The 144179-nt window shown below is 42.7% G+C and overlaps 3 protein-coding genes and 1 pseudogene across 4 annotated transcripts; all 4 read left to right on the forward strand.

Annotated features, from left to right (window-relative positions):
- The first annotated feature begins 31016 nt into the window (after window positions 1-31016).
- Window positions 31017-98514, forward strand: Egfl6 (EGF like domain multiple 6). Its single transcript, XM_052715601.1, is given in 14 exon segments — window positions 31017-31413; window positions 53287-53399; window positions 59266-59358; window positions 65206-65325; window positions 70656-70775; window positions 74576-74710; window positions 77142-77264; window positions 84073-84200; window positions 84202-84265; window positions 84268-84393; window positions 87069-87149; window positions 91875-91979; window positions 95558-95823; window positions 97528-98514. Coding segments are annotated over 14 exon segments (1653 nt in total). The 5' UTR covers window positions 31017-31345; the 3' UTR covers window positions 97639-98514.
- On the forward strand, window positions 47359-48274 carry LOC128096290 (iron-sulfur cluster assembly 1 homolog, mitochondrial-like; annotated as a pseudogene).
- A 13767-nt stretch (window positions 98515-112281) lies between the features above and the next one.
- Window positions 112282-120718, forward strand: Tceanc (transcription elongation factor A N-terminal and central domain containing). Of its 2 annotated transcripts, XM_052715842.1 has the most exons (5): window positions 112282-112455; window positions 113634-113731; window positions 114146-114183; window positions 115280-115381; window positions 117318-120718. In XM_052715842.1, the coding sequence occupies exon 5, from the start codon at window positions 117326-117328 to the stop codon at window positions 118400-118402; it is 1077 nt and encodes a 358-aa protein (XP_052571802.1). In that variant the 5' UTR covers window positions 112282-112455; window positions 113634-113731; window positions 114146-114183; window positions 115280-115381; window positions 117318-117325; the 3' UTR covers window positions 118403-120718. The 2 variants fall into 2 exon arrangements, with proteins under 2 accessions (XP_052571802.1, XP_052571891.1); XM_052715931.1 differs by having other exon boundaries at window positions 112282-113731.
- Window positions 120719-139794: 19076 nt separating this feature from the next.
- On the forward strand, window positions 139795-141292 carry LOC128114589 (stabilizer of axonemal microtubules 1-like). Its single transcript, XM_052744708.1, has one exon. It carries the CDS (start codon window positions 139795-139797, stop codon window positions 141190-141192), a length of 1398 nt encoding a protein of 465 aa, XP_052600668.1. The 3' UTR covers window positions 141193-141292.
- The last annotated feature ends 2887 nt before the right edge of the window (window positions 141293-144179 follow it).

Here is a 144179-nt window from a genome sequence, read left to right on the forward strand (position 1 = left end):
TCATGAAGAATAAATGCTTTGATGTGGAGGTAGTAAGGTGCAGGCATAAAAAAACATGTGAGCAGTTTTCTCCAAGGTCACCTTGACATCAGTGGGGACTAACTATGCAATGTCTTCCCTAGGGCCATGTCATGCATATTTTCTACTCTCTCACTAGATGATTCTGAAGCAGAAGTCCTTTTAAAAAGACTGTTAGCCCTAGAGCAATGGATGGACCGTGTACTGTTTGAGCAAGCTTCCCTAAATAGTCTTCTCAAAAGAGGTTTTCAGAAAGAATGAATTCCAATTATACTCCCCAGTGAGCACAGCTGGAGCACCACTCTGTATTTCCAGTTAGACAGCCCCATGATATGACAGTTCCCTTCAACATGACAGATATGGCTGCTGATCAAAGTGGGGGCAACAAAGAAAAGGACATTCACAATGTGCAGCCTCCCTCCTCCACCTCCCCATGTGTCTTGGGACAATGCTAAAATATGGGCTTGATCGGAATCCAAATCCCATCTGTTTCTTTAAGCCCTAACCAGCTGCAAAGCCCTGTGGATGGAGACCTTGTGTCTATACAACTAAGCTCCGCTTGAAATGCCATTGGTGGAACTATGGCACGTTGCTGTTGTAGATTTGCTGCCTACAAATCCTGCCATAAAAGAGAGTCTTTGTGCTTACTGGATTGGTTTGAACAAAATTCATATGTAATAATATTACGATAATAGTAGTGATGTGAATAGAATCCAATAATGCAAATAGAGGAACTGCCCAGCCAGGAGCAGTTCATTGAGTCATCTGCTGGTAAGATCTGTTTTCAGGTCTCAGTGGCTGAGTCTTCTTGTGGTAGGAAGGTAGGGTGGAGTGGGAGGTGGGGGTGTGGGGGTATCAGGAATAACATATGAAAGAAACCCACAGAACACTGGAAACCGTCCCAACTGCAAGCTACCTCTATCAAAACAAAGCATTGCCAAAAGAATGCACAGCACTGAAATGAGTCAGAAAAGGTCTCAGAGTCCCTGGCTCAACTCCTTCGGAGCCTGAACCTGGCTGAAGCTCAGGTCTATTTCCAAGCTCCATTCTCTCCTTCAGTACACGGTCTCTTTTCCTGTTACAATCCACTTGTCTCTGTGTCTCGTTGTTTAGAGGCACAAGAGCCCGGGATTGTCAGTTGAGTCTAACTCAGTTCTACAACTTATATCAGGCCAAAGTCCCAGGACCTCGGAGGAGAAAGTATTTGAACAATGGGTACAAAAAAGTTGACCGTCATTTTTGAGGCAAGCACTGGAGATTTAGAGATTGTGTTTGGCACTGTCTTGTCAAAGTCATGAGCAAAGGGGCGCTTTTTGTAATAAGCCAGTTCTGTCACCCAGAAGGTGGGCCACTTCTGGGCTCCCATTGTGGTGCAGAAGCATGGGCAGGAGTACAGGCCCACACTGGTACTTAGTGGAAGGGAGGAAGGGGACTTTGTACTGCATATCTGTTTCTACTTCTTGTGATTTCTCTATCTAAACACAACGTTAAATGCTAAACAACCCCGAATCTATTTGAAATGACGAGGCAGAGAACCCCAAATTCCCGAAACCTTTTCTCTTGTTGCAATTTTAAATCCCTCCATCATGGCTTTGGATGTAGAAAGAAAGTCAAAGCTATGTCTGTTGAAACTTCGGTGGAGGTGCTGAGAGGCAAGAAGTGATGTCTGGTGATGTTTGATAAGTGGCTTCGGAGTGTCGCTGTTACAGAGAGCAGGGGAGCTGTGTGGGGACAAGCCTGACAGTGTACATGCAAGAAACCTTTTCATCTCTTCCCAGGGTTCATCTCACAGGTGGATATCGTCATCCATTCTGTTGAATGCACTTGAGTTTCCTAATCTCCGCTTCTCATACAAATGAGAACAAACCGTGAAATAGTAGACAAACTCTAGGTCAAACGAATGCAAATACAGCAATCCCATTGAGAAGAACTAGGCCGGATTTTGTGGGAGCAGGGCAGGTCTGGCCCAGTTCTCAGGCCTTGAATAGGCTCCTGAAGAGACTGAGCCGAGTTGGGGGATTTTCACCCATCACTGGGTCTGCTATTTTTCTCATGCACATTTTCAGCCTTGGTCAGGATTCCACTTTCACCATTCCATCACGAGCTTGCCACAGCAGCACCGTTTGTTTGGATTAGTTGTTTGGTTGTTGTTGCTGTTGTTGTTGTTGTTTGGGTTTTTTTGTTTTTTTTTTTTTTGTTTGGGCCTTGATCTTTTGTCATATTTAAGCCATGTTTACACACCCAGATTTCATAGGTAAAAATGAAAGAGGGTGCCGGCTTGGAGTTGGAGGTTGTTGTATCTCAGAACAAGAAATTGGATCAGGGACATGTGTAGTAATAGAACCAGAGACAGTTTATTAAGAAAAAGAGGATACCGGGTGGTGATGGCGCACACCTTTAGTCCCAGCATTCGGGAGGCAGAGCCAGCTGGACCTCTATGAGTTTGAGGCCAGCCTGGTCTACAGAATGGGATCCAGGACAGGCACCAAAACTACACAGAGAAACCCTGTCTTGAAAAAAGAAAGAAAGAAAGAAAGAAAGAAAGAAAGAAAGAAAGAAAGAAAGAAAGGAAGGAAGGAAGGAAGGAAGGAAGGAAGGAAGGAAGGAAGGAAGGAAGGAAGAGAGGAAGAGCTGGGCAGTGGTGGTCCATATCTATAAGCCCAGCACTCAAGACACAGGTGGATCTCTGAGTTTGAGGCCAGCCTGGTCTACAAAGAGAATTCCAGGACAGCCAGAGGTACATGGATCCTGTCTCAAAAAAGAAAAAAGAAGGAAGGGAGGGAGGGAGGGAAAAGGAGAGGGGGAAGGGAAGGGAATGGGGAGAGAGAGAGAGAGAGAGAGAGAGAGAGAGAGAGAGAGAGAGAGAGAGAGAGAAAGGAAGGAAGGAAGGAAGGAAGGGAGGGAGGGAGGGAGGGAGGAAGGAAGGAAGGAAGGAAGGAAGGAGTAAGAGAGGCGTTACAGAGCCTGGGGAGATGACTCAGTGGGCAAAGTGCTTGCACAAGCATGAGGCATGTTTGAGCTCAAAGAAGCTGGCTCAAGAATGAGATAGCTACTCACCTCCCCTTTCAGACACAAGCATGTTTGTCTCAAAGTGTTGTCTAAGGTCTAGGGCTGGCTGGGCCCCTAATTCTGTGATAGGGAGAGAATGAACACAGAAACAGAAGATGAAATCTCTGGCCTGGGTGAAATAGCATCTAGCATCCCAAGCTACCCAATTGCAAACAAGTTAATACAGTGAGGCCAATAGATCACCTGGCTAAGAAAGCATGCCTCCCCCCCCCCCCCCGCCCCGCCCCCACGGAAAGGAAGAAAGGCTCACCTTAAGCCATGATAAAGAGGTGGAATAATTATCGCTTTCATGAGATAATGAACTTTTCCTTTACAGAATTCCCAGCCCCTATCACAGTCTGTATGATCCATCATGATGTTCTGCGGGGTCTGTAACTATTTCTTTGTCTTCTTATCTGTATTTTAGCAGTGCTGGCCAGAGCCTAAGTCTGCTTTCCTCTGATATACTCGGCTTTCTCCCTCTCTCTAAAGCGCAGTGGCTTGTCCACCCTGTGGCTGATCTCCATGCAGGCCTAAGACAAATGGCGTGCCTTTTCCCCTTCCCCTCTCTATTCTCCCTCTCCAAGCAGCTTCTAAGATTTACAGCTTGCCTGCCCTGGGGTTTTCTTTTAAACTCTAATAAAACAGTCCTCTTCGGTTTTGCATGACTTTCAAACTTTTCCTCCTTCTTAGTTTTTTAATCAGTGGAGAAAATGAACCACTGCTCAGAATTGATGCAGAAATCAGTCCATCTCAAGACTGGGGAGATGGCTTAGTTGGTCAAATTGTTGTCCTCAAATGAAAATGGGTGACTCCTAAACAGAAAGGCGTAAAGGTGTGGCTGCATTCCTGCTGAGCTGCTCCTGGCCTGGCTCCAGAGAGAAGCACCTAGTCCTAATTCATCTCCTCTTCCACAGGATTCCCTGCTGCTGATTGAGTCTGGTGGGTGATTTAAGAGACCCATTGCTGAAAGAAATGACTTTCTTCTAATGGTGGACTGAACACCAAGACACTCAGGCCCCTCTGCCTCCCCTTCTTGGTTTTCACAGCATTCTAGGATGCTTCAAGCAACCTTCCTTCCTTCTCTCCTTCACACAAGGCCACACATCCACTGAGGTCTGATGGCACGCCAGCCTTGCCTAGTTCTGTTTGTATTTTCCCCTCAATGTAACTCTTGCACTTTTTGTGCCGTTATGGCAGACCAAACCCAAACCATAGCCCTCTCTAGATCTTGCTTCTGTTTGCTGGCCTGGGTGTGAATTTTGTCCCATGTTGTTTTGCATTTCATGACCGCCTTATGGGGACAGTAAATTTCTTTCATCCAGATGCTCTGTCTGTCTTGATTATGAACAAGCCTTAGTCTTTTCCCTCAGTTATTTCTGCTTATGGAACACCCAGCCTGTGTGTTATGCCAGCTAGTACTATGTCAACTTGACACAAGCTAGAGCCATCAGAGAGGAGGGAACTTCAATTGAAAAAAAAAAGTCTCCATAAGAGTGGGCTGTAGTTATGCCTGTAAGGCATTTTCTTAATTAGTGATTGATGGGAGAGGTCCCAGCCCATTGTGGGAGGTGCTACCCTCGAGGCTGGTGGTCCTGGGTTCTGTAAGAAAGCAGGCTGAGCAAGCTACAAGGAGTAATCCAGTAAGCAGAATTCCTCCATGGTCTCTGCATCAGCTCATGCCTCCAGGTTCCTGCCCTGTTTAAGTTTGTGTCCTAACATCCTTTGATGTTGAACAGTGATGTGGAAGTGTAAGCCAAATAAATCTTTTCCTCCCCCAATTGTGGTTTTATGATTTAGATTCTGCCAGGTGTGGTGGCACATACCTGTAATCCTAGAACTCCAGAGGCTAAGGCAGGAGGATTGCTATGAATTTGAGGCCACTCTGGGCTATATAGCAAGTACCAGTCAGTCAGGGCTGCATACTGTGAAAATGGGGGGGGATGTGAATATGATCAAAAATACATTGAAGGAAATGCCCGAAGAACTAATACAAATATCTCTTAAAGACTGAGGTTCTAAACTCCCTAATTATTATAGCAAGTTTAAGAAATTCTATCTTTCACTCTTTGGTATAGTCTGGAAAACGCTGATGGCTATCTAGTTTCTGTTAACTGAAGCATGTCTTTTGACTCTCAGAACTGCATAACTAGGGGGACTTGCCGTTCTGAGATGGACTGGAGTTGTCAGAGAGAGCTGTATTTGCAGGATTTGGGGAAATGAAAGCAACAAGCATATTGGAAATGATTCCTAAAAGGATTTCCTCTTAGCACAGGAGTCCCTGACTCATTGACTATCCAAGTGTCTCCCACTGAGGTAGGCCTACTGTCTGTCTCACCACTGACCTTCTTGTAATGGTTTATTTATTTAATGTGCATATGTGCATCTGTGTGTACAGGTTTGCATGCATGTGTGTGCGTGTGCATGTGAAGGTCATAGACCCGTGTCATCCTCAGAAACGCTTCCCACTTCCTTTGAAACAGGGTCTCTCGTTGGCCTGGAACTCATGAACTAGGTTAAATTGAGTGGCCAGCAAGCCCTGGAGCCCCTCCTGTCCCCACTTCTCCAGCACTGGGATTGCAAACATGAAACACTATTCCCAGAATTTTTACAGGGGTTCCGGGGATCAAATGCAGGTCCCCATACTTTCAATGCACGCATTTTATGAACTAAGCTGTCTTCTCAGCACCTCACCCCATACGCTTTTCTTCTTTATACTCACAAATACAGGTGGTATCTCACTTCAGCTTATTGTAGATTGGTTTTGTGGGATGGACTTTTGTTACATCAAATATTGAGTCAGATTAGTGAAAAGTGATTTGAATCTAAGATCCATGTTTACTTTTGAAAATTAATCATCTGTAGAAAATGGAAGTGGTAACAAAATCTCTAAGAGTGCCTAGGGGATATTAGCAAAGGGAGACTGGCCCTGAAACTTTTTAATTTGATATCGATGACATATTTCAAGTTGTTAAGCAATAAAAAATTGAATCAACTCAAGACAAGCAATCAATGAAAATATGATTATGGGGACTATAGAAATGATTCACCAGTTAAGAGCACTTATTGCTCTTGCAGAGATCCCAGGTTCAGTTCCCAACACCCACGTCACACCTCACAACCATCTAATGCCCACTTTTGACCTCCATGGTTACCAGACACATATGTGGTACACATACACACATGCGGGCAAAGTACTCATACTCATAAGATAAATAAATATAATTTTTTAAAGGAAATGTGATTATCCTTGGGATTATTTAGACATCTGGCTTTAGCCAGTTGATTTAATTAGTTGACCTGCTGCAATTAAAGCTGCTGAAAGATGAAACGCAGTGATAGAGCTCTTGCCTGGTGTGCATGAGGCCCAGTACTGACAAAAACATCTGGATGGTAAAAGTCTTGATCCTCTCCATCTCGACCCACTGTCCACTATTTCTTCCCATTGCCTTTCTATCTTTCCAATAATGCAGACTCTAATAAAATCTAGTTCATACTTTCTGCCTCCACTTAGCTCCTAGGAAAAGTTCTTAAATGAACAGCTTTTATCTTCAATGATTGACAGCTCTCAGTTAAAGATGGCCTCTTTAAAGAGTCCACATGTATGTATAGGCACAGAAATACCTCAGAAGAAAAAAAATAACGATCTGTAACACTATAATGTTTTTCCATTTAAAAAGTCAAATATTCCCAAATGCCTTTCAGAGTTGATGACTTTTTAAGGAGAGAAAGGAGAGAGGTAGACTATTTCTAGGGCAACAGATGGAAAGTATTATAGACCACGAGGTAAAATAGTGCTGAACTGCATCCAGGAGATCACCCTGGTTATAATTATGAACACTCATGAAATGAAGAACTAAATTACTAATGTATAAATGCAGCAACATGAAGCCTTCGGCTCTCGGCCAGAGGCATGCAGTTCCCCCACATCATTCTAAAGCCAGTGATTTATACTTATAATACTTCCAAGATGAAGCTAGCATTCCCATCACACTTATTCCAGAAAATGATAAATGGTCTATTTCCTGATGTTGGAGAAGACTTCCTGGCACTCCATGTAAAACAAAGCACAAAAGAGGGAAAATGTCACTCAGTAAAACATACGGTTTTTTTCTTTATGTACTAAAGAGCAAAAGTGGCATGAACTGAGTGTCTCCTGACTGATTAAGGTAGATCTCATTTCTAGGCTCCAAGGGGAAGTTCGAGGTCAACCTGATCACAGATCGAGTTCCTGGACAGCCAGGGCTACACGGTGAAACCCTGTCTCGGGAAGAAAAAAAAAAAAAAGACAAACAAAAAAATGGAATAAAGCAGTGAGTTTTAGATCAGAATACACAGTATCCTCCTCTGACCTCTGAATGCACATGGGCTCATGCACCCAGACACTTATGTTTGCATACACCACACACACACACACACACACACACACACACACACACACACACACACACACACGAACTCAAGCACACAGAAAACATTCTGATCTCAGAACAAAGAGGGAAGGAATAGAGTATCCTGAGCACAGGGAGGAAGGGCAGGTGACAGGAAGTGATATCAGGATGGGATCACACTATAGAACATGGAAAGGAGTTTGTGGGTTTGTTTGTTTGTTTGATTCTCAATGAAATATGAAGCTTTAGACAGAATTGCACGGAATTATTTTTCCTGACAAGGAAGAGAACTTGCTTTGTCCAACTTCATTCTCACCAACTCTCCAATTAGGCCCGGAGACCACTTGGCTCCTCGCCAGTACTGCCCATGCACTTCACAGTCTTTGCTAATGGCCTGGAGGAGTAGAGGCACATTCCTAAGACATAGCCTGGGAACTCCTTAAGAGCCTGATGCCACATCTCTTCTCAGAGGCCTTTGTGTTTGTATCAGGAACCAGAGCTGCCTCTTCCTCAGTGAAGCAAATGCCATTTTTCTTCAAAGAGATTTACCATTAGGTCACAAAAATAGCCAAAGTTTATCATTTTGTTTTATATTTCCAACGGCATTCTGGCAATTTCAGACAATATGTTAGGCTGAAGCAGTAAACCTTAATCATTCTCCTTTTAAATCATAATCCGGGCCTGGCGGTAGTAGTGCACGCCTTTAATCCCAGCACTCGGCAGGAGGCAGAGGCAGGCAGATCTCTGAGTTCGAGGCCAGCCTGGGCTACAGAGTGAGTTCCAGGACAGGCTCCAAAGCTACACAGAGAAACTCTGTCTCGAAAAACCAAAAAAAAAAATAATAATAATAATCCTTAGACTTGTCACATAAACTATTATGTTAGAAACTTCTGTTGCTTGCTTGCTTGTCACAGTTGAACCCAGTACCTTGTGCATGCAAGAAGCTCCCGCTGCGCCCCGCCACTAAGAATGCCCCTCTCACATAATGGTGGCCTCATGTGTGTCTGTCCCTGTTCCTGAGCTGAAATCCAGTTCCATGCCTCCACACGCACACAGGGTGATGCTCCCCATTTCTCTACTGTCAAGTTGAACCTGTTTATTTGAACTCATCCCATTTAGCCAGCATACATGATACTGTTTCCAACCACTTGCTCTCGACCAGTGGGAGGCAACCAAATGAAACTATAGAATTAACTTGAACAGCTTTTGCTTTATCTTGACATTAGTATCAATTTTATTGTCAAATCTCATGGTGTTTTGTTTCCTTCTCTCTCTCTCTCTCTCTCTCTCTCTCTCTCTCTCTCTCTCTCTCTCTCTCTCTCTCTTTCTTCTTCTTCTTCTTCTTCTTCTTCTTCTTCTTCTTCTTCTTCTTCTTCTCTTCTTCTTCTTCTTCTTCTTCTTCTTCTTCTTCTTCTTCTTCTTCTTCTTCTTCTTCGACTCTGTCTCCTCAGCATCTCCTGCCAGGACTTGAAGGTGTCCATTTTCCCGATGACCCCAGGCTCTTCATACCTATGTAGCACAATCCCTCAACTTCAGTTCCAGGAAGGCAGAAGAAGCCCCTGAGGTCTTCCCAGGACCCTTATTTTCTCTTGGACTCCATTCCTTAACTTCACAGCACTAAACTCAAAATAATACCTTTACAGCATATAAAATATGGGCTGCTGTCAAAGGCAACACTTTATTTAAAGCAGCAAACCCATCTCAGTCTCTGCCAAACTCCCTAAAAGACCTCTTAAACTCCCTGAAGTCTAGAAATACGACCTGGCCACTATATTTGTGTGCAGACATATACTCTTTCAGGAAACTTAAACCCCGGTGCCTTCAGTGAACTCCTTCCAGCTGCTTAAACAATTGATTTGAACATCAGCATTTGTAATAGCGGAGGCTGTCGGGCTGTGTTGGTACGTGCCTGTACTTCCCAGCACTCCAGAGCTTAAAGCAGAATGCTCAGGAGTTCAAGGCCAAAATAGGGTGCACTGAGATCAAGACCAGCCTAAGCTATTTAGCAAGATTCTGTCAGTAAGAAGGAGGAGGAAATGAGGAGGAGAAGAGGAAGAAGAGGAAGAAGAAGAACTAATAAAAGCAGATTGATAGTTGTAAAGCCTGCAGAGGCATTTTGGCATTTTATTTCTAGTTAAAATCACTTCCCTGCTCTATATGTAAAATGCATTTTTAAAAAAATTCTCTATCTTTGCTACATAAGAAAAAGAAAAACAAATGTTAAAATGACTCAGTGTTACAACATAGCATTACATATGACCCTGAAGTCCTAGCACCCAGAATGTTTAATTTTCAAGTAAATATCGTTTCACCTGTCTTCTAGCACTTTCCACATATAAATATTAAATGGTTTTAAATGTTCCCCAAATCTTCTTTCCAAAAACACTTTGGGCATTCAATTAACATTCAATTTCTAGCTGGGTGATGGTGGCACACACTTTTAATCCCAGCACTCAGGAGACAGAGGCAGGCAGATCTCTATGAGTTCGAAGTCAGCCTGGTCTATAGAGCGAGATCCAGGACAGGCTCCAAAGCTACATGGAGAAACCCTGTGTCAGAAAAACCTAAACAAAAAAGATCCAGTTCCTAGAGTATTTTTAATTCCCAGTCAAATTCAAAGAAAACATAGACATTTGAGATAGCTTCATTATATATTTTTAGAACTATCTTCCTTCAGTTTTCAATTTAATTTTTTTTATTTAAAATTCTTCCAAACAGTAGCCACTTTGGTCTTTCAATCTAAGCTTCAAGGGAAGATTCTATCTGTATCAGTTCTTCCTCCAAGAAAGGGAAAAAGCATCATGATTGAGGATGAAGGTAACTCTTCGGTTGCACATCAAGGCTGGCCTGCTAGGATGTGGGAATGTATACTCCACAGTGCAGATATTATAAATGGGTGAGAAAACTGGTTTTCTTTGCTGCATGGATCAGCAAAATACAGTCCTTGGAACAACTCCTGCATGAATTCTACCTTTGCTCTATCTGGAAGCTAAGAATGTATTTTCTAAGAGTTAAAAATTATATATATGAACATTATGGATTTGTGATGGCTAGTCTTGCTTGTCAACTTGACTACATCTGAAGCTAACAAAAAGAACCCAAGCAGCCAGGCACACCTGTAAGGGATTTTTTTTTTTCTTAATCAAATCATTTGAAATGGGAAGAGCCATATTTAATCCGGATCCTTTGATATGGGAAGGCCCAACTTTAATCTGGGCCACACCTTCTGCTGGCAGGCGATATAAAGGCCATGGGAGAAGGAAGCTTGCTCTCTGCCTGTTTGCCCTTGCTCTCGATAGTCAACTCCATTCTTTCACTGGCATTAGAGCCTACTTTCAGGATTCCAGCATATAGCGAAGATCAACTGAGACATCCAGCCTCATGGATTGAACAACTACTGGATTTTTGGATGTTCTGTGGGTAGACAGCCGGTAAGTCATTCTAATAAACCCCTTATATATATTTACATATTTATTCTGTAACAGTGGTTCTCAACCTTCCTAAAGCTAGGACCCTTTAATACAGCTCCTCATGTTGTGGTGACCCACAACCATAAAATTATTTTCGTTGCTACTTCATAACTGTACTTTTGCTATTGTTATGAATCGTAATGTAAATATTTGTGTTTCCTGATGGTCTTAGGTGACCCTTGTGAAAGGGTTGTTCAACTCCCAAAAAGGTTGCAACCCACAGGTTGAGAACCACTGTTCTGTAAGTTCGGTTCCTGTAGAGAACCCTGATTAATACAAAGCTTTTCTGCATGTATGTATATGAACCATATGTGTGCCTGGTACACCACCAGGATCATCTGGAACTGGAGTTACAGGTGGTTGTGAGCCACCATCTGGGTTCCAGTAATTGAACTGGGGACATCTGGACAAACAGCCAGTGTTCTTACTTGCTGAGCTATCTCTACAGCTCTATAATTAATCTTGATTGTCAACTGGGTGAGATTTAGCCTCACCTAGGAGACAAACCTCTGTGCCTGTCCCTGGGGGTTTCCAGAGAGGTTTTCCTGAGATTAGAAGACCCACTTTGAATATGAGTGCTATCGTTCCATGGGTTGGAGTCCTGGACTAATCAAGAAAGTAAAAGCAAGTTGAGCAGCTGCATTAATCCCTCTGCTTCCTGTCTATAGATGGGATGTGATCAGCTGCTTCAGATTCCTGCCATAACGGCGTCCCCACCATGACACTGCCTTCAAACTGGTAGCCAAAGTAAGCCCTTCCTTCCTTGAGTTGCTTTTTTGGATATTATTATCATCACAGTAACGACAAAGAGAGTTTGTATAGTTCTTAAGTCATGAATGGCTTTATGTTTGACTTTTCTCTGCAGCCATCGACAGATTCATATTTCAGACTTTCATGTGGTTTTGGATTCGGGGTCTTGGTTTTGATTTGGGGACTGGTTTGTTATTTGGGGGCTTTTGTTGTATTTGTTTGTTTTAAAGATAGGGCGTGTTAGCTCAGGCTGCCCTGGAACTTGTTGGGAAGCTGAGTTTTTGAATTGCTCATCCTTCTATCTCCTCCTTGGATTACAGGCATGCAATACCACCATAGATTTTTTTTTTCATGTTCTACATTTTTGTTGTGTATGTATGTGTATGAGACAGTGTGTGTGGTGTACACACAAGAGTGAGGTGGTGTACACATCTGTGCCCATGAATATAGGCCAGAGGAGGAGGTCAAGTGTCCTGCTCTATCACTCTGTGCCCTATTCAGTCTCTCACTGAATCTGGAGCTAACCTAACAACCAATAAGCACCAGCAATCCTCCTGTCTCTGTTCCCACCCCCAGTGCTGCAGTTACATGCATGTGCTCACGCAAGCCCAGGATTTTTACCTAGGTTCTGGGAATTCAAATTCAAGTCCTCATGCTTGCACAACAAACACTGTTACTCACTAGGCCGTGATGTGGGATGGTCTGTATGTCAAATGTGTTGCTAATTGGTCAATAAATAAATCACTGATTGGCCATTGGCTAGGCAGGAAGTATAGGCGGGACAAGGAGGAGAATAGAGCTGGGAAGTGGAAGGCTGAGGGGAGACACTGCCAGCCGCCATCAGGAGAAGGAAGATGTAAAGTACCGGTAAGCCACAAGCCACGTGGCAAGGTATAGATTAATAGAAATGGATTAATTTAAGCTGTAAGAACAGTTAGCAACAAATGGCGCCCAACGTGGGGCAAGAGTTTCCACCTAAAACCTGAGAAAAAAGATTCTAAAACGGAGCGAAAAACAGTTCCTAATTGTCTCTCTCAAATGAGCGGCAGCTGCCGGTTTGAGCTACTGGCGGGTTGCTGGCGTGCACGCTCGACCTGCCGCCATATGGCGGGAATGAGGCCTCTGCAAGTGGCACATTAAGCTACATTGTGGATTTAGCCTTTGCTAGTACAAAACAAAAAAAGAGGTTTCTGGGCTACATGCTGCTTGGATAAAAGCATAGACCCACGATAGCTCCCAGAGCTGGCGGTAAGCATACTGCCGCCATGTTGGGAAGCTGAGGTGGGCGGAGCCAGCAGCCACAGATGCTGCAGCTTAAAGCAACAGATTCACAATAAGACAGATTCAGATGTAATAGTTTAAAATGTGTGTAAAATATACGTAGGCTTGAAAGAAAAAAAAGGTGATATATACAGTATAGAAACAAATACATGGTTTTAAAAAATAGTCTTTAAAGAGACAGTAAAATTAATATAAAAAATAAGCCACGTAGAGATGACTATTACACAGAGAGTCTGGATTGTGTTGTCTTTGGGATTCTTAACTACAGAGAGATATTTGATTGTAAAGGAAGCTGAGTTAAACCAGTATGTATATTTTAAAGATACTTTGACTTCAAAATTTGGATGTAAGGATATGTTGCTTTGGAAAAGAGTCTCTTTTGTTTCCACAGAAAGCAAGAGGCTATGGATTTGTTCCAGATTAAGACACATCAGGTTTGACCAGCCAAGACCACCTGAAAGGTCTCCGATGACACCATGGCCCAGATGATCCAACATCCAGAACCGTTTCAAGGCAACTGGCTCAGATGATACAGCCTCACGGACTACTCCATGATCCTAAAATTTTCTTTGTTTCCCCAGAAGATACAGCGCCCCCCTCCAGCAGGAAGTAGTAAGAGAAGCTACGCCCAAATTCCCAAATATACCAAGCTGACTTTGGAGATGTGTAAAGGTTAAAACCTTCCTTTTTAAGAAAAGAAAAGGGGAAGTGATGTGGGATGGTCTGTATGTCAAATGTGTTGCTAATTGGTCAATAAATAAATCACTGATTGGCCATTGGCTAGGCAGGAAGTATAGGCGGGACAAGGAGGAGAATAGAGCTGGGAAGTGGAAGGCTGAGGGGAGACACTGCCAGCCGCCATCAGGAGAAGGAAGATGTAAAGTACCGGTAAGCCACAAGCCACGTGGCAAGGTATAGATTAATAGAAATGGATTAATTTAAGCTGTAAGAACAGTTAGCAACAAGGCCGTCTTCCCAGCCCTATGTGTTTAACCTCTTTCAGTGGAGGCAAGAAAACTTCATAAGTGCTGCAATATAAAATCAACCTTCTATATACCTGTAAGGTCCCCGTCTTAGTCAGTATCCTATTGCTGTGAAGAGACACCATGACCACGCGTGGCAACTCTTATAAAAAGAAAGCATTTAATTGGGGCTGGCTTACAGTTCAGAGGTTTAGTCCATTATCATCATGGCAGGAAGCATGGTGGTATGCAGGCAGACACGGTACTCAAGAAGTAGCTGAGAGTTCTACATTTGGATCTGCAGCAGGAAGAGAGTGACACTGGGCCTGGCTTGGGCTTTTGAAACCTCAAAGCCCACCCCCAGTGACACACTTCCTACAATAAGACCACACATCTTAATCCTTCTTAAGTATTGCCACTCCCTGATGACTAAGCATTCAAATATGTGAGCCTATGGGAGCCATTCTTACTCAAACCACCACAGTCCCCATCCATGAATTCAATGAACTATGGACGAAAAATACTCAAAAAGATGTGTGTGTCCTGAATTTCTAATTGTTGTATTAGTATTAGTGCCTAAAATAGTAATATAATAATTACTTATATAGCAGTTACATTATATTTGGTATTATATGTAAGCTAGAGATGGCTTAAAGAGGCAGTGTATAGGTTTAATGCTAATAAACACCATTTTATGTAAGGAATTTGAGCATCTGAGGATTTTGGTATTCATGGGGAAACTTAGAACTCATCTTCTGTAGATGTCAAGGGACCACTGTACTTCCTACTGCCTCCTAACAGGGAACATGAGGTTCTACTTGCTCTGCATTCAACAGTATCCAGATTGAGATGCAGGCTCCAGTGTTGCCAGCCTTTCTTTTCCACCATAAAATGCCCATGAATTGCTCTGCAGTAGTGTCAGCATCTACTGCCACCCACTGTCTAGATGCATTATCTCTCCAGGAGTCACTGTGTAGTTGCATCCTGCATTTCTTAGCTGCTGCCTGACTATGAGCCTGCACCATCCACAACCACCATTTGGCACTGCTGCAATACATTCTGTACAGGAAATGGTTGTATAGATTAAAAGAAACCTAAGACACACAGCAGCCAAGAGAAATATGTGGATCTTGTTGAGAGTCAACCACAAAAACATTTTTGAGACAACTGAGGAAGATTAAATGCAGATTGATATGTGATATTAAGAATGCTTATTAATTCTCTTGGCTCTGAAACTTGAATTATTACTTTAAAGGTTTTATGTACTAGAAGATGCATACTGGAGTATTCGGGGATAAAAGTATATGAGTTTTAGATTTACTTTAAAATTCTGCAGCAAATAATAACAATGATAATGCAGAAAATAACGGTAGAATGACTGTAATAGTTGATCTGAGTAACAGGAATGTATTTCTAACTCCCTGTTAATCCTGGAGAGGCCACTGCAATTTGACCAAGCCCCAGTCTCCAGATCAGAACCCTGGCTCTGACGTTTATTAGCAATGACACTTTGGGCCGGTTATTTCACTCCTCTATGCCTTGGTTCCTTCATCTGCAACATGGAGTTAAGCAACAATATCTTACCTCTTAGAGCGGCTATGAGAAGAGAGGCTTAACAGAGTTCAGTAAAACCCTTGGACCAGTAAGCAACTCCCATTCCTGACAGTGTGTGTGGTTGCTGCTGTTTGGTTGCTAGGTGATTATTGTTATCTACATTGTTGCTGGGAGGCAACCCACCTGACTCTAGCACTTCCAGCATTATTTGCTCAGCCAGTATGAATGGAGACAGGAAAATGTCTCTGAACCATTGTATAAGACATGAACATATCTGGAGCCCATGCAACAATTTTCACGACCATTTGGAGTATCACAGATCGTAAGAATTGAACTCCAAGTCAAATTCTGAAGCCTATGCCCTTTTTACAATGATATAAATATCCTGAAAATTTTGACATGATTGTATTCAATGTCATTAGCTTTTGTGGTAACTCAAACCTGGGGCAACCAACCATTTCATTTTGCCTCCTCTTGGAGGAGATTTTCATCGTATAAAATCAAACCTCAGCCTTCCCTACCTACCTCCAAAGATAAGTAACTATGGTCTCAGTTACCTACAGATTGTCTTGATTTTGGTCACATGGACATCAAATGGCAGTTAAAAACAATTTCTGGCCATATCATGCTAGTCATAGCCAGCTTCTTTGATGAGAAATGGATCTACCCCTGTCATTGCCATTTTATTTTTAATAGCCTTCCCCTGCCTCCATGGGTGGTCCTGTTAATTTCATTTTAATGCAAGAATTCATTATTTCCATCTGAATAAAAATAGGTGAAGGAGATATTTTTGGTTTGGGTCAAATTTTAAGACTCTACCAGAAATAAGTGGAAATAAATTGTGGTGTTTCAAGTGGCTTGGCTGTAATCCCAGCACTCAGGAGACTAAGGAGGGAAGATCACTGTGAATTGGAGATATTTCAGCCAGCTCAGAGGAGAAACTGAACAGACACGTATGTTGATGAGAAACACCAATATGAATGAACTAATTGGAACTCTGACTAACCTCAGGAGACAGGAGCTATTTGAATGTCCACAGAACAGAAAACACATCACTACTGGTCAACTATAACTTGCAAAGTCATTTAAAGATAACAAAAGGCTAGGAGCAAAAAAAAAAATCAAGATGGGTAGGATTTAAACAATGCTTTGCTTTTTATTCAAGTACAAATATTTCCCTGTGCAAACCCATGCTGTTCAACATTTGTTGGACTGACTTTTCCCACTGACATCGCTATGTTTCAGATCTTACATAGTTGTGGAATGAAGTCTCAAAGGGATTATAGAAAACAGGAGGCTAAACAGAACATGCCATTTTCATAAGCTTTTTTATGTAAGAAAGCATTAACAGAATTCTTTCAATAAACACTGGTTTTATATGTGTTACTATGCAGAATATTAGGCTCTTCAAACTGCATACTCTATTAGTATCTTAAGCAACAGCTAACTGAAGGATTAACTTCTGTTTAAGACTACCTTTCATCATAAAACCAATATTAGCTTTTATGGGGAGCCATAGTGTCGTCTTGTAGAAAGAACGCTGGACTGTGAGTCCAAAGTTCTAGTTGCCATTTTGAATTTTCCACTCACATGAAAGTAGTTCCATTCCCACTGACATCTAACATGGCAGGGCCTAACCTTGTACCAGGTGCCAGGCAGATATTGACTCATTTCAAATGACCCTAGGGTCTTCTTCCCATATCTTAGCTGAAGAATGTGAGAAACAGAAACTTAACTTGTCATACAACTAATAAGAGACTAGGCTTTAATCTCAGTTACACCTTTACTAAAACCCAAATTTTTATCTGCTATCAAAGCAGATTTCTCTCAGTTCTCCTCTTCCCATAAGGAAGAATTGAGCTGAGAGACAGAGTTTAATCAGAAGTGTATTTAATACAGGAAATATACACTCCACAGAAAGAATGGACTGAGCTGTCCTCAAATGGGATTAGCAAAATGTTGGGTTCTGTGTTGTGAATTTTTAAGAAATTGTTAATGCATATTTATGCAGTTGATGGCATATTCATGGGGGTAAAATGACCTTTTCCCCTTCCTCATCATGATGGACCAGATCTCTCTTTCAGGGTATTCCTTCCCACAATCCAAACCACAATACAAATGGTACTATTTATATTTATATTTATATTTATATTTATATATTTATATTTATAGTAAAGTCAGGATCTTTTGAGGATGCAGACCCTTTGTTGATGTGCCTGTGTGGCAGTTGGGAAAGTGCCCAGGAGTCTGCTTTTCTGGTGTATGGAAAGAACCTAACTGAAGCTTCAAAGATGTTTACAAAGGGCATCCTGTCTCACAGGAGACTAAGCCATAGATAACAGCTGCAATTTCCTTGGTTCTCTCAGGCCTAAGCTCTTGCTTAACCAGGACAACACAGCTAGCAGTTTACAGCTGCAGTTTTCCTTGGTTCCCCCCTGTCTGCCTCCTTACCGACCTTATCTCCTATTCACAGGGTCTCATCTAGCTAGGAACGCTTTTGTCAAAAACAAAGTCAAAGCAGAGATGAAAAATACCTACCTTATCTCCTATTCACAGGGTCTCATCTAGCTAGGAACATTTTTTTTGTCAAAAACAAAGTCAAAAGAGAGATGAAAAATACCAGATAAAGTGGTATCTACTTCCTCTATGGCTTGTTTTCCAAAGCTTGTAAGGCATCATTTCTCAACTCTGTAACCTCTGTGATTAAGAATGGGAAACGATGTCACTTGACCTTGACTGACCTTGAGTTGGATAAAAAGGGAATCATTGTCTAATTTCATGAATAGCAGAATTTGACTCAGCTCCTTTAAAGGTGGTATTGAGAATCAATTTCTGCTCACACTCAAGTTTGAATAGAATCTTTCTAGAGGTTTTACACACTAAAAATGTTTTCATTGACCTTTGGTGACTTGTGAAGAAAGGTATCATCAAATGATTCACCTTTAGCAAGAATTCAGAGCAATTTTAGATAAATCACTTGGCTTCTGAATCTTAGAAGGTCACCCATATTTGCTCTCATAAATGTGTGCTCAGGTTTCTCATCTCAGAAAAATAGATTGTGGGAAATTTAGGGGGATTATCTGGACTGCACCTCAATTGTGTTGATTAAATCTTCTTGACACTCACTAGCAGGTTTGGGTCAGGTGTCTGATTCAATTCAAGAAGAATAATGGATGGGGAATATGGTGATATTTTATTTGTGCTGAAATGTGATTTTATTTGTATGTTAATAAATAAAGTTGCCTGGGGGTCAGAGCTAATTGCAAGCCATAGCAGAAACTGGGCGGTGGTGGTGCACGCCTTTAATCCAATCACATGGCAGACAGAGTCTGTGTGTTCAAGGACATAGCCAGCTTGGAGACACACACCTTTAATCTCAATACCAACCATAGAGATCTGGATGTCTGTATAGATAGGCAGTGATAAGGAGGTCACATGGTTGGGTTTACAACCAATGAGAAGGCAGAACAAAAAGTCAGTAAAAAAACAGACACAGGAAGTAGCTCTCTTTCTAAAGACGGCAGCAGGAACGGGTGGTAAGAAAACGGTTTTAGTCTCAGCTCTTAGCTACTGCTCTGACCTCTTAGGCTTTTAACTCCTCATTTGGCTCTGTGTTTCTTATTTAATAAGACCATTACATCTACAGGGGAATAGGAGACTTTTTGGTTCCTTAGTTTCACTAGAAATAACACTAATTATTCACCACAACTTGTAAAAAAAATCTTTCCTGCCAGATGTGGTAGCCCACACTTTTAATCCCAGAGGCAGAGGCAAGTGGATTTTTGGGAGGTGCAAGCCATCCTGGTCTACGTATCGATTTCCATACCATCTGGGGCTACATAATGAGACCCTGACTCAAAAGAAGAAATATTTTTCCTCCCTGCAAGAATAAGATATCTCATGCTGAAGGTTCATACCTGTATTATTTTTCCATGTTTCCTGATGTTGAAAGATCCCTCCTCATCTCGACTTGGTAACATTAGACTTTGCACAGCCGTTTTACATGAGCTCCCAAGTCACATTTGCAAGACACACATGTGGTAATTAATACCTCTCCCTATGTAGCCGAAAAAGACCAAATGAATATTTCATTATTAAACAATTCTTTGTAAAAGTTTGCTTTGAAAGATGCTGTAGAAAGCAGATGTGGTTTAAATAAATGATTTATAAAGCCGGACATGGAACAGCAACTTCACTAAAATCTCCGTATTTTTTGTAAAGATAAAGTCAAATTATAACACTATCTCTGACTTACGTTCTAATGGTTTAAGCTAAATATAAAATCTATGGTTATCTGGAGAGATTGCTCAGTGGCGAAGGCCGTGTAATACTCTACCTGAGGACCTGAGTCCGATTCCCAATACCCCTATCAAGTGGCTCACAACTACCTGTAACTCCAGCTCCAGGGGGTTCTGACACCTCTGGCTTCTATGGGCACCTATGCATTCCCACACACAGACACACATAGATAAACAAACGCATACATACACATACAGTTAAAATAATAATAATAAAGCTTTGAAAGTGTACAAGCTCTATTAAATATATATTAGCTTATTTGTTTACTGTCTGTTTTCTGTTGTCCCTTTCTCTCCCCTCAAGTGGCCACCATAAGAATGGCATTAAGTAAAAATATAGTAAATCAAAGAGCAAACAAAATCAAACTTTAAATTTCAAGCAAAGTCATCTATTCTTATTAGACTTGTGTTGCTGTTAGTTATAGTACTGAAGCTGATAAGTTCTCTACCACCAAACTATCCTAGACTTCTTTTGGCTTTTTCATTTTGATAAAATGAAATTATGTTGCTCTGGCTGGCCTCATTGAACTCACTCTGTAGCCCAGACATGACTTGAACTTTCAAATCTCTTGCCTTTGTCTCCTGAGGAGCTAGGCCTGAACCACGAAGCCCAGACCTATGGTGTTTTATAGATTTCCAAGCACAAGCAGCCATCCAAAAATGTCTCCATGATATTAATGGAACCTAATTATAAATGCAAGATAAGCCAAAGACTTCAACATGAGCAAAATGCTATTAAATATTCTTTTTCTGTTTGGAAAAGGTGACATAATTGTTATCACATTGTGTTTATAACAGAAGCCCCAGTTATATAAATTCTTACCCAACACATTTGACAAAGGGAGGAAATACTGGAATTTACATATATCATAAATCTGTCTTGTGGTGAATTTATGGTACACTTTGTTGAAGTAAGAACAGAATGTAAAAGATACGTTTTTTTTCCATTCTCACACCATACAACCAACACTCCATGTCTACAAGTTCAATAAAGTAAAAAGTGCACCCAGGCAATGAGAGGGGAAAAGGCATGGCTTCCGTTCCCTTGGTTACTCAGTGTAGGATAGATAAATGGACATGCCTTAATGAAATAGCTAATGATCCATCTGAAAAAGAGAAAGTACCCTATTGTGTTCAACTTGACTATGAGGAACTCCTGAGCTCACCCAATCCAATTGGTAAGATTTATGCTAAATGGACTTAGAGGGATTCCCCTTCCAGATCCTGCTATTATAAGATGTAATTCAGTGTTTGGGTGGAAATGACTTTACTAGTATACATAAGTGTCATGTTGGGGACGTGGTTCCCCAGAGGCAAGGCAGTCTCTGGAAGATGATCTCAGGAAATAGAGGAACAGGAGGAAGACTGGATGAGTTCTCACATTCTTTCAGGTGGAGCCTGGAAGTCAGTTCCACTGAGGAAGTCAGGCAACCAGGGCTGAATATGCTTCTGAGCTTTCCCTACAGGAGGGGATAGAGCTGTGATGTTTAATCACCAAATCTCTGTTCATCATGGGATTAGGGCTGCCTTCAGAGACTAAATAGATATCCCTTGGACACAGTTTCAAGTGTTCAAGGTAAGCTCTTGGATAATCACAGGAAAATGCTATAGAAGCATTATGAGGCAATAACATTGTCAGTTATAAGAGGCTTAAAAGTCGCTAGTGTGAAACTCAGCCTTTCAATACCACAGTGCATTCTGTTTTGCTGATTAACATAAACTGGGATGTTGAGGCATAGATGTTGTTATTACAGCCACAGTAATATGTACATGAAAGTATAGATGGAGTGGTGGTGATAAAGAAATATAGATATAATTACAAAGCTACAGATAATTATGCATATAGTAGTATAGATACATTGAAAGAGACAGAATTATATACCTATAGGTAGTTATGGATCTTGTGGCAGAGATAAAGAGGTGACATGAAGATATGATTACACATGTATAGATATAACAGTATAGAAATATTGGCATTGATATAGAAATATATGATAGTTATATAGATAGAAATATAGTCACAAATATAGATTTCTCTGTATGTATGGATGTAGCTATAGCTAGATTCATCCATAGACATGTGGATGTGTCGGTATAGATGTATATATGTCCCTAGCCACCCAGTCTCCAAGTATTTACACCTTACTAACACATTGGCCTTGCTCTTGATTCTTCAACAGTTCCTTGCCATGACTTGAGCTTAAACATGCCTTGAACTTCTCCCATTACGACTCTACACCACAACTGGATGACTGTAGTCCTTAAGTGTATCAATTCCACATTCCTGGAGATAAACAATATGGCCAGTGTATCCACTTTGGTCTAATCACTGCAGAGCAGCCTGGAGTGTATACCTACAAACCATTATTTTTGCTGAGGCAGGGTTGTGGGGGTAGAGGGTCTCACTGTGTAACTCTGGCTGATTGGAACTTGCTGTATAGACCAGGCTGGCTTCAAACTTGTAGCAATCATCTCATCTCTGTCTCCTGCATACTGAGATTATGAGTATGTGCCACTATGCCTGGCTACAAACCACTGTTGAAGACACTACTTCAATGGGATTAGAGGGGCTAATTAACATGGAGGTTCATTCATTCATTCATTCATTCATTCACTGAATAAACATCCCTTCGTTGTTGAAATTAAGCTGATTTTGTAATTTCAAATGCAGTTGGGGGATCATAATTTATTTTCCCCCCACTTTTTGGCCAAAGAAAAAGTCACAGAACTTTGGAAGGAGCTATTTATTGATCCAGAATCCTAAGCAAATACACACACATACACACACACACACAAACACACACACACACACACACACACACACACACACACACACACACACACACACACAGGTGTGGGGGTGCGGGGAGGCCGAAAGAGGTGAACTGGCTTGTCCAAATTGAGGAAGTTGGCAGAGGCTTTGACTAAATCCCGGTTCCCCTAATTGTCTGTTGTACTCAAGCAGCACGAGTTCTGTGTGTCAGGACTTGTTTGCAACAAGTTACCTGAGAAAAGGCAATTTTCAGGATTTCCTACTTTCCTCCTTGCTAAATGAAGTCATGCTAGGAAACAGTTCATGAAAAGTCAAGGATAAAACAGGGGCAAACACTTAAATGTATGAAACACAAAGGATTGAGCCTCTTCCTTCCTCGTTTCCAAGGCACCCTGAAGTACTTCTGTTAACACTTATGCCATGAGTTCTAATAATGTGTTTGCATTTCTGTCACCCAGGGCAAGGGATTATATCTTATTCATCTTTCAATCCCACCCAAACAGTGTCCAGCACAGGATTAGCAAGGGGACAATTAATGTGGGCTAAAGGAATGAGCATGCCTATATGTTATGTATGAGAAGTTTTTGAAACTAGGAATGCATTTTTAAAAAGAATTTTATTTTGGTAAATTTTGATATTTTAAGTAATTCTAAAGGGTCGCAAATGTCATTCCAATCTGCACAGTTTACAGAACATTTCTCAAGCAAATGTTTCCAAATCAAGTTGGAGTGACTTGGGCTTAAGAGTCTTTTCTAAAGACTTGTCAGAACTAGGTTGCCTGACTCCAGCTGTCACAAAGCATCATATAGGATTTCTACAGGAAAACACAGACAGACAAGCCTTGCAGCAGGAGGCCAAGTTCCTACATTCAGCTGTGAGCAGGAAAATAGCAATGGATATGTATGCACAGTGAGAAATGAAGTATACAGGATGGACTAGGCCTGTAATTCCCCACCCCACTTCATCCAAGACAAAAGTCAAGCCGTTGCTGGAAAGTTACATATTCGATCCAAAACCAAGAGAGCTAACAGCCAGCCAGGCAGTAAGATTTCATTCACAAACAAGAAAATCTTTCGAGTTAATAGTGACAAAAGAAAAGGTTGACATTTCAACACTGTGAAGTGCACACTCAAGAACCAGGCAATCGAGTTACAAAGAAAAAAAATTGAAGGGCTGGGAGTGTGGCTCAGTCAGTGAAGTGCTTTTCATGCAAGCCTGAGAACAGATTCCCCACACTCACATAAAAAGCTATGTACAGCAGCATACAAAAGTCCCGTCACTGGAGAGACAGAGGCACGGGATCCCTGGAGCTCGCTGGACAGCTATTCAAGCTGAGTCTGTAAGCTCCAGATTCAGTGAGAGAACTCCTTATATAAAAATAGAAGCCAGGCATGGTGGCAGGAGAATTGCTGTGAGTTCAAGGCCAGCTTGGGCTTCAAAAGAAATTCAAGGTAGGACTTGACTACACATCGAGACTCTGTCTCCCCAAAGAATGAAATTAGGTTGCAAAATTAATCTCCATGAGGTTGGAGTTCAAAACTCAAACCTTTCTCTGTCTTTTAGATGTGTTTTATTTTATGTGTATGAGTATTTTGTCTGCATGTACATATATACACCACATATATGCCTGGTGCCCACAAATGCCAGAAGAGGGTGCTTTATCCCCTGGAACTGGAGTTACTGACAGCTGTAATCGATCATGTAGGTGCTGGAGTCCAAACCCAGGTCCTCTGAAGAGCAGTCAGTGTTCTTAACAGCTGAGTTCCAAAACTCATATCTTTATAATGTTACATTGCTAGGTCATCTTAACTAAGATATTAAGATGCCTTAAAATTCACGTTTCTCATCTGTAAAATGGGGTGATAGCATCTGCCTTGTATAGGTGTTGTCAACATTAAATCACTACTCTCTATAAACTATCATGTAGCAATCACTGCATCACATCTTCCTCATGTACCAAGTAGAACATTCTAAGAGCTAGCAAAAATTGACAGGAAAAATTGATTCAAGTGTCATTTTCTTTTTGTTTTCAGTCTTGCTTTAGATTTTGTTCTGCTCTGAGAGGTAATAATCATTGTTAAAGAAGACCAAACATTCTATAAACCACAGGCCAAGTGGTCCAGCTCACTTCACCTGGGAAATACAGAAGCGGGAAGTATACAGTGGACATTTCCACTAAGTGGTCCTCACTACCTAGCCCACAGTCTAGCACTTAACAGGAATCCAAAAAGAAGCTTGAGCAAGCAAAGTAGGAACAATCAGAGAGAAGGGAAAGAGAGAAGGGAAGAAAGGAAGGGAAGGAACATGACGTGATTGGTAGATATTTTCTACCACAAACACAGGATGAAGAAAACCAATCCAACGTATGCTGCAAGACACAAACCTTCCAAGACAGAGGTCAGCAGGCTCCCATTGTCATATGCTTCTTCATTGATTCTACTCACTCACTAAGAAGAGATGGCAAGAAACTGACTCAGAAAATAGCAAATTTGTAGAACATGGCACTGGACTCCAATTAACATAGAAGATTAAGGATTAAAGGGTGTTTTCAATGTGAAAGGTGATCAAGAAAGCATCATTAATAGTGCAGATATGGTGGCATATCTCTGTGATTCCATCACTTGAAAGGCAGAGGTAGATCTCTGCAAGTTCAAGCCCAGCTTGCTCTACATAAGTGAGTTCTACACACACACACACACACACACACACACACACACCAGTGTTGGGAGGATAGCTCAGTGAGTAAAGCACTTTCTGCACAAGCAAGGGGACCTGGGTTCAAGTCCCCAGAATTCGTATAAATCCAGGTATAATAATGTACATGTATAATCTCAGAGTGCCTACAGTAAGACAAATGATAGAGACAAAAACTCTCTGCATGCTCCTGGGCCAGTTAGCATGGCAAACATAGCAGTAAACAAAAAAGACACTCCAGGTTGTCCTCTAAGTTCTACACTCATGCTATATTACACACATACCTACACGCAAAAACATGTACACACATCACAAACATGCACACACATACACATGAGGGGGAAAAAAGAAAGAAAACATCATGGAGTATGAGGGAAAAGACTGTGTGCTGGAAACACAAGAGCATTAACTTTATTTCAGCTATAAAAAATGTGGGCACTGTTAGTGGAGGTGTGTGTGAGTCAGCCCCGAAATCGGGAGCAAGGGACAGCTGTCCCCATTACCTATCTGCTTTGTGGTGGCATGGGTAGAGGAGAGTTGCCCCCAACCCCGCGCACCACCCATCAATGCCTGAGCATGTGGGAGAGATGACCCTGTGGTCATAAGAGTGAGAGAGCCATCTCTGACCCCCACCAGCTGCAACACTCAGGAGAACAGGCCCTGCACCTCACTAGGGCAGCACAATAGAGCCAACACTGTTAGCATAGGTGTGGGTGAGCCAGTCCTGAAACTGTGACTATGGGAGACCTGTCCCCATTACCCATCTGTCTTGTGGCAGCATGGGCAGGGGAGAAATGCACTCCTCCCCCACACTACCCATCAACACTGGAGGCAGGTGGGAGAGGTGACGCTGTGGTCATAAGAGTGGGAGAGCTATCCCTGACCCCCACCAGCTGCAACACTCTGGAGAGCAGGTCCTGCATCTCACCAGGGCAACACAATAGAGCCAATACTATTAGTGCAGGTGTGGGTGAGCCAGCCAGAAATCATGAGCATGGGAGAGTTGTCCCCATTTCCCATCTGGCAGACCAGACCCAGGGTTGTGACTTGGCCTGCCCCAACATCCACCCCATCTATGATCTACTGGAGCATGTGAAGGGACCTGACCTACAGACTCAAAGTTGCAGGATCTCCACAACACAGGGCAGCAGAGAGATATCCATGAAGAGTCCTAGTGGGGGCCTAGCATCGATAACGTAGTGGAGACCAGAGGTCTCGAACCAGACCAATGACTCTTTGCAATGAACACCTGCAAGTAGACATGTATGGACAAAGGGGTATATGGCATGACTTATTGGGTCACACTGCAGCTTCCATGATGAGATTTTTTTCATTTTATTTCCTTCCTTTTTATCTCTTGAATTTTGTTTTGTTTGGGGGGGATGCGGGGGTAGAGGGCAGATTCGAGGATGGGGAATGAATGGGATCAAGATATATGATTTGAAAGACACATAGAATAAATTTTAAAATGTGAACACTGGTTCATACTAATGGCACTCAACATTGGCTGTTCACTAGAATCACCTAGGTATTTTCTGGGTGTGTCTATGCCCAACCGTAGCCCTGACGTTAGACTCTCTGGAGGTGTGGCCCAGGCATCTGTGGTAACAAAGCTTCCCATGTGATGCCATTATACAGCTGAACTTTTTATCAATCTAGATGATATGTAGACTGTCACTGCCTTAAATGTGATCCTCCAGCAAACAACATGAGTGTCTTTTAGAAGCTTTTGTTTTGTTTTGTTTGTTTGTTTTTTGTTTTTGTTTTTCGAGACAGGGTTTCTCTGTGTAGTTTTGGTGCCTATCCTGGATCTTGCTCTGTAGACCAGGCTGGCCTCGAACTCACAGAGATTCTCCTGGCTCTGCCTCCCCAGTGCTGGGATTAAAGGCGTGTGCCACTGCCACCTGTCGTTTTTAAAAGCTTTTTATAAAGCATTTTGGGCTTTATCCCCACCCCACCCCCACCTAACAACAGTATCTGCCTTTCAAGGAGATCCCAAAATCATTTGAATTGACATTGAAGTTTGAAAATACTGGCCTAGGTTCTCTCTCTCTCTCTGTCTCTGTCTCTGTCTCTGTCTCTCTCTCTCTCTCTCTGTGTGTGTGTGTGTGTGTGGGTGTGTGTGTGTGTGTGTTCAGGAAACACAAAAATATTTCATCATACTTGTTCCTCAGAGGGAGCTAAGTGAGAACTAATTAAAAGATACATTCCTACACAAGGCACAGGTGATTTTATGGTATTCTGATCAAAGATGATTTTCCCTTTGTAGAATGGAGTAGAGCCTCCTAAAGATCAGTTGCCAACTTTCTCTTCAAAGTCAGCAGTGCCAGTGTGGTTATTCAAAATACTTGCCTCCAGGTGGCAATTTGAATCTGACATCTCACCTGCCATTACCTCATTTCCAAGTTCCTTCTCTGCTCCTCATATGGCTTGATAGCTCCTTTGTCCAAGCTTCCCGAGAATATAATATTAACAGGTGTGCTGGCTGAGAAGTGTTTGACTTCACTGGAAGTTATCTGTTCAAATGTACACCACCCCCACCCCATTGAGCCTATGGAAGACAACTTTGCTCTGAAAAGTAAAGAAAGGAACAAGGAAGAAAAGAAGGAAGGAAAGAAGAGAGGGAAGGAGGGAGGGAAGGAAGGAGGGTGGGAGGGAAGGGAGGGAGGGAGGAAGGAAGGGTACTGAATTGCCAGAAACTAGAAATTGATGGACAAATATTAATGCAAGATGCTTCTTTGACCTTTATAGTGGAGAGTGTAAGAATATAGGATGAGCCACACATATTAGGCTACTAGTTGGATTAGACTTGTGCAAGAGTTGTCTCTCTGAAGGAATGGGTAGTTGAGTGAAGAATCAGTGTGTGAGTGTTTAGGGGAAAGTGGAAGGGGCAAACACTCATAAATTTCAATTTGACTGAATTTCCAGGCTAGGTATCAGGTAACATGGCATCTTGCTCATGTCCCTCCAGGCCCTGCTTTCCAGTCAGACATCCAATAGCCAGTATCTACAGTCCTTCCCCCTGCCACTCTGCTCTCTGCACAGAAAGCAGAACTCCTAAGATCAGTCCCTTGGTAGATACCGTCAGGCCATAGCTGAATGGGGATGGAGTATAACTACTCCAGCTTCCTCACATTAGGATAAGATCCTTGGAGAACATGGAGACACATGTTCTCAGGATCCTAGAAGCATGAAGGTTAAGTGACGTGATGCACGCCTTATATTGTTGTGGTGGAATATAATTGAAGATGTGTTACATTCATTTATGCTGTGGAATATTTATTTAATGATGCAAAGATGCGCTGCATTCTTTTATGTTGCATTTGTTTAATTCTGTGAAGCTGTGTTACTTTGCCTGCCTAAAACATCTGATTGGTCTACTAAAGAGCTGAACAGTCCATAGCTATGGGAGGGATAGGCAGGGCTGCCAGGCAGAGAGAATAAATAGAAAGAGAAAAAGAGAAGAGGGGGGAACAAGAAAAGGAGAAGGAGAGGAGGATGCCAGGGTGCAGCCATCCAGCCACACAACTCGACATGGAATAAGAAGGAAAGGAATGTATGTAGAATAAAGAAAGGTAAAAAGCCCAGAGGTAAAACATAGTTAAAGAAAAATGAAATAATTTAAGTTAGAAAAGCTGGCTAGAAACAAGCCAAGCTAAGGCCTAGCATTTCTAAGTAATAATAAGTCCCCATGTTGGCTGGAGAGATGGCTCAGCAGTTTAGAGCACAGCTGCTCTTCCAGAGGATCCCAACACCCACATGGCAGCTCACAACTGTCTGGAACTACAGTTCCAGGGGATCCAACACCCTCACAACAATGCACATAAAATAAAATTAAATAAGTCCCCATGTATTTACTTGAGAGCTGGGTGATAGACCCTCAAAGAGGAAAGAGAAAAAATCCAACTATGTATTTTTTTCTCCAGTGCCACCAGAACAAACTATTCCCACTCAAATCCTTGTTCCAGTGTCTGCCTATAGGAAAACCCACACCAAGATAAAATACATGTCCCATTTCCTTTAAAATATTTTAGGTATTTAGAGTTTATAACCTGACATGTAGCTATTTCCTCTCAATTGAACCATTCACTCCTACACAGAAGAAAGAGGCTGGTGAAACAAAATTTACAGACTTTGGAAGCTCAGAAGGTTATAAGATTGACAAGTCTCTCCAGGGCTATTAAAAAACAATAAACAAAGCCTGGTGTGGTGGTATTCACCTTTAATACCAGCACTCAAACAGAGGCAGGTAATATTTCTGTGAGTTCTGGGCCAGTCTGGTCTACATAGTTGCAGGTCAGCTGGGATTACATACATAGCAGGAGCCTGTCTCGAAACAAAACAAAATCAGTAAGCAATTGCTGGGAAGAGGAGGCTCTCTTCAGTGGAGCCTCCTGCAAGTTAAACAGAGAGCTTCAGGGATTTGGTTTTTGTTTCAGGGATGGCTTTGAGACTCCTCCCATGCTTCACTAAGTAAACTCAATAAACACAAAGGTGTACCTAGTTAGACTTCAGTGGAAGGTGGAGTTCTTTCTTTGCTCTCTGCTCATCCTCTGGAAGAGCAGCAACTGCTCTTAACCACTGAGCCATCTCTCCAGCCCCATCAAGAAAATGTATTAAAAACAAGAAAAGAATAAATCCCAACAAGTCTCTGTAGCTTGTCTGCGTTGCTGACCTTAGTTTGGAGGCTTCGCGGCTCCATCAGCAGCTCTTCTTTGAGCTGGAGGTCTGCTAGTGGGCCAGGTAGATAGCTGTGTTCTTCTTGCTCATCTTCCTTAGGCCCTCCTTAGGCCATCAAGCTCACTGGCATGGTCTTCTTATAACCCAAATAGAGGCATGAGTGTCTTTAGGCATGGGATTAGTATGGACACACTGCTTCTGCCCAAATATCAACAGCCAAAGCAAATCACTGAAGCAAGTCCAATGTCAAGGTGTGGGGTCCTGGGCTCTGCCTACATGGTGTCAAAGGGTGTGAATGTGGGGATAAGAAGAACCAATATTCCTTCTGCTACAACTCAAAATAAATAACTCATCAGTACCTAAAGGGATTCTCTGAACTCAAAAAGTGTCTTCATTTGTGCCTTTCTGTCTTAGCTTGCTTTCTATTGTTGTGATTAAACACCATGACCAAAAGCAGCTTAGGGAAGGAAAAGGATCTGTTCGGCTTACTCATTCTCACCCATCCTGAAGGAAACGCAAAGCAAGAACTCAAGGCAGAAACCTGGAGGTAGAGGTGATTCAGATACACTGTTTAATGACATTCAGGAACTTTCCTCATACCTTCCAAGACCACCTGTGTAGGGGTAGCACCCCTCACAGTGAGTTGGACCTCCCCACTTCAACCATTTATCAAGAAACTGTCCCCAAAGACTTGCTTATTTGATGGAGGCATTTTCCCATTTAAGGTTCATTCTTCCCAGACAACTAGCTTGTGCCAAGTCGCCTCTAGTTACTAACTACAATATCACATTTAAAGGTGTTGCGAATAACTAGAAGAAGACATTTGTCAAATAATGGAGTTTGAACAAGACTTGGTGACCTTCCACCTCTAACAGCCTATGAGTTGTGTGGAAAAAACCTAGCTGAGCATAAAACCCCCATTAAAATGAGATTGCAGTGTGCTTATGAATTTGCATCTGTGGTCCTGCTTTGACTTCTCAGTTCTCAATCCCTGGAGCTCAGCAGTGCACACTTGTCCCGAGCCTGAAATGCATGACAGTGGGAGGTGTCCCTAAGCAGCCTGCAGTGAATTGAAACTGAAGGGTGGGGGCAGTTAAGGGTGAGAGCAGAGTGTGGAGGCCTCGCGGGTCGTCCCGGAGGCGGGCCCCAGCCAGATGTGCTCGGCCGCCCCGCCCCGCCCTCGCTGGTGCACGGGGCGCTTCACCCAGCGGAGTCTCTTGCCAGGGCGCCCCCAGCCACTCCGCAGCTTCAAACTTTCCCCGGCTCTCCAGTCCGGCTGTCCCCTCGGCGCTGGCTGCCACCGAGCCTGCCAGCTGCGCGCAAAACCAAGGTCCTGGCCAGCGGAGCAGAGAAGAGACTGTGACCCCTCTGTGTCCCAGGTCCTGAGGGGCACAGGACAAGGAACGAGGCCCCACCCCCCGCCAATATGCAGCTGCCCTGGAACCTGGCGCTCCTGCTGTTGCTCTCCTGGGTGGCAGGTGGAGTAGGGACCAGGTGAGTGTCTGCATTGACCCTGTTTCCCTGAGCCTGAACTCTCCTTTTGGAGCCCTTTCTCACTGACCTGCATATGTAAGGGGCACCTAGGTGCTGAGGTTGAGGTGCCCTGGGATGGATTTCACCAGTATGCCAGATCCGAGTGCCCACTGACTTTCTTCCCTGCGCCCCCTGGGTGAGGCTTGGCCTCGGGTGGTCTGTGGCTGATACTGGAGGAGGGAAGCTGGGCGCTCAGACCATGGGTGCATGCGAGCTTCGGTGCTCTTCAGCCACCTCCGGTACAGGCAGATGCGTGAGTACCTAGCAAGGGTGTGAGTTTAGTGTCTTCCACTGTCCCTGAAGGACGCCCACTGATTACCAATCGTGAGTATTGCTAGGGAAGAAATGAAAGACAGGAGGGTGCAGAACGCTCACTTAAGCATTTACTGTTGAGCCCTGAAGCAGCTCGCCGCTGGGCTCCAGTTCTAGCTGCCTTTGGATTCGGGGTGATGAACTAGAAAGTTCGCGTTGGTAAAATGACAGCTGAACTCATTCTTGTTTTTTGCACTTCCTCCTACTCATGAGCTTTTCTGAGCCTTGAAACTTCCCTGAGAAAGCTACAGAGCCACATAGTAAAACGTACATAGGCATAGTGTGTCTTGTAGAGCAAGCACTTTCAGGCCATTAACCCACCTGTATATTCAAGGTATTATCGTTACCGTCCCTATTTTGAAGAGGTGAAAAAGGAGGTCAAGTAACTTGCCCAAAGAGACAAAGCCAGTAGTAAGCGACAGAGCAGGAATAACCCCAGTCAACGTGGCCCAGCATCCTCTACAGAGCAGCAAGCAGGGCAGCCTTTTCAGGAAGACTCCCTGGGACATCCCCCCACTCACCCACTCCCACCCCCACCCGGCACCCCCCACCCCCACCTTGCTTCTTCTTTGCAGGTCCGCATAGGGCTCCTCTGCTGCAGATCTAAGGACCTTTGGGATGAGTTAGATAAACATTTGTTGGGGTGGCAGGCTCTCCTGTGTTCTGGGGGATGGGGGGTGGTTAACAGCATCTCTAGCCCCTATAAGGTGCCAGTAACAACTTGGATACAACCACCTACCTGCAGTCAAGTTGGGACAACTTTTGGAAAAAAAATTTCCAGGTATTTCCCAAAGTCCCCTGGGAAACAAACTCCTTCTCAGCTGAGTAAGATTTTTCAGTGCTGATTCTGGGGAGAGGAGGAGGGGGCGGAGGAGAAACCCTTGGTTTGGCTTCAGCTCCTTAAAGGTGAGCCTGACTTTGTTCAACTTACAGGAAAAAGTCTTTCATCAGGGTCTGCCACGGTATTAAGGGATTTTGAAGTTCAAACAGAGCAACCCTCAAACCAGGTTCGTAGAATGTATGGTTGCAAGTTTCAATTTCCTTCCCATGATAAAAATGTAAGCAGATGCAATTTGCCCCAATCACATTTTCCTTGAATGCTGGAGGGTTGTGTTTTGTTAGAAAGCCAGCTCAAGGCAGACCAAGTGCTATGTGGAGATGAGATTAACAGTTCTTTAGCAGCAGGCAAAGTGAGCTCTAGAAGATCCACTTTCAAAGTGCCACCAAGTTAAATTAAAAGCTGAAAGGGACCCCCTCCCGAAACCAAAGAATATTAACCTGAAGAATCTGTGTGAAGATTCTGCACTGCTGCACTTTGCAAGATGTGAAGTGGGATTGTTTCACGGTGTCAGGTTCATGGGCTGGTGTGCTGATGATCTGCTCCACATGCTTGGAAATGTCAAGTGGTCGGCATTTTGGGATCTGCCCCAAGTCCAGGTTTAATTAGCTCCAGACTCCACACCTTCGGGGGGGGGGGGGGGGAGGCACTTACAGAGAAGGGAAGGCACACATTGGAAAAAAAAAAGGTGTGCCTACGGGCTAGTTATTTCCCAATGTTTCACTGAAATTTACAGAAAAAAAAAAAACACCTATAGCTGACACATACAGATTTCTAATTAAAAACACACAAAAAAGGGAGCTGAGGATGTAGGTAGGCTAGTTGGTAGAGTGCCTGCTTAGTATGCATGAAGTCTTGGGTTTGATCCCCAGCATGGATAAACCAGGTGTGGTGATGCATGACTGTAATCCCAGCACTGGGAGAAGGGATAGATGCAGTAGGATGATCAAGCACTCTTGGTCTTTCTCAGCAACATAATGAGCTTGAGAACCTGTCTCAAACAGTAATAAAGTACAGATTCTTTTTCACTGGAACACTATCATGATTGTATGACCTGGAAAACTATATGCCTCTTAAATGGTGCTTACTGTATCGGTAACAATGACCACTGATCTAATGAATAATTCATTCATTGTATATTAACTTTATATGCTTCAGAACTTGGCTTGGCTTGCACTTTTTTATGCCCTTTAGGTATCGAGACTATTTAGATGCCCTGGACCTACTGTGTCTACAATAGTAAATATGATGGTGACCCTGTACCTAAAATGTAGCCAGTCCAAGGTGGGAAGTGGTGTAAATGAAAAATATTCATTGGGATCTCAGGATTTAGTATGGGGGAAAAAAGAATAGAAACGAGCTCACTGATCATTTTTTTTTATTGGTTACATGTTGAGATGGTAACAATGTAGATACAGTACACTGGATAAAATATGCTACTGAAATTAATTTTACTCATTTATTTCTCATTTTAAAAACTACCACAAAATCAGACAGGCCACATGCGGTTATCATATTTTCAGTAGGCAATCCTGGTCAAAAAGATTTGCTTAGAACTCTAGCTCCAACACTCCAGTCCTTTGGGCACATAAGATGAATGTATTATTAACATTGCTATTCTTGGAAGCAAATTTCTACTTGGAATATATTTCTGTTACACATCTTTCCCCAATTTAATTCAAGTAAAAGTAATGTGTGAGAGGAAGGGACATCTGGGTTCACACCAAGGGGGCTGCTTCCTGCTAACCACGGGTTACACGGAGAGTTGAAACTTCTCAGAACCCTAGTAGGGAAGTGTCTCCAAAATAACTAACCTGCAAACTTGAGATGTATCGCCTTACACTTCTGGAAGCCAGAAGATCAAAATGAGTATTACAGGGCTACAATGGTGGTGTTGGGAGCGCTAGTCCTTTCTAGAGGCTCCAAAGGAGAATCTACCTCTTGTTCTTTGAGCTTCTTGGCTGGTGAAAATAATTCCCATCTTTTCCCCCTGTATCACCTTGCCTTCTCTCTTCTTTGTCTCCCTCCTATTAGGAAAACCCTCTGTGATTGTAGGAAGCCCATATGGACAATCCAGGAAAATCTCAAAATGCTTTGACCACACTTGTAAAGTCTCTTCATCATGATCTAGGGAGTTGTGTAAGACAAATTTTTCATCCTCCCAATATTCCCACCATCTTCTCTCAGGAGCAATCTCAGTGCAGGAAGATAGGGAGGTACCCCTGGGATGCTCCAGAAGGGAAGAGGGAAAGAACAATAGAAAGGGATCCGACAGGAAAGGAAGGACAATGACAAAAATAGAAACAGAAAAAGTACTTGAATGTCAAGAAATGAGGCTGGGCACTAGTGATCTGGCTCAGCAGGTAAAAGCACTTGCTGTGCAAGCCTCTGGACCTGAGTTCAATCCCCAAAGCCCACATAAATGTGGAAGGGGAGAAACAACTCCACAGAGTTGTCCTCTGATCCCCACACCCGCACCACGGTAAGGTGCCCCCACATGCATCGTCCACATACAGACACACACACACAATATCACTAAATTTAAAGTTCAGGGGGGACAAAGAGTACAGGAAGCTCTCTGTGTACAGTGATACACCCGCTTGTCACTGAGCTGGTGGGACAGGAAACCTCTTAGGATCGTGATCTCCGCTAACAACTTCTAGAACACAAATCCTTCTGGAGACAAAGGAAGCAAAGCAGACATGTGTCCTAAGGTGATATGGGTTTTATGGTAAACCGAATTATAAAAGGATCTGGGGTTGACTCACTCAGAATCTCACTGTAAACAAATGTCAGCCTTCACGTTCATGGTGTCACCCACAAATAGTTACATCTTTCTACCACATACAGGTTTTGTCCAAAAGGATCAGTAGTACTGATTAGTTCTGTTAGATAATTTACCAGGTCCCAGTGTATTGGTTTCGATAACTAAAATGTTTTAGGGCTGGGGACATGGCTCAGGGGGTAAAGTGCTTGCTGCACAAACATTAGGACCTGAGTTGGCCCCCCAGCATCCTCATAAAAGCTGGGGTACAGTGGTGCGTGTCTGTAATCCCAACGCTGGAGAGGCTGAAAAGAAAGGATCTCTTGGACTTGCTGGTCAGCCAGCCTAGCTGAATCTGTGACTTCCAGGTTTAGTGAAAGACTCTGTCTTTAAAAAAAATCATAATGTACAGAGTGACTGAAGAAGCCATCCACCATTGGCTTCTGGCCTCCACACATGTAAACACATATACACATATATACCACACAGAGAGAGTAACTGTTTTAAATCTCCAGATTGTAATGATGAAAACAAATTCCAGAAGGAGTTAAAATTAATTTGGTCCAATTCGACAACATTAACTGAACACTGGCATGCTCAAACATTCTCCTGAATGCCAGAGATACATATCTGTCTACCACCCCCACTGGAGCACTTGGTAGGGCCAGAAAAAAATGTCTTTGTTTCTTTGTCAGCCTGAAGAGAACAAATACATCTAAAAAAAAAAAAAAAAAGACCAAGGAAAAGGGATGAAAAGGCAAATAATATTTCTTGCACATAAACAATAAGTAAACAATTTCAGAGGAACAGATGTGTATATATTATACCATTTATTTATATTGTGTATACACAATATACAAAATTATATGTATGAATATACATATATACATATATGCATGTAACAACAACTAATGAAAAGAGAGGCCCTGAATTTAAAAGAGAGCAAGTAGTGACATGTAGGAGGACTGAAAGAGAGGAAAGGGAAATGAGAAATGATATTATTATATTGTAATCCCCCAAAAATAAAAACGTAATTAAAAAAATAAATTTCAGCTGGGCAGTGGTGGCACACGCCTTTAATTCCAACACTCAGGAGGCAGAGTCAGGTGGATCTCTATGAGTTTGAGGCCAGCCTGGTTTACAGAGTGAGTTCCAGGATGGCCAGGACTGTTACACAGAGAAATCCTGTCTCAGAAAATAAATTTTTTTCACGGTTTGGGGATGTAGCTCGGTTGATAGGGTGCTTGCCTAGCACACACAAAACCCCGGGTTGGAGCCTCAGCACCACATTAACTGGGTGTGGTATTAAAAACCTGGAATCCTAGCACTCAGGAGGTGAAGGCAGGAGGATCGGGAGTTCAAGATCATCTTCAGTTGCATAGCCAGCCTTGAATACATGAGACCCTCTGTTGAAGAAGAAGAAGAAGAAGAAGAAGAAGAAGAAGAAGAAGAAGAAGAAGAAGAAGAAGAAGAAGAAGAAGAAGAAGAAGAAAAGGAAGGAAGGGAAGGAAGGAAGGAAGGAAGGAAGGAAAGAAGGAAGGAAGGAAGGAAAGGAAAGGAAAGAAAGAAAAGTATTCCATAGAATATAGATGAGAAAGAAATTGAGTCTGAAAGAGCCAGGGAAAACTGAAAACAGGGCATGGCATTTGAACTATCCTTATGGATGAATGTGTGTCCATCACCTATAAAATGTAGGAGAAAGCAAGTCAGTCAGTGTTTAATTGATGGTCGTTTTGCATGGAAATAAGGTAATAAATGGATGGATATGTGCCTGCAAAAGAAGAAGGTGGCAGTGAGACAGCCCCAGGTACAAAGGGTAGACTGGTCATCCTGAAACCACAGTACCTACCAAGAACCAAAGAAGGGAGGCTGGAGCCAGGCTGCAAGGAAGCTAGGATGCCAAGGTAATAAGCTTGGACTTGATTCCAAGAGTTAAAGAAAGTGAAGCAGGCCATTGCAGGCTCTGCAGTTTTTAAATCTAACCCAGTCATGACTAATTCATGCCCCAAATCATAACAAAACTGCTCAGGATTATCATTATGGTAATGAGCCATAGTTTAATCCTCTTTCCTAATGTATGCAACAGCAGTGCACTCATAATCCTTGGCATCTTGGATTTGATGAGTGCATGATTAGAATTCAATACACCAAAAGCAGTAAACACCTTTGCAGAGATTTTCAGCTTGCTCTTCGGTATTCGTTGTGCTCGGTTGCCGGCCACGTCTCCTTGCTATCTGTTACTGAACTACAAAATGCTTCAAAACTTCTAATTAAAACAATTTTCTTGTCTCACACAGTTTCTGTAGATGGAGAAATCCAAGCAGCTCAGCTGCCTAGGGATTGGGCTTGTTTTTTTATGGACTTTATTTTATTGAGAACAATGTTAGGTTCCCAGCAGAAAGGTAGGCTTGACACAAGTTTGTAGTCAAGCTTTGGCTAATGCCAGTATCATCAGCAAGCTTCACATTGTCTAGAGGATCTGCTTCCAAGGTGGCACACTTTCATGGTGGTTGGCTGGAAGCCTCATATCCTTTCCATGTGGACACTCCTCCATTAAAGTGGCTTGACTGTCTTTACAGTGTGTCAGCTGACACCTCCCCCCCCCCCAGAGTTTCTGATACAAGGGAAGGAACAAGAAAGAAGCCATAGCACCTTTGGTGTCTTCATCCCGGAAGTTATCCTTCATCACTCCCACAGTTAATTAGAAGTTCATTAGAAGCCATCCATGACAGCAGGGAAAGCAAGCTTCATCTTTTGCAAGAAAGAATATCAAAAGTCTCTGCAGACACAGCTGATAACGCCCTCCCCATCCATTCTGATTTGTTTTCCCCCTGTGCAGTTTGCTCCTCTGCCTTCTTTACCAGGCTCCCTTCTGTGAGAAGCAAAGTTCAGGATTTCCTGATCTACACTCTCCCTAGGTGATTGTTCTACTCCTAGTGGTTTCAATCGCATCTCTGTGTACTTGACTTCAAAGTGTGACTTCAGGGCCAACGAGATGGCTCAATGGGTAAGGGTACTTGGTGCCAAGCCTGACAACCTGAGCTCGATCCCCAGGACCAGCATGGTGAGCTCTTGCTCTTAAACTTCTATATATCTGGAGAGTGGTATGGCTTGGGGTAACCCGAACTTTCACTGTGTCTCTTAAGGATGGGTGAGAACTCAGGGCTAGGGAGATGGCTGAGTGGTTAAAGTACTTGCCTTCCTGAAGGCGGGAAGACCTGTGTTTAATCTCCAGAACCCACAGTTTAAAAGCTGAGTTTAGTGGTCCATGCTTGTCATCCCAGGGAAGGCAGAGTCATGCAGACTCCTGGGCCTCACCAGCCAGCCAGCTAGTAACTAGAAAACTACAGGCTAATGGGGTACCCTGTCTCAAATAAATAAGGTAGACAGATCCTGAAGAATGACACCTAAGATTGTCCTCTAGCCTCCACATGCACACGCAGATTTGTGCACACACATGTTCACATGTGAATGTACAAATACAAACACAAAGATGGATGAGAACTCAAAGTTAATTTAACCAATTATATACAATGAATGACCTTGCCATACTGGGTAAATGATTTTTAAAAATCAATAACAAAAATACTCCCATGGGGGCTAAAGAGATGGCCCGGCAGTTAAGAATATATACTGCTCTTACAGAGGACCCCAGTTTGGATCCTAGCACCCACATGTATAGATCAAAACTGTCTGTAACTCTAGCTCCAAGGAATCCAATACTCTCTTTTGGCCTCTGCAGGTTTTGTATTCATGTGTACATATACACACAGACACACACATATACATCATTAAAAATAAAATAAATCTTAAAAAAGAAATACCCCATTGCTTACCCTAGTTATCCTTATTTAGAAAAACTTTTATTTATAGAACAGTATTTAAATGTATTTAAACAGCAGCAAAATAAATTTAACTTCTCAATTTGTCTTGGAGAGTTTTATGATGTTTTCTGGAAACTCATCAGCAGCAAGCACACAAAAGATCCTGGCACCTTCTATTTTTGCAGAAAATAAGGAATCCTGTGCAGAAATACTATACTACTTACACAATACTTGGAATGTTTCTAAATTGACTCCAGCTGTGGAGACAGTGATTTTCTGATTAATTTGATCAATGTAGACAGCAATGTGTATAATGCATTAAAGGAATTCTGGGCAAGCCAACATTTAGCTCAAACTCTCTCTGCTTCGAGCCTGCTCTCCACCAAGACTTGATCACCTATGTTGACATTCCCCTGCCTCAAGACTGGATTCCCTGGGTCCTCTGGGTCTTATATCTGATAAAGATCATTTAGGAAGAGAGAGAGATGGAGAAGTAAAGAAAGGGAGAAGTAGAGGGATGGATGGACAGAGGATGGGGCCAGTGGCATGCCCATCTAGGCTTCCCAAGGTAGAAACATATGAAGTCATGGATATTCAGACATTTTAAATGTACAGAGTGGCAATTTCTAGGTAAAATGCTTTCTATACAAGCATGAGGAGCTGAGTTCAGATTCCTGGCACCCCACATACAAAAAGCTGAGCATAGTGGTACATGCTTATAACCCCAGTGCTGGGAGCAGGGTGGGGAAGACAAGTGGATCCCTGGGGCTCACTGGTCAGGCAGTTTAGTCAAAATGGGGAACACTAGGTTCAGTGAGAGACCTTGTCTCAAAAAAATAAGGAAGAAAAGCAAGTGAGGAAGACATCTCAGTGCCAAACTCTGACTTCAAAAGGTACCTGCACAGATAAGCACAGACACAGACACAGACATACACACACACACACACACACACACACACACACACACACACACACACACACACGGGGAGGGGGGAGATTGATTTTATTACCTTCAATACACCTAGGTGTGGTGGTATTGTGTTCCCCAAAATATTGTGCACCCTAGTAAATTTATCTGGGGTCTGAAAACAGAACGGCCACTAGATATAGAGGTGAGAAAATGGTGGCACACGCCTTTAATCCTATCACTTGGGAGGCAGAGATCCATCCGGATCTCTGTGAGTTTAAAGCCACACTGGAAATAGCCAAGCATGGTGACTCACGCCTTTAATCCTAGGAAGTGAGCCTTTAATCCCAGAAAGTGATGTCAGAAAACAGAAAGGTATGTAATGTGTGAAAACCAGGAACTAGAGCCTGGTTAAGCTTTTAGGCTTTTGAGCAGCAGTTCAGTTGAGAGCCATTCGGATAAGGACACAGAAGCTTCCAGTCTGAGGAAACAGGATCAGCTGAGGAACTGGCAAGGTGAGGTAGCTGTGGCTTGTTTGTTTCTCTGATCTTCCAGCATTCACCCCAATACCTGGCTCAGGTTTGATTTTATTAATAAGACCTTTTAAGATTCGTGCTACACATAGGTATTCAGTATTCAAGTAGAAGAATTATTGAATTAGTGATGGATCAGTTAGAGTGGCCATGGGTTTAAAGCATAGGGCAAGGAGGAGAGGATGCTGGGAAAATAATTCAAGTCATTCGCCAATATTGACTTGAAATATCATTCAACATCGGGGAGAGTAAATTAAGCTTTTTTTCTGAGCACTCTGAATTTCATTTTTCCAAGCTATGCACTGTGCTATCATCATGCATGCCATGCCTGCCTGTCCTGGATTCCTTCCTTCCCCCAGACCGTATTGTTTCCACTTAAATATAAATAGTTGAATAATTAACTTTCTTTCTTTCTGTAATTTTAAGTAGATGCACATGTACATTTTCAAAAGTGGCAACACAGAACACAGAACTGGATTCTTGGTGTAATAAATCAATTTCCTATGGCATCTACACATCAGCAAGTCAACTATTAGCAATTGTATCTACTAACACTTTTCCCTCTTTAAATGATTTTTTTCCACTTTCATGGCCAGATATAGAATACGATGATTAAACCAGTAAAATCGCAGTTGTGGCTGGCCCTTTGAAGCGTATTCTTCAATCTTGGTGAAGGCACAGACTTCACACTTACTAATTACAAGGCATGTTGCTAGTTTATTGACTCATTTTCCTCTGATGTATTTTATGTCCTATGATGGTTTTTCCTAGAGTACTCCTTCAAGACATCAGGTCTCCTTTAGGACATGTGCAGAGGACATAACACTATTATTCATGGAGTAGCCACTGGCCGAACTATTGTGCTTTGATTTGTATTGCTGTCTGAATATCAGGATCTGTTATGTAGTTCTCAATCGTGAGTGAATTCTTAAGAAACTGTCATTTGCATTTTACATTTGTATGTATGTGGTATGCATTCATGTGTGTATGCATGGTTTCGTGTGTCGGGGCACTTGGCTGGGTATGAGTGTGGGTGCTATTATTGAGGCAGGTTTCTTGATGAACCCAGAGCTTGCCAAGTCTGTGTAGTCTGGCTATTGAGCTTACCCTGGGAATGCCCTCTCTCTGTGTCTCAAGTGCTGGGATCCCAGGCAACCACCATATCTTCCTGTCTTTCTACTTAGATCTAGTGATCCAAATCTCTGAACCTCAAACGTTTCACCTACCGAGCCATATGCCCAGTTCCTCATCTGCATTTTTAAATAAATGAAAGCAAGACTAGGTTTTTTAAAGATTTATTTATTTATTTATTTATTTATCTATCTATTTATTTATTTATTTATTTATTGTATGAGTCTTCTGTCTGAATGTATGTGAGTACACCACCTAAGTACCTGGTACCCGCAGTGGTCAGAAGAGGGCATTAGATCCTCTAGAACTGGGATTACAGTTAGTATGATCTGCTATGTGGGTGCTGGGAACTGAATCTGGGTCCTCTGCAAGAGCAGCTAGTGCTCTTCACCACTGAGCCATATCCCCAGCTCTAAATTTCTTTGTTTTTTAGACAATATCTCCCTGCCTAGTCCAGACTGTTCTGAAACTCGCTCTAGAGCCCAGGCTAGCTTCAAACTCATGCTCATCCTACTTAGGTTTCCAGAGCTTCCAGCCTTGGGCCATTGTGCCTGGGTCTAAGGTTACAATCTTCCAACAGAGCTGAACTACTAAGCTGCATTTGTGATGGGGAAGGTATCTTTTGTGGTGGGGAAGGAATCTTGATTTGTTCACAAGATTTTGATGGCCCAAGTGTTAGCCATTAGCACTTTGGAGCATTTTATGAGTGACACTTAATCATCAAAATGATGATGTGGAACAAATTAATATCACCCGGACTTCTTGGTTTCCCCAGTGTACCTGGTCAGGCATGTGAAAGCAATAAAGCTTGAGAAAGCATTTTTTTCCTGAGGAACTTTGTAAATGTGCAAACAGCATGTGAATGGCATCTTCTGGTAACTCCTCTAACTCCTTATCCCCAGGTGGTATTATTTCCAATCCAGACTAATTGACTTTGACTTATACATAGAAAATAGGCTTGGCCACCTGTACCAGAGACCCTGTACTGGTTTCTAATTAGGTGTTTAAAATAGAACATATTGAAACAAATTTCTATCTGTTTTTTGTTTTTTGGTTTTTTTTTTTTCGGTTTTTCGAGACAGGGTTTCTCTGTGTAGCTTTGCGCCTTTCCTGGAACTCGCTTTGGAGACCAGGCTGGCCTCGAACTCACAGAGATCCGCCTGACTCTGCCTCCCGAGTGCTGGGATTAAAGGCGTGCGCCACCACCGCCCGGCGTTTTTGTTTTACTTAATATCTAACCATTGCAGAAATGACTGGAACTTATTGAAATCCCCACACTTCTACTGCAAAATCATTACTGTTTTTCACTGTTTAAAACCTTTCTAGAACTCTCTGGAGCTTTCAGCGTCAACAAAATGTTTCTCATGAGCATTTTCTTTCGGGCTCCTGCTTATCTCTCTGCCTCTCCTCTATCACCATCCCTCCTAGATCCGCTTCATCTTCTCCCACTCTAAAGGCACGCTTTTGTCTAGGCTTGAATTTGCCAGCCCTCATGATCTTAGTAGCTGCATCCTTGGCATAAGCTATTCTCTCTTCCTGAAACATCTTCCTTCCCCCAAGCCTCATTCCCACTTCACTGGGCTAACTAAGTCTTCATATTGAGCCTCATTTCCTCCAGAAAACCTTACTCACTCATACTAACCAAATACTTCCTATATATTCTCCTAGCTCCTGAGAACTCTCCTCTTTGGTATAGCTCATATACTAGAGTACTATTGTTGTACTTGTCCATTGTTGCCAATAGGCTCTAAGTTCTTTGTTCTTGTATAACCCTTGAAAGTCTTGGTGCCTAGTACAATTCCTGCTGTCTAAGTCCCTAACATTTTGTGTAGGGAAATGGGCAGATGGAAGGTATGGCATGACTTTTCCTGGGGAGTCTATTTCAGTTAGTTCCTAGATAAAAAGGGCAATGGCAAATTAAAGAAATAATTCTGAGTCCAGCATTTAGAGTTACTGACAAGAATGTGATTGACTCTGGCAGCCACACCACCAGAAGGCCCACCTTAGCATGTTGATGGCTCACAACTTTCAAGCGGCTCCACTAAACAGTCCTCTCTCTTTCAGAGATTATTGACTACTTATAAAACCTCAATGAGGAACCACATGAATCTTGTTATACCCAAGAAGAAGAAACAACTACAAAAGAGATAGATGAATAATTTCATGAAATATGCTCTCCTCTGGCTAGCCATTCTTGGCCTTTGTTTCTTTATGTATAAAATGATAAGTTGGAATTAGGTGATATATAAGGTCACTTTCTCTAAGGTAAAATTCTATAAATGCCCCATTATAATGAAAACTCATTCTACAAATATACAAAACTAAATTATATGGAAATGATGGCAACGATAAGAATGCACTTTGAGGACTTCTAACTGCACAGACATAGTTGGCAAAGGACTTCAATTATTCTGCTCTTAGAAATCTATTATCACATTTAAGCCACAACTTCCCCCGATGAAGGCAGGGGCTCTATGGTGGACGCTTTTGTGGGAAACATGGCTCTTCTGAAAATCAACACATCTACTAATGTTAATTGTTGTGGAATAATCTTTTTTGTACATTGTGAAGATGTCACTCTGATTGGCTTAGTAAAAAGCTGGACAGCCAATAGTTAGGCAGGTTTTCCAAGCACAGAGGACAATGGGAAGAAGAAGGGCAGAGACACAAGGAGAGACAAAGGAAGCAGGAAAGCAGGATGGTCAGTACATAGATGAGGTAAATGAGCCTCAGGGCAGCACATAGATTAATAGAAATGAGTTAATTTAAGTTATAAGAGCTAGTTAGAAACAAGCCTAAGCTATTGGCCAAGCTTTCACAGTTAATAATGAGTCTCCATGTCATTATTTGGAAGCTGGCTGGCAGGACAGAAAAATCCCCCTACAGCTAATCCCACAGTTAGTGCTAATAATAGCCCATCAGTTGGGGAGTATTTACTGTTACTCACAGTTCAAAGTAGTTTCATTAACATAAATACCCATGAGGTAATTTCCTTACATACATTTCAGAAGTGAGATAACTGAGGAATAAAAAGGTGAAGTAACTTCTGAAGGTCAGAAAGCTAATATATATAGGACCAATAACCAAACCCAGGATGGAAGCCATAATGCAAATCATCAGATTAATCAGTCTCTCACCATTCAGCTGCTGCTCCTACTCTCTTTCCTCATTTAGCTTTCCTGTACTGACATAGTGTGTTAGTTACCTTTCTCATTACTGTGACAACATGCCCAACAGAAGCAGCTTAAGGTAGGAAAGATTTATTGATTTGGGCTCATGGTTGAATGGAATACAGTCCATCATGGGGAAGGCATAGTGACTGGCTCCATTCATGGTATCAGGAGTGTATAGCAGAACTGGACCACAGAGAGCCAGATGGTGTTCTAACCCTTGATGCCTGTCCTGTAGTGTCTCACTTCCTCAAGCAAGGGTCTACCTCCTAAAAGTTCCACAACTTCCCAAAATAATGCTACCAACTTGGGACCAAGTGTTCAGACACCTGAGCCTATGTGGGGCATTTCATATTAAATCCATCATACCTGTTATCCTCTAAGGATTGCCTCCATCTTCCTAAACCTTCCTTCCTCTTCCTTGTCCCATCTCTTATGTGCTAGTTTCCTTGGAGCTCTGCCCTAAGTCTCCTTTTCATACTCTATATCCCCTCCCTCAGCTTCAGGAAGATCTACCTATAGATGTTTCCCAAATCCAGTGATGCTTCCTAGATATTGAGCCCAAATATCCAGCTTTCTACTCAACATCTCCTCTAAGATTTTTGCTTAATGAGCCTTCAGAATCTTACAACTCATCATTTCTCCTGCTCACTAACAAGGTTCTTCATCCATATTCTCCATTCCAGAAACATGGTGCTGCTATCCTCCTGATGTGCATGCTTCTCACACTCTACACACAACTAAGGAGAATAACAGGCCTGTGAAGGCAGATATCTGGTTTCTTTAGAGACCAGCAGTTCTCAATCTTCTTATGCTGTGACCCCTTAATACAGTTCCTCATGTTGTGGTGACCCCCAACCATAAGATTCCTTTCGTTGCTACTTCATAACTGTAATTTTGCTAGTTATGAATAGTAATATAAATATCTGTTTTCCGATGGTCTTAGGTGACCTGTGTGAAAGGGTTGTTCAACCCACCACAGAGGATACAACCCACAGGTTGAGAACCACTGCTTTTGAAACTAACCTGGTGCCTAATACATTGTAGGAACTAAATATAATAGTTGAGTGAATAAATGAAAGAATGAATGGATGAATATTCTAATCAAAATTCCATCTACTCCTCCCAACTGCTACCTCTAGTGCTATACTCCAAGGAACCATAATTTGTCTTCTGAGCCAACTGATACTTCTGATTCTTCCACCCTCCCTCTAGTACATTCTCCAGATTACTGCCATGAGAACGTTTTTCTAAAGGAAAATCAAGTGTATGTGTGTGCGTGCAGGTGCACATGCATAAGAGTGCGAGTCAGAAGTAACTGTCGTTCATCTTATTTTTTTGAGACCAGGTGTCTCACTGAACTTGTGTGTTCACCAAATGAGCTAGACTAGCTGGGCTGGCTAGCTCCAGAGATCCACCTATCTCTGCCTGCCAGTGCTGGAAATTACTGGTATGTTACTGGTGTGCACCACCACTCCTGACTTTTTTTAAATAAAAGTTCTGAGGATCCTAACTCAGGTCATCATAGTTACACAGTATGTACCTTACCAACTGTGCCATCTTCCTTGACCTTCCTTTTTTATTTTGCTTGTTTGCTTGGTTTTGGTTTTTGGTCTTAGAAAATGTCTGCTGTATCCCAATGAAACAACATAACCATAGAGCAAGTTGAGGAGGAAAGGGTTTATTTGGCTTACACCTCCGCATCACTGTTCATCATTGAAAGAAGTCAAGACAGGAACTCAAGAAGGGTGGAAATCTGGAGGCAAAAGCTGATACAGAGGCCATCTAGGGGTGCTGCTTATTGTCTTGCTTCCAGATCTGATGGAGGCATTTTCTCAGTTGAGGTTCCCTCCTTTCAAATGGCTCTAGCTTGTGTCAAGTTGACATAAAACTAGCCGGGACACTCAGGATGACCTTGAATTCACTGTGTATCTAAGGACGGTCTTGATTCCTGATCCTGCTGCCTCCATCTCCTGTTGTGGAATATTACTTTAACTATGTAAATATGTGTTACATTTGTTTATGCTGCATTCCCTTAATGATGTGAAGATAGGTTACATTTGTTTAAGCTGCATTTGTTTAACTATGTAAAGATGTGTTGCTTTGCCTGCCCAAGGCACTTGGTCTAATAAAAAGCTAAATGGTCAATAGCTAAACAGTAGAGGGATAGGTGGGGCTGGTGGGCAGAGAGAATAAGGAGAAGGAGGAATCTAGGTGAGAGAGATAGGGGGAGGAAGAGAGGGAGAGAAAAGAGAATGAGGGAGAAAGAGAGGAAGATGCCAGGGGCCAGCCAGTCAGGCAGCCACCAGGTAGCCAAACAATGGAAGAAAAGTAAGACATACAAAATGAAAGAAATGTAAAAAGTTGCAAGGCGGGCGCCAGCCGTGTCCATGGAGAGAGGCGGAGCTATCACACAGTGACGTGGACATGTTGGCGTCATTGGTCCGTGCCACAGTGCGGGCGGTGAGCAAGAGGTAGCTGCAGGCCACGCAGGCGGCGCTCACGCTGACCCCTTCAGCTGTGAACAAGATAAAACAGCTTCTTAAAGACAAGCCAGAGCGCCGGGCGGTGGTGGCACATGCCTTTAATCCCAGCACTCAGGAGGCAGAGGCAGGCGGATCTCTGTGAGTTCGAGGCCAGCCTGGTCTCCAAAGCGAGTTCCAGGAAAGGCACAAAGCTACACAGAGAAAAACCTGTCTCGAAAAACAAAAAGGACAAGCCAGAGCATGTGGGTCTGAAAGTTGGTGTGCGAACCAGGGGCTGTAATGGCCTCTCTTACACCCTAGAGTATACAAAGACAAAAGGAGATTCTGATGAAGTTATTCAAGATGGAGTCAGAGTGTTCATGGAAAAGAAAGCACAGTTAACACTTTTAGGATCAGAAATGGACCATGTGAAAAACAAACTATCCAGTGAGTTTGTTTACAATAACCCCAACATCAAAGGGACTTGTGGCTGTGGTGAAAGCTTTAACATTTGAAACCTCAGGATTCCAAGCTCCGGAAGAGCCGGGATCTACCTGGGAGCTCACTGAAGAGATCATGTGATTGTCATGTGCTCAGAGTTTATAATGTGTGGCCAGCTCATGGGGAAAAATAAAGTGATGCGTTTTGGAAATCAAGCCAGTGCGCTGAGTCCTAAAAACTTGGTATCTGTATTGTCTGTAAAGCACAGAAACTGAGAAACCATTGGTTTCTTTGGGTCATCTGTTCTGTACAGAAAACTCTTACCCTGCTCTTAACACTGTAGCGTTTGTGCTAGAACCAGCTTCGGCCATTGCCTTGCTGGGAGCTGAGGAAACAGATAACAGGTGTGCCCCCATAGATCCTAGTGAATGGCTTGAGACTATGCCTGCTGGGTCCTTTCTCAACCTTTTGCCAACTCCTAATCTCACAGTCAGGACAACTGTGGGTAACAGATAGTGGTATCCCACTTCCCTCCCACATTTGCCATGGCCTTTTGCATTTTTATTAGAAATATGATTATCGGATGCTTCATTTGCCCACTCAACAGTTCCAGACTTCTGAGTGATGGTGTCAGAAGGTGGGAGCTGCCAGGCCTGGTCTCAGTCCATCCCCTAGGGCATGCTTTAAGATGGTTTGTTTAGACCTTCCAATTGGAAGCTCTTGTGACAAGCAGCCAGCTAGTAGCTCACAGAACCTAACTGTGTGTATGAAGACTAGATCCGAGTACAGGTTAGAAGAGCTAGGACCGTATCCAGCTCTCCCTTCCTCACAGGTTGTCACCAGTGCTGTATGAGACAGTCAGTGGAGGTGAGTGCTGGCCTGGCTTCCATGCCTGGGCAGCATTTTCATAAGACTTTCTTAATTTATGGAGATTGCATTAGTTTTCTTTTGAATGGAAAAGTTTTAGTTAAACCCTTTTGTATGAATTGCCAACTTGTTTATTTAGGACTTTGAAACAATAGTTTCTTACAGAGATCCTGCAGCAGTGGAATTACTCTTGGGGCACAGGACCTATGGAGCAGAACATGGAGGTGTCTTCTTAGAGTTCCCAATATGTATATACTTTCTGGTTCCTAAATGAAATTGCTGAATGTTTAGCAATTTTATCACCAGTTTTTTGAGTCATGACTTCACCACCCGCCTGCTTCAGCTTTCTGAGACATGTGCTACCACACCTGGATCCCAAGTTTCTCTTCAAAGTGATCTTGACTTGACTTGTGTTTGACATCTTAAGTAACCTGTGAGTTCTTTTGTGGGAGGCTGATTTTCATGAAGTAGCTGAGTTTAATATTTGCGCTGTTACTAAAGTACCTACCACCAAAATGCACCAACTTGTAGTTTTATGATTGTTGATGAGTTTGTATCATAAATAGAATTGTTGATACATCTTTAATTTGTGCAATATTGTATATAGAAATTGAGTATCAATTAAAAAATGCAACTCCTTGTGATCCTAAAAAAACAAAACAAAACAAAAAACCCCAAGGTGAAATGTAGATGAAGACAAACAGGTTAGATTAATTTATAAGAGCTAGTGGGACAAGCCTAAGCTAAGGCCGAGCATTCATAACTAATAAGAAGTCTTCGTGTCATGATTTGTGAGCTGGCTGGTGGCTCAAAAGGAAGGCTGTTACCACCTTCCAAGTGCTGAGATCAGAGGCATGCATCACCTTTATCTGGCTAAAAGAAAATTCTGTCAAATAACCCTCTTGCTTCCCTTCACAGCTGTGCTGTTGCCATAGGACATAAAACCTCAGAGCCCTCACTGGACGACAGGATTTTTGCCTACTATTAATGCTCTTCCTACACCAAGCCGCTCCCCTTTCTCTCTGTGTGTGCTAACCTTCCGGGTTCCGAGAGCACAGACACAGCTCTCTTATCTCATTTTCTTTCCACTCCCCGTAGTCTTCCTTCCCTCACTGCATGTGGCTGACTTCGGTCCATCCTAAGTCTTAGTTTAGGAAGCTGTAAATCTAAGAGCAAGGTGACAGCACAGTTGCATTCAGGCAAGGGTTCTCTTCCAGGTGTGGACTTCTCAAGTGAGCTAGTTTTCTTGCCTCTTCTTATAAGGGCGATAATACCATTTATGTGGACTTCATCTTTATTATCTAATTGCCTCCCATAGGCCACACCTCCAAATGATTCCACATCAGAATTAAGATTTCAATATATTCAATATCAATATATTTAATATTGCAGCAATTACACTCTTAACTGTATAACCAAGAAATATGAAACTTGTATACCAATGCTCATAGCAACATTATTCATAATAGCTAAAGGTGAAAAAAATCTCAAATGTCCATCAATTGTTGTATGAGTAAACAATAAACCACAGTATATCCATACAATGACGTATCACTCGGCAATAAAAAGAAGTAAAGGATTATTATGTGCTACAACCTGAAGTTAAAGAAGCTAGACACACAAAACTATGTATTGTGTGTTTCTGTTTATATGAAATATCCAGAAAAGGCAAATGCATAGATTAAAGATAGATTTATGGTTACAAGGACATTACATTGACATGTAGAGGAGGAGTTAGGAATAATTGTTCCTTTTGGGGGGTGATGGAAATGTCTTGGAACTAATTACTAGGTGGTATGTGCATAATATAATGAGAATACCAAAACTCACTGGCTGGAAGCATGTACATTGAAATGTATTTTGTATTTTATGAATCATATCTCAATTTTTTAAATGCTAAAATCAAAACTGTTTCAGGACATCATGTATGGAGTAACAGCTTTTTACTCCACACACTTTGTGTTCAGTAGTCTACAGTGTCTTCCTTGATCGTTGTTAGTTACGGTGTGGGTCAAGAGCAAGGTAACCACCCCTTGCAGAATCGTCAGCAAGACACAGATTTGATTAGATTTGATTAGGACGCATAGTTGCAGTATTTCTCAGTCAAAGCTCTTTCTCAGGTCTGGGGATGCAGTGGTGGAGCACTCGCCTAGCCGGCACTAACTTGTGTTCAGTACTGAGCGCTGAAAACAGCCCTTTCTCGAAGCATTTTAATGGTAGCTACCAAGCTGTTCTATACTCTAGTGCATCTGTTTGCCATAGATTATGAACTAAAAATCAAAGGCTGGCTCTTTCTTGTCCTCTGCTCCATCCATGTGGCCAAGTATGAGCTTGGAACACAGAAAAAGCTCAACAAATGTTTCACTTTAAAATAATGGTACTTAATAGAAGACAGTTCTGCCTTGTGGGGGATTTTTGGCAAATGTCACTTTTGTTTTTAAGACAGCATCTTGCTATATGACCCTAACCAGCTTGGAACTTGCTGTGTATATCTTTCTGGCCTGTAATTCTCTTGTCTCCCACTCCAGAGGATTATGGGTGTTATAGGATTGCTAGAATTATAGGTGTTCACCACCACACTCAACTAAGTGAGAGATGTTTTTTGATTGTCACAACTTGGGGGATACATGCTATTGACAACTATAGACAGCAACCATGGATGCTACTAAATAGCCCCCACAACAAAAAAACCAAAGCGTCATTCAGCCTACATATCAGTAATATAGAGGTTGAGAAACCCTGCTCTAAGTAGTTGAGTAAATTTCTATTAAAAATGAAAAGGTTGGGAGCTGGAGAGATGGTGCAGCAGTTAAGAGCACTGGCTGCTCTTCCAGTGAACCCAGAATCAATTCCCAGCACCCACATGGTAGCTCACAACTATCTACAACTCATGTTCCAGGGAATTTGACACCCCACACAGAAATACATTCAGGCAAAACACCAATGCACATAAAATAAACATAAATGAAGTGTTTAAAAATGGGGGGGAGGGTTCTCTTGCAGAACTTTATTTTCTCTCACATTTTGTGCTCTTGGTGAATGAGATGTCCCACACACCACCTTTTTAATCTCTGGTAAATGACGTATGTAGGAAAGGCAGATCATGAGAGAAGCGAACAAGTTTGTTTAACTGTCTGACTTGGACTAAGATACTACAAATTAGCATATATTCAATCCTGTACCTGGTAAAATGTGCATCGCTTATCTGTTAAAGAGCTCAAGAAATGGTTTGACATTGTATTTCATATGCATGAGGAATATCAAATGCAGCCCTCCTTAAGTTTTATGGCTTTTCTTCTAGTCTGGTAGCAGTCCTGTCCAACCCCAAGGCATCAAGCCGGAAAACAGACCAGGAGCTTCCTACCTGGGAGTGTCACTTAGGGCTCTTCCAGGGAGGCAGGAACTCACTTTTCAGATCAGGGGTCAGCAAGCTACAACCCACAAACTAAGGTGGCCCCATTTTTATACAACAAATGAGCCCAAACCAGTTTTAACATTTCCACATGGTTGATGATGGGATAAAAGAATTCTATGTTTAGGGATGTGGATTCAGTTCAGTTTAAAGAATGTTCACCTGACACCCAGAAAGCCCAGAGTTTGATCCTCGACAACACAAACCAAAACCAGAAATGGTAGTGCACATCTGTAATCTCAGTGCTAGGAAGGAGGAAGCAGGAAGATTCAAAGTTCAAGGTCCACCTTGGTTACATAGCAAATTTAAGGCCAGCCTGGGATACATGAAACACTTTGCTGACTTAGCAAGCTTCCCAACCCCAGAAATAAAGAACTATTGGAACAATCACACCCATCTGTTTCCTATTGCCTATGGCTGCTTTTGCACATAGACAGAAACCTATGGCCTGCAAAGCCTGAAACATTTACCTCGAGTCCCTTTGAGAAAATGTTTGCTATTCTTGCTCAATGGTTAAGAGTTTAGCAAATTGTGTTTCCACAAGGCTGTTCTGAAGCACAGCAAGTTTAAATACCCAGCACCTGGCTCTGCTTGGGGACATGTCTCCACTGCATGCTGTTGGAATCCCCTCCTCTGAAACCTGAGATGACTTAGCAGAATAGTCTCCCACTCTTAACCGTCCATAGTATATGGTGATTCCAGGCTGTTCGATGACTCCCAGGTGGTCCATGAAGAAAAAGTGCAGAGCTCTTGTCTGAGCCAAAGCCACTTAGCCAGTGAGTCATTGATACAAAGTCAGAACCGGAAAGCTACTGTGCCCATTCAAAACAGACTGGAGAAGTGGCATTCTACCAGTTTCAGAAATGTCCATGTTTTGGTCACTTTCATGCACTCTACCTGTATAGATTCTGTAACCAATTTCTTTAACCCTAGGCCAAAAAGGCGAAAAAGGGAATGGACAAAACTAGAGAGAAGTTGGCAAGGGACAGAAGGCAGAGGCTGCCAACTCCCAAATTCAGATTTTTTTCCCCCTGCGGATTCTAGCACTTCCTTTAGGTCTGTGGAAATCACAGAGATTCTTGGCATCTTTCCTGCTGCTCCTGTGACAAGGAAGAGTCTCTGTGGCTCTCTCTATTTTCTCGATGGTAACATCTGGTTCTTTATCCACAGTCCAGGGGATTACGGGCTGCCAGCACTGGCACGCCAGCCTGGCCTCTGTCGCTATGGAACTAAGATAGCCTGCTGCTATGGCTGGAAAAGGAACAGCAAGGGACTCTGTGAAGGTAATTTTTGTAAAAATTCAGACAGTCCTGTGATTGGGTCAGTTTTCAATCTGTGACACCATTACCAATGGATTAACTGGGGTAAGGACGTGGGTAACTACCAATTCCCAAAGTCCCATCTGGAATGGCTGACACTACCATGCTGAATGGGAGTTATTTTAGAAAACTCTCTTATCCATTATTATTCCTGCTACTATCTGAGTAAGTATAACTGGGGTTTGCTTTGGCTTTGATTTGATTTAATCTGTAGAAACTGAGATGGTCAAAACCAGACCAATTAACTCCTAATTATAGTTTTTCCAACAGATTTCTAGTGAAATACACATTTTAATTATTAGTCATAGGCTAATAGTCAAGTAGTCTCTGGCTACAAAGTAGAATAGAGATCTTTATACCTTATAGATATGGCACTCGCATTTTTTTTTTTTTTGTTTTTTGTTTTTTGTTTTTCGAGACAGGGTTTCTCTGTGTAGCTTTGTGCCTCTCCTGGAACTCACTCTCTAGCCCAGGCTGGCCTCGAACTCACAGAGATCCGCCTGCCTCTGCCTCCCGAGTGCTGGGATTAAAGGCGTGCGCCACCACCGCCCGGCATCCACTCGCATTTTTAAATTCCTTAAGTGCAGTTTCTAATGGCAAGAAATGCATGCATGTTTGCAAAAGTGTTGTTTTTGCATTATTTTGTGCAGATTACAAACTAAGGAACCAGATCATTTCTCATATTCCGTGTTAGGAGCTTATGTGAGAGACCTCTGATAATTTCCAGACGATTTCTGACAGCTGAGATGAACAGAGATTTCTGACCTGTGTTGATTTTTGTGTGGATTTCCATAGTAACCCATATTTGTGACAGAGAACAATCAAACCTGCATTTCTCCAAGGCATTTGGTTACATTGTCTGGGATAGAGTTCATTACCTCAGGGTAGAAATCTGGTCTCAAATGCCTGATCATGAATTCTTGGTCTGTTAAATGAGGTAATAACATACCTGAATGTTTCATTAAAATGCTAGTTACTTTAGAAGTAGCTATATTATCTTCTCATAGGCCTGTCTCTGACACAACCCCCTCCATTCTAACTGGCCCCCAAATATCTAGATTAATAGCTGCTAGGGTGGTGGTCATCATTACTTTTTAGTAGAGTAGGCACTGGTAAGTTCCCTGTACCCCAGTTAATAGTCCCACAGCTACTGATGTCTATGCAAACACCCTAATTACACTCAGTGGGTCTGTCTTAATCACTGTTCTATTGCTGTGAAGAGACACCATGACCAAGGCAACTCTTATAAAAATAAAGCATTTAATTGGGAATGACTTACAGTTTCAGAGGTTTAGTCCATTATTATCATGGTGGGACATGACTACATGCAGGCAGTCATGGTGCCAGAGAAGGAGCTGAGAGTTCTACATCTGGATCCAAAGGCAGCAGGAAGAGAGACACTGGGCCAGGCTTGGGCTTTTGAAACCTCACAGTTCACCCCTAGTGACACACTTCCTCCAACAAGGCCACACCTACCCCAGCAAGGCCATACATCCTAGTCCTTCTCAAAGCAGTGCCACTCCCTAACGAGTAAACATTCAAATCTATGAGCCTGTAGAGGCCATACTTATTGAAATCATGACAGGGTCTAAAAAGGTAAAAGGTGTGGAAATAGGAGGAGGACTTGTTGGGGAGAAAGGGGAGTTCAGAGGAAGTGGGAAGGGGACAAGAAGAGTTATAATGGAAATTGACTATGACCAAAATACATTGTATACATGTATAAAATTGTCAAAGAATAATACAAGATTTGAAAATATCTAGATTGACACTAGGGGAGGGCAGAACTTGATAATATCTGAAATCCATGAAACAACAGAAGGCATGGATACTGTTTCCACACATTCCCTGTTATTCAAAACTTTTAGCCATCAGGGCTTCTTCATAATGAGATGACCAGAACGTTGAGATGCTAAGGAAAAATGAAGACCATCATTGTTCATCCACTTAAAGGAAATTAAAGCATCCCTCTGAGACCTGTGTCAGTTAAAAGGGCAGATAGATGTCACTCAGTTGGTAGAATGCTTGCTTAGCATGCAGCAGTCCTCACTCTGATGGAATGTGTTATGATCAAAGACATCATACACTAGACTGATGTGGGTGAACTTGAAGAAGGTAGTGAAGTTAATTAAGGCTCTGTTTCCTCCTCTGGAACATAGAGAGGGCAATACTCCTCTGAAGGTACAGAGTAGGGGCACTAAAGCATCTACTTACTACTTGTCACACAGAAAACAATGCAATGACTCTTGTCACACTTCTGTCCTTCAAAGTACCAGGTGATAGAAGCATTAAACATAGCTTTGTTCTTTGCATAGAAACAGCATAAAACATTCTTCTTTGAAGGCAGTCATGTGGAAAGAGGTAAAAGTCACCTGAGACATGTGACTTATAATTTCTTACACTCTCACGAACCTCAACACTTACTGCCATAAAACTCGGTCAGACCCAGCATACCACTGGCGAGTAAGTAAGAGTGAGATTTAACTTGCTGCAAGGGCTGTTCTTCAACTGGATCAGAGTAGTCTGGCCACATATACACAGCCCATCACAATCTCAATGATTTTGTGGACTATATGTCACAAGCAGGAAGGAATGGGAAGCAAAAAGTTAAAAGATCCAGTGGGAGAGCTTAAGAAAAATGTTTAATATGCAGATGTTTCAGGCAAATGATAGCTAGCCACTCTGTTGTTTTTGTTGAATATTTGGGCTTTAATTTGCAATGGATGACTTTTAGATCTAAATATATATATCATATTTTATTGAAGTTTTTCAGAGTTTCCTGTAGCCCAGGCTGGCCTCAAACTCTTTCTATAGCTGAAGATGACCTTGAACTCCTGATCCTTCTGCTTGAGTGCTAGGATTACAGCCACTCACCAGCATGCCCAGTTTATATAGTGCTGCGGATCAAACTCAACAATGCTTTCTGCATTCTAAGCAAGCACTCTCCTAACAGAGCCAGATCCCTAGCCCTTGCGTGTTCCTTCTTGTCGGTAAGGTCATATGTTCCTAGAAGCACGAAATAACAAGGATAGTCACTCCCCTCTTGCCAGATTCCTTATTCCTAAACCAGAGTTCAGACCATGCAGAAAGAAAAACACACATCAACCTGCCCCAGCAAGTAATACCAGACCCTGGCTGGGAGGTCCCAGTCCACACACGCCTTTTCTTCCATCTACTGTTCATTGTTTCTCTCAATGACCTGCACATGGGAGCCCACCCGCCCCCAGCCTTTGGCCTCTGCCCCTGTCTAAATCTCTCAGTGGTGGAGTCTGATCAAGTCTGCATCATAAACCTCAAAATATATGTCACTCTAGTGACATGGAATGAAGTGCTGGCCAAGGACAAATCCCGGATGAAAAACTGCAGATGGAGGAGTCTGGGGGAGAACTGAGCATGAGAGTTTGACTTTGTGCAAAGTGTGTCTCAGCCTCAGGCTGTTTTAGACACAAACTGAATTTCCCTGCGCTGGATTGGCTGTTCTGGTCCCAGATCCAAAGTCACTGTAAATTGAAAACATCTTTCTAAAGCTTCGACCTTAAAGAAAGCAAGGATATTACTCACCATTTCTCCTGTGTGCTATCTGGCATTCATTCTGGGCTTTCCTGTCTGGATTCATTGGAAATCAGCTTCCAGGGAGCAATCACAGGTCTTTGGGACTTAAAGACAATCCAAGATTTCTTTTTCTAACATCTGAACTTAAAGCTGCATCACCAAGTCCATGCTCATAACAAAGGAGACACTGAAAATTAAATTCCATCTCTTTAGTCTCTAGAAGTGGAAAAATTTTGCTTTGGAAGCTTTTTTTTCTTCTCCTTACCTTCTTAGTTATGACTTGTTTGGAACCAAAATGTTTCCCTGTTACAATATTTATGTCTATTGATTTATTCACTGTTGGAAAATATGTGTTCTGTGCATGGTGGCACACATCTCTAATCCCAGCACTAGAGAAGGAGAAGTAAGAGGATCATGAGTTCAAGGCCAGCCCAGGCTACATTGTGAGACCCTGTCTCAAAACTAAAGCAAAAACAAGGACTAAGAATGTAGCTCAGTGGTAGACCATTGGACTAACATGCACAAGGCTCTGGGTTCCACCCCTAGCACTGCAATATATTTGCATATGTAGGATATATTCGTGTGTGTGGCATATATATGCATGTGATGAATCTATTTTCTCATAGCACATTCACAAATGATATAAAATGCTGCAGGAGAAAAATGAATTTTAAGTGATTGCCCAAAGACACTGAGAACACAGTAACAGGCCGTTCTCACACTCATTTTGCTCATCTCCTTTCCGTGAGCCTGATTCAAACTTGCCATCATCTTTGATCATTTTTTTCCTTGCCCTCAATTCACTTACAACATTCTGGCCCTCTTGTGTTAGCCTACCATTTTCTTCACTGAAGAAAGATGTATCAGATGCCTACTTCTTGCCATGTACCAGGATACAAAAGTCGATAACAGAAAAACAAACCCTGCCTTTGTTAAGCCTCTATGACCACCATCATCACCATGCTTTGAGTGCCCATCAGAGTGAGCCGTTCAGATTTGATAACAAACAACACTAAAAAGATCTTGATCAGCCGGGCAGCGGGGGCACACACTTTTAATCCCAGCACTCGGGAGGCCGAGCCAGGCGGATCTCTGTGAGTTTGAGGCCAGCCTGGGCTACCAAGTGAGTTCCAGGAAAGGCACCAAAACTACAGGGAAACCCTGTCTCAAAAAACCAAAACCAAAAACAGCAACAAAAGATCTTGATCATTCCAAAGAAAAATAAGTGGTGCTGAGGTCGATAGGTCGGTCAGTAAAGTGCTTGTCACAAAGACCTGAGGGGCTAAGTTTGATCCACAGAATCCACGTAAATAAATAAATGAATGAATAAATAAATAAATAAATAAATAAATAAATAAATAAATAAATAAATAAATAAGCCAGGTGTAGTGATGCACGTTTGCAATCCTGGCACTGTAGAGGCAGAGTCATCTGGATCCCTGAGACTCACTGGACAGCCTGTCTTAGTCTGTGACCCTTAAGGCCAGTGAGAGACTCTGTCTCAGGAAACAAGATTTGGATGGAAGCAAGATGACTCACTGGGTAAAGGCCCTTGCCACAAAGTCTGACAACCTGAAGTTGATCCCCAGGGCTCACATGGTAGAAGAAAAGAGCCAACTGCTGCTGGTTATCCTCTGACACCACCCCCCATGTGTGTCATGACACATGCATGCCCTGCCCCCCCAATACGAACAAGTAAATGCTTTTTAAAACAAGTAGATGCCAACTGAAGAATGACATAAAAGGCTGTCCTCTGGCTTTCACGTTAAAGTACATATATGTGTACTCACATCCACACATATGGGAACATCTGCACAGAGAGAGGGAGGGAGAGAGAGAGAGAGAGAGAGGGAGGGAGGGAGGGAGGGAGGGAGGGAGAGAGGGGGGAAATAGAGAAATACTTAAGAGATGGGAAGAGACAATTACAGAAAGAAACTTGCCCATGTTACTCCGATGTGTCTTTCTCTCAGATACTCTTCTTTCTTTATTAATATTTTGGACTGACATGCAGAAGTGATTGGCTGTGTGGTCAGGAGTGGGGAGCTTTATAGCACTGGAAGCATGGCCACACTAAGCAAATGAGTACAATATATTGTCGTTTGTTGCATGGTGTGTGGGAGGGCTGGTTTTGTTCAAAAGGCAATCCCTGCCCAGTGTTGAAAAGGTCAAAGTAGAGTCAAGAGGAGATAGAGTCTCAGTCCGTTCCCGTGTAGAAGGCAATCTGCCTGTGCACATTAGTACTGTGTCAACTATATCATCAGGATCTCTTTTCCTTTTACAGCTACATGTGAGCCCAGATGCAAATTTGGTGAATGTGTGGGACCGAATAAATGTAGATGCTTTCCAGGGTACACCGGGAAGACCTGCAGTCAAGGTCAGTACAACACCAGGATCCTGAGACAAACTCCATTACAATCGGGTTAGGGAGCAAAGACAGCAACGAGGATTTCTTACAGGATGCTACTCAAATCTTGACCACAACATGGTTTCAGGATGAGAGTTTTCAGCCAATCTCTCCTTGATTAAGTGCAAAACTTCTGATATTTTTCCAAATTATGCAATAAAAAGCCTTGCTTAAAAGAACTGTTATTTTTAAGATTATCTGAGTAATATACATTCTTTATTTTTAAAAAGCGACAACAATTCATAAGACTATAAAAATAAAAAAGGATGGGCCAGTGATGGAACTCAGTTGGTAGAGTATCTGCCCAGCATGCACAAAGCCTTGGGTTCAATCCCCAGCACTGCATAAACCAGGCATGGTAATGCACACTTGTAGCCCTAGCACTTGAGAGGTGGAGACAGGAAGATCAGAAAAGTTCAAGGTCATCTTTGGCTACATATCAATTTCTAGCCAGCCTGGGATACATGAGACCCAGTTGAGGGGGCCAGGGAAAGGCTCTACCCCAAACCCTTACTAGAACCATAGTTAACAGTTTGCTCTAGATCTTCAGAGGCCTTTTCCATGACCCTACAGGCATCAGTATTTCTCCTGGGTGTCCTTATCTGTCAGTATGCACAGTGTTCAAACTTCTTAAGGCCATATCCCAGTCCTTAGTATGAAGGTATTTATCATTTATGAAGCAAATGCTTTCTTACCATCGCCATTTTTACCCTGTCTCCAATCCCTTGCCACTGCAAACAATGCTAAATCGAACACTCTACTCATTTCCACTCACAGCCTCTCAGTCTGGAGTGACTGTTTTTTGTGAGAGAAATATCTAAAAATTGAATTGTTGAATAGTGTGCATATTTTTACCCCAATATATACATTTCTGAGAAGTTTTGATTTTGTTTTTGAGACAGGATCTTACTATGTACCTCTAGCTGTTCTAGATGTCACTCTATAAAACAGGCTGGTCTTCAACTCACAGAGATCTGCCTGCTTCTGCCTCCTGGGTAATGGGATTAAAGGTATGTGACACCACACTGGTCTGCTTTGCTTTGAAACAGTCTTATATACCCTAGGCTTGCTATGTAGCCCAAGATGGACCTTGAACTTGTGATTCTACTGCCACCACCTTCTGGGTGTTTGGGTTATATGTGTGGACTACCACACCCAGTGTATATGGTGCTGGTGAAGGAATCCAAGACTTTGTACATGCCAGACAAGCACTTTACCAACTAACCTACAGCTGCAGCCCAGCAGTAGATGTATTTCAAAAGATAATTTATGTTATTTGTCTTAGGCTATTTATCTGATGCCAATTAAGGATTTATTTAATATCTAGAACACTGGCCAGGTATGGTGGCACATGACTATAATCCCAGCATATGGGAAGTAGAGGTAAGAAGTTTAAGAGTTTGATCCCAGCCTCTATTATGTGCTTAAGAACAGCCTGGGCTATCTGAGACCCTGTCTCAAACAAACAAGAAAAGTCTAGAACAAAAGCTCTGTCCTCCAGAGAGTGTTTTCGGATAATATATAAGGTCCATTTGCATATACCTTTCAGATAAGCAATAACTGTATAGTATGTTTATGCAGTAATATTGTATGGGATGTGTGCATGATAAAACAGACTAGTTACTTAGCTAAAAATCAAACTTAACTGATAATCCTGTATTTTTAGTTGCCTAACTCAGGAACCATACCCAGGGGATATCTGGCACTATTGAAAGACACTTGGCGCCTTTAATCCCAGCACCCGGGAGGCAGAGGCAGGCGGATCTCTGTGAGTTTGAGGCCAGCCTGGGCTACCAAGTGAGTTGTAGGAAAGGTGTAAAGCTACACAGAGAAACCTTGTCTCAAAAAACCAAAAAAAAAAAAAAAAGAAAGAAAGAAAGAAAGACACTTGGAGGAGGTATTTCTGGCATCTACTGGCTAAATATCTGTCTTAGGGTTTCCATTGCTGTAAAGAAACACCAGGACCACACAACTCTTATAAAGGAAAACATTTAATTAGGGCTGGCTTGCTGTTTCAGAGGTTTAGACCATTATTATCATGGTGGGAAGCATGGTGGCATGCAGGCAGACATGGTGCTGGAGTAGTAGCTGAGAGGTCTACATTTGGATCCACAGGCAACAGGAAGAGAGAGTGCCACTGGGCCTGGCTTGGCCTTCTGAAACCCCAAAGCCCACTCTCAGTGACACACTTCCTCCAACAAGGACACACACACCTACCCCAACAAGGACACACCTCCTAATAGTGCTACTTCCTAATGACTAAGCATTCAAATATATGAACCTTTGCGGGCCATTCCTATTCAAACCACCACAACACTCTACAGTGCCCAGAAGTGCCCTGTACCAACAAAAATAGCTTGATCCAAATGGCAATAAATGTTGATGCAGAGAGACTGTAGGAATTATAGTGAACAAAAACCACCCCTGAATTCTGGAGCTCAGTTGGTAGAGTATTTATCTGGCATGCACAACACCTTGGGTTTGATCTCCAATATGGAATAAACAGGGTGTGATGGCAAATTTCTGCGATCCTAGTACTTGGACAGTAAAAGCAAGAGGATTAAAGATTCATCCTTGGCTACATAGCAGGTTCCTGGGATACAAGAGATCCTGTCTCAAAATGAACAAACAAACACATGAACAAAAGCATTTTGGTGGGAAAAAGAGCCCCCCTTGGTCTTGGCTGTAGACTAGAAATTTCAGCTAGAGTAGTTTTTCATTCAGCGGACATCTGGCGATTTCTGGACACAGTTTGAGTTGTCACAGCTAGGGAAGGAGTTGCTAGTGGTATCTACTAAACAAATCCCATCCCTTTTCCTAAACACCCACAAGACAGACCAGCCCCCACCTAAAGGAATGATCTGGACTCAAATGTCAAGAGAGGTTCAGCAACTCTTGCAGAAAGTAGGCCACAAGAAAGTGCTCCTAGCCCTGAGATAAGGTTGAGCACAACCAGCAAATCACATTTAACTGTTCTCATGAGAAACCTCCAGAAGGCCATAAAGATGGCTAAGCAGTTAAGAGTGCAGATCCAAGCACCCACATACAAAAAGAGCTGAGCATAGTGATAAAGAACCATAATCTGGGGCTCACTGGCCAGCCAGCCTAACCTAATAGGTGAGCTCTCTCTTTCTATCTCCAAAAACCTAGGAACGGCACCTGGCCTCCTCATTCATACTCATAAGCCCAAACCCACACAAGCATGCACACACATCAAACACTGAGAAGCACAGGTTCATCAGTGAGATCTCTTATTAGATCTTTTGTACCAGGTGCTGGTTTTTCCGTGGATCCTTTCTGGAACCCTTTGGACTAAAAGACCTATTTCTCATTCTAGTTCTCAAGTTCTAGTAAAATATTAACATTGAGAGAGTGGTCCAGTTGGCTCACGTTCTGAGGTTGTCTCTGTTCCCTCTACAGCCTCTCTGCCTCATGGAAGCCTGATCAAAGACCACTCATGGCAACAAGCCTCAGGCCTCAACTAATGTGTTTCCCAGAAATCCTCTTTCTAAGACATGAGTTAGCACCACTGGCTTAAAGCCAAGTGATGGGATACACTGGGTTTTCCATCATGTCCAGTCAACGTATTTCAATTCTCCTCTTAAGAAGAGGGTGAAGTTGGCTCGCGCGCGTACACACACACACACACACACACACACACACACACACACACACACACACACATCTGTGCAAAATAAAATGAATAAAAGTTTTAAAAAACAATAAAGTGGTTAGAGTGTGTAAGTAGGATGGTGGGGTCAAGGAGACAAGCAATGGAGAAGGAAGCTTCAGGTGTTAGAAAACCTGCATCCACAGAACTTTCCAGAGGCAGGAAGAGCTCCTGTTTGACTTTGCAATGGCACATTCTGCTTTCTGCCATTCAGAATTGTCTTCTCTTCTATGGAATTTGGTGCCTTTCTCCTTTCTATATCTACCTTAGGGGAGTTACACTATGAGTCCTTCTCCACAATCAGATTTCCAAAGACACGATAGATCCTTTTATCACAATATCTTTTAACATTTTTTTTCTCCTGTACCTTTTTTTCCTTTTTGAGACAGGGTCTCATATATCCCAGGCTAAGGATGACCTTGAACTCCTGATTCCCACCCCATCTGCCTCCCAAATGCCGAGATTACAGACATGCACCACCATGCCTGGATTTTGTGGCAGTAGGTATTGAACTCAGGGCTTTGCACATACTAGGTGAGCATACTTCCAACTGAGCTACACCCCTAACCCATCTCCTTTATCATTTCTTATTTTAAAAGAAATGTTATTTATTCTTAACATTTAATTTTTTTTACCAAAATACACTAAGAAATGCAGGGGAAAAAAGACACCCTTGAACATACCAATTAACTACGACCATGGCTAATGTTGAGAGCTGTTCACTCCAGGCTTTTATTCCATGTACATTTCTGTTTTGTTGTCTATTTATTTATGATTGATCTGTACACATAACTTTGTAAACACCCCTTGTGCACCTTCACATGCAATTAAATATGCTGCAACCTCACTACCAACTGCCTGTCAGGGTTATCTCCACAATGGTCTGAGCTGAGACAATGAGTGTAGGTCTGGAGTCACCCAAAATCACAACAATGTTGTCACTGGCTGTTTCGGAAGCAGTAAAGACAGAAATCCTCAGATTTTATGTTTCTAACTCTTTATTTAAGTAGCATCATATAGAATTGTGCACGTATTAGAAATGTATAACTTGGGCCAGTCAGATGGCTCATTAGGTACAAGCCTGACAACCTGAGTTTGATCCCTGGGACCCACATCAGGGAAAAACTGACACTTGATAGTTGTCCTCTGACCTCCACACATACACCAGGCATCCATGTGCTCACAGTCTTACATACATATCACACACACACACACACACACACACACACACACACACACACACACACACACAAATAATAATAATAAATGAAATGTTTTAATAAAAAAATACAACTTGATAAATTGTCACAATACCTTTCTAATTGGAACCCAGAATTAAAAAAAAACAGAAACTCAACAGTTCCTGCCTCCCACACGTCGGAGCATTTCTTCCATCAACCAGAAAAGCATAGCCGTGGATGGTGGGTGGCTTTTGCTTGTGATCATTAGCACTGGAGAGGATGAAGCATGAGGGCTGCCTCAAGCTCAAAGCCAGCCTGGGCTATAATGTGAGGCTGGATAGATAGATAGATAGATAGATAGATAGATAGATAGATAGATAGATAGACAGATGATAGATAGATAGATAGATAGATAGATAGATAGATAGATAGATAGACTTTACTTCATCTATCACAGTATGTATGCAACGGGTGTACCCAGCTTATTCTACTCATTATCTGTTTGTGAAAACCATCTTTGTTGCCTATAGTTGTAATTTTTTCTGCTTAACTGCTGTACAACATACTCATCATATATCTATCCTGCTGAGGTGTATTTGAATCACTGCAACTAACACAAATGCTATTATGATCTTTTTAGTGTATGTTTTGTGTGTGTGGTGTGAAAGGACAACTGGCATTTCTATTAGGAATATACCCATTACTGGAACTGCTAGCTCATTGGTAGGTCTATTTCTAACTTCAGTTTTCCAAAGTACCTGTAGTAATTTCCATTCCCTCCAATGGTCAATGGTTGTCCTATTTGCTCCACATCCTCACCAATCTTTCCAAGTGGACAAACATTTGACAGTTTGAAAGGACATAAGTAGTGAGCCTTTGTCCTTCCAAAAATTGGCATCTAGTCTCTCCCACATAGATGTTTTCTGATTCTGTTAACGTTTCTCCCTTTTCTGACTGGCCCTGCAGATGTGAATGAATGTGGAGTCAAGCCCCGGCCGTGCCAGCACAGGTGTGTGAATACACACGGCAGCTACAAATGCTTTTGCCTCGGTGGCCACATGCTTCTACCAGACGCCACATGTTCAAGTAAGTTTCAGCAGCCACTCAATACTAAAGGCTTGCATTTTGGTATGTGGTGCATGAGGAAGGACGTGGGCAACGTTTTAAAACATATCTAGGATCATCCTGGTGTGGTGATGCACACCTTTAATCCCAGCACTCAAGAGGCAGAGGCAAGCAGATCTCTGTGAGTTTGAGGCCAGTCTCATCTACACAGTGACTCCCAGGCCAGACAAGACTACATAATGAAACAGTTCTCAAGACAAAACAAAACATGTCTAGGGTTGAGGCTATGGCTCAGTTTGGTAAAGTGCTTGCCTAGCATGTACAAATCCCTGGGTTTGATCCCCAGTGCCACATAAGCATGGCATGGTAGTCCATGCCTGTAATCGCAGAAGGATAAGAAGTTAGTTCAAAGTCAACCTGAGTTATAAATCAAGTTGGAAGTCAACGTGGGGACACATGAGATACTGCCCCCAAAATAAAGGTCTTTAACATCACCATAGGCTAAAACATCTTTGGGTACTTACTTCTTTAAATTATTGTAAAATGTACATAACATGAAATTCACCATTTTAACCACTCAAAAGTGGACAAATCAACAAGTTCATCACTCCAAAAGAAAGCCCAACCATTGAGCCGGCAAAGTGGCCCAGTGGATAAGAGTACTTGCCATGCAAGCCTAATGACACCTGAGTTTGATGCCTGGAACCCATTAAAAGCCTGGCTCCCATATATAATTCCCAGTACGCTTACTTTAAGATGGGAAGTGGCAACAGAAGAACTGGCAGGAAGTTCATGGCGTACAGGGTGTAGCAACAGAGGTAACAAGAGAGACCATGGCTCAACAAGGTGGAAGGCAAGAATCGACTTCTGAAAATTGTTCTCTGACCTCCATATGTGTGCTATAGCACTCATGTAACCATACACTCGAAAGCTCGTGCACGCGCGTGCACCCATGTGTACACACACACACACACACACACACACACACACACACACACACACACTATATTAACAAATAAAATTTAAATCATACTAAAGGGAGAAACCCTAACCATTAGCATTCCTCAGCAACTACCAATCTGCTTTCTGTCTATGGATTTGTTTCTTCTAGACACTCATTTATAAATGAAAAAAGTGGGAAATCAATTATATATCTCTATCTATACGTGTGGAAACTAGTTGAATTTCATCAGGAAACTAGGCATGGTGAGCAAAGGGAGTTGATAAGTTTCCACACCATCCCAGGCCATCAATCCTTCCCACCAGCTACCTTTCTCACGCCCCTTGCCCGACTCCCAGAGATTAGAGTGTCTCATTGGAAATGCATTCTGACTCACATTCCTGAAAAGAAAAGCTCTCCTGTGATAACGAAACCCGTGTCCTGTGGGAGAGTGGGAGTCTCCATCCATTCATTTCTTGAGAGGAGAGGCTTTTTAAGTTTGATATTGCAGCTGAAAGGCAAACCCGCCTGCCATACCTGACTTCCCTCCTCTCTTGCCATCTCATTTTCTTCTGCCCGGTGGCCCCCAGCGAACACAAGCCTGCTGCCTTCAGCCAGCTTCCTAGGGTTGCAGTCAAGCAGACTCCCAGCCCATCCCAGGCTTTCTAAAGTCATCTCATCTAGTCTTGCCTAGTGCCCCTGGCTCCTCTTTGTCCTGGCCCTTCATTGCCCTTTACTCAGATCCTCCCTTAGCAAACTAGCCTAAGAGATAACACAGACATTTGCAGTGTCTTTTTCAAATATCCTTCCTCTTATAAATTAAACAGAAACCCCCACGAAACAATCTGATAGCTTAATGAATTCTTGTACAGCACCCTTGTGACTACCACCAACTAGAACTTGGCCAGAACTTCCTTCTCCTATGCCTCCCCAAAGAGGACCATTATCTAGGCTTTTACAGAGATCACTTCAGACTTTTTTAAAAGATCGATGCTAATGGATGATTCTGAAACATTCCAGGAGAGTTCGTTCAGTGCCAAAAGAGATATCTTTCCCCAAATGGAAAGATAGCTATGTTAATTTTGATGATTAAGTTTCAAAACAGATAGCCAAAGAGAAGAAATGAGTAATATAATCATCAGTAGGTGTTTGTTTCCTTACTTTAGCTCTCCATCCCTGTACACTCTTTCTTTCTTTCCCTATAGGGGTTATCTGTGACTCTCCATTTAGAGCTTAAAGCATAGTCCTTGGTCTCTTTCCTGAGTGCTTATTTTATTCCTCCTGGCCCATTGCACTGTCTTTGGTCCTTCTGGTTGACTAGCATTTTATAGATGAATGGAGTATACTTACCAAAATCATGACTGTGCTCACTGGTCTGGGAATATAAGAGATTTTGAGGGGACTGGGAGATGGATCAGGAGGTAAAAGCACTTGACCTATCAGCATGAGGACCTGAGTTCAAATCCCCAGAATGCTTGTTAAAAAAAAAAATAGCACAAGGGCCCGTAATCCCATCGACACTGCAGAAAAATGTGAGGCAGAAACAGAAAATCTCTGAAGGTTTCCAGGCAAGCTAGCCTGGAGCACACAGTAGAAAAACAACAGGGACCCTATCTTAACCAACAGCATTGGAAAGTGTGGCCTAACACCCACAGTTGTCCTGGCCTCCACACACATATTGAGACACACACACATACCTGCACTCACACATGTAAACAAACACACACACACACACACACACACACACACACACACACACACACACACACACACACCGTGAACTTTCACATGTCCACATGCATATGGTGGGGTTTTTTAAGCCCCCATGCATTAAGGATCCATATACACTGAACTTCTGCTAAGTAAGTACATTTTTGTGAAATAGGTTATGCTAAGCAAAAAGTGACAAAATTCCAACTAAACTGTCATTTATTAAAAATGCTGAAGATAACCAGTTTTGGAGACTCTTAATAAAGACTTAGTCTCCACTGTCCTCGAGTGATTTTCTTCTCATATCTGTGGCCTCACAATGAACATATGGCTGCTTCAGCTCCAGATGTCATGTCTACATTAAAGGTAGGCAAAACAAAGGGGATAGAGGTGACACCAATGAGCCAGCTCTTCTTTCATGCCTGTCCTTCTTATCATTCAGTCCTTTGCATCATCTTTTCCAACAGATTTATCTTTTTATATTTGTTTGCTTGTTTGAAACAGGATTTCATGTACCCTAGGTTTACCTCTAACTCCCTAGATAGCCAGAATAACCTTGAACCTCTGATTCTCCTTCTTCCACTTCCCAGAAGTGCTGGAATTACAAGCATGGGCTACCATGCCTGGTGTAATATGGTGCTAGGGATCAAACCCAGTGCATTGTGCATGCTAGGCAAGCTCTCGAACAACTGAACTACATCTGCAGTCCCTCCAGGAGACTTCTCTTTATTTTCCTTTGGCTACACTGAAACACATAGCCACTCTTTGCTGCAAGGGAAGCCAGGCAAGTATCCGGCTTCTCAGATACACATGTTCACCATGGTGAAAATGACAAGGAAAAAGGGTGCCAGAATAACTCTCATGGAGCTGACCATCTGTGTCTGCCACATTACTACAGGTTCCTGAAACACCAAGTCTTGTGGCCTGAGTGACTCTCAATGAGTCTACACATTTGTGCGAAGATTTGGCAAGTTCTTTAACTGTTTTCATTGATAATCTATACCAGCAGTTACTTTTTATCCTCCAGCGACTAGCCAAGTGACATAATGATCTGAGTACATATAAGAGGAGAGAGAAGGGCTGAGGATGGTGTTCAGTTGGTATCATGCTCACCTAGCTTATACAGACCTCTGGGTTCAATCCTCGGTGCTGCATGAACCAGGTGTGCTGTCAAATGCCTGTTAGTCCAGCATTTTGGAAATGGAGAATCAGAAGGGCTTTGTTTTTGGTTTTGTTTTTGTTTTTTGAGACAGGGTTTCTCTGTGTAGTTTTAGTGCCTGTCCTGGATCTCGCTCTGTAGACCAGGCTGGCCTTGAACTCAGAGATCCGCCTGCCTCTGCCTCCCGAGTGCTAGGATTAAAGGCATGTGCCACCGCCACCCGGCGAGAATCAGAAGTTTTAAGGCTACGCTGCCACCTGAGGCCATGTTGATGTCCTTGACCTGTGCTGACGACCAGGGCTATGATGGTGTCTGTGGCCAGTGCTACGGCAGAGGACTGTGTTGATGTCCATGGTCTACACTGCCACAGGAAACCATGCCAACATTCATGGCATGTGCTGTTGCAGGAGACCATGTGGATGTCTGTGGTCCACACTGTTGCCAGAAACCATGTAGAAGAAGTCCATGACCCATGTTCCCACTAACTGCATAGTGCAAGGAAGCTACTTTTGTAGTGATATCGATGACTGCAGACTCACAGCTGAGAAAGAGAGACATAGAAGGCTTCTTTAGCAACCCCTACCCCACCCCACCCCATCTCCACCCACCCAAAGAAAGTAACAGCCTGGACAGAAAGCCATCAAAGAGGACTGTTAAAAATTGTGATAAGGAGCCAGACAGTGGTGGCGCATGACTTTAATCCCAGTGCTGGAGAGAAAGAGGCAGGTGGATCTCTGAGTTCGAGGCCAGCCTGGTCTACAGAGAGAGTTCCAAGACAGCCAGGGCTGTTACACGGAGAACCCCTGTCTCGAAAAAACAAACAAACAAAAAATTATGATAAGGATGAGGAAGTGTAGCTAGCGCTCCACAATTGATGGCTTCTGGCAGGGGTGTAGGAAGAGAAGGACTCAGTTTTCTTGAAAGGGATAGCCATGGGAGTTTGGCCATGCTCCAGTGAGTATATCGGCAACACAGATTGGACTCTTGTTTTGTTTTTGTTTTGTCTCTTCTTCCTCCTCCTCCTCCTCTTCTTCTTCTTCTCCTCCTCCTCTCCTCCTCTTCCTTCTCCTCCTCCTCCTCCTCTCCTCCTCCTCCTCCTTCTTCTTGTTTTTTTGATTGGGGAGGTCACAAGGATATGGGGGAGGACCTGGGAGAACTGGGAAGTGAGTGTAATCAGGATGCATGATGTGAAATTCCCAAATAATCACTAAAATATTATTTTAAAAAAAGTTTTAAGGCTAAAGTGAGTTCAAGACCAGTCTGAAAAACATAAGATGATGTCTCAATTTAAAAGAGATGGGGGTTGGGGGTATAGTCAGAGCTGTATGTTTTCCCTAGAGATAGTCAAGTGCAATGTATTGGTCAACAGAACAAACTACGAGTGAGATTTATCCCAGGAGCCACCATGACAACACACCTGCTCAGATTCCTTGTGGGTTCCCTTTGGGGACTCAGACCATGAAGCCTGTCCTAAGGCATATTACATTTCACATCTCAGAATTGGGAGAGACTTTCTTAGTTAATCTTTGTCTACTTTTGCAGACTCTAGGACATGTGCCAGGATAAACTGCCAGTACAGCTGCGAAGAAACAGAGGAAGGGCCTCGGTGTGTGTGCCCATCCTCTGGCCTCCGCCTGGGCCCAAATGGAAGAGTGTGCCTAGGTAAAAGAGAAAGCATAACTCCATTCCTCTCCATTCCCCTCCATTCCCCCTCCACTGAACTCCATTTTCATTCATTACAAGGTTTGTGCTGAATATATGTGGTGAATTCTTCAAAGTACTGCTCTCTGTCTATTTATGAAATATCTTCAGTCACTTGTGCTCTCTGCATACTTAGGGATATAATGGAAAACAATCTTCGAGTAGTCTATTCTGCCTAATGGATATGGCATAAAGGTTCTTTTTGTTTACTGTATTGACACTGTATAGTCGACTCCAATTACCATGAGACTGACATGCCACCACTCCTTCAATGAGTCAGACCTTATGAGCTGTTGGGATTTGGTTCAATCTATCATTTTCCTGGAAAACATGTATTTACTTTTTTATCTTCAGCATTAATTTAGTGAAAATAATATATGCCTCCTATAATGTGTTTAGTTCACTTTTTTAAACACTTTTTTCGCATTCTCTTTAAAACCTGCCCTAGGGGGTGGGGCTGTAGCTCAGTTGGTTGAGTGCTTGCCAAGCGTGGACAAAGCCTTGGGTTCAATTCGAACCACCATATAAACCAGGGGTGGTAGAGTACAGCTGTAACCACAACAGTCGACAGATGATGGCAGGAAGGAAGATCAGAGGTCATCCTCTGCAAATTCAAGGCTAGTCTGGATTACATAAGACTCTGTTTCAAAATAAACCTGGCTTTAAATTATACAAACTACCCAGCACATGGTATGCAGCAGCAAGCAGATTTCTGTGAGTTCAAGGCCAGCCTGGTCTACATAGTGAGTTCCAAGCCAGCCAGAAATACATAATGAGACCGTATCTCAAAAAAATAAAAATATGATTTCATTGCTATTTCTGACTAGACAAAATGGGCAGATTAAATCACTATCAATTAAGGAGCATATAAACCATTTATAGCTGTTAATTTAGTAAAATCTGTGACCTAAAGCTTTAACTTCTACACTCCTTTGGCTAATTGCACATCTTAGTCTGTGGGTCTACAGAAGCTGAGCAAAGAGTTGGTTCAGTACGTGATCCCAGGAAACACTGCTTGAGGACTTAGGAAGTGACCAATGCTTGACAAGAAGGAACTTCAGGGAAGAAGGGCTTGTTTTGACTTATAAGTTGAAAGGATATGGAATATCATAGTGGAGAAGGCATGGCAACAGGAGCATGGAGCCAGGCAGCTGGCCACATTGCATCCACAGGCAGGAAGCAGAGAACGAACTGGAAGTGAGGCTTGGCTATCAGAATTCAAGGCCCGCCCCCAGTCACTCCCCTCCCCCAGTAAGACGACTCCTCCTAAAAGTCCCACAATCTTTCCAAATATCACCAAGGACCAAGTGCTGAAATGAATGAGCCTTTTCACATTCAAACCACAACTCTGAGGAAAACTGTCTCTTGGTTTTCCCTCTCGGGAAAGGTTTTGTTTTGTTTTGCTTTGTTTTAATCTCTCCATCAATCCCTGCTCTTAACTCTTCGGAGGCTGCTCCAGGGTGAAACTCCCTAGTCCTCCCACTCGGGCCCAGGAGCAAACCTAGTATGGAGCTTATGGCAGCTATGGATACTTTGAGGGCTGAGTGGCAGGGCACCCTAGGTAGCTGAAGCACCATTTCATCCATTTTTGCATCTTGGTTACCTTTGTGAATTTGGATTATGTTTAATCACCTAATTGTATATATTCCTAATAATCATATTCCACCAAATACACATAACATTTAGGTTGGGTGAACACATAGTCTCAATAAGGGAGAGCCAATGAGACCAGAATTTTGACAAAGGTTCATCTTCTTTGATTTAAATAAGCAAATATAAATATGATGTAATACCTCTTCAATGTAATAGAAAATTTTTTTAGTCGGGATGCTGCATGTTTATTTATTCTAAATGTATATAATTTGATGGATTTTGTGTATAAAGTAAGCTCAGCCATATAGGCCAGGGTAGCACTTTTTTAAAACATGTATGTATATTAAACTATTTGTTTTTGTTTTCAGTTGTTTGTTTTTGTTTGTTTTTCAAGACAGGGTTTCTCTGTGTAGCCCTGGCTGTCCTGGAATTCTGTCTGTAGGCCAAGCTGGCCTCAAACTCACAGAGATCCTCTTGCCTCCCAAGTGTTGGGATTAAAGGTGTGCGCCACCTCTCCATTCCCCATCCCTGGCTTCTGTCTTCCTTTTGAGAGTGATAAAAGATTTAATTAGAGTCACAGAGCTTAGTATCTTTTAGTGTAAAATTTACCTGATATGACTGTCTTTTGTTGTTGTTGTTTTGTTTTGTTTTTTGAGTCAGGGTTTCTCAGTGTAGTTTTGGTGCCTATACTGGATCTCACTCTGTAGACCAGACTGGCCTCGAACTCACAGAGATCTGCGTGCCTCTGCCTCCCAAGTGTTGGGATTAAAGGCATGCGCCACCACCACTCAGCTATGACTAAGTCATGATCAAACTAAATTCAAATGTTTTTGCCTACCTTCTTAATTGATTGGGTGCCATTTTAATTGAAAGGGAGAGCTAATGCTTAGGAAAAAGATCAATGAACAATAACTTTGCTTAACTCAGTACTTATTTTAAGAATGCAGCAGAATAGCTCAGTTGATGAAGTACTTGCCTTCATCATGTTGTCCCCATGTTGATTCCCAGCATACACTCATGGGATTGGGGGCAGCTGTGCAATGGAAACAATAAACCAGCATCAATGTGCATACTTAAACCAAGATCCAACCTACTTTGTATCTGGAAGTTAGAGCAATGCCTGAGACATATGGGATTGCTCAGCATAGCAGTCAGCCCCCTGTAAGACATCACTCACTTGGGAGAAAAGAAACATGCCTATAGTTGGTTAAAATTGCATTGTTAAACAGTTATACTCAACCTACAACTTTAGGCAGTAGTGCATTTCTACACAACTATATTTTTTGTGATTTGAGTCAATATTACAGGAGCTTAGAATGAGTTGTTTAATGCTTTTGCAAAATGCAAATCTTAAATGCTTGTACATTTTGGTTTGCTCAAAATGTGGCTGACTTAACTTTCAAAAATTGTATGCCATACAATATAATTAGTAGCCAGGTGGCAGTGCATGCCTTTAATCTCAGCACTTAGGAGACAGAGGCAGATGGTTCTCTGTGAGTTCGATGCCAGCCTGGTCTACAGAGTGACTTCCACGACAGCCAGAGCTGTTACACGGAGAAACCCTGTCTCAAAACAAAACAAATTAGTAACTAGAGAAAAATATTCACTCAGAACACATGTAAAGCATAGGTACCACATGCCAGACACATAGCCCTAGAAGAGCTGGGGTCTAACAAATGAGCAGAGATATAAGGAGTGGGGATGTAATTCAGTTCATAGGGTGCTTGTGTAGCATGCATGAAGCCCTGTGTTCCATCCCCAGCAATGCATAAATAAAGCATGGTGGCACACACATCTGATCCCAGCCTGGGAAGATGGAGGCAGGAGGATGAGGAGTTAAAGGTCACCCTTGGCTACATAGCCAGTCTGGAGCAACCTAGGATACACATCTTGTGGAGTGAATATAAATGATGGCATTATAGCCAGGAAACACCTCCAAGAAAAGATAGGCATAGTGATATGAACCTGTAGAGCTGTGCATGTGCCTGGTAAAGATCTAAAATACTTCCTGAAGATGTGACGTAGGCACCAGATAATCCATTTTCTAGGCAAGGAGACTGCGTGTGCTTGAGCATTGTGTGCTAGGTGGTAAGGTGAGTACCTGTGCATGTGCATGTGTTGGAGTACTCTTCCTGCAATCACTGACAGCTTCTACTCCTATTCCTTAGATATAGATGAATGTGCTTCTAAGAAAGCAGTCTGCCCTTACAATCGAAGATGTGTGAACACGTTTGGAAGCTACTACTGCAAATGTCACATTGGTTTTGAATTGAAATATGTCAGTCGCCGGTATGATTGTGTAGGTAAGATACAGTGACCTTTTTTTTCCCTTGCCTCCAAGCCCATAGGCTTTCTCTACAGTTAATTTTTATGTTCATTCAATCTACTATACTGGCCAGCTGAACAACACAAAAAACCTTGATATTGAGTTTCCAGCATTTAGGTAACTCCAGCGAGATTAATTATGAAGCTAGGTCCATAGTGACTTAAACAAATAAATAGAACTATTATGGAGGCAAATATATTGAGATGATGCCTGTAAGGTTTTTTTTTTAAATTTTGTAAGTTTTCATTTAGTTTATACATTTAGTTATATCTCCAATTACATATCTAAGAATGGGAGCAATAAAGAGATATTTATATTTGCTACAAGATTAAGAAGATCTCAGTGGTTTGTTCCTAACATTTTTCCATTGGAATGGTTTTAGAAAAATGTATGAAAGTGACAGGAGAGATTGCTCAGTAGTTACAAGTACTTGGTCTACAATCATAAGGACCTGAGTTTGGGTCCTAGCACCCATGTAACAAGCCAACTCTCCCAGAAAACTCCTGAAGCTCAGCTCTAGGGAAGAGGGACTGGAGGATCACTGAGGTCTGCTGGCTTCTGGCCTACCTAAGAAAGCAGGAGCCCTGAGAAGAGACTCTGCCTCAGATAATCATAGAGGAGGACACACAATGCCCTCTTCTGGCCTCTACTGTAGACACAAGCACACACATCTGCACACATATGCACACACACATCACTTTTTTAAAAGGAAAATTATATGAAAGGGCACATGTTCTTTCCTCTTTCTTATTTTAGCCCTTTCTTAGTTCAAGTGCCAAATAAAATCACTCTCTGCTAAAACTGTTATTAGTCAGTTGTTAGTCTCATCTGTATGAAGTAAAACATTTTTATCTCTTAGTGAAGGGATCCCAAGCCTCAAAGAGCTTCTGAAGTTGGATATGTTTACCCATTGCCTATAGCAAGCTTTTTTGTTGGCCACCAGCTCCCAAATAACAACATGGAAACTTATTATTAATTATGAAAGCTTGGCCTTTAGCTTAGGCTTGTCTCAACTAGCTCTTATAACTTAAATTAACCCATTTGTATTTTTCTACGTTCTGCCATGTGGCATTACCTCTCTTCCACCATGTACCTCCTGTTTCCTCTCTATGTCTGACTGGAAACTCCACCTTTCTTCTTCCCAGAGCTCTCTCTGCCCGGAAGTCCCACCTATACCTCATGCCTCGCTATTGGCCATTCAGCTCTTATTACACCAATCACATCAATACATCTTCACACAATGTACAAATATCCCACAACAATTGCTTATAGTGAAGAGAAATTGGATTGACTTTCACTCTCTATTCACATAACATGGGTGACAAAGGTATGCACTTGGCACAGAAAGCCAACCATTGGAGAAAATGTGATTCTTTCAGTCCTGTGCTTAGGGACCTGTCTTGTACCATCATGTTGGGAAAGCACCCTATTGCTGGTTTTTGAACCATCTTGGGATGCCTCCATGGTTATTCCCTCAAATTTTCTTTGACACAAAATCAGGCACATGAAATTCATATTTGTTTTGAGCTTGGACCCCACCCTGTCATGTTGACCCTGCTGTGCAATCCAATGACAGTGGTACAGTGTTCCCCAGTCCCCTGACACTGCAAGGACTTCCCCCACACAGCAAGTTAGGAATCCACATAGCTTCACAAGGAAGCAAATCTCTGACGTGCTAAAAGGTGCTTAAGATTAGCATCCGAGCTCCTTTTGTGACCGAGTTCCACACAATGCACTGTTCTGTATGCTTACATCTACAAAGGCATAGACAGGACATGGGGTGGAGAGTGGAGCACTTGAAACTCCCACCTGGGTGGAATCTGGCCAGTTTTCCACCTCTAAAGCCAGCAGACGAGCTCAAACCAGCCTGACCCTTTCCGCTGGCAGGTCCTGAACAAATGCCCATGCCCATGAATTCAGATGATGTCAGAGGTTCCTGGCTGATCCTGTCTTTTCTTTATGAAAAGTTTCAAGGCCATCCAAAATTAGAATTCAGTTTTCTGGTATTGTTACTTAGTTTCAGATTACACGGATAAAAAACAAACCAATCCAAAATTTAGCATTTATTTTCTGATACTGTCACTTAGTTCCAGATTACTTAGATGAAAATGTTAAGGAGAAACTCCAAACATCTTAGTAGATTTCAATAGCATTAATAATAAGCAGGCCACGAAGTCGCTCTGGGGAGGTGAGTTGCAGGCGCCCTTCCTACATTCCAGACAGGCGCCAGGGAAAGCCAGGGATCTGGGCCAAAGGGCTTCTGGTTTTGAACACCTCTCCACTCTCAGGCAGCACTTCGTTTGCTGAGGTCTGAGTGCTTGGCCTTGAAGTTATTCAAGTGAGAAGGCCACCCTTTCAGCAAAGCCCTTTTATCATCAAGTTGTCCACTGGAATGTTCCCCTTTTCAGATATAAATGAGTGCGCTCTGAATACCCATATGTGCAGCCTCCATGCCAATTGCCTCAATACTCAAGGATCCTTCAAGTGCAAATGCAAGCAAGGATATAGGGGCAATGGACTTCAGTGTTCTGGTAAGTAGAATTTGGTCATGACAGTTTTGCTATCTACCCCCGCCCCACAAAAGCATTCTTTCCAGTTCTTTTTCCAGATCTCTCTCTCTCCCTGTCTCTCTGTCTCTGTCTCTCTCTGTCTCTGTCTCTGTCTCTCTCTGTCTCTGTCTCTGTGTGTGTGTGTGTGTGTGTGTGTGTGTGTGTGTGTGTGTGTGTGTGTGTGTCAGCCTTGTGTCTTTTCCTAGCTGGGCTGTATTCCTGGTACTCACAAAAGTTATAGGCACAAAGCTGAAAAGATCTAGGGCTGGAATGTCGCTCAGTTAGTAGAATGCTTAACATGTACAAAGACTGGCCCCCAGGACTGAATAAACTAGGCGTGATAATCCCAGCACTTAAAAGAGGTAGAGGCAGGAGGCTCAAACATTCAAGGTCATCCTCCAATACTTAGTGATTCTGGGTCTAGCCTGGGACACATGAGACCCTGTCTCAAAAACAAACAAACAAAACCTAGGAGGAAAAAACACACACACAAGGGCGATACATCTTATTTTTCTTGTCACAACACACTTTCATCTGGACTTTTTTCAGAACAGCAACCAAGACAAACTAGGATGTGGTAGATACCATTTCTTCTTGTCATCCTAAAGCCTGCATTCGTCTGTGTGTCTGTGTGTCTGTGTGTGTGTGTGTGTGTGTGTGTGTGTGTGTGTGTGTGTGTGTGCATGGTGTTTGTGGGAGCATGCATGTACAGGTCAGAGGAAACTTTCTGGAGTCAGTTCTCTCCATCCACCTTTTTGTAAACTCTGGAGATCAAACCAGGCTTGTTCATCAAGTGCTTCTAATGAGCTAAGCCTGGTCCTGTTCGTTTGCTTGTTTGTTTTTTTGTTTTATTTTGTTTTGAAACAAGGTCTTGCTATGTAGTCTTGGCTGCCTGATACTCAGTATGTAGTCCAGGCTAGCCTTGAACTATTATCCTGCCTTGGCTTCCTGAGTCTTGGGATTCCAGGCATGTGCTGCCACACCTGCTATAGACTTCTTTACTGCCCTGTCTCAAGTATTTCCTATGCCCTTTGGCCCTTACAAGTCTTGTAAGTACGACTGTAAATCATATGCTGACCTGCCTCACATCCCATGGCCCCACCCAGCCAAGTCTCCTGATGACACACAGAATATCTTCTAGGTTGTGCAAGACTAAACACTCTGTACCATGACAGATATTCAACAGCACACACATAAAAGGTTCATGGTATCCAAGTGGGCTGTGGCTGTGTCTAGAAATCAGGTTCCATGAACACCTGCCAAAAGAAGTAGGCAGCCTTTACTGTGAATAAAAATAATGAGGAGAAGCATAAATTGTGCCTGGAAAATTTTAAGAAATGTGAAAAAAAAGTAGCCCCTCCAAAGAAGATTGAGACCAATGGGTAGAAATTCTAGTCTCCTGCAAAGCTGACTGGATAGTTTCTAAGAGTGGAGCAGGAGACTCACAGAGTAGTAATGATGTAGGCATGGATCAGTGTCCACAGGGCATCTGAGATACCCAGGTCCTTGTGTCCCAGAACAAAGTATTAAACACCAGGCTGGTATGGAAATGGCTTAGTGGGTCAAGTACTTTCCTCTCAATCATAAAGACTTGCATACAGATCCACAACATCCACGAAAATATTGGGATGGCATAGTGGCCTGCCTCTAATTCCAGCGCTTGGGAAGTGGAGACAGAAGATCCCCAGAGCAAGCTGGCTAGCCAGACAAGCTGAATAAGTGAGCTCTAGGTTCAGGTGAGAGACTCCCCCTCAATATATAAAATGAACAGCAATTGAAAACCTGATATTGATCTCTAGCCTCCATGTGTATCCATACCTGTACCCAACATACATAAAACATGTATACACATTTGCAGATACCTCGTGCACACACTCATAAAAAAAATTGGACCCCAATTAGAGCTCATGATAGTTCATGTGGTGGGTGCCTGTAATAGGCCAGTTCACAGTACCTAGGAGTTCCCCCAACTCTGAGAAGGCAAAATAGAGCATGCCATGCATATTCCTAGATCTTAGATGCAAGGCAGTAGACTCTTCATGCCTTGGGACCTTAGGGTATTGTCTACAAACCTTCCCAGACCCTGCAGGTGCAGCGAGAGATGGGGAATGTCTCTAGGAAACACCCTCGGCCGTTGGAGGGCTTGGAGTCTTTAAGTAAATTCCCTTCCTTCCCCTTCACAGTGTCAGGCAATCATGAACAGTAATGCAGACAGTCTCCCAGATTTCTCCAGTCAGACTGAGTTCATTGCCCACAGTGATAACCTGTCCATTGTGACACCATTTTTGTCTCCTCTCACCTCCTTTGACTCACTGTCCTCCTTCCCTACTCTGCCTTCTGGAATCCTGCCCCAAATCAATCACCTACACCCAAATTCTTCTTTGGGGATTTGCTGAAGGTAACTCATACTAAGACTGATACATCTCTGAGAAGCTTGTCTTGGAGCTGAAATGAGGCGACATATATAGAAAGCTTCATTCAGTTGGTCACACAATAGATACTCAGTAAAGTTTACTGTGCTTAGAATTGTTACGAGTATCATCTCAACCCACCATGGAGGGCCAGCTGCTGTACTGTGAAATTCTATAACGATAATTGCAAAAGTGCTTTGCAGAAAAATAGAAGCCCCAAGAAAAGATGTGTTTCTTTAAAAGGGCAGTTTGCCTCTATGTGGCTATCTCCTAACGTCCATGGCTAAAACTTGAAGAATTAGAAATAACTGCCTAGAGGGGCCATGGATGGAGCTCAGTTAGCAGAGTGCTTGCCTAGCATGCATAAGGCTCTGTGTTCCATCCCCAGCACCACATAAATGGAGTATGGTAGCACACACCTGTGATCCCAGCACTGGAGAAATAGAGGCATAATTAAAAGGTTGGGTTATCCTTGGCTACATGGTGCATTTGAGACCACCCTGGACTACATGAGGTCCTATCTGAGAGAGAGAGAGAGAGAGAGAGAGAGAGAGAGAGAGAGAGAGAGAGAGAGAGAGAGAGAGAGAGAAAGCTTAATGGGGGGGGAGTGTGGAGTTGTTTCCAGCCCCTGTTTTCTATACTGTAGCCCAGTGCATTAAAATTGTAAATCTCACATCAACACAAATATTTCTTGTGACAAAGAAACTTCTACTTTTTAGCATCTAGGTGCACAGCTTTTGGAATATAATTACCTTAGCTGGACTCCTAAGTCCTTGGCTTTGAACCTGTGGACTGAGAACAAGTATTTACCTTCCAGTATCTCAGGTTCCATGTGTGCAAAAATAGGTATTGCAACATCTATCCCTTAATATTGTTTAATATTAAATGAAATAATCCTTACAGAATAAACAAATATCCACATACAGTGCTAACCACCAGCCCAGAATATAATACTCAAAAATATGTTTGATTATTTCTCATGTGTTTTTTTCAGTGTTTTTGTTTGTTTGTTTGTTTCATTTTGTATTTTTTGAGACAGTATCTCTCATGTCCCCAGCTGGCCTTGAGTTTCCTGTGTAGCTGAGGATCATATTGCACTTCTGAACCCCTGCTTCTGTTTACTGGTTGTTTGGATTACAGGCATGTGCCACCACATCCAATTCATTTAGTGCTGGGGATTGAACCCAAGGCTTTGTGCATCCTAGGCAAGCATGCTCCCAAATGAGCTACATTCCCAGACCTGGTTTTTTTTTTTTTTTTTTTTGGTTTGTCGAGACAGGGTTTCTCTGTAGTTTTTGCCGCCTTTCCTGGAACTCACTTTGTAGACCAGGCTGGCCTCGAACTCACAGAGATCCTCCTGCCCTCTGCCTCCCGAGTGCTGGGATTAAAAGCGTGCGCCACCACCGCCCGGCCAGACCTGGTTTTAAAGATTGGTATTTTTCATTTTTAAATTTGTATTTATTGCTTGTATGTGTGTGACATGTGGTGTGGGATGCACATGCCCTGGTTTAAGTGGGGCAGTCAGAGAACAACTTTGTGGAGTCAGTTCTCTTCATTTACATGTTTGTGGGGTCTGGGGATCAAAGTCAGGTCACCAAGCTTATAAGGCAAGAGCCTTTACCCATGGAGCCACCTTGCTGGCCCTAATATGTTTCTTTTTTTTTAATAATTTGTGGGCTGAAAAGATAAGTCAGTGGGTAAAATGCTTGGCATACAAGCATAAGGACCTGAGTTCAGATCTCCAGAATTCTTGTTAAAGCTGGAAATGGCAGCACCCATCTGTACTATGGTGAGCTAGGAAACTGGGGACAGAAGACTCTCCAGGAATCTTCGGGCCAGCTAGCCTTGCATATACAGTGGCAAACAACAAGAGACCCTGTCTCAAACAAGGTGGAAGGTGAGGACCAACACCTGAGGTTCCACTATGACCTCCACACATGTCATGGTATGCTTAGGCCAATACTCACACATGTGAACACACACACACATGTCATGGGGGCGGGGGTTAAAACTAAAATTTTTAAAATCAGGAATCGCTTATTTATTTAATATTAGTTTGATTTCCTCACAGAACAAGGACATGTGTCTTTGAATCACAGAACTCAGGGAATTTGGCTCAGTCTAGAGAAAAGTAATTGTTAATCTTAAAGCATGAATAAGCCCATCACAGAAATGGTAGAAAATAGAAGATATTCTTGTACTTTGCTTTCAAGTCCTAACTCTGCTGCTAGCTAGCCAAGTGCCCATGGGCAAGTCACTAATTGACCCATCTACAAAACAAGAGTACCAACATAATCAGCCCTTTTCCACCTCTTGAGTTCTTTTACAGCAGCATTTCCCCATTGCCCAAATCTAGCTCTGGTCTTCCCTTGGCTCCTTGGTCCTTACAATCTCCACTGAAAGTATGCAGGTAAGACACACAGAGGGTACTGTAGAAGACAGCTAGAGTTTATCTCAGAATAACATGAGGCACTATCAGGGTAAGAATGGGCAAAGACTAAAAGGGTGGTCAAGAAGGAAAATGATCTCACAGCGTCAGAGCGGACAATGTGCAAAAGGACCAATGGGGTTGGCCAGCATGTGAAGGTAATGTATGCGCTTTTTGGTTATGAGCCTAGCTCTTAAAGGCTGAGCCATCTTTGTGCTTTTTTTTTAAAGTCTCTGGGACAGTGTGGAAATGCCATAATGAAAACCATTATTAGTTAGGTGATGGGGGCATGTGCCTTTAATCCCAGCACTCAGGAGGCAGAGGCAGGCAGATCTCTGTGAGTGCGAGGCCAGCCTGGTCTACAGAACTAGTTCCAGGACAGGCTCCAAAGTTACACAGAGAAACCCTGTCTGAGAGAGAGAGAGAGAGAGAGAGAGAGAGAGAGAGAGAGAGAGAGAGAGAGAGAGAGAGAGAGAGAGAAGAAAAAAAGAAAACCTGTTATTTGTATGCTCACCTAAAAATGAGTAACAAAGTCTCTGGAACAGACTGCCTTTCTGAGGGATATTTTCCTCCCCAGTTGATTGGAAGGTCCCTTTTGAATTAACTCTTAAGAGAAGAAAAAAGAGTGAATCTTTGTTCTTTATCAGAAAGGCTCCTGGCGGGTGAGAATCTTGGAATCTTTCTGGCAATTTAGAAAGTCATGGCTCCACCCAGAACCAGTTAGACCCCATTGTGCAGCCAAAAATCATATAGCAGAGTAGATAAAAAAAAAGAATTGACGAGGGGCTGGAGAGATGGCTCAGCTGTTAAGAGTGCTGAGTGCTCTTCCAGAGGTCCTGAGTTCAGTTCCTAGCACCTACATGATGGGTCATAACCACCTATAATAAGATATGGTGCCTTCTTCTGGTGTGCAGGCAAATGTGCAGGTAGAGCACTATACATAATAAATCTTTTCTAAAAAGAATTAAAGAAAGAAAAAATAAATTAAAGAAAGAAAAAATATAAAAGACAAACATTTAAAAAAATTAAAAAGCCATGCTTTACCATAGGAAAATGTAGCCTTCTGTTGATGGGCCTCAACAAAGCCCTGTTATGTCTACCCTCCTTCCTTTCATATGGTATTTTAATTCTGAACAAAGGGGGCAATTTTAGTACTCTCTCTCTTTTCACATGATATTTCGAATTTTAAAGACAGCAATACTGATACTTACCCCTTCTTTTATCTATCACTGTTTTTCACTTGCAAAGTTAGTGTGTTGCCAGGGACACAGGAAGTATAGCCAGAAGTGGCCCAGAAATGATGACTATGAAGCCCGATAGTTTTTAAATTTATTTTCCTTATACAATTTCATACATGTATCTAATGAATTTTGGTCATTTTAGCACCGTTCCCCCCATTAGCCTCTCATCCCGCTCCAGCTGAACCCCTTTATCTGAAGTCTCCCTCCTAGTTTCATGTCTTTGGTGTCGTTTTGTTTTTTCTTAGGGGAAGGGTAGTGACCTACTGAGTTTAATTAGAGTTGCTTGCATGAGCATGGGATGGAGGCAGTTACCAGTATCTACACCATTGAAGAAAATCACACACACACACACACACACACACACACACACACACACACACACACATTGCCCGCCATAACCATCAACTGCCAACAGTTCCTCAGAGAAGATGGGGCCTCATAAGCCCCTCCTCCATCCGTAATGAAATGTTAATAGGCTCCATCTTGTGCAGGTTACCAGTAGCTACTGTGAGTTCATGAGTGCAATTGCTCATCCTCTGGTGCTCATATTTTTCCATCCCCTCTTCCATGATGTTCGCTGAGACTTGGAGGGGGTGTTATAGGGGTCTTATTATAGCTGATTTCCTGCCCTTTGACACTTTCAAAATGGTCAATTGTTTAAGAATGATCTCAACCAAATAGGAATTCTCCTGTCTTACTTTTCGGTTTAGTTATCCCTGAAAATTCTGTGAAGGAAGTACTCAGAGCACCTGGGACCATCAAAGATCGAATCAAGAAGTTACTGGCTCACAAGCACAATATGAAGAAAAAGGTGAAACTTAAAAATGGCACACCCAAGACCCACCAGTACACGGACCCCTAAGGTTAACTTGCCTTCCAGCTCTGAAGAGAGCGTTTTCAGGGGCGGAACTCGGACGGAGAACAAAAGAGGAACGAAGAGAGAAAGAGAGAGGGGCTGGAGGAAGAGAAAAGCAACAAAGTCCTAAAGAACGAGGTAGAACAAGAGCGAAGCCTTCGAGGAGATGTGTTTTGTAAGTATTTGTTAGTCTTGCAATTTTACAAAAACAAACATGGCTCCTTATGACAAATCAACAAACAAGAGTAGACAAGTCCGACCTTAAGAAAGATGGCTTAGCTCCCTTTCTGTAGACCGAGTCTGAAACATACCAACTTTTTATTTCAAAAATCATTCTAATACAATCACTTTATTAAATCACAAATAAAAACATCACACAGCAACTTTGAGGAGGCCACTCAAACATTTGTGCAGTTCCTGAACTCTATACACCTCAGTGAGCGTCTGTACACTTATAATGGCCATTCTGAAGCTGTGGCACTTCACTTGGGGTTTCACTACCGATTACGTTTTTATGCACCTATCCTCCACAAAAAAGAAAAAACATAACAGAGTTCAGATTTGGGGAAAATAGCTTTATTTCCTCTTTCATGACTCATGTGTCCTTTTGCCTGTATTCTGACCTTCTCATCACCTACTATTACCCTTTCTTGGTCTTATTTCTAAATGCTGTACTATACCCATATTTGTACCTGTTGACATATATACATTAGGGGCTAGGATCAGCACACAAAGGAGAACACGTGGTGAAGTGTTTTAAACTAGCAAAAGGAACATAGTTTGGCTGTCAAGTCCTCAGAAGCAAGGGCCTATGTAAGGTCTAGAGGACAGTTTTCACACATGCTAAATGGGATCTACTGATCTGGGAAACGGGAGGCTAAGTCCTGTCCTGTCTCCTTACCTGGGTGCTTCCTGTTTAGCACTGCCCCTCCATGCATAGTTGTATGCTGCCAGACTTTCCATGCAGGACACCAAATAGCCAAATCAGAGACCTTCATCACTGGGTCTCCTAAGCACTCTCTTTTTACTTCTTTTTTAAAAGGTTTTATTTTTTTCTTTGAGACAGGGTCTCTCTATGTAGTTTTGGCTGGCCTGGAACTCACTATGTAGACTAGGATGGCCTTGAACTCAGATATCTGCCTACCCTCTGTTTCTCAGTACTGAGATTAAAACATATGCACCACCACATCCAGCATTTGAAAAGTTTTTATGATGCCCATGGTGGTGGTGCACAACTTTAATCCCAGCACTTAGGAGGCAGAGGTAAGGTGGATCTCTGTGAGTTCAAAGCCAGCCTGGTCTACAGAGTGAGTTCCAGGATAGCCAGGGCTACATGCACACACACACACAAAAAAAAAACTTTGTCTCAAAAAAAGGTACTTTTATGAGCCATATTAATTATATAAATGAAATTTCATACATGTCTTTTTTTGTAACCTGTTGTACATTTGAATTCCTTCTCAGGGGAGATAGAAACAAGCCCTCTCTATCCCTCTTTATAAGGCCCCAACAATAGCACAAAGGATGATTGTGGCCCGAGTCTAACTTAGGTATCCAAGTTATTGTCTATTGGGCTTACTTACTAAGCATGAGTGATGGGCTGCTTAGAGGAATGTGAGTGAATCCAAAGCAGCCACACCCACCGTCCAGTCTCACCTCTGAATGGATGACAACCCCCCCCCCCCCCCCCCCCCCCCCCCCCCCCCCCCGCAAAGTACATAGATAGAGTCCCCCTTCAGTTTACCCATCCACAACCTATATACTCTAGCACTTTCCAAGACCACAGGACATGCAGTTAGGGCAGAAGTATATACAAATGCCTGGAAGGTGTAGGAGGAAGCAGCCAGAAACTCAGGTGGTGGTCCAATGACCCACCCCACTTCCTCCTTCTCTGGGGGAACATTAACAGTCACCACAGGTTTAATTAAGGAATTATTTACAGTAACAGGAGCAACTTGCTTACCTTGTGAGTCCTTCTCACCTCACTTTTTTATTTATTGAAGGTACTTTTGGAAGACTCACTCTGTGAGTAGAGAATATCACAGCTGTATGTTTAGAATTGTAAAGGCCAAAATAGCCAGGCCTGGTTATATACACCTTTGATCCCAGCATGTAGGAGGCAGAGGTAGGCATATCTCTCTGCATTTAAGACAACTATGGTCTGCCTAGCAAGTTCCAGGTCAGAAAAGACTGCATAGTGAGACTTTGTGTCCAAAAAAAAGTTTAAGCCAAAATACAAAATTACAGAAGCAGCAAAACACTACAACAGAGCTTAAGTTTTAAGCATGAACCAGGTGGCCCCATACAACCCTGTCATAGTGAACCCTGTTTGCAGAGGTTGGTCTACAGAGCCCACCATAAGTCTCAGGCCATCTGCCCTAGACAGTTTGTGTGTCAGTCCTGAATCCCCACACTGAGACCCTGCTTCCTCCTTTCTGGGTGCTTTGTTTTAGCTTGTATTCTTGGCTATAAGACTGGTGAGCACATATACACCAATGCCAGGTGAAATTAACCAAGGACTAAGTAGACACAGGCTCATCTAGGTCACAAACAGTATACCAGTCACATAAAATCTCCCTTACTAATGAAAATTTCAAGCAAAAGTGGGTTTCCAAGACCTGGCGAGAAGGGGTGTGTCCAGAGTGTGGATGCTGAGCTCACTGGAGGGAACTTCTGGCAAACACTATTCCAGGTGAGGAAACGGAGTGGAAAATGGTAGGGAGATGGTGATATAACATGTTTTACCATTAGTCTCCATGACAAAACCTTCTAGGTTCCAACACTAAAGTCATTCCTTTGGTGCATGTGGGGGTTTGGGTTATTTCTTAACTGATCAAGGTTTTTTATCAGCTCCTAAGGTAAATGAAGCAGAGGATTTGGATCTGGTCTATGTCCAAAGAAAAGAGCTAAATTCCAAACTGGAACACAAAGGTAATGATTTAAAAAAAAAAACAACAGTTTTCATCTCAAAGAGAATAAACGATGAGGGGCCATGGCCTGGGAATACAGATTTCAGATATGTCAAACATCATTTTCCAACGTAGTAGCAGTTTGCTAGACTTTTATGGTAAAGAACGAAGAAAGTCACAAATCGAATCATTTTTCAAATGCATTGATGAGAACACCAGGTTGATATGTTCCAGCCAAGTGGGGAAACTTCTGCTGTAGGCGCCAGATGCTTTCTGATGACATTTTTAGCTTTGGGGTTGGTGCAAGATGGGAGTCTGCTAAGTTAATACATCTCAGAAGGATTCACCCGACAGTCACAAGGATGTCAGGTCAGACATGGAGGTAGGCAATGAATGACTATTAAAGGGGCTAAAAATAGCTCAAAATAATTCAACTGCATCTGCTGCATTCCAACCTCTCTGCAGTCACTGAAGTAGCTAGCCTTTGTAGAGTGTTCTGTGTAGGTTTGGCTCCTTTCCGGGAACTTTTGTTCACAGTAACTAACTAATACTTTCTTTCTAATTATTTTATAATTTAAAACAGCAGCAGACTCATGGAAAGGAGCTGACATGAGATCACCCTTCAGGACGACCTTGGTTAGATGAGGCCCTGGAGTGGAAGAGAGACCTTTCAACTCAGGAGAGAAATAGCATCATGGCTGTAGGGAGCCATAACAGGACCTTGAAGGAAGAAAGCAAGCCTCCCCCTTAAAGCTGGAGAACAAAGGGGATTTCTGACTCTTATAGGTTTAGGGGGTTAGGAAGTCAAGCTTCACACCATGTGACCTAGCTCGGGCTGGCCTACATGCTAGCATGGAGACAGGCACTAGATAGTACTATAAACTTACCTTGTAGCTACGAGGGGGAGGGACTTCGAGAGCATAGCATAGCATACTTTATCAGCCCCTGGGAGAGAAATAAAAGCAGCTAGGGAGTCTGTGCTTGCTCACGCTCTCCTGCATCATCTTTCATTTCCTGAAACTACTACTTCAGTCATTAGCAACTGAGAGAAAATTCCCTACACTGTGGGGTGCAGAACTAATGTGTGTTGTCTTTCCTGGGGAGACATGAGTAAACAAATATTTATTCACTCTAGATGTGGCACTAGTAACCGACCAAAGTAACCATTCTACCCAAGTCTAAGTTGGTGAAATATGAGCTTATCAGGCTTATTTTAAAGAAGCATGAGTGAATGAGGTCCCCACTTCATCATAGGTGACAATGACATCACAAAAGCTGCATTATGGAGTCCTGCCTTTTGTTCAGGTCCTGTCTGCCCTAATGCCTCCCAAGACCATGTGCAGCTGGGAGAGGGGGTCAAGAGGGAGTGGATGGCTGGAATCCTAGGTGAAAGTCCTGTGAGCCCCTCCCACTACTAGAGACTGTTAATGACTCTGTTACCACTACTATAGACCTGCCCATCACTGTATTTTTCTGTTTATTTTATTATGTTGCCATGACTACAAGGCCAAGTACTCTGTAGGTTAGCTTGGTAACTTCTCCTCCATGATAAAAGATGGTTATATCACGCCAGGAGGAAATCTCTTTACCCCTAACCACCAGTGTTTAAATAGTAGGTCATTTTAAAATGTTTTATTATCATATATTAATTATACATAATAAATTTCATTATGATATTTTATACATGCTTGTAATGTGTTTTGCTCATATTCATCCCGATTACCTCTCTTGTGCCGCTCCCACTCTCACTGATTCTATTCCTCTTTCCAACTAGTTCCCATTCTACCTGTTAAATCCAGATCATGGGTCTGCCCCTTTAAAAAGCTGATCACATTAAGATGCCAGTCAGACACTGTAAGAGGCCAGATCTTACATCCATACACCCCTGCAGCTCTCCCTCTGGGTCAGAGTTAGGATGCCATGCTGTGTTGTGACCTAACAGCCAATGAAGCAAAGTCTTACCCAGAACCTGACTCTTTCATGATCTTTACCCCATAGGCTATGTTGAATTAAACTTCATGTATGAAACTTCCCAACAGTTAAAAAAGTATATAAAAGCCAAACTAGCTCCCTTGTTCTTGGGCTTCTCTCTCTCTCTCTCTCTCTCTCTCTCTCTCTCTCTCTCTCTCTCTCTCTCTCTCATTTTTTGAGACAGAGTTTCTCTGTGCAGCCCTGGCTGTCCTGGAGCTCACTCTACAGACCAGGCTGGCCTCAAACTCAACAGAGATCCACCTGCCTCTGCCTCCCAAGTCCTGGGACTAAAGACATGTGCCACCACCACCCTGGCTAGGCTATCTCTCTTAATGAAGCTCCTCTCCAGGTTCTAAAAAAGAGAGTCTCTTTCCAATTAAGATCCCCATCATGCTGCCTCTGATATGATATACTGTCCCCTTTAATGCGTCCCACCTCAAAGCCAAACCTGGCCTGTGCAAAGTGGGTAGTCATAGATCTCAGCCTGATCTCAGGCTCAGTTCCAGCATCCAGTATCTGTGGAGCCTGGATAAGTCACTCAGGAGCCTTAGATTTATTGAGGGTCCAGTGACAGATATTTCTGATAAGCAAATTAAATGACGTGACCTTTGTGGGGAAAAAATGGCAAATTGACATAAGTCAAGAAAAAGCAACTTATGGACCAGCAAGATGTCTCAGAAGGAAAAAGCAGCTGCCACCAACCCTGATGACATGATATTGATCCCCAGGACAGAGCTGACTTCCACAGATTGTCCTCTGATCTAAAATATAATTTTAATAATTTTTAAGAAAAGGCTGGCCTGACATGATAGTACACACCATTAATGGCAGCATTCTGGAGGCAGTGACAAGTGGGCTTATATAAGTGGGAAACCATTCTGATCCATGTTTCAGCCAGTTGGGGCCACGCAGAGAAACCCTGGAGAGAAAGGGGGGCTGCCTTAATTTTAAATCAGAAGCGTCTTGGTCTTTGTCTTCTTTCACAGTGCTTTATCGCTGTTATCTTACGTCGTGAGTCAGCACACTGTTCTGTGGAAAGGGCCAGAGAGCAAATATGTGAGGCTTTGTGAGCCATATGGTCTCTGTAGCTCATAGGGCGCCTTGTCCTTGGAGCTTAAAGGAACAAGATACTATATAAGTACATGGGAAGCTGTGCTTCTGTAAGACTTTACAAAATCGACAGTAGGCTAACGTGCTGGTTTGAAGGCCTCTGCTGTACATAAAAGTAACCAGAGACACTGGTTCAAAACCAGTGTCTCGCCTTTAATCCCAGCACTCGGGAGGCAGAGCCAGGCGGATCTCTGTGAGTTCGAGGCCAGCCTGGTCTACAGAGCGAGATCCAGGACAGGCACCAAAACTACAAAGAGAAACCCTGTCTCGGGGGAAAAAAAAACAGTGTCTAGCACTAGCTGCCTCCACTCTTATTCCTCTGGTACATCTGAACTACACAGCCATTCTGCCATAATAGGAAACAACACCAAAAAAACACATTTTAGAAACTGCCAGTGGGTTAGCTTATTTGATCCAATAAGTGCCTGGCAAATTTCTAACAGGAATCTTGAAATCATGAAATGCCCACTGAATTTTAATTCATGGATGTGACTCGGTGACAACATGAGGCCAATGCCGTTGAAACAATGATTTATTATGTACACTCACAAGAGAAGAGGATACACTGAGCAACAGTAAGAGCTAGTGGAAAACTAGGCCAAGGTCATCTTTAAGGCTTATGTGGAAGGAAAGTCAAGGGTGAGGGGGCAAGGGAGAGCATTTAAGGTTGGATAATTTGAATAATTTCAGAGGTCTTAGGGCAGTGGTTTTCAACCTGTGAATCACAACCCTTTTGGGGGGCAAATGACCCTTACAGGGGTCATCTAAGACCATCGGAAAACACAGATGTTTACGTTATGATTCATAACAGTAGTAACATTACAGTTACGAAGTAGCGATGAAAATAATTGTATGATTGGGAGGGTCAGCACAACGTAAGGAACTGTATTAAAGGGTCACACACAGCATTAGGGAGGTTGAGAAGCACCGCCTCAGAGGCACAGGGACTATCTATAACTATCTGGTTTTGAGATGATGTAGGCCACAGGAAATACTAGTTGGATGCGTATGTGGGTCAGTCTGCTCTCACTGTTACAAAATACCTGAACCTTGTAGGAAGGGGTGTGAGTTAGATGTCTTATGACTGCGCACTCCACAGACACTTGTTTTCTGGGCTTTGGCTCTGGCCTGAATGTTATGAACAACTGGTTATATTTCCTGCTTTGCTTCCTAATGAAGGTCATTGTGCTCTTAACCTTGAAGCCATCTTTTGGGTTCCTTCAGTTTTATTTTCTAAGATTACAACAGAATATGTTGAGAATAGCTGTACACATTGTACAGATGTAACTCAAAATAGGTTATTTGGAGAGGTGGCTCAGTGGTTAAGTGCACTCGCTGCTCTTGCAGAGGACCCAGCTTCTGTTCTCACCCACATGGTGGCTCACAACCATCTGTAACATAATATACATATAATTAACCATATAATGCCCTCTTCTTACCTCTATGGGCTCCAGGCACGCACATGGTGTACATGCAGACAAAACACTCATACACATAAAATGTAGAAGTCTAAAAATAGCGAATCTTGTTTAAACTACCCCAATAAGCATGTCAGTTGCCACGATCTATGTGCACCTAAACCCATGACATCACCTCCCAGAGCTCCAAATTAGCTACTTTTGTGACGCTCTTAATGGTTCTGAATGTGCTTTTTTTTTTTTTAAAGCAGACTTAAACATCTCAGTTGACTGCAGCTTTGATCATGGGGTCTGTGACTGGAAACAGGACAGAGAAGATGATTTTGACTGGACTCCTGCTGATCGAGACAATGGTATTTAAATTCCACTGCTACATGTTCTAGGAGAGGTAGAGAAGGCTGTTTGTTACCTGAGGGTTGTTCCTGTCACTGCTTAGCTCATGGTTGTTTATCATCTTTGGGAACCTTTGGCCTTCTGAGGTGGCCTCGGATGGATGAGTAACTGGTGCAGCATTTATTTCCTCTTCATCCCTCTCTTATGACCCAGGAAATGTGTCCCAGCATCCCTCTTTTATATTTACCCTCTTCCTTCTAAGAGTGGGAGAGGGAGATGAAAAGGAGAGGAAGGTGGGGGTGGGGGTAGGGTGGGGTGTCTCTGAGAGCTCCCCTTTTCCCAGTTTACCAGCCACAGTCCTCTGTAGTTTTCATTGTGTTTTGATAGGAAATAAATCTTTAAAGGTAATAGGACCTCTGTCTACACTGGAATTAAAGTAGAGTCACCTCTCAAAGGATCAAAACCACAATGAGTGTCAAGTTAATGAGCTAAACTCCAAGACTCAGCTTTCCTTTCTGTTGCCTAAGGAATTCTTTCTGACCACCTGGCCTTGGATTGGTCTCAACATCAGCACTGAGCCATGAACTTCCTGCCTTTTGTAGTGTCTGCTTCAGCACTATTGATGGGCCCTGGCTTCCCCTTGGATGAAGTATTTGGCTTGCAGACACAATTTGGAGCACAATATGGAATCCTGATCTCCTAAAAGCTGGCCATAGAACTGGAACAACTGTTATACAGCTCTGGAGTCCAGTTCCTCACTAGTATAATTGTATTTCTTTGGGGATGTGCAGGCTCAGCCTTGGGTTAAAAGATCCTTTCTTAGGGAAAATTCCTTCCTGAGATATTTCCTTGCAAGCCTGTACCTGCAGTCAGAAAGCTTTGATATCCTCTACCAAGAATTCCTGGTAGGACTTGCAATTGGGGTAGAAGGAATATATCCCACACAACAGTTGTTCTAGTGGGCCTTTCACCAAAGATTCAGTGGACAACTCTAACAGGAGATAAGCCATCTTTGGAGAAACTGTCTTGATAACTAACACAAGTTTCTCCTTCCTTCCGTCATGGGAATGTAGATAGTGGTGCTACCAGAGCTGTAGCACATGGGGAGTCCCAGATTGACAGCTCACCTAGTCAGGATTGTCTTACATTGACTTTTCCATCAATGAGAAGTCTTCTATTTGCAAACACCCAATTTGCAAATGACCCCCCAGGTTCTCAGCATCTGAGGCACTCACATCATACCTTCTCCCTTCCTACATGTTTATCAGGTCTCAAAATGGTCTTGTCTTCCCCTATAGAGCTAAATATAGACGAGAAACATGGAATGAATTGATAGTATTGGAGGGATAAACACTCAAGGAAAGCTGAAAGGCTTTAGCTGGGATTGAAAAGGTCCCAGAAGAGAGAGAACAGCTGATAGAGTGACTGCATAAAGTACGAGGTGCCTTCATTGGAGATAAATACACTTCTTAGTATGTCTAAAACATATTGTTTATTTGAAATTCAAACTCCACTGGGCATCCTGGAGTTTAGCTTGATGAAAGCTCAGACTCAGCTCACTTTCTTCTTTGTATCCAGTCCTAGACTCCAGCCCAGGGAATGGTGCTGCCTCCATTCTGAGTGGATTTTCCCATCTCAATTTAAAGCTAGACCATCCCATGTAGACATTCCAGAGGCTAATCTACTCTAGACAGTCTCTCACAGGCATACCCAGAGGCTTGTCTCCTAGGGGATTCTAGATCCTGTCAAAGTTGACAATCAATATTAGCCTTCACAGGTGTGATGGCTACAGACTCTGGTGAAGCTGTTGTAGAAATAATGTACCATCCCAGTGAGAAATCACTCCTCACATGTAGAAATTAATAAAGGAAAAGGCTCTTAGCACATGTCTGGCTCTGACTAATGCCCAAAGAGAAGCTGGCCTTTAATAGAAGAGTTTGCTAATTTATATACACCTTAGGCTAGCATTCCACATATGTTGTCATCCTTAAATCTCTTTCAGGTTCCAGCCTCAGGTTACACTGTAAACAATTAAACAGAAACAGAGAGACAGGAGAGTGCAAGTCTGGCCACTTAGGCAGATGGAAGATTTACACAGCAAAGATATTGTATATTGCCAGAAGTATTTTAGGTATACCAGTGTTGTTCTTTTCCAAATTGTTGTTACCGAAGGTCATCTTGCCCACCTAGCAGAATTATGCTTTTGCTGGGTGAGAGGACCCACCAGTGTCTGGATCCAGTGAAGACTAAGGCAGCATCAGTCAGGGTCCTGCAAGTGTCTCCAGGAGTTGTACCAGGAAAATACTGCATGCCATCCCCAATGTCTTCCTCCCAGCTTCTTTGGGAATTCTTTATTGTCTAGTTCTTCAGAGCATGCTCTGTAAGAGTTATTTTAGCCGAGTCGGGGGAAATGGCTCAGGGATTAAAAGCAATGGTGTTCTTCCAAAGGACCTGAGTTCCATTCCCAGCGCTTACATGACAGCTCACAACCATCTGTAACTCCAGTTCCATGTAATCCAATGCCCTCTTCTGGCCCCTAAGGTCACCAGGCATGCACATGTACAAATATAGATGGAGACAAAACACCCATACACATAATAATAATTTTTAAAGAGTTTCTTAAATTCACCAAAGCCACAATGAAAAGAATAGAGATGGACAGACAGTCCTCTTCTCCAGATTACAAGGTACTTAGAAGGTTTGCAAGCATAGAAGAAAATATATTCTAGTCATCCTACATCAGAACTCAAGAATGATATGCTACCACATGGTGGTTGAGCCTCAAGAAGCCATTAGAACAATATAGGTCAAGTACATTTTGATGAGACATTTCTCTCTGGATCCACCTAAATAGCTGGCCATCATACCTGTGATGGTTAATATTGATTGTCAACTTGACAGGCTCTAACATCACCTAAGAGACAAGCATACCTGTAAGAGACTGTCTAGAGTAGATTAGCCTCGGGAATGTTTACGTGGGATTATCTAGCTTTAAGTTGAGATGGGAAAATCTGCTTAGAATGGAGGCAGCACCATTCCCTGGGCTGGAGTCCAGGACTGGATACAAAGGAGAAAGTGAGCTGAGCCTGAGCATTCATCATTGTCTACTTCCTGACAGTGGATCCAATGTGACTGACTGCTTCAAACTCCTGCTGCCATGACTTCCTCCACCACCGTGGGCCAAAATAAATCCTTCCTTAAGTTCCTTTAGTAGGGTATTTTGTATCAGCAACAACACAGGTCACTAATACAATACCTATTCTCGATTCAGTGGAAAATGTATTCTAAGATTCAAATAATCAAGGTGGAAATGTTCTGGAATTCATTAGCTGCAAATTACCTTCAATGCTAAGTGACCATTCCATTATATTCTTATTTGCTTATGAATGTGGAAAGTTCCTTAGCTTTCTGACCCTTAGAGCTCTTCTCTGTATAGGAAAAGATTTCAACTCTCCAATCCAGAGTCTCGGTTTTGCAGAACTATTCTATTCTAATGTAAAGGTCTTCAGCATTTCCTACAGGAGACTGTTGTTCACTTTTCCAGCTCATTTATGCATCATAGTCAGACCCTTCCTCACAGCCTTTTGTTCTCTTAAAGCTGTTGGTTATTATATGGCAGTCCCAGCACTGGCAGGGCACAGGAAGGATATTGGCCGGTTGAAACTTCTCCTCCCCAGCTTGACACCCCAAAGCAACTTCTGTTTGCTCTTTGATTACCGACTGGCTGGAGACAAAGTAGGAAAACTTCGAGTGTTCGTGAAAAATAGCAACAATGCCCTGGCATGGGAAGGGACTGAAAATGAGGATGAGAGATGGAAGACGGGGAAAATCCCGCTGTACCAAGGGATCGATACTATCAAAAGTGTAAGTGGGAAAGGAATTCCATATTTCCGTTTTTCTTTTTCCATGATTTAACAACCTATTTACTGGTGTCCATGGGTGTCAGGAGTACAAAGATAGGCAAGAGTTTGCCTAGTCAGCATGACTAATGAGGGTGCTCATCCAATTCTTTAGAAATGACCTATTGGTGTGTCTGGCTCCCTCTTACTAAGTTCCATGCAAACTTGTCTATACATTCTTTAATATGTTAAAAACAAATAAACAAGCAGGAAAAAAAGTTTCTTGTTCATTCTATGGAACTTAGCTCAATAAGTGGTAGCCAGAGTATGATTATTTAAAGGTTATTTTAACTGAACTGAAGGGGTGGCTGTTGGGAGAATTCCCACTCTCAGGGAACTGATAAAAACTGTTATATTTACAGTTCTGGAGACTGAACTCAGGTCCATATGCTTACAAAGCAAGCACTCTCTTACTGAGCTCTCTCCGAGCTCTCAGTAGGCATCAGTCGGCCCATATGATTGTCAGCGTGTCTGACCTTAGTCATCCACTCTCCGGCATTTCCAGAGGCTACACTGATATCATATAACCCAAGGCCCCCAACATATATCACATTCTGAGCATAAACCATCTGGCTTGGCTAAAGGTTACAGGTAAGCAAAAACACTCTTAACCAAGTAGTTTCAAGTTCTTAAAGGCTGACTCGCAGGAAGCAGTCAAGGACAAAACTGTCTTTCAAATGTTCAGGTTTTGGACAACTCAGAGCTGCTGAGTTAATCTTTTACTGTAGAAGTAGGTTTAATAAAGGGAAAGGAAACCGCTCTAAGAGGAAGCTGGTTAATGAATTTGATAAAGAACAAATAGGATAAAAATGATCAAGAGCTTACTGAGTTTGGAGGACCTTGACAAGAGCTGTTTTCTTGAGAGGGAAAGGTCAAAAATCACACAATAGAAGAACAAAGAGGGGCCTGGGGCATAGCTCAGTTGAGAGAGTGAGTGCCTAAATGTGAGTGCATGTGCAAAATCCTGTGTTCAGTCCCCAGCACTGTACAAACCAGGCCTGGTGGGCCATGCCAATAATTCCAGTACTCAGAGATGGACACAGGAGGAGCAGCAGTTCAAGGTCATCCTTGGCTACATAATGAACACCTGTTCTCACATGCGTGCGCACACGCGCACACACACACACACACACACACACACACACACACTTAAAAGTAAACAAAGATATATATAGTTCCCTGCTCAGTTACAGGACAGGACTGTTTCTGTGTGTGTGTGTGTGTGTGTGTGTGTGTGTGTGTGTGTGTGTGTGTGTGTGTGTGTGTGTGTTGGGGGTTGGGGTTCGAGACAGAACTTCTCTGTGTAACAGCCCTGGATGTCCTAGAACTCGCTCTGTAGACCAAGATGGCCTCAAACTCAAACCAAGATCCGCCTGCCTCTGCCTCCTGAGTGCTGGGATTAAAGGTGGATGCCACTACCACCGGGCACAGGACTTTTCAGAATCCTCCAGTGTTTGCTGTGACCCTGTCTTTTCTAGACAGAACCCTCACTGTGAGCAGTTGGCATGTGGGGAACGTATTGCTATATAGTCAAGACAATGCTATGTAGTCAATATGAAAAGCAATTTCTATACAATATAGACACAAGTTTAGTCCTTGCTAACAGCTGTTCAATAGTCTGATGACATCATTGTTTTGAAGTAACCTTCTGTTCTCTCTCCATTATTAGGTCATTTTTGAAGCAGAACGTGGCAAAGGCAAAACTGGAGAAATTGCAGTGGATGGTGTCTTACTGGTGTCAGGCTTGTGTCCTGATGGCTTTCTGTCTGTAGAGGGCTGAGTGTCACTGGCCTCCTTTATAGCTTCATTTGTGGCCTTTTATGTCATGTCTCTGGGGTTTCTTTTTCTATCATATCATAGGACTCTTCCATTTATAAATACAAGCTGAAACTGTGTAATGTTCCAACAGAAATATTATCATAAGATTCCTTTCTTGTATCAAATGTACTAAGACTTGCTTTAATATGTAGCACCACTGTGCCTTCTCACTTGTTTCTGAGTTTTCCACATTACGTCACAAAATGTAGACATGCCAACTCATCTCCCCCTACCTTGTATATCTGTTCTTTCTATGTGAGCTGATGGACTCTTCTAAATAACATTTCTAGAATACCAGCAACAGGAAAAACTAGTACAGATAAATGGTTAGCTGTTGAGGCTGGACAAATGACCTAGTGGTTAAGAACACGGGCTGTTCTTACAGAGGATCCAGGATCTATTCCCAGCACCCACATGGCAAATCACAGCCATCTGCAACTCCAGTTCCAGAGATTCCAGTGACCTCTTCTGGCCTCCATGAACACCTGCATGTGGTGGTACACATGCATACACTCTGGCCCATATACATATACATAAAATAATAAAGTAAATCATTTCTTAAAAAATGTTTCATTGTTTAACTTTTAAGGTACTTCTTGGAAACAGTAACATTAAACATAGATTTTTTTTGCCTAAGTGGCTCAGCCTGCTCTTTCATAGTCAAATTTGCATATTTAAATTTTTTATAATCATATTCAGTTAACCACCTTAAGTCATAGTAAGATAAAAGGATATGTTAGTGATTCTATGTTTACTTATGTGTATGATTTTGAAAAACATAATTTTTATTCTTTTCTCTGTTGGAATACTTTGTATTCATAAAAACTGGCTAAAACAGGCTTGGGTGACTTGGTGGAATGCTTGCCTGGCATGCACAAAATCCTGGGTCAAATCCTCAGCACCTCATAAATTGGGAGTGGTGGTGCCTGCTTGTAATCCCAGCAGACCAGAAGTTTAAGATCATCCTTGGGTATACAGTATGTTTTTACAAACCTGGGCTACTGCATGAGACCTTGTCCAAAAGAGAAGAGGAGAGAGAGAGAGAGAGAGAGAGAGAGAGAGAGAGAGAGAGAGAGAGAGAGAGAATGAATCTGTCTTCCAGGAAAGCTGTTCACTCTATACATACTCCTGAAAAGACAGTACAGGCATAAAAAGAACATTACAATGCTTCTGTGCAAAGAACAGTAGACACCCATACAGATGCACCCCCTACCATCAGACTCATAGCTCTCTGCAATCTAGCAGATGAATATGACAGCTAGGAAGGCCGAATAGGAACACTAGCTCCTTACCAGTCCACAGCACTGCAAACAATGCTTTCACCCCTGATACACGGCTCTCTTTCTCTGAGGGAAGACGAGTAGTCCTTCCTGAAACTCACTCTTTCCAGGACTGTTGTTTAAATTCTGTCCTAGTCAGACTGGAAGATAGCATTTAGGTGATTTAACTTCTTCAAAATAAACACACATGGAATGAAGGCATTTCACAGTTTTCGGGAGAACTGTCAATTCGGGAACATGTTATAATTTGTTCCTCTGCTTCAAAGGGGTTTTTTTTTTGTGTGTGTGTGTCAAATGGTCTTGCCTTTTAGAATAGTTAAAGAGATTGGGGAAAATTTACAGGCTGAATTGAATAATGACTACTTAGCATCATTTTGTATAAATGCTTTCAGACTGACGCCGATAATTCTGCCCCAAGACAGAATAGGAGCAAAGATGGTGAATGGCAAGATATGTTTCTGTTTTAAAACCTGACTTTTATTAAACATTCATAAGTTTCTCTCAATTCATTGGTTTTAGGTTGGGGAATAGTGCTTATTTGTTTCTTTCCATTCTAGGGATTGTACCTAGGGCCTTGCATCTGCTGGGCAAGTGCTCTACCACTGAGCTACCTCCCAAGCCCCAGTATAAAGGTTTCACGTGAGATTAACTCCTTTCACAAATCTAAGGCTCTCTCATGCTTAGACTGTATAATATCTAAAATGTGCCAGCAGACACTTGAGATATGGCGCAACTGGTAGAGTTCTGCTTAGCATGCATAAAGTCCTGGGTTCAATCTTCAGCAGTATATAAAATCAGGCATGGTGGCACGCACCTGTAATCCCATACAGGAGAAGTAGAAACAGGAAAATCAGAAGTTGAAGGTCATCCTTGGCTACACAGCATGTTTGAAGCCAGCCTGGGCTATATGAAACCCTTTTTTAAAAAATACAAATAAAGCCAGCCATGGTGGCACATGCCTTTAATACCAGCACAAGGGAGGCAGAGGCAGGCAGATCTCTGTGAATTTAAGGACAGCCTGGTCTACAAAGCGAGTTCCAGGACAGCTAGGGCTGTTACACAGAGAAACCTTGTCTCAAAAAAGAACAAATAAAAAGTGCCAACATAAGTGTGTATTCAACCACATTTCTCTTTCATTCAGACAGACCATGATCACAAATTCCAAAAAGCTGTGCTCTCTCTCCATCCAAAATATCCTGTGCTGTGTAGATGCAGCTGTATTCTATCTGGTCATGGACTAGTAGAATGTTATCATGGACTTTGGCATTTTTCAGACCCTGGCCGATTTGTTTTTGAGATTTATAAATAAGCTATCCCTTTGCAGTGGAAGCTGAGAGTCATACACTGGAGTGGCTGTTTACAACCATTTTGGAATTATGTTCTCAACATCATAATGAAGTTTCATAAAATTCTAGCCTTCACAACTTTTGACATGGGGGACAGAGTATAGTATGGTGATGAGAATTTGGCCTAGAATGAAAAAGGATTACCCTGAAGCTGGCTTAAGATAGCAGTTACAAGTGAAAAATCAAAGAAAAAAAAACTCTCTCGTGTGTCTACCTTTAGCCAATGTGGGAGCATCATATAAGGAAAAGGAGGAAGAGGAGAGGGAGGAGGAAGAGGGAAAAGAAAGAAGAGTCTTTTCTCTCCAAAGATGAGTCTCAGTTATAGTGACACAGCTCTCCCGCTGAGCAAAAGACACTTTGCATCCTGCAATGTTTGAAATCTCTCAGAAATCCCACCGCACCCCCTTGTGGCAGCCTCTGTCCTAGTGCGTGACTACCACCAGGCAGATAGCATCAGACAGGCATCTGCTGCTTTCTCTCTCCACATGCCTCCTCTTCCCTGGCCGTTTGTGAACCTTTGCTTCTCTCTGGGTACCAAAACCCTTCTAACCCAGTCGTGCTTGAGACCTTAAAGCACCCAGTCTTACAGACCTCTCATTCTCTCTCAATTTACCCTTACTAACGCTTACTAAGGCTTACTAACGCACAAGCACAGGGAACACACGGCGCTTTAAGTGTAGCTTTCTTGAGTAATATTTTATACAAGTAGCAGCCAACGCCTTCATCCAAAGGGAAATTTCAGCACTGTGGTAACGTCAATATCTTCCTGTCCTGGAATCCCAGAGCCACACCAAAAAGGCCGTGTCAGCGTGGGCTGGTAGCAAGCAGCAGAATCAGACCCCAAGGAACTTACAGCAAGGACAGTACTATGTGGCTCGACAGGAGCCCTGGCAGCGAATTGCAGTGCTAGAAGCAGGACAAGGAGCCATTGTAGGAATGGCCTGCTAATGATGGCATCTTTGCCTCACAGAAATGTAGCTTCCACAGTACTCTGCTCACAAGTCAAAATCCTCAAAAGGGGATGGGGATGGCTGGCGCTCAGTCACAGACTCCTTACCTAGCATGCAAGAAGCTTTTGTTCAAGCCTGTGTACCAAATCAACTAGACATGGCGGTGCATGCCTGTAATCACAGCACTTGGGTGGTAGAAAAAAAGAGAATAAAAAATTCAAGGTTATCCTGGGCTATATGAGATCCTGTTTCAAAAAGGAAAAAAAAAGTCACAGAAGGGGCTGAAGTCAGGGAGCTACTCCTGTCTAGGGTAAACAAGCACCTGATTAGCCATTTACAAAGTGAGCAAACTAGCTCTGTCCCATCAAAGTCCACCACCTAGATCCCATCATGCAGAAGCTGGAATTGAGAGCTTATCCATTCCAGCCACAATATCAGGCTAAGGGATTGCCTCAAAACAAAGGAGATGACGCCGTCCATTCTTTTCAGTAACCAGAAACCAGGTGGCCTTTGAGTCCGCTTTCAAAAGAAAAGCGACTACCATAAATACTATCACAGAAGCCAAACAGTGCAGTTACTATACATTAGTTTACTGTGGGGGGAAGTGAGGGTGAGGGGAGAAGCGCTTCTCTCTCATACACCACAAATCCGAACAGTACATTTCTGGCCAAATGTGTCTCCACAAAAGACTGCAGAGAACCCAGCCAGTGTTTATAATGTTGTTTTCTGATGAAGGGACTGCCTGGCTCCAGGCATGCAGAGAGGGCTGTGGGTGAAGCATACACTTATCAGTCTGGGAGAAAGTCCCATGGAGCTCCAAGGCTTAAAAAAAAAAAAGGACGATAGGGAGACAGATAAGAAAGCACAGGCCCATGCCCTGTGGGGTCAACACTCATGACTCTGCTGTTTGAATGAACTGTTACAAAACAACCTCCCTATAAAAGGAGAACCCAAGGACCAAAGTAAAGTGAGCCATTTTGTGAAGCAGAGCACACGTCCGTCCGGGATCGGGATCTCTGGAGTCCTGGAAGCCAGCCACGCTGACTGAATCAAATTCCAGATGCGGGGCCTCAGCTTGGATTTCTAAGCCAATGGGACAGTGACTGGGACCGACAAGAGAAGGTATTTAAGTGAAATAGTGTTCCCATTGTCTCTTTTCCTTCATCTTTCTGATGAAATGGAATTTTGATTTATGTTCTGGACAATTTCGGGGGCTTTGAATAATGTCTAGCAACAAAATCTTTTTTAAAAATGTGCTCTTGAATTTTCATCTTTTGATTGTGATTGAAGCCAGACCTATGGATCCTTCATCATCCCTTTGCTTATTCAGTTGCCATCAATCTATGGTAGCTTAAGTCTAAGGCCATTTTCCCAAAGAAGGTCACATGAATGGATTGCAGGGTTAGAAAGTAGACACAGCTAGCTATCTTTGTGGGGAGGCACTTCCATTCAAGCACATACACTGATCCTGAAGAGAATGAAGGAGAAAGAGGGGACAGCCTGGGTGAAAATGAAGGCAGAGGGAAGGTGAACTCTTTAAACAAAATGAGTGATTTAAGTACTAACGTTAGATAAGATTAGAAATGCTTTTAAAATGTACTTTTATTAGTGTGTATGTGTGGAGTGGTGGTACACATCTGTAATTCCAGCACTCAGGAGATAGAGGAAGAAGGATTAAAAAAAAATTCCAGGCCACCCTTGGCTACATATGAAGTTCAAGGCCAGCCTGGGTTACATAAGATCCTATTTCAAAAAAAGAAAAGTCGGAAAGGGGGCTGAGGTCAGAGAGCTGTTTATCTAGGTAAACAGGTACTCTGACTCGCCATTTACTTGGTAAACTTAAAGCTGGGCCTATCCCATCAAAGTCCACGACATAGATCCCATCATGTAAAAGCTGGACTTGAGGGCTTATCCATCCCAGGCAATATACAAGCCCAAATAATTGACTCTTTTCACAACAAACTTGGCAACTGTGTGGAGGTCAGAGAACAACTTTGTGGAGCAGGTTCTCTCTCTCTACCTTTATGTCAGCTCCAGGAATCAAACTCAGATTGCCGGACTTGGCAGCAAGCGCCTTTACACACTGAGCCATCTCTCCAGCCCAAGGCTGGACATTCTAAAACTAAAACAATGTCTTTTTTCTCTTATTTATGTATTAAATTTTGTGATTGACTGGGGATTGGTTAGGGTCTCATGCATGCCACCGAATTTTATATATATATAAACTTTTTTAACCTTATTTTTAAAATTTTGGCATAGGGTCTCACTATGTTACCTAGGCTTGAACTTGGCTCTGTCCTCTTCCTGGATAGCTCCCTTTCTGGGTTTCTCACTGTAAATTGTCCTGTGATATAATGTGAAAGCCACACACACCCCTAACACCATGGCAGCTTAGGTCAAGTTTGTTAGGAAACTTACAGTCAGGGAAGCAGCAACACACCCCTGATTTCTAATCCTTCACCATTAGCCCATAGAGCAGCATGCTGGGATCCAGCTTTGCCGGAGTCATCTCACTTTCCCCAGCTCAGGGCATCTCCCACCTACCTCTCTGTTCTACTTTGCATGTGTGTATTTGTAGGAGTCGAGCTGGGAAAAGGTCTTCTGGAGTAGAGAGCCTCCAGAGGTCAAGTAGGGGAGGTGACACACCAAGGGTGCTTTTAGTGAATTATTTCCTGGAGCCAACTCAGGCCTGTTAAACCAGCTTCCTGATGCAGTCCCAAAGGGGATTGATGGGGGAATGAGCCTTTGGGGATCTCTAGGTTTATCTTACCTCAGTATCAAGAAACAGACCGTTTACAGAAGAATGTGCACAGTGTTCTGTGTTCTAAGGGGTCTGTGCATTTGGTTTCAGCTCTTAATGTTTGACATCAGTGGTTTTCTTTTTAAACGTTGTGTCTGAGTGTTTTGCCTGCTTGTATATATGCATGCCATGCACATACCTGGGGCCCACAGTGTCAGAGCCTCTGGAACTTGAGTTAAGGATGGTTGCAAGCTACCATGTGAGTGCTGGGATATAAATCCAGGTCCTCTGCAAAAGCAGCAAGTACTCTTAACTATTGAGCTCTAGGCCCCCACATCAGTGGTTCTTGAAAGACTTTGGGGTGAAGTTAAGGAGAGTATCACAACAAATGAAGGTAGTGGTATTCAATCTTGAATGTCCACTAGGACTACCCAAGAAGTATTAAAATATAGTAATGACTAGGCTCTGACCCAAAAGATTCTGATTTCATTGGCTTGAGGTTCAGCCTGACCTCTGGGAGCTCTAAACATTTACCAGTTACTTTTCTGTTGCTGTAATCAACTACCATGACCAAAATCATCTTATGGAAGCTTTGTTTGGACTTCTGACTGCAGAAGGGTAGATGCCCCTAGTGACACAGAAGGCATGGCACCAGGGACAGCAAGCAGAGAGGTCACATCTAAAGCACACATGGGAAGGAGAGTGTGCAAACCGGAAGTAGAATGAGTCTATAAGCTCTCCAAACCCTTCCCCAGTGACGCACTTCCTCTAGCAAGGCTCACATTCTGAAAGTTCCAACCTTCCCAAACAGCATCCACCAACTGGGGACCAAGTACTGAAATAGAAAAGCCTACAGGGATCATTTCTCATGGAAATCACACCAGGTGTGGTTGAGGATCACTTGCCTAAGTAGATCATCCTAGAAATCTCTAAAATCAAAAGAATTGATAACCTAAATTTTGGTGAGGATATAAAGCTATGAGAACTCCCACACCTTGCTGATGGGAGTGTCAATTGCAGCAATCACTTTGGAAAAATATTTGGCACTGTTAACTAAAATAAATGCCTACCCTACTTCCCAACAATTCCACTCCTGGGTATACTCAAGAGCAGGGCATATGTCCACCAAAAGATGTGGATGAACATGTCCACCACAGCTTATTTCATGAGTGTCCAAAACCAAAAACAAGGCCAGGAGTGGTGTCCCATGCCTTTAATCCCAGCACTTGGGAGGCAGAGGTGGATGGATCTCTGTGAGTTCAAGGCCAGCCAGTGCTGTATAGTAAGTTCTAGGACACCCAGGACTATGTAGAGAGACCCTGCCTCAAAAACAAAACAAAAACAAAAACAACTCAAATGACCACCAACATCAAAATGCATACATTATATTAGCTGTATATAAGCCAATATCACACAGAATGAAAAGCTACCACAGAGGCAAATTCCATAGGCATAAAATTGAGTGAGCCAAATTTATATAAACTAGCAATATAAATCTGTGGGGTGTGTGTGTGTGTGTGTGTGTGAGAGAGAGAGAGAGAGAGAGAGAGAGAGAGAGAGAGAGAGAGAGAGAGAGAGAGAGAAAGAGAGAGAGAGAGAGAGGAGGTCAGAAAAATGAGTCAGACTCCCTGTAACTGGAGTGGAGACAGTTGTGAACTACCATGTAGGTACTGGGAACTGAACCTGGGAGAACAAGTGCTCTTCATCACTGAGCTATCTGTCCAGCCCTCCTGTCCTCCCTTTGGAGACAGGGTCTCTCACTAAACCAGGAGCTCACTGACTTACCAAGGCCTTGCCTCCAGCATCGAGGTTACAGATGTCTAACACTATGCCTAGCCTTGACATAGGTGCTGAGGACCGGAAGTAAGATCTTCACACTTGTACAAGAAGTACTTTACCCACTCACTCACCTTCCCAGCCCAGGAAGCCTGCTTTTGACAAGCCGGAGACAGATAAAAGTCATCTGTGGAGATGGTGGTCAGATAACGCTCGCCCTGTGGTGGTGGGAGGGGCAAACAGGAAGCACCTGAGAGCAAACCTTCTTCACTCAGAAGATGTAAGTTTGCCAAGATATAACTTTAAGATGTAGCCACTTTACTGTGTTTATTTCTCAATGAAAGAAAACTGAGATCACAACTCTAAGATAACTGAATGTAAAGGGCTATATCAAACCAGGACTGCTGGTGCATGCCTAAAACCACAGCACTCAGGAGCTTGAGACAGGAATCACTGTGAGCCCAGGGCCAGCCTGGGTTACAGAGTGAGACCTTGTCTCCAAAATAAAGGGCTCTCAACAATGAAGTAAGCACTTAACACAGTTCTTAAAAGTGAAAAGTCTTAGCCCGGCAATGGTGGTGAATGCCTTTAATCCTAGCACTCAGGAGGCAGAGGCATGTGGATCTTTGTGAGTTCGAGGCCAGCCTAGTCTAGATTTCTGGCTACATTAAAAAAAATATATGTGATATATATATAAAAGTTTAAAAATCACATTAATTTATTATTGTGGGGGGGGGTCATATGCCATGGTATGTATATGTGGAGATCAGAGGACAACTTGTGAGAGTCAGTTCTTTCTTTCTACCATGTGAGTTCCAGGGATCACACTTAGGTTGTCAGGCTTGGTGGCAAGCACCTTTAATACTGCCACCACTACCGCTGTGTGTGTGTGTGTGTGTGTGTGTGTGTGTGTGTGTGTGTGTGTGTGTGTGTGTAGCATAGGTTAAAGACTTTTCACCTTTTTTGTTTTGTTTCATTTTTTTGAGACAGAGTTTCTCTGTGTAGCCCTGGCTGTCCTCGAACTCACTCTGTAGACCAGGTTGTCCTCAAACTCACAGATTCGCCTGCCTCTGCCTTTAATCAGTCCCTGGCCCACCAGCCAGCCACTGTCTGATCTGTGCAGAAAGTAACTTTTCCTGGAATAGTCACTGCTTCTGTGTCCTTTGACCTGTGTATATCTGAGGTATCTGTTGCAGAAGTTAACCACGGAGTTTGTGTTTCTACTCTCTTTGCCTTTTTATGTTTCCTGACATTCTTTAACTCTTGAGATTTGAAGGGAACAGCTCTTTTAAAAAAAATCCCATCTGTTATGGTCTCTGACCTTTATGAACATTCCCAGCTAAGCTCAAAGTCTGGTCCTGGTGTTTAATCAGGAAATGAATGTCAGTCAGCACCTTAGAACCCCCAAAAAACGCAGTTGCTCTGACTTCATTCCATGGACAACATCTGCAGCCTTTCCCTGAGCAATGTGTAACACTAGCCTCTGGAGGGCCCCTAGGAAGGATTTTGCCTCTGTTCCTTGGGAATTTACAGGAAGGGGCTGTCTATGAGAGCTCAGGAAATCAATGTTGCCACTCGTAACTAGAACTGAAAAGGAGTTTCCACTGCACGAAATGAAATTCATCCAAGAGAATCTCAGAGTATCGAAACAGCTGAAAGATGATTCTTAAAACAAAGACCCAGGACTGGAGAGATGGCTCACTGATTAAGAGCATTTGCTGCTCTTGCAGAGGACCCAGGTTCAATTCCCAGCCATCTGTAACTCCAGTTCAGGGGATCTAGTTGATGCCCTCTGTGAGCACCAGGTACTCAGGTGATATGCAGATACACAATCAGGCAAAACACTGATACACATAAAATTAAAAATAAATAAACCTTCAAATAAAAACCCAAAGACCCACCCCATGCCTTTAATCCCAGCACTCCGGAGGCAGAGGTAGGTAGAGCTCTAAAAGTTCGAGGCCAGCCTGGTCTACAGAGCAAGTTCTAGGACAGTCAGGGCTCCACAGAGAAACCATGTCTCACAAACAAACACAAATGTCGAAGACCCAAACCTATGTATCAAAGAACTGAGTACTTTGATTGACAGTCTACTTAAAATTGCCCCCAAACAATGAACTCCTCAGCAGCCTTCTTTTTGTTTATTCCCAGGCTCTGTTATAGAGTCATTCCAGATGAGCTGAGCCAAGACTGTTCAACAGAATGTTCTGCAGTAATGGACCCATTGTCTACCTGTGCCATGTAACACAGTACCCATTAACCACAGTGGCTGAGAACTTGGCACTGAGGCAGCGTAACTGAGGAATTGACTTTTAGGTTTTATCTAAACATAAATAGCCACAGGTGGCCATTGTAGTGGCATGGCAGGTCTATATGGCAATTATAGCCTGCAGCTTAGGTGATGTATTGTGTTTTAGTTTGGGGGTTTGCTTTCCTTCACACCAGAGGAGAGTCTGGGTTATATCTGGCTTTTTTTTTTTTTCACAATTTTGAGTAATGTCTTTTTTCCTCCTCAGTATAGCAGGGCCATAAGAAGCTGGTTATAATGTCCCTGAAGGCTCTACCAGCAATTTTTGAAATAACTTTTAATTTCTAGATTAATTCTTCAGGGAAGTTTTTAATAGTTTTAGTAGAACTGTTTGGTTTGGGGTTGTAATGCTCCACTGGGGATTGAACCTAGGGCCTCTGACATGCTAGCACAACCACTCTAGAGCTCAGCAGCACCTTCATTCCAGTACAATTATTTGCTTTTATAGATTTTTGCTTCTTTATTGTAGGTATGTGAGTGTTTTGCCTGTATGTATGTATGTATGTATGTATGTATGTATGTATGTGCACCATGTGTGTGCCTGGTGACAACAGAGGCTAGAAGGAGACATCAATCCCCTAGAAGTGGAGCATCACACCATTGTGTGAGCCACCACATGGCAAGTGCTCTTAACCACTGAGCCATCTCTCCAACTTCATGGTAGAATTGTTCCGAAAAATAGCTATTTCAAGAATTGAGCACTACAAATCCCATCACACAAGAAGTATTTATTCTTCTGGGTTACCTCGTAAGGACAATGATGTTGCAGAACCCTTCATTTATGCCCCGAGCTCCCAGTGGTTGTGATTGAACTCAAGGCCTTGTACACCGTAAGGGAGCATTCTCCACTGAGCTAAGTGCTGCTTATTTTTACTTGTATGTTTCCAAAGGTGGGCCAGAGTACTCAGAAAATGAAGCAAAAAGTAACAACGGGAAAGAAGAAAAATGCAGTTAAGGCATTTTAAACTAAATAGGAGGCTACAGCCTTGAGGCTGTCACTGGCCTTTGAGTTCCTGCCCAAAGAACTGCAGCCTACTCTAGTATGTAAAGAAACTGCAAGCGTAACTGGCAAGTATAATAGCCAAGCCTCAGCCAATCACAGTGTTCCAAGTGAACGGACGATATACACGAAGTCCCATTTGGAGCGGCATCCAGCCAACCCATTTCTACCCATTTGTGCTTCCTTTCCATGCTATCCATATTGCCCCGAGAATGCGCTGTATTTATTTTTTGTCCGGTTCTGGGCACTGCCTAATTCATGAATAAGTCTTTGCTCAAATAAATTCTACTAAAATTAAGATATCCAAAAATTATTCTTTTTTTCTTTCTTTTTTTTTTTTTTTGGTTTTTTGAGACAGGGTTTCTCTGTCCTGGAACTCACTCTGTAGCCCAGGCTGGCCTCAAACTCACAGAGATCCCCCCTAGCTCTGCCTCCCGAGTGCTGGGATTAAAGGCGTGTGCCACCACTGCCTGGCAAATTATTCTTTTTTTAACAAGCAAAAGAGTGACAAAGATTCTTTGTAAGCCAAACTCAAGTCAGGCTCCTAAAACTTCTCCTAGGCCTTATGCGTGCACTTCTTCGTAAATCAGCTTTAGCAGAGTCCTGCTACTTGAATTGACCCACAGCTGCTCACCCTCGATATCCAATCACCCTCAGCATTGGCTCCAGTCCCTCATTCTGCACTAACCACCTCTGCCTACAAACCCATACTGTCAGCCCTTCGGCAAAATTCCTATTGGGTCCCATCCTGGTTTGCTTTCTGCTGCTGTGATGAAAAATGCCTGAAGGGACTCTGGCCAGCTTGAGCGTGTTGAGCATGGCTCTGGCAGGCCTTGCCCTTCTCCCCGATTCTGCTGCCTTGCTAAAAACTGCTTGCTTACATTCCTAAAGCTGGCCCCCAAGGTCTATTCCCTTATTCAGCTACTACCTCCTCCTGAGGTTGACCACCAGGGTCCAGCTATCTAAGTATTAAAGTCCAGCAATCAAAAGCCCCCTTTGGCTCACCTAACTACCATGCCCAATTAAAATTAAACATCTCATCCTAACGTGAGGGTGGGGGTGGGGGTTCCCCCTGTATCTTTATAAACTGCCATGTCTCCTCTCTATCCAGAGGCAGTCCTTTGTCCTCCAGGACAAACACCCCTGTCCCCTTTCCCTTGTTCCCTTCCCCTTCTCGCTCATCCTTATCTCTTGTCTTTGTCCCTTATCCCTGCCCTCTGTCCCTCCGGTGCAAATATATCTTCTTTGTGCTGAGAACTCCTGGGGATCCTGATCCACACACTGATACATTTCCTTTCAGTGGCCAAATGCAACTTGGGGCTGAAAGGATTATTTCATATTACAGGTTACAGTTCATGGCTGAAGGAAGTCAGAGCAGGAACTTGAAGCAGAAACTGTGGGGAAATGCTGCTTACTGGTTTGCCCCCAGAGACACATCAGCTACTGTTCACATACAGCCCAGATCCAAGGATAATACTGCCTTCCCACAACGGGCTGAGCCCTCCTACATCAATTAGAAATCAAGAAAATGCCCCCCACGGGTCCACAGGCCAATCTGACAGTTCTTCAATTGAAGTTCTCTTTTCCAAATGTGTCAAAACAACAGCCAAGACCTGATGTTTTGTGGGCCATACATAATTTCAGAGAACTTCAACATCAAACGGGGCTATTTTCTGAGAGTGCTGGACCATAGCAAAAAACAAGACTCCTAGACTGGGCATAGTGATATACCCCCATAGTCTCAGCACTTGGAGAACAAGAGGAGGATCCTGAGTTTGAGGACAGCCCGGGCTGCATAGTGAGTTCTAGGCCAGCCTAGACTACAGAGTGAGATTCTGTATTAAACCAAACCAAACCAAAACCAAGATTCCTTTGTAATCATGCCCTGATATTAATGTAGTCCAAAACATAAAAATAATCAGACATCCCCTATCCTTCCTGATCAGCGTGAGTCCCTTGTCCTCTCTCTACTGAGGTAAAATCTATTACGTTCATCACAGAACCGCCCTGCTTTCTGATTGTATCCAGTGCACAGAATTGGAAGAGTTTGCTTCCTTAAATCTTTCCCTCAGATTATTTTGGAACTGGAGGTTGACAAAGTTGACTGCCACATTCTCTAGTTCAATCGCCACTGATGTTTTGTTTTGTTTGGTTTGGTTTTGGTTTTTCAAACAGGGTTTCTCTGTATAGTCCTTGATGTCCTAGAACTCACTCTGCAAGTCAGACTGGCCTCGAACTCAGAGATCTGCCTGCCTCTGTACCACCACCACCCAGCCCACCACTGGTTTTAATGAATCCTTGCAGGCAAACAATATGCACAGGTGAATTCAAGTTGATCATGACTAATTAACGAATGTTTACTACTTTCATTCATTTATCTGGTGCATGCTACAGAGCAATGCTTGTTGAACTAATTACTGTTAACTATGTCAGTAATTATGCCTTGTCTTTTTGTTGCCTTTTATTTATTTAGAGATAGGGTCTTATATATGTAGCCCTGGCTGGCCCTGAACGTGTGGAGATTCTATTTCTGCCTCTGGAGTACTTGGATTAAAGGCCACTGCGTTAGTCATTTTTATTTTATATTGATGGTTTAAAAAAAAAATTATTACAGGCCACCACCTTCAGCCATTTATACTTTATTTTATTGTTCTGGTGGAAGTTTTATTTTTATTTATTTAGGGAGGCGAGTATCGTGTCCGGCCTTTTAAAAAGTTTGGACGAGGCTGGCTTCGAACTCGGGATCCTCCTGTCCCGTTCTTTATTCTTTAGCACTTGCCTACCGGTATCCATCACCACGGCCCGCCTGTTTTTGTTTTGTTCGTGTGTTTTACTGTTTTGACAGAAAATAAAGAGTAAGTCGGAGGGCACGCCAACAAACTTTGCCACTGAAAAACCGCAGCCACGATAGTTTCACTTGGTGGCTCAGCTTCTCCCTCCGGGAACAGCTAGGAGACCGCCCCCACCCCTTCGGATCGCTCTGCGCAGGCGCTATTTCCCGGGTCCGGCAGCGTCAGGCCCCATGCCGGCGTGCTCTCGCCGGAATGTTTAGGACTGGTGGAGGTTACGTCATCCGGTCCTGAGAACCGGAAGTTCCCCCCCCGCGCGCGCGCAAGGAGCTAGGGCGGTGCCTGCGCTTCCGGCGGCGTGAGGACACTAGGGCGGTGCCTGTGCTTCCGGCGGCGTGAGGACACTAGGACGGCGCCTGCGCTTCTGGCCCCGCTGAGGACGTTAGGGCGGTGACCGCGCTTCTTGGAGAGCGGCCTTCCGCCATTTCCGTTAGCTCGCCCCCGCTGAAGGGCTAACTCCGGTTTCCAGCGGAAGCCCATCCCCGCTCGCAGAGGCGCTCCGTCGCGCCCTGTGCCTGGGCGGCTCTAAGGTTGAATTCCCTCCTCCCCTTTAGCTGAGGTCCCTTGGGCGGGCCGAACGGCGTGTCGCCATTGCGCGTCTGTAGGCCTCAGGGCCGCACCACGGGGATGGATTTCTTCAGGCTTTGTTTAGTATTCAACCCCACCCACCGGAATCTCTCTGGGCGGGCCTTCCTGTGGAGCTCGACTGTTAGGTAGTTGGGTATAACCTAGTGCTAGAAGGTTCGATTCTCCCCTTCGCTGTTGAGAGACTTAAACGTATGGGTTACTGCTGGTTTGTTCCCAGAGTTTCTGGAAATTTCCACCATGAACATTCCTGTCGTTTTTCTTCGCGTTTAGGCTATTTTAGTACAGATGTGTGTACGCCCTTCCCATAATAATTCCATATTTCCAAGCGTCTGAGTGCATTTAGGCAAAACATTGTAGTACCTACTCATACTATAAAAGCTTTTATATGTCCACGCAATTACATATACATATATGTGTGTACACATATCCATACTCATGTGTCAACAGTAAAAATGTATAAGCATTTTATCAGCATATGTTCTAGGACTGAATTACAACTGCCAAGAAATGTGTCTGATCTGAATTGGAATGTGTTACAAATGTAAAGCACAACAGATATTTGAGAATTAACACAAATTAAAATACCCGTTTATATCAGATTTTGAAAGGACAGTATTGGGGTGTGGCTTGGATGTAGCTCAGTGGTAGAGCACATATTTTAGTATGCACAAGACCTTGGGTTTGATCCCCAGCACCACATTTCTCTAAAGGAAAAAATATTTAGATATACTGGGCCAAGTAAAATTATAATTAATCCTGCCAGTTTTTAACATGACTATTACACATTTTAAAAAATTATTTTTGTGGCTTGAAATCTTTATGTGGGACAGCATTGCTCTACGAAAAGCGTTAACAATGTCCTGTGGCCAAATACAGACTGCCCATTTTCTGCTTTGAAATAGGGTCTCTTGTAGCCCTTACTGGCCTTCACCGGCTTTGTACAGTGCTGGGGGGAGGGCAAACTCAGACCCCTCTGCACGCTAAGTTAGCGCTGTGCAAACTGAGCCTCATCTTCAGCACCACCACCCCCCCCCCCCCTCAACCATGCATGCCTGGAAAACAGAGGACAACTTAGATATCTTTCTCAATTACTGTCCTCCCCATTTTGTTTTTGAGACAGGGTCTGCCACTGAACCTGAAACTCACCAGTTCAGCTAGACTGCCTGGCCAGTGAACTCCAAAGGTTCACCTGTCTCCCTTCCATTGCCGGAATTACAGGTGTGTACCATAACATAAGCCTGGCTTTTTGTGTGGATGCTGAGGATCCAGACCCAGGTCCTCATTGCACAGCAAGCAGTTTACCAGCTGAGTCATCTCCCCAGTCCCAGCCTGCATATTTGATTATGTTTTATTGTATGTGGATGCCTGGGCATGTGCACCTGAGTGCCAGTGCCATTGGAGGCCAGAGGCATCAGATCTTCCCAAAGCTGGATTACAGGCAGTTGTGAGCCACCCAGTGTTGGTGCTGGAAACTGAACTTGGGTCCTCTGCAAGAGCAGTACATACTCAACTGTTTAGCCATTGTTCCAGCCCCATTCAGTATTTGTTGTCTGTTCTTTCTTCTACCAAAGTAACAGAGTTGAAAAGTCCTGTACCAGAAGTCTAAAGTACTTCCTATCTGTCCTTTTACAGAAAATATCTGCTGACCTCCTGTCCTGGAACGACACCTGGTATGGTAGATATTAAATCTTTTTAAAATGCTTTTTTAGAAAAAGTTTCACTATGAACTCAAGCCGTCTGGAATTGACAACCCTCCTGTCTTAGCCTCCTGAGTGCTGGGATTATATGTGTGCTAGAATACCTGGCATAAATTATTTATTTATTTTAAAATTACATTTATTTATTGTGTGTGAATGCACATGTGCCATGTTGTCCATGTAGAAGTCAGAGGACAACTTGTCAGTTCTCTTCCTCTGTTATGTTCTAGGGATTGAACTCACATGGTTAGGCTTAGTGGTAAGAACTTTTACCCACTGAGCCATCTTGCTCGCCCCTGGCTAATTTTTTTAAACCTTCTATTGTATATTTACATAATTGTCAGTCACTTTATAAAGATTAAGCCTGCCTCTGCCTCCTGAGTGCTGGGATTAAAAGCATGTACCGCCGGGCGGTGGTGGCGCACGCCTTTAATCCCAGCACTCGGGAGGCAGAGCCAGGCGGATCTCTGTGAGTTCGAGGCCAGCCTGGTCTCCAAAGCGAGTTCCAGGAAAGGCGCAAAGCTACACAGAGAAACCCTGTCTCGAAAAACCAAAAAAAAAAAAAAAAAAAAAAAAAAGCATGTACCACCACCACCACCTGGCTCAGAATATTACGTTTTGTTATGGCATTTTTTAAAAAATTTATTTATTTATTATGTATACAGTGTTCTGCCTTCATGTATGCCTGCAGGCCAGAAGAGGGCACCAGATCTCATTACGGATGGTTGTGAACCACCATGTGGTTGCTGGGAATTGAACTCAGGACCTCTGGAAGAGCAGCCAGTGCTCTTAACCTCTGAGCCATCTCTCCAGCCCTTGTTATGGCATTTTTATTTGTAGAAGTCATTATATTTTATTCTGATTTCTTTCTTTCCCTCACCCACTGCCCTCTCCATATTCCCTTCCCCACTCTGACAGATTCCCTTCCTTGCCCCAAATAATGTCACACGTATTCTACTACCCTCTCTTCCCCCGCCCTCTTCTCATTGTCCCCTTTCTAGTTTTATGATGATTTTTGAATGATTTTTTTTTTAAAAAAACAAGAATTGAGGTGGACTTTGTCTTCCAGGACCTAGATACAACAAGCAAGTTGCTGTACAGTGACAAGAAGTGAAACTCACACTCTGAAAGGAGAGAAAGCATTCTGAACACGTTGTCACTTGTTTGCCAGGTAGGTATGTTCAAGGGAATAAAAGAGATATTAGTCCTTTGTGGGAAATGTAGACAAAAATGCTTTTAAATATGGTAAACATGAAAACATTGCAATTATTTGATGTTTTTCACAGATTTTCTCAGTTGTTAATGAAATTCACATCCAGGCTTATTGTGCAAATTGAGGTAACCTGAACAAGAATAGCACCATAGACTTGCTCAGTAAATGTTCATTGCCTCCCACTGTTGAGGTAGTATTCGAGAATATCAGGAACTGTATACATCACAACATTTACTGCACCACATTATAATCACAAAAGGTTCTAATCTGAATTGTACACAGCAATGTATTTAATAGTTTCTTATGTAATAGGACTTACTTAACAAAGTCTGAAGTTAGAGAGGTTTTGTGTATTCAGTCCAGGAGTAGGACTGCAGCTCTCTTTGGAACTCTTGGCAACCTATTGGTGGGGTGGGGTGGAGGGATCAGTCCCTTTGTGTAGTTTAAATCAGAATTGGCTGGAGAACTGAACAAATGCCCGTTCATTCCATCTGGGCTGAGGCCCTGGCATTGTTTGCTTTAGTTTTTGTTTGATTTCCTCGCATGATTCTAATTCATGGTCAGGGGTAAGAAGCATCTGTGGTGATAGCATGAGGCTAGGTTTAGGGAGCTGCTGAAGCAAAGACACGGCTGGGCCGTGCCTGTCTGTGATTGAGAGTAGTGAAGGCAGAGGGACAGGGTGAGGTGTTGTTCATCACATGGACAGAGCCTAGACTCCATCCTGTGAGTAGAAGGGAATGTCTAAAGGACTTTAAGCAGAAGAAAATACATGCATAAGAGTTAATGAAGCCAAACTCTGCAAGGAAAACCATCTGTAACTCCAGTCCAGGAGGATCTGATACTTTCTTCTGGCCTCCACAGGCACCAAGCATGTATGTTGTGCACAGACATAAATGCAGGCAAGCAAAATACCTATACATATAAAATTACAAAAAAAGAAAAGAATTTTCTTCAAACTTGAAAAAAAAGATCCTACAATAGGGGAATTTTAAAATACATTTATATGGCATATGAATTTGCATAAAGGAAATAGTGGTATTCTTACTTTTCACAACTTTTCTGTAAATCTAAAAGTATTTCTAAATAAAGAGTAAGTGGGTCATCTGGATGTGACCCTGTTTTCCCAACAGCTCAAGTGTCAGCACATTGTATCCTGTTGACTTTCAGTGTTCACTAGACCTGCTTCCCAACCTGTAATATGTTTCTTTATATTGGTTCAGACAGTAGTATCCCCACTTTTGTTTCCTTTTTTATATTCAGAAAAGTATCACTATAAAGATTATAAAGGCATTAAGTATCTCAATCTCATAACTGAATATAAGGAGAAAATAGCCCAATATTTGCTTAGCATTATCTTATGGATGCTTACATGAGCATGATTTCATTCCCAACACAATCACCAAATTCCATCCAATATGAACTAATTTTTTTTGAGACAGGGTCTCATGCATTTCAAGCTAGCCTCAAATTTTCTATGTATCTAAAGATTGCATTAAAACTCAAGTTCTTTTTGTCTCCATCCCCAAGTGCTGGGATTGTAAACATACACCACCGTGCTAGGTTCCTGAATAATCTTAATCTAGAAAGATACTGATTTGTACAGTTGGAGGTGGATAAGTTATAGCTGATATTCTAGCAAGTCTTTGAATGTTCTGCTGAAACTTTGCAGAGCCATTTTTTTCCTTCAGCTAATGAGAATAAAGGTCTTGAAAGTTGAGTAGTTCGAATTCCTGTATTATCTAATCTGCCACACCCATTTATATCACATTACTCCTTCAGAAAACAACACATGGAAAACTGGCAGAAGTGCTAGTTCATGCTTCAGGAGCTGCAACTAGTAAAGGCAAGCTTAAAAAGATTGAACCTTGAACCATCTTTTTTTTTTTCTTTACAGCTGTGAAGATGTCTGACAAAAAACAAATCATTGCCAGGGCTTCCCTGATTGAGCAGCTGGTGTCTAAAAGGTATTTTGAGGATATTGGCAAACAGCTTACTGAGCTAGAAATGATTTATGTGTCTAAGGAGCATCTCCAGGAGACAGATGTAGTTAGAGCTGTATACAGAGTCCTCAAAAACTGCCCCTCAGTGACTTTGAAAAAGAAGGCCAAGTGTCTGCTAGCCAAGTGGAGAGCTTTCTATAAGAGTACACCCTTCAAAACAAAGGAAAGCCTCAAATCACTCCATTCTGATGTTAGTAAAGAAGAAAGTGCAGCAGTTTCTCAGGATGTGAGCCAGGATGAGGCATTAGGTTCTAGTCATGATGAGATATCAGGTCTCTGCAGTTCTCTCTCTAAGATGGCATCCCAAGATGCTGCAAAGCCCGCTGCAGCAATTGGGTCTGAAAGTAGCACCACTCAAATGGAAATTAGTGAATATTTGAGGGGTGATGATTCTGAATCTACTAGCGAGAGCTCAAGTGTGTTACAAGATCCCCTAGTGTCTGTTAGATCTAAAGGTGTAGAGCTTCTTTACACAGCATTAGCTAGTTCTTCCACAGATCACACAAAAACTGATTTGTGGCAGAACTTGGCAAGAGAAATTGAAGAGCACATTTTTACTCTTCATTCAAGCAACATCAAAAAGTATAAAACTTGTATTCGAAGCAAAGTTGCCAATTTGAGCAACCCCAGGAATTCTCATTTACAACAAAACCTCCTCTCTGGAACCATGTCTGCAAGAGAATTTGCTGAAATGACTGTCCTGGACATGGCAAATGAGGAGCTGAAGCAGTTGAGAGCTTCCTACACAAAATCCAGTATTCAGGAACATCACCTTCCCAACACAGTTGATGGTACACAGACAAATAAAATAAAGTGCAAGCGCTGTGAGAAATACAACTGCAAGGTCACTGTAATTGCCAGAGGAACACTTTTCCTTCCAAGTTGGGTGCAGAATTCAAACCCAGATGAACAAATGACCTATGTCATTTGTAATGAATGTGGGGAGCAGTGGTACCATAGCAACTGGGTGTGCTTGTAATTTGTAAATAATCCCTTCAGGGGCATGTGTTTTATATGTATAACATAGCCCTTTTGTACTCATTTTTTACAGAATCTTACTGTTATTTTTGTCTTGGTGATTTTGGTTTGTGAAAGATCTCACTATGTAGCCAAAGCTGGCCTCGGTCTCCTGAGTTCTGGGATTACAGGTGTACACTACCGTAATGCCTGGTTTGGTATACTGTTCTTACTACAGTCCTGGGAATAAAGAAAGAGAGTTGTTTGCCAAAGGACAAGCCGCAATTGCTAAAAGTTGTTTGGGAAGAGTAGAAGACTATCACGTTGTACTTTGTGGCCATTTAGTACTTTAATCGGAATGGCACTGTAGCTCCACACAGCCTGAAAGCATGTTAGAGAGGCAGATTCTCTAGCCCAATACTCCTTGAGTCCTTATGTGCATCTTGGCAGAATCTCCAGGTCATCCTCTGGGATACTTTGAGAAGCACTGATATAGCTGCAGGCCTGGGGGTCTCAGGAGTAAATATACAGTAGAGTTTTCTGGTTAGCATTGAAGTATACTGGTACCGAGAGGCAAGCCTGAACCTATGGCATGGGACCAAGGCATCAACATTGCTCTGGTCATTTCTCAGTTTACTTTAAGTTGCAGTTAGAGTTGAGTCTCTCATTTGAGCCTTTCTATAGTTCTGAAGAAATGAATGTTGTTCTGGAGACTTTACATATGAGGAAAGAGGCCCACAGAGCTTCAGTGGCTTAACCAGGTTATATAACTATAGGTAATCTGCCTCACACTGATCCCATATTTTCCAGCTTCCTTCTGAAGCAAGTGTGATGGCACATGCCTGTAATCCAAATGCTAGGGAGGATGAAGCAGGATTTATGTGAGTTCAGGGACAGTTTAGATTGTAAAGTCCCTGTCTCAAATATATATATATTAAAAGAGCATTGTGGTGGTTCAAGCCTGTAATCCTAGCATTGGAGATCCTGAGGCAGAATCCCATGGTTGAAGCTAGCCGGGATTATGTAGAGAAACAATGCCAAAACAAAAAGATGCAAAGTCTGAGAACGTCTTAATACTGACTTTACAAAAAGTGTACCTCTGGAAATGGGTGCTAAGCAAATAGCGTTTGGAGCCTCTAAGTTTACATGACTAGAGTTTTATCCTTTTGTCTTTAATTTTCTTGTTTTTACAAGTCTGTCTTTAAAAAAGTTGCACTGTAAGTTAGAATTTGGCTTAGAGCTATGCATTTTTTCCTTTGTGTGAGCTCTTCATAAAGTCTTTATGATACATAGTTTCTTATTGTTAGGAATCTTCCATGTCTTCAAATGCATGTGTATTAAAAATCCTGTTTATATGAAAATGGTGCTAGTTGTCAGAGGAGGTTCACGCCCTCCGCCTTTGAATTTATCAACATTTATTTACCTATTAACTGAAGAGGAAATCACTTCTCTAAGGCCTTTGCGAACAGTGTTTACTGATTTGTATGCATAATTTTATGCGATTATGACTATTTTTTTCCTTTAAAATGATAGAATATTTGTTATTTGGAGTTTTGATTTTTTAACATATAAAACAATTTTAGGCATGATCCACACAGAAGCTTGGATATGTACTCCTTTTACAGTTTAGTAGGTGTTTAGAGACACATTTTTTTCTTTTGTTGTTTGACAGAGCCATGTGAGTAGTTTCTGTTTTTATAAGACTGTCTCCACTCTGTAGCCCAAGCTGGGCTTGAACTCACACTGGCTAACCTCAATCTCTGGAGTGCTGTGGTTTGGGGTATAAGCTACCATTCATTGATTTTTATCATATTAAAGAGTATATTTCTTAGTTCCATGTAAACTCACATGTTTTCATCAGTTATTGTTCCTTAAATCCCCAGTATTCCTTCAATAGAATCTATAGGCTTTTTCTGTATATTTTACCTCCTCATGACAGTTCCCCAACAGATGCATAACACTAACATGCACTTCTATTTCATATGTTTTAAAGAAACCAACTTGAGGCTGTCAAATCTGAATTACATTTTGTTGTATTTTCTCCATTTTGCATTCCAGGGCTGTTCATCGTAATGCAATGTGTTAGTCCTTTAAACAGAAATTTACAAAGTCATCAAAAACTCAAAAGTTTCACAAAGTGTGGTTTCATGTGATTTGGAATGATCTTAAAACCTGGATGGTGGTTATATGAGAGTACACACAGCACATGAAAACCAAGTTTAATTTGTTTAAGTTGGTGTTGGTATTGGGGTTTTCTATGTATCTGTGTATGAGTATTTGTATTGAGATTTTGTAACCTACATTTACCAAAAATAAAAGCACTCAAAATGGAAAAATCTCTTATTCTCCAAGATTTTTTTCCAAGATTTTTTTAAAATGTGTGTGGTCCTCATTTCCCATAAGCTTTGTCAGTTAGTTTTGTAACTAGGGAAATGGTGATATGGGTTTTATTCTTTCGGTCAATGAGACAGTTACATCTTCTGAGTATAGATCATTCTTTCACACTGTGTCTTATACCAGAGCGAGAAAGTGTGAGGGAGGGAGGGATGAGTGAATTTATTTGTTTGTTTGAGACAGGATTTCTTTATGAATCCCTGACTTCCTGAAACTAGCTCTGTAGACCAGGCTGGCTTTGAACTCACAGAGATCTTCCTGCCTCTGCCTTCCAAGTGCTGGGGGATTAAAGGCACGCAAGAAAGAGTTTCTTTACAGTTGCTGGTAGGGTAGATTCTAATTTAAAATTGCCCTTATAGGAACAAAGAGCAACTGTGAAAACTCCAAGATGAGAAGGTGCCTGATTATAAGAGACAACTGATGTGAATGAGAGACAGTGTGAAAGAGCCACAGAGTTCATGATAATGATAAAGACTTTGGGGAAGAAAAAACATTAAAGCCAAGCAATTGGTTGTCGTGGGATTTGAGTGCCTTTTAGGAAGATCATTGTAGCTGCTTTGTTGAGTGATGAGAGAAACAAGGATGGATGTGGGAACACCAGTTAAGTGGCCATTAACAGTGGTCAAATAAAAAGAGGAGCTGGAGAGATGGCTCAGCAGTTAGAGCACTGGCTGTTCTTCCAGAGGACCTGGGTTCAATTCTCAGCACCCACATGGCAGCTCACAACTGTCTGTAACTGCAGTTCCAGGGAATCTGGCACCCTCGCACAGATGCACATGAAGACAAAACAGCAATTCGAGTAAAACTTTTTAAAAGTGAAAAAAAAGTACAGAAAGAATGGTTTGTCTGCATCATGATAGTTGATGGAGCCCTTAGCAGTTTTGCAAATGGCTGTTTCATAAAATATGCCCAATTCAAAATTTCCTCCCTATGGTCAATAGTCAAATAACAGTGCAAAATGTCAGCCTGTGCCCCAGTCTCCATGGTAACTACATAGGGTGAAAACATCCATTTTAATACCTGAATGTGGGAAGGTTTTCTCCATGGGTTTTCCCGAATCAGTCTCCTTTGTCTGTACTTTTTAAAGTGAAGAATTGAGTACAATTGTGGCTCTGTCTCTTCCCTGGGTATTTCCTGTGATGAGAGGCTTCTTTCATTCCCTGATACCATTTCTAAGTGCCAGGCAGGAAGCTTGCGGCTGGCAGTACTCCACTGCCTTTGCTGGGGCTGGGCCTTCCTCTTTTAGGTCAAATTGCTTTGTTTTTTTTTTTTATAATGCCCAGCAAATGCAAAATATTTTGCCACAGTATTTTTATGTCTCCCAGAGGTACTTATTAAGCACCCAGATTGTAAGAAGTAACTTTTTAGTTTCAGAAGAGTGCCATAATCAGATGGACCAACCAATGACAACTTCATGCAATCCTCTTTATATTTAAAATAAGGTCGCCAAAGATGTTACCACACCCTGTCAGAAACTTGTGTTGAAAGGATCGAACATTTTGCCTTGCCAGATGCTAACTCTTCTGACACACAGGAGCCTCCTTGAATCCTTTTTGTGATATCATGTGGCTCTCTGCTGTTTTGAAAAGTGGGTGATTTTAGAATTTAAAAAGTTAAAAAATAAAATAGAAAAACATACATGCAAGGTAGCTGAGGCTTGCCTCAAAGTTCTTATATGAATTTTTTGTGGATGTATATTCTTACTTTCTTTAAAGATGAAAACGAGCTGGGCAGTGGTGGTGTGCGCCTTTAATCACAGCACTAGGGAAGCTGAGGTAGGTGAATCCCTGAGTTCCAGGTCAGCCTGGTCTACAGAGCAAGTTCCAAGGGCTACACAGAGAAACCTGTCATGAAAAAAAAGTGAAACATGAATATGAGAGTCAGTTCCAGGCACTCATCATTGTCGTCAACATCACTATTATTATTTCAGATAGCATCTCATGTAGACCAGGCTGGGTTTGAACTCACTACTCACTGTGTAACCATAGCCAAAGATGACCTTGAATGCCTGATCCTCCTTTTCCCACCTCCCCAGTGCTGGGATTATAGGCATGCTTGATTTTATGGGGTACTGGAGATTGAACCCAGGACTTTGTGCATTCTAGGCAAATGCTCTACAGACTGAACCACATCCCTAGCCCTGTTAATCCTTTTCAAATGATGACACATTTCTGAAAATCTAAAGCAGACACGGAAAAGTTACAAAACTAAGAAGCAAATTAAAATATTATTCATTTAGAAACTGCTTTTTATCTTCAGAATATAATCACTTCTGAAATGATGTAAACACAGATGCAGCTGCTTATAAAAGATGCCAAATGGCATCATAATTTACCACATTTACCTTTGTGGATTGAAAGAAAACATTAAGAAATTTCCAAGAGTATCCATGAGGCCCTGAGTCATCTGACTGGACTCCACCTACTGTGCCTCTCCTTAAATCAGTGGTTCTCAAGCTTCCCAATGCTGTGACACTTTAATACAGTTCCTCATGTTGTGACTCCCAACCATAAAATTATTTTAGTTGGTACTTTATAACTGTGATTTCACTACTGTTATGAATTATAATTTAATATCTGTGTTTTCTGATGGTCTTAGGCAACCCCTGTGAAAGGGTCGCTTGACCCACAAGGGGGTCGAGACCCATAGGTTGAGAAACACTGCCTTATACGATGGAGGACTGAAAGCTACAAAACCAGTTTCAATTTCCTTGGCCACAATATGACCACAATATGGCACTTATCTAATCTGCATCATACATAACTCGTATCTGACAGCTGAATTCATGCATAGCTCGGTGGAAGAAAGCTAGGGTCTGTATCCACCCATGTCTAACAGCAAAGGTCCCACAATTTTAAGTGGATTTTGTGTCTTGGTATTCATGAGGCCACTGGGCAGGCTGGTCTTAGTTTCAGGCAGAAGTTTCTATTTCTGCAGTTTTGTTTCCATTCAGTAGATGGGCTTTTTTGCTCATAGCTTTGCAAAATCTCACAAATGGTTGAGCAGAAAGTTTCTATATAACTTTAACGAACGTACTTTAAAATGAGGTAAAAGGGACACAGAATTTTCAGGAGTGGAGCTCGAAATCTAAAATGGTCTTATAATATGAAACCTGGAACCAGATATTGGGGTAAATGCTGAAAGATCAGAGACAAAGGAAAAAGCCACTGCCACGTCTTATCTCTAGGACTCCTCAGCCTGAAAAAGCTCAGCCGAAAGCCTTCAATTCCTATCTCCTCATACCTTATATACCTTTCTCTGCCAAGCCATATCACTTCCTTCCTAGTGCTGGGATTAAAGGCATGTGTGCTTCCCAAATACTACTTGTAGCAAAGGCATGAGATCTCAAGTGCTGGGATTAAAGACTTGTGATTCCCAAGTATTGGGATTAAAAGTGTGTGCCATCACTGCCCAGCTCTGTTTCTCTCCTAGACTGGATCAATCTCATGTAGTCCAGGGTGGCCTTGAACTCACAGAGATCCAGATGGATCTCTGCCTCCTGAGTGCTAGGATTAAAGGTGTGTGTCACCACTGTGTGGCATTTATGTTTAATCTAGTGGCTTGTTCTGTTCTCTGATCTTCAGGCAAATTTATTAGGGTACACAATGTATCACCACACAGAAGTAATAAAAATATATGATAGCCTGGTATGCACAGGCTTCTAATTCCAGCACTCAGGAGGCAAAAGCAGATAGATCTCTGTGCTTTCCAGGCCAGCCTGGTCTATATAGTGGGTTCCAGGATAGTGAGGGCTACATAGAGAGACCCTGTCTCAAAACAAACAAACAAAAAACAGGCTAAAGAAATGGCTCAGAAGTTAAGAGCACTGGCTGTTCTTCCAGAGGTCCTGAGTTTAATTCCCAGCAGCCACATGGTGGCTCACAACCATCTGTAATGAGATCTAATGCCCTCTTATGGAATTCAGGCATGCATGCAGACAAACTGTATACATAATAAATAAATAAATAAATAAATAAATAAATAAATAAATAAATAAATAAATAAATAAATAAATAAATAAAATAAATCTTTACCCAAAAAAAAAAATAAATAAATAAATGCCCTAAAATTGTTGGTCAATGGGTACTGAATTGTAGTCAGGAGAAGGAAGTCTGGTTTCCTATTGCCTGGTGGGTAACTACAGATAGCAACTATGCACTATCTTTAAAAAGTCACAAGAAGGGAATGTAGCTCTGTTGGTAGTATACTTACACAAGGCCTTGGGTTCAGTCCTTAGCACAACATTAACCTGGCATGGTGCTACCCTACTCACCTGTAATCCTAGCATTTCAAAGGTAGCATTTCAAAGGTAGAAGCAAGAGGATCAGAAGTTCAAGGTCATCCTCAGCCACATAGCAAGTTCAAGCCATGAGTTCTTTCTCAAAAAAAAAAAAAAAAGTTAAGCCTGGAGATGTAGCTGAGTGGTAGAACTACTAGCATGCATGAGGTCCTAGGTTAATCCTCAACATCAATCAATAAATAAATAAATAAATTCAGCAACTATTGAGTTGTTGCATTGGCAGTATGTTAAGTGCCAGTGAGGTGGTTCAGCAGGTAAAAGCGCTTACTGCCAAGCCTGACGACATGGGTTCAATCTCTGGAGCCCATAAAGTAGAGTGAAAACTGACCCAGCGAGTTGGAGTACTCTGACCTGCACACACTGCTGTGGAGCACATGCATGCACGCACACAACAAATACATTAATAAACTTTTTAAAAATTAAGTTACAAGAAAAGATATCGAATGCTTTTGCTCAAAAAACGTAATGTTTAATAAAACAAAATGTTAACCTGATTTCATCACTTAATACATACATGTATGGAAACATCACATGGTACACCATTAAGTTATACAATTTTGTGGTTTTGGATATTGGTGATTTATTATATGCCCATGGTTCAATCCCCATCACCAAAGATGCATATATTTTATTAGATCAAAAACTGAAAAGACAAAATAGATTGTGGGGACGGACATACACCTCTATGAAAAGGGCTAGTCATTACTGACTTGTATGCTTTAAATAAGTGAACTGTGTTTCAATACAGCTGTTAACAAAACATCTGATTACCTGAGAGAAGGAAATGGAGCATCTGTTGTGTATTTCTGAGCCTTTAATGTCCTAATTATCCATACATACAAAAGAGAAATAATGGCAGTCTTCTTCAAAGTGGGCTTTGAAGGGCCACCACAGCCAGACCCCTGCCAAATGAACAGCAAGATTCCCAGCACCTCTAAAGCTGTCAGGGTAGTTCTCTGGGCCCTGACATTTAGTTTCTGCACACAACTTCACAGGCCTACTGGAGGAACCCCCCCCACCTCCCCACCCCCGCCAAAACACACAGGCTTTTGAGACAGGGTCCTTCTATTATGTAGCTCTGGCTGTCCTGGAACTTGCTATGTAGACAAGGCTAGCCTCGAACTCACAGAGATCCACCTGCCTCTGTCTCCCAAGTGCCGGGATAAAAGGATCGTGGCACCACACAGGCCTCTTCCTTGTTTTTTAAGCTACAGATTAAGCTCATCAATGATAAGCCCCTGGAGAAATAGAAAATCTTTTAGAATCAACCCAATCCGTTGGCATTCTGTGTTCCTAGTTAGATCTATGGTCAGCAAAGAACCTTGTCATCTAACAGTGCAGATGCAGCCAGCTACAGTGAAGCCCTCACACTGGGGACCCTGCGGTCAACTGGAAAGAAGTACAGAGGGACCCAGGCTCCATCCAAGACCTACTGAGTGCTCAGTCATGCCTGTGTGTATTCACTTGGTGAGAGGCTGCCTGCCCACAGCAACAGACAAGGAAGTGTCCACACTTTTGGCTGGGGCTTCTTAGCTGACAATATTCTTTCCATGTGTCTAAGTTACCAACAGCCTCCATCCTCAATGATACTATATTCAAGGGATAATTCTTAGCCTTGAAACCAATCAGGAGCATTTGATCATTTTCTTGTATGTATGAATGAATGAATGAATTTTGCGTGTGCGTGCATGCGTGCATGTGTGGTGGGGAGGGGGGGGGAGTGTCTCTCATTCAGCAGCCCAGGCTGATCTGGAACTTATTATGTAGCTTCAAATTCATGTAAATCCCCCTGCCTCGGCCTCCTGAGTGCTGAGATGAGGTACAGGCCTGGACCAGCATCCCCAGTTTTCACTTCCTTTTGTTTTTCTCATGGCTGGAGCAGGTTGCTCTTGGCCTGTTTTTCCCTTCCATGAGTCACTCTATCTCGGCCAGTTCTTTGCTTTCCTGACCTTTTAATAGTGGAATGCCCCACATTTTATGCCTCTAATCTCTTCTGTGTCTACCCATCCTTTGGTGATCTTATCTAATTCCATGGCTTCTAGAACTCAGGACTTACCACTCTTTCCCAGGCCTGCATCTCCCCTCTGAATCCCAGGCCCATAAATCTAAAGGCCAACTTGACAACTCTACACTGATATCTAATAAGCATCTTAACATGATTAAAATCAAGCTTCGGGTCTTCTCTCCAGCTCCTGCTTCTCTCCTGACTGCCTTGTATTACTTGAACTGAAAACCCAATAAGGAGTCCACATTGACTCCTTGCTTTCTTTCACATTAGTCTACTAATCAGTAAGCAAATTCTATTTATTGGTTATACTCCAAATATATATCAAGAAGCCCAAGTTTAAGATGGGGCTGGAGAGATGGCTCAGCTGTCTCTTGTTGAAGCCAGGTATAGTGGCACACGCCTTTAATCCCAGCACTCAGGAGGCAGAGGCAGGTGGATCTCTGTGAGTTCTAGACCAGCCTGGTCTACAGAGTGAGTTCCAGGACAGCTAGGACTACATAGTGAGACCCTATCTCTCAAAAAAAGAAAAGCACTTGCTGCACTTCTAGAAGACCCAAGTTTGGTTCCTAGAACCCACATCAGGTGGCTCACAACCATTTATAACTCCAGCTCTAAGGCATCAGATGCCTCTGGCCTCCAAGAGCATGTTCACACATGTGCACACACTCACACGCAGACACACATGCCTGCCCCTACACATAATTTAAAATAATACAAATAAATCTTGGATTTTTGTTTTATTTTAAAGGAGCTGGGTATGGCGGCACATGTGGATAATCTCAGCACTTCGGAGGTGGAGGCAGGAGGTCATCCTTGGTTACATAGTGAGTTTGAGGCTAGGCAAGGCTACATCTCAAACAAACAAATACACATATATGTTTATATGTATGTATGTATATATATACACATCTATATTTTTGTGAAAATGGTGGTAAAGCTCACTGATACAGTATATGCTTAATATCCATGAGGCCCTTGATTTCCAGCACCAAACAATCTAGAATCTGACTATATATTATCTTCTCTGCTACCATCCTGATTCTAAGCCAGCACCATCCTCATATAGGTGATTGTCACCTGGATGACTAGTCATCATATACACGCTACCTGCTAAGAGACTGTCACACACATGTTCTGTTGTCCCCAGTATGTTTCAAACACAACTGTTGTGGGGTATTCATCAAATACTGCTCGGACATGGGATTAAGCCAATACAAAGTCTGTATTAGCCAGCAGGCGACTACACTGGGTGGTAGGGATCCCATTGTAGCCCTGAGCCTTTCTCTGGATGAGTTTTTAAGCACAAAAACTATGTCCTGGATTGACATACTTTAGTTAACAAGAACAGTTAGCCAGAAGTGGAACTACAGAATTTAAAAAGCAAGGTTAGTACATTTAGAGACCTTCCCAGAACTATGGCCTTTGGTGGATTAGGTCTTTGTTTTAGTTTTGGCAGGTGATGCTGTCTACATGCTGAATTTTACAGCCTGAATGGCACTTCCATCATGGAGTCAGTTGTGCTAAGGTCTGGGGCCCTGTTATATCAACAGCCAAAATGATCATGGCACGCATGAAATGAGATCAGGTCACTCTTCTGCTCAAATTCTATGTTGGTTCCTGTCTCTAAGAGAAAGTCAGAATTCTTACAGTGACCTTCAAAGCCTCACTAATCTGCCCCTGACCCATTATCTTCCTAAGGCCCTTGCTAACTAAATCACCTGTCCCACCCCCATATATCTTGCTATGGACTGGAAACTGGCCTCCTTGCTGTTCTTTGACTATGCCCGGCACACACCTACCACAGGACCTTTGCACTAGCTGTTGCTTTGGCTTGGAATGCTCTCATTCCTGAATCCTAATGACTTGACTTAACCTCTCACAAGCCCTAGCTCAAATGTTGTCACCTTTTGCTTTCCCTAGCCATTTGCTTTATTACCTACTACCCTTTCTGATTTGTTTCAGAGCTTATTCACCATTTAAATGTAATGCCTTCATCGTTTATACTGACGATTCCCTGTCTCTTTCACTAAACTGTAAACTCTGTGGCTCATAGATTTGTCTCTTTGGCTCCCAGTTTATTCCCATCTCCTATACTAGTTCCTAATATACAGGAAACCCTCAAGAAATGAGTGTTGCCAGGCAGTGGTGGCAGGTAAAACAATTTGAAAGAATGGAGAATTAGAAAACAGCAGATATTTTGCTTTTCTTCTCCATGTAGAAACTTCGAGTAAGCACACATAGTCTTGGATCACATATTTCCAAGCCAATATAAAACTAATTTGCAATTGTTTTATAATCTTACCCTTTCTAATATAGTTATCTTTCAAATATTCAATAGCATTGTCACAGACATAAATGAAGAACAGCAAAAATGAAAATTCCTGAGCCAGGCGTGGTTGTGCATGCCAGTGATACCATTTCTTAGGAGGTGGAGGATCAGAAGTTCATGGCCAGCTTCATCTACACAGCAAATTCAAGGCCTGCCTGGGATACTGAGACCCTGTCTTGTGGTGCCCGCCTTTAATCCCAGCACTCGGGAGGCAGAGGCAGGTGGATCTCTGTGAGTTAGAGGCCAACTGGGTCTACACAGTGAGTTCCATGACAGCCAGAACTAAATAGAGAAATAGTGTCTGGGGGAAAAATGAAACAAAACAAAAACCCCAAGCCAAACAAACAAATAAAACCAAATCAAAACAAACCATTTGTTCATTGTTTTACTTGCCAGACCCTGCAAAATATTTAATGAGGAATGTTGTTGAAAGAAGTTATCAGACTGAAATGTTTGGTGATTTGTGTGTGTGTGTGTGTGTGTGTGTGTGTGTGTGTGTGTGTGTGAGAGAGAGAGAGAGAGAGAGAGAGAGAGAGAGACAGAGAGACAGAGAGAGAGAGACAGAGAGAGAGAGACAGAGAGACAGAGAGAGACAGAGAGAGAGAGACAGAGAGACAGAGAGAGAGAGACAGAGAGAGAGAGAGAGAGAGGGAGGGCCTTGTGACTTAGTTATCCATTAGTATTTATGACAGACTTTACTAGGTATCAGTCAACAAATTTAGAAGCAATTCTTTGAAAATATTTCTTCCTAAATCATATATATAAGCACTATATTTCCTTTTTTTACTTTCTAGTTTTCTGAGACAGGCTCTGGTGTCCCCCAAGTTAGCCTTTAATCCATTATGTAGCTAAGGATGACCTTGAACTTCTGATCCTCCTGCTGCCACCTCCCAAGTGCTGGGATGACAAGCCTGTAATGCTGTGGCTGCTGTGCATGGTGCTGAGGATGGAACCCAGGGTCCCTGTAAGTGCTCTCACCTGAGCTACATCCCCAGCCCTAGAAACACTACTTTTCAAGTTATGGGGTTTTTTTTAATGTTCATGTGCAGATTTTTAAATTCTAATTCAGTGGGTTTCAGTGTGTACACAAAGCTATTTGCCAGTGACCAGAAAACATGGTAGAATCTTTTTATTTTCTAAGAAGTCTGGGAGCAGTTAACAGTCATTTGAGTTCTCTGCCCTTCCCCCAACTAGTTCCCAACACCTATAAATCTTTTTTGTTTGGTTGTCTGTTTATCTGTTTGTTTGTTTGTTTGTTTGGTTTTTTGAGACAGGGTTTCTCTGTGTAGCCCTGGCTGTCCTGAAACTTGGTATGTAGACCAGGCTAGCCTCAATCTCACAGGATTCCACCCGCCTCTGCCTTCTGAGTGCTGGGATTAAAGGTGTGTGCTGCCACCACCTGGCTTACTATAAATCTTGATTATTTATATTGGCTCTAATTTGCCAAATCTAAACATTTCACAAAAATGGAGTCATAAGATACATGACCTTTTATGTCTGATTTTTCACAGGACTGGGGTGTGTGTGTGTGTGTGTGTGTGTGTGTGTGTGTGTGTGTGTGTGTGTGTTTAACTCAAAATGTAAACCATATTTTACTAACCAAAGGAACCTACACTGACCCTTATAAGGTTCAAGTGTTTCTTCTGTGAATTTACATAGGTACTTGAACATTTGTATGTTACAATTACACCCGTTCAAATTTTTGTGTCAAAATTATTTTGGGGAGGGTATGATGGTGAGCACCTTTAGTCCCAGCCTGATCTACATAGTGAGTTCCAGGATAGCCAAGGCTGTATAATGAAATCCTGTTTAAAAATAAAAAACCCAAAACCAAGAAATAAACCTTTATGGTTTTTTGACTAGCCACATGCAAAAGTTGATATTTTAAAAGCAAGATATTCTTAACTATAAGATAAAAGTCATAAGATCTTTCCTTCCTTGGAGAAAAAGGAGATAAGGATATTTCCTTCTAGCTTTATATATTTTTTTTGGCAAGGAAGTGTTCACTAAACCATCATGTTTAGTAAAGACTAAAATTAGGAATTCTTAGTAAGTTGGATCAGTCTCCTCCCCCCAAACATCTTTCCTCCCCTTCCTAAATACAGATACCATATGGTATAATATCATTGTGTTTAAAATGTGGTGAAACTTAATTCCAATATATGTTTCTCACACAATTTCATAAATTTGGGGGATTTCACACTTAGCCCATTCTCTGTGCTTCATTTTTATCACTTATTTTAGCACTGGTCTGCATTATTTCTTTTCTTTTTTTTTTTTTTTTTTTTTTTAAGATTTAGCTATTTATTATAAGCGCCAGAGATGGTTGAGAGCCACCATGTGGTTGCTGGGAGTTGAACTCAGGACCTCTGGAAGAACAGTCAGTGCTCTTAACCACTGAGCCATCTCTCCAGCCCTGGCCTGCATTATTTCTTAAAATTATCTATCAAGATGCTTGGGCAGGTCTTAGTTCGGTTTGTGTACCTCAATGCTCTGAGATTTAACTCTGAGCATGGCAGGTAATCACTTAACATTGCAGTAGAATTTTTCTTTCTTTTTTTTTCAAGACAGGGTCTCACTATGTGGCTCAGGCTGTCCTGGAACTCACTATGAAGAGCAGGCTGGCCTCAAACTCACAGAGATGTACCTGCCTCTGCCTCCTGAGTGCTGGAATTAAAGGAGTTCACCACTACACCTAGCTCTACAATAAAATTTCAATATAAATTTATATGTGTTTGGATTCTACCTAGCCCACCCAACATTTTAGAAGTCCTCCATTTAATCCTTTTAAGGTTTTTGTTTGTTTGTTTGTTCCGTTTTGAGCTAGGATCTTACTATGTAGCCCTTGGTGGCCTGGAACTCACTATGTAGACCAGGCTGTCTTCTGGCTCCTGAGTGCTGGGTAAAGGCATGCACCTCCATGCCTGGTGTTCACTCTAACTAACTTTAATGAACAGGACTGAAGGTTACTGTTGTTGGTGTTTCAAACCTAATCTCTAGGAAAATAATTTATCAAAGGTACATTAATTTCATTTTGTTATGGAATGAATAAAGTGTAGGTCTGGATTATAACCTGTGTTCAATTATATTATTACTCAAACATATGATGACTCTCCCAGTCGGATATTTCCACAACAGCACGCCACTCAGATAAAACTTTACCACGTGATTTGTATGAGCCCCCGGGTTTAGGAAGATCCTAAAAAGATGTGACTTGTTTTGGTGAATGTGGGTGGCAATGATAAATGTCACCTCTGAGTAGACACTTTAAGAGTCAGGGGTTTTATTTTGGTCTCATTTGTTCAGAGAAGTGAGTTCATTAGTTCAGGCTCATCATTTTTGGTACTGAGGGAAGATCACATGGAAGAGACATTCAGTTTTTAATTGTTTTATATTTAAATGCATTTTCTTTTAAAGACAAGTCCTCTGCAGGTCAAAGTTCTTGCTATCAAGCTTGGCAACCTAAATTCAATCCCTGGGACCCATATGGTGGAAGGAAAGAACTGCCTCCCGGAATCCGACGCGAAAGCAAAAAGAGTTAACTGGGGACTCTCCATCCATCTGACGCAGCAGCAGAGCAGGAGAGACCCGGAGTAGCAATGGGGCAGGGTTTTTAAAGCAAAGGGGGCTTGGAGTCTACAGACTACATAGGAACAGACTCAGGATTGGTTTATACGAGTGGCAATCATGTTAGTAATTTTTTAATTGGCTAGGTTTATACGAGTGGCAATCATGTTAGTAATTTTTTGATTGGCTAGGGTTAGTTGGGAATTACAGTTATCATTTTGGGGCAAGCCTGGACAAGTCCTTGAGCTGCCATGGAGGCTGGCTGGCTTAGCACGTATTGACTGTGGGGGCTGACTCAGTAGCCCAGGCTTTGTCCTTGACTCTCGCACATAGCTCTAAGTTGGTGGGGGGTCCCAGACAGTAAACAATTGGCTGAACCTTGAAGGGTCAGAGTACATGCAGATAGGGAGCTATCACAAGGACTATGTTTTTTTGTTCATGGCCCTCCCAGAAACTGCTTGCTCAGTTCTCAGGAAACTGAAATTGAGGCCTGATCTCTGAGAGAAGACTGAGCAGCCTGTTATGGGATCTGCTTGGTCCTTTCATTTAGATTTATTTATTTTATGTGTATGGGTGTTTTGCCTGCATGTATATCTGTGTCTGACATGTGTGCCTGGTACACTGGAGCTAAGGATGGTTCTCAACCACCATATGGATGTTGCAAATTGAACCCAAGTCCTCTGGAATAGCAACAAGTGCTCAACCACCAAACCGTCTCTCCAGCCACTTGTTAAACTCTTTCAATGCTTGTCTTAGTGTTTCTACTGCTGTGAAGAGACACCAGGACCACAGCAAATCTTACAAAGGAAAAATTTAATTGGGCGGTGTGGTGATATTTTATTTGTGCTGAAATGTGGTGACATTTTATTTGTGCTTTAATAAATAAAACTTACCTGGAGATCTGAGGGAAAAGCCAGCCATTATAAGTAAACAAAGAAGTCAGGCAACGGTAGCACACACCCTTAATCCCGATCATTTGGCAGGCAGGGATCTGTCTGGATTTCTGTGAGTTCAAGGCCACACTGGAAACAGAGCCAGGTGTGGTGGCACACGCCTTAAATTCTAACACTAGTTAACCATGGAGGTCTGAAGGTCTCTACAGCCAGACAAGAAGTGACAAAGCTGGGCAGGAAGAGGAAGTGATGTAGCTGGACAGAGAGAGCAAATCAGATGGCAGAACAGCAAGGCATATAGGCGTGTGTAGACAGGAAGTAGCTTGAATTTGGAAGCTGAGGAGTTGGTGAGGTAAGGTTAGCTGTGGCTTTCCCTATTTCCCTGATCTCTCAGTTTTTCTCCCCTATATCTGGCTCTGTTTTTTTATTTAATAAGACCATTTAGAAATTCGTCTACAGGGTGGCTTGCTTATAGTTCAGAGGTTCTGTCCATTATCATCACGGCAGGCATGGCCATGGTGCTGTGCAGGCAGACAGGGTGCCGGAACAGAAGCTGAGAGAGTAATACTTCTTCACTTGCAGGTAACAGCAAGTGGTCTCTGATGCTGGGTGGTATCTTGAGCATATATGAGACCTCAAAGCTTGACTCCACAGTGACACACTTCCTCCAACAAGACCACACCTACTCCAGCAAGGTCATTCCTCCTAATAGTGCCACTCGCTTTGGGGGCCAACGTCTTTCAAAGCACCACAATGCTGCATCTCCCATAGACTCATTTGGCTCATCTAATCATATACCTGTATTTGATATGCATTTGTTTATCCCTTTGCAATCCTCATGCTTTCTTTCACTTCTGTGCACTAAGACCCCCATGAAATGTTGAGGAAAGTGATGCCAGCAGATTTTTTAAATCTTTTTTATTCCTTTAAAAGGCCTGCTTACAGATTTTAATCAAAGATAATGTCTGAGGAGGTTTCAAGTAGATATTCTTTCAGAGTTTCAAGGATTTCTCTTCTAGTCCTGGTTTGCTGAAGGTTTACTTATCATGAATGGGTGTTGAATTTTATTGGATGCATATTTTTAACTAGTACACTGTGTGTTGGGGGCAAGAGGAGTTACTGGGGATTGAACCCAGAGCCTCAACCATGCCAAGCACATACTTTACTCTGAGCTATACCCCAGACCCCTGTTTTTAAATTTCTTTTTATTTTATTTATTTATTTTTTTTGGTTTTTCTCTGTGTAGTTTTGCGCCTTTTCCTGGAACTCACTTGGTAGCCCAGGCTGGCCTCGAACTCACAGAGATCCGCCTGGCTCTGCCTCCCGAGTGCTGGGATTAAAGGCGTGAGTCACCACCGCCCGGCTTCTTTTTATTTTTTTATTCATCTATTTATTATACATTGTGACTGCAGCCTCCCCCCATCCTCCCCTTCCAGACCCCCCTATTTCCCCTCCCACTCGCTAATTCCCTCCTCTTCCATCTCCATCCAGGAAAGGGCAGGCCTCCCATGAGTATCAATAAAACATGGCCTATCAAGTTGCAGTAAGACTAAGCACCTCCCCATGTATTAAGGCTGGGTAAGGAGACTCAGTATGAAAAGTGGGGTCCCAAAAGCCTGTAAAAGAGTCAGAGACAGCCCCTGCTCCCACTGTTAGGAGTCCTACAAGAAGACTAAGCTACACAATTGTGACATGTATGCAGAGGGCCTAGGTCAGTCCCATGCAGGCTCTCTGATGGTCGGTCTAGGCTCTGCGAGCCCCTATGAGTCCAGGTTAGTTAGATTCTGTGAGCCTTCCCATGGTGTCCTTGACCTCTTTGGCTCCTCTCTGAACTCCTTTCTCTTCCTCTGAAGGATTCCCGAACTCCACCTAATGTTTGGCTGTTGGCCAGACCCCTATTTTTAATATCTATTGAGTTGACCATATGTTCCCCCCCCCTCTAAACTGCTGAGATATATCCAAATTAATCCTAATGTAGGAAATGTTTTGTTTCCTTTTGATCATTAGCCACCCCCACCCCCGCCTCTGTGCATGTCTGATGATCTTTATTGAGTGCTAGACATTGAATAGAAGACAGAAATGTTCCAGACTGTGTCTTCCACCAAAGAATGTTCCTGCTTTTCTGTTAGACAAATAGGGTGAAGGACTTACCGCTTTCATCTAACCAGGGATTTTATTTCTCCTGAGCCTGGATACAGTTTGGACCAAGAACTCTATGAGGTTGGAGTATTTATGCCCCAGTGTGGATGGGGTGAAGTTGAGGTTAGGAGGATGGGGGATAAGAAGTTGGTACTATGAAGATGGGAGTGGTGGCTCGTACCTGTAATCCCAGCACTTGAGGGTCTGAGATAGGAGGACTGCTTTGAGTTGGAGGCCAGCCTGAATTACAGAGAGACATTCTGGCCCAAAAAAGAGATTGGGAATATGAACGTGATAGCAGTCTCAGCTCCCATACCAAAAAGCTGAAGATAGCCACTAATAGGTAAGGAATATCCACACACAGAATGATGAGAAGAGGGCGAAAGAGGAAGGCTTTGGGAGTACTTGGAGAAGCACAAATATTTTGGATATGTTTGTGTACATTAAGGAGGACTTTTTTTCCGAAGAAAATAGTTGCTAGATACTGGCTTTCTGTCTTGCACTAACCATTGTAACCTAAGGCGAAGATTACACTTAGATGCCGTAGAAAGGACTTCCAAAGTTTCTTTAGCATTTCTTCTTTGCTGAGCTTGCAGGCCTTTAGTCCTAGATACCTGGGGAGCTGAGGCAAGATTACAGTATCTGCCTGCACTGCAGAGTGACTTTGAGGGCAGCTAGGGCAACTTAGTGAGCCTGTCTCAAACTAAAAAGCAAAAAGAAGGCTAGGTGTGTAGTTCAGTTCCGTGGTCGAATGCTTGCCTAATGTGTGCAAGATCCTGAGTTCAAATCACAGAACAAGTTCCAAAACCAAAGAAAAAGTTCTAAAACCACTAAAAGTGTCTATGTGGAGCTGGAGAGGTGGCTCAGCAGTTAAGAGCACCGGCTGCTCTTCCAGAGGACCTTGGTCTGAATGCTAGCACCCTCATGGTGGCTGAGAACCATCTTTAACTCCAGTTCCAGGGGACCTGACATCCTCTTCTGGCCTCCAGAGGCATTGTACACATGTGATGCAAACCATACATACAGTCAAAACACCTAAACACATAAAATAAAAATTAATAAATTTATTTTAAAATGGTCTATATCGCTCAAAAGAATATTATAACACAGAGTTCAATTCTTGGATAAAAATTCCCCAAAAATCTTACTGCCAAACTAATTGAATTAAAATGTTTTGTGTGAATCTTCTGTTCTTTTGTTTATGAATACACAAATGCAAATATACCCAATATCCTTATTTTTGTAACTGTAACTACAACATTTAGGAAGCAATCTCCCTTCTTTCTAAGATTAAGTTCAGTTTATGACTAATATTTATTAGTAAATCAGCAGTGGGATAAAAGTCTTCATTTCATTTATGACTTTTTTTTTTTTTTTTGGTTTTTCGAGACAGGGTTTCTCTGTGTAGCTTTGCGCTTTTCCTGGAACTCGCTTTGGAGACCAGGCTGGCCTTGAACTCACAGAGATCCACCTGGCTCTGCCTCCCGAGTGCTGGGATTAAAGGCGTGCGCCACCACCGCCCGGCTCATTTATGACTTTTAATGCTGCCAGTTGGGGAGAGGGTAGTAGTCGGTACTGAATGGAGGACTTTGAGCTTACTGGACAATCATTCTACTGACTGAACTATTAGCCCCAGTCTCTATTCTGCCATTAAAAAAAGATTTCTTTTTTTTCTTATCTAAGTGTATGAGTATATTCATAGGTGCCAAAAGAAGCCAGAGAGGGTTTTCAATCCCCTTGAGCTGGAGTTACTGGCCGTTTTGAGTCACTGGACATGGGTGCTGAGAATTGAACTCAGTTCTTTGGAAAAGCAGCCATGGCCGGCTGATGTACATGGGAGGTCTGCTCTTTTCTAAAGAGAAAGAAGGAGGAGTGGATTTGGGGGAAGAGGGGAGGTTGGGAGGGACCACAAGAAGAGGAGGGAGGGAGAGAGGGGAAACAGTGATCAGGCTGGAAAACAATCAATCAATTAATTAATTAATTAATTAATAAAAAGAAAAGCAACAAGTGCTCTTAACCTCTGAGTCATCACTCCAGTCCAATTCTGCCATTTGTCATTTAACTTAATTAACCTACGTTTTGAGTGTGGTAGACAAAGTGCAGCCCTATTTAACACACACATGCGCACTCGCGCATGCAAACACCCATGAGAACATATTAGATGGAGGCATAGCTAGAGAAACAATTAATTACACCTTTAAGTTTTCATCAGTCATGAAGCTTCAGTGATAGTTTGCACAATTTCTCATTTAGGGCTGCTATGGACGAGGTTCTTGGTGAGCTGCTCTATACTATATATTTCACATGTAGCTCTCTTCCCATAGCCCTTCCCATTAGTGCTTGCTCGTCCTTAGGGTGCCAAAGGAGTTACCCCTCATGCATACCTTCTCTAGTGGCATCACCTTGCACAACCACCTATTGCGTCTTATTTATTCCCTCCAAGGCCCTCGATCTTATTTGTAGCTACACATTTGTTGAGTTGCTTCCTCAGTGTCTCCTCCTCCTCTTTAAGTGTTCCTAGGAAAGGACTGCATTTATTTTATTCACCAAACTAAACCCAGCAGAACTGTATAGAGTAGTCCTCTGGCAAGAAGGATGGTGCTGGGCACATGCCCCACCCCCAATTTCTTATGTGTCCCTTTATTGCTATTCTCAGCTAAGCACCCAGGGCAATGGGTGCTTTGTTGAATAAGTAAGTATTAATGAGGATTGACTGTTCACTTCCTGTGAATCTTAAAATCACCCAAGGGAAGAGAGTAAAAGTATGTCTATACTGCAGGTCCTGGAAGGCTTTGAAATGGTGTGGAGCTTACTCAAATATGGGAGTGCAAGTTGTGTTGGCCCCTCTCTGTAGGCTTCCAGGTTTTTGACAAGGGATAAGCTGACAGAGCTCAAATATGGGTGTCTTTTGACTCCCTAGTTGCCAACCAATATCAATCATTGTATAGAATTTGGGGGAATCCATGCAAGAATATGTTCAATAATGGTTGAGGGTCAGAACTTTCATTTCATCATAACAGTTCCAGACTGTTTCCAGACTGGAAATTCTAAACTTTTCTCATTGATGAAATGCAGACTAAGAATAATAAAGAATAATACTTATAAGGAATTGCAACAGACACCTGAAACCACAGGAATTGGAAACAAAGCTAGGTTTATGGAAGTCAAGGAGTGAGTTTCCATACGAAGGTGGACCATGCATGATAGAAAGTGCCACCCAGTGTGCTGGCAGTGTAATTTTTACATGTGATCATGCATTTACTTATTTGAGAACTCGAGAGCTCTTCAAATTCATCCAGCCCGTCTTCCATATTTCTTCCAAGACCCAGTGGGGGAAACCTCCGTCATAGGCTTGCCAGTGAGGTAATGAAAATTTCCTGACCTCACAAGAAGTCCTTGTGACAGCACTATTACCCCTTCAGGGCTTGGAGACGTCACAGAGGACCCCCAGTCTGGGCCCCGTGGCTTCCGGAGGCTTTAGTGGACCAGGCCAGCCACTCTAGGTGCTTGGTCCTGGCAGCAGCAGAGGCTGCTGTCCCGCGCTGCGCGTCAGAGGCCGGCCAGGCCCGCAGGGTGTGTGCTGAGTGATTCTTGCTTGTTCAAGGCAAACTTTGGGAAGGAAACGGGGCAAGCGGACTGTGCAAGCAGGCCGCTGAAGTTTTCTTTCGAGAAGATACCTCCATCTGCCAAGCCTCTTGAAGCTTGGCGGTCCTCCCACCAAGCCGGTTGGGGGGCCAAGAAGAGACTCATGCCCGGAGGTATGATGTGAGGTGATGTCAGGAGAATGGCACTCATGAATAGGAAGTGCATCTGCGACCTTTGCTCCTGCGGCAGGCATCACTGCCCACATCCCCCTACCAAGATTTATGAGAAGACAGAGAAACCATGTCTTTTCTCCGAATACACCGAGAAGTATTCTACCTATCATTCTTACATGCCCCGAGAGTCCTTCAAACCCAAGGTGGAGTACCAGAAAGGAACTATACCAATGGAAGGCCTGTCCACAACGAAGAGAGACTTTGGGATTCACAACATAGTACCGGTGACACACTATCGTTCCGACAAGTTCACTCCAAGCCAAGACGAAATGGATTTCCTCACAACGTATAATCAACACTACAACTACAGCCCTGTCAATCGAGTGAGCCCCATCAAACCTCGAGACAACAAACATCCATGTAATGACAAAATGGAGAGTGTGCCAACGTACAAATCTGATTATTTACCTTGGAACCAGCAAAGAAGACCTTCGTTTCGTCCACAGCAAACATACCGTCCTGCGTCCTGTAGGTTTGATCATAGAACCACACACCAGGACGATTATCCCATGAAACATCTTGTGGATACGGTGAGTTACAAACCTCCATCTGTGCTAAAGCTCTGTAACATCCCCCTGGAGAATACGACAAGCTACAAATCGACCTATGTGGCCCATCCTGTGGAGAAACGGTGTGTGTACGAGGCAGAGAAATATAAACCATGTGAAATCCCTTTTGACGGCCTGACCACCCACAGAGAATCCTACAAGGGTTTGATGGGGGAGCCTTCCAAGAGCTGGAAACCTGTATCCAAGCACCCTGAGCTAGACACACCCTTTCCATCCAACACCGAATTTCGAGAGAAATTCCAAGCTTGGCCAACACCCCAGATAGTCCCCAAAGAGCCCATCCCCTATATCCCTCCTGAAGGGAAGATGGATCTTCTGACAACTGTGCAAGCTGACTACTCATGCCCTAATGGTGTTCCTGCTCAGTCCTGCCGGCCAGTCCAGCACGTAAAGAAGAGCGATCGCTTTGAAGGCTCCACCACCACTAGAGAGGACTACAAACACTGGGCTAACGTCCGCAGAGAGCCAGTCAAACCTGCTCCTCAGCTGAAATTCCCTGATGAGCCTATGGATTACATGACCACCAATCGTGCCCACTATGTGGCACACACACCTGTCAATACCAAAAGCTGCAAGCCCCCCTGGTCCGGCCCTTGTACAAACATCCCTTTAGAAGGTCAGACCACCTATTCTACCAGTTTTACTCCTAAGGAAATTCAAAAGTGCCCAGCTTCATATTCTGAACCCCCTGGCTACATCTTTGAGGAGGTGGATGCTGTAGGGCACAGGTTGTACAGGCCAGCTTCCCATACAGCTTCTCAACAGAGCAACCATTTTGGCTTTGGTGATGCTTAAAGTCCTAACTAGAGAGAATTGGCAGTCCCAGCCTGCCATCAAAAAAATGGTTGCTTAGCAATTGAAATTGCACAGTATATTAAAAACAAACAATCGAGGATTATTAATTGGACAAAAAAGAATTCCCCAAAATGAAAACAACAATGTAAACAAAACAACAAACTTCATTATCAATTTCAGGATATTTGGATGAAATAAGAATCACCTAAGCAAAATGACATGCAATCACCAGCTGAATGACTCCTCTTAACCCTTCCTCTACTGTACCTCCCCACCAATGTCCCTTGCTTTGTGCTCATGAAATCAAAGCTGGTCTCAAGAAAATGTTTATCTGATCTAGGTGTATTTTATTAATTTGACCATTTGCCAAGCTTGAAGTGTCAATAAAATTTATGTTGGGGAAGAAGTAAAATGGTGTGAGCATTTTTGTTTCTTAATTCTTCTTTAAAATTTTTTTGTAGTGTTGTGGATTAAAATCAGACCCTTATACATGCTAAGCAAATACTTGACTACTAAGCTACCCTCTAAGCCCTTTAATTCCTTTTTAGGCTAAGCAGATTTTTGGTACTTATATAGTGAAATTATCCAACTTAAAATTTATCTTAGTATCAAAAACTCTGTATCACTGCAAGAAATATGCTCACCTTAGTTCCTAGGCAAACTGCACTCGTACTACATTGGTTTGCAATACTGAAAATGTATAGATGTTTTTGTATACCTGTACTGAAAATAGGAAAAAAACTCATAAAATATGCACAAAAGTAATGCCTAGCCCATTAGCCCATTAGTTTTGGTGAAGTAAATTAGCAAAAAGTGAAAAAGATTACTAAGTTGTATATGGTAAAAAAAATATTAAATTTCACTTTTTTGTTGTTTTTTTCAAGACAGGGTTTTTCTGTGTAGTTTTGGTGCCAAATTTCACTTTCATATTTACTTATTTCTCTTTCTTTTTACCCTACAGGTTCTTGGTATATATATTATGGCTTCCAGTTTGTGTTTTTATGGGATTCCCGAGTGTGCAAACTAGTGGGTTTCTATTTGTTTCTTATGCCTTTTCTTGGGCTCTTTCCTTTTCTTTTGTCTTATTCCAATGTGTTAGTTTTTGCTTTATCTTATTATATTTTATTTTATTTTTATCCCTTAGAAGCCTGTTTGTTTTCTAATGAGACAGAGGGGATGGATCTGGATGAGGTGTGTGTGTGTGTGGAAAGGAACTTGGAGTAAAAAGAGTGGAAAACATAAACCTAAAAAACTTAATTAGAAAAACTTCTGTTATTCTATAATCTCACAAACATATTCTTTTTTCATCTACCTGTTCGTTGCTCGTTTGTACATTTTTTTTTAATAATGCAATACTGTTATGTCATTGTGCTTATATGATCGCTTTCTACTTTAAAGTAACTATTTGTGAACACGGTAGAAGGAACGCAGGCGGGAAGACCAGAGCAGCAGCTGGCACAAAGGAAAACTGCGATTTTTGCAAAGCAGTCGGTTGGGAGAGCAGACTCCAGACTTGCTGGCTCCGTTTTCTTTGTCCCTACATTCCTGGGACCCGCATCAGGGTCTTTGCCTCAGGGTCCAGGCTCACGGCCTCAGGCCCCGCCCCTCAGCTCCTGGCCCCGCCCACCGACTCAGGCCCCGTCCCTGCTCCGGGCCCTGTTCTACCACTCCAGGCCCCGCCCCGCCGACTTAGGCCCCGTCCCGTCGCCCCACTGCCCAGGCCCCGCCCCTCCGCTTCGGCCCCGCCCCGCCCGGCCGCCATATTGATCCTTCTGCCAAAGTCGCTAGCTGTTGGAGCTGGAGCTGGCTAGCGCTCTCTACCCTTCCGAGTCTCTGGCCCTCTTTCTTCCCTGGTTGCACCCAGGCGGGCTGGCCAACAGCTGCCGGGGCGTCCTGTGTGTGGCTGGAAGGTGAGCAGGGGTCAGCAGTCCCTTTGGGGCCGGGCCGGAGATGGTTAAGGGTGCACGAACGGCAGGAGCTGAGGGCCGCCAGGGCAAGGGGCGCGCCAAATTGGCGCGGGTCTGTAGACTGCTGGGCAACATGGGTGACTTCTCCCCAAGTCTGATGACTGACGCAGGAGGAAAGACGGGTTTGCACACACAGATATATGGGAAGAGGGACACACACCCAACCACTCGGGACATATACGCTCGTTCACACACATATACACGCGCGCATACACACACGCGTACACACACACACACACACACACACGCGTACACACACACACACACACACACACGCGTACACACACACACACACACACACACACACACACACACACACACACACACACACGAAGAGAAATCCATAAAACAGCCCGGGAAGGAGAGATACCCAAATCCCCTAACACTTAGGAATAGGATGGTGGAGAGATGCGCACACGGACTGATACGCAAACACCTGGGTACACACATCTACCCAGTCTTTCCCCTAACCACACGGGGACACCCACGCACAGGAGGCCAAACCTTGCGCCAGAGTGACTGACTAATGCTGGGGAAAGCAAGGACGCTCGTGTTATTTGAGTTTGGCGACCTCTGACATCCTACCCAGTTGAGCATTTACTTAATGTCTTTGGCCCACACAGGTGAGGGAGCTTGGAAGATAAAGCCAGGGCAAAGACCATGTAGGCGGTTGGGAACATTGTCTGATTCATACCTTGGCTGAGGTTTCAGAATTGCGTTCCTTCCTTTCTTTCGTCTTAGTAACTGAAAAGACCAGATGAGACTTTTAAGTGCTAACCAAAAGGTTGATTGTGTATTATTGTTTTGTTTTTTAAGTGATGACACAACACATCCCGTGATCATACTTCTTTTGAGGAATAACTTTTCTGCAAGTTTCCAAATTGGCACGTGACCAGTCTTTTCACAGCGTCCTCAAAATCAGACTGAATTTGGTTTTTGTTTTGTTTGTACAAGTTTTGTCTTTTTTCTCACTAGTTTCACCGCAGTGGAAAATCCCTACACTGCCTGAAATCTCAACTA

The sequence above is a fragment of the Peromyscus californicus genome, unplaced genomic scaffold, assembly GCF_007827085.1.
Source record: "Peromyscus californicus insignis strain IS unplaced genomic scaffold, ASM782708v3 Scaffold_10__1_contigs__length_136768540, whole genome shotgun sequence".
Classification (NCBI taxonomy): domain Eukaryota; kingdom Metazoa; phylum Chordata; class Mammalia; order Rodentia; family Cricetidae; genus Peromyscus; species Peromyscus californicus.

What these genes read in the sequence shown, in the direction of transcription:
- Tceanc (XM_052715931.1), top strand. Translation starts at nt 117,326, where the DNA reads ATGTCTGACAAAAAACAAATCATTGCCAGGGCTTCCCTGATTGAGCAG.
- LOC128114589 (XM_052744708.1), top strand. Translation starts at nt 139,795, where the DNA reads ATGGCACTCATGAATAGGAAGTGCATCTGCGACCTTTGCTCCTGCGGC.